Raw genomic sequence first — 127,955 nt, 5'->3', positions numbered from 1 at the left:
CCTGAGCAGTCTGAATGGGTTGGAGTGGTTTTATGGTCATGTAACCAAGAGGGAAATCTGTTTGCCTAAAGTCTGAACCATTATTTTAAATGTAATTAAGTGTTAAAACTTGTTTTAATTATAAAACTTAATGAAACACTACTGCAGAAGTGTTTCAGGACTCCTGCTGGCCCACGTAGTACTTCACACAGTCCTTAAATGATACTTTTTCTTGTTTCATTTTAATTCTCAGGGGAAAAGCTTACTCTTTCTGTTTCTTGTAACTCATTAGATACTGACAGCTGGCACAGTGTTGTACATGACAATGGAAAAATAGCAGGGAAATTCAGAAGGTATGTAACTGTGGATGCCCCCCGCCCTCCCGCAACTCTCCTCCTTCCCAGTAAGCAGCTCTAAGCAGCAAATTCATGAGACTTGCATCAGCCTGACATTCTCCACATATATATATATACACATACATATATATATATATAAAGGTGATAATTTGCGCTAAAGATTAATTCTTTTGCACTGAGTCAAATTTCAGTTTCTATCTGCCCTCAAATTGTGTCCTGGATTCGTATGTGCAGTATCCTCAAAGATGGGACAGCCAGCTAACCTACAACGGGGTAAGCCTTATTTTGCCTTGCAAACCACCCTGTTGTTTCACTGTTGCACTAAACATGCTGATGCTGATGCTGAAGAGATGGTGGCAGAGTGATACTGTCAGACTGCTCAGCACTGTGGATTGAAGCCAGGCCTGACGCACATCAGGACAGTTGACATTATGCCTAATTTGTCACGTGCAAACAGTTCTGCCCTGCCCACCTTCACATTTACAGTGACATCTCTGGGCTCTTTATTTAATTTTATCACCTTTGCAAGAAGCAAATAAAGGAGTCTGTGATGCGTGGCTGACACAAACACAAATCCTTCTAATGACCTCAGTGGAGCTGAACAGTTTAAATTGATAGAGGTATTTTCTCTATTGTCCCTGTAGGGAAAATGATACCTGCAGCTTGGCTCACCCATACCCAGCCTCAGTGCTGCCAATTGCAACACAAACCCTGGCACCAGCCCTGTTTCTGGTAGCTGCATTTTCAGAAAAGGTTGATGGAGGTGCTTGGCCTGAAGAATGAGCTGGCTGTTTTGCCTGCCCCAAAACCAGGTGCTGGTGTATGCAGGAGTCTTATGGTATCATCCAGCAAAAGCCTGGGTGGGTGTAATTCTTAACAGACACTTTTCTTTTTGGTTATAGCTGCCATAAGTAAATAAATAATTAAATGTATATTTTATATAATCAGAAACAAAATAAGGAAAACATTAGGGAAAACTCCAGTGGTTAAATCTCTGAGCTGTCTTTGAACTTCTACCTCAGTTTCTACCAGTTTAAAATCGTTGCCAAAATTAGTTTCAATTAAAGTGTATTTAATTTAAACCTTAAAAACAAACAAACAAACAAACAATACACATTATTCATGTATGATCGAGCACCGCGCACATGCAGTTTTGCAGTTCACCGGTGACTCATGCAGTTCCTGCTAACTTTGCCATGTTCAGAAAATGCTTTTGCAAGTGGCTTGCAGCCAATGCCAATGCAACGATCGCTTAATGCAGAGGAATTTGCTGTCATGTATGGCTGTAATTTTGTTAAATACAAATACATCACACATGTTTCCACACATGACAGTGTGTGCAGTGTGGGTTGATTGTTCTGTGTCCTTATCAATCTATTCCATGAAAACTTCATCTCAGTTTAAGGTGGCGATGCAGGATGGACAGGGCTTTGCTTACCCTTCCAAAATCTCTATAATAGTCACCATTTGACTGGCAAATTTATCTCCTGCTTCCCCAAATTGGAGTCATTCTTGAACAGTCACTGGCTCCCAGCAGCTCCCAGCACTGACAGCTGCGGCATTTACTTTCGCGAAGCTCTGAAGAAACAATAAATACAGATACACCTGACCTGAGAGTCAGAAGCATTTGGTATGGCAGTAAGAATGTTCCTGGCCAAATGCTTCAATAGCAAACAGCTTAGCAGCAAATTGGCTTTATTCTTACCAAGAAGTGGCCATACATTTCTTTGGAAATTGGCTGTGGGGTTCAAGAAAGTAATATTATTCCCTTCCTGCCTCCTATAAAGCTGACAGAGCTAGCATATGAAGGTGTGATGCTATTGATTAGCTTATGAAAACAGTATTCTGATTTAGTAGAAAATTAAACAGAAATATTTCTTCTATGTATTTGAAACAATCAAGTAAGTGTAAAGACAAAGAGAATTATTAACTGTATGAATTTCCCCATATGCAGCTCACTGTGCCTAGGTGAAGCTGCAAATAATAATAATTGAAAAATGCTTTTCTTCTCCTCCTGAAATTTGCTGCCACCTTGAATTAGTATTCCTTGTGGTAACCGCTTGTCAAGCACCCAGCCAATAAATAAAGCTGGTGGTGTAAACAAAGCTATGTGATCTGGAAGTTTAAGAAGGCTTGGAAAAGCCCTTTGGGGGTCTTTCATTTTCCTAGACAAACAGTTTTTCCTACCCACAAAACTCTTAAGTTATCTGTATCAGCCTGCGTGGGAGAGCAGTGGCTCGGCCAACAATTCACCTCTATTCTGCAGATTTTAGTCCCATGAATCATTTCCAGTTCCGCTTTCCTGTTCCAGGCAGTGCTATTGCCACTGATGTCCAAAAGGGAGGGGGTACTATCAAGAATACCCAGTGTTACTATTGTTATTGTTAAATCAAATGAGAATAAGTTGAAAAACCTCTTGAATATCCTTCTGGAAGCCAACATTTAACTACTGGTATTGGAAAGAGAGACACAGTTTTTTCCACATCCTGGGAAGCATTCAACACTAGTCTGCATCAGAAGCATGGCTGCTGAATGGACTGGACTTTGAGATCAAGCCAGAAGAGTAATTCCTACTTTCTGTCACAGCCTCCTTCCTCCTGGGACTGGAAAATGAGCCCAAAACCTTAAGAAGCATGTCTTGCTTTCGTTGGCTGCCAGCACGACTGAGACCCCCATGTGTCTCCGTCCCTGTCCCCATCCCCAGCTGCTCCTCGCTTGATGGCTGGACATCCCCATTTAGACATGGGCTCACAATGCAAGGTCACCTCTACCAGCCCCAAGCTGCTTCCTGATGTGGCCAACCACATTCATCTCTTGAACAATTTATTTGAACTTCCCTTTGTTTCGAAAGCAAAGTGTTGGTTCAGATCACATGGAGCACTTTATTTTCTGTGCAATTGGGGAACTAACTAGCATTGTCAAAAAATAATGGTCTTTACAAGGAAGTGGTAGTTTGTACTTCGAACAGGATCACCTTTACTCCAGTGGTACCAAATTATAAACATGTAAACAAGTAAACCAGGCTCAGGACAACAGGAGATTGTGCTCCTTGAATGAAGTAATAGACCTCTGGAAGTCTTTGCTGAAGTGTGACGTTTGTGTGCAAGTTTTTACGAGTCTGAAGAGAAAGCGGAAAAGTGCTTGGAGGAGAGACCATTTATTTACAGAGAGCCTTAATGCACCAGACTCAGGAAGTCCCCAGGCTGAACATAAGCAAAGGTTGGGAGAGCATAAGGGGGCAGAAAGATTAAGTATGCTTGCACCATTCCTACCTTCCCCTTGGAGCCCACTTATGGCCACGGATGGGTATGGAATAAAGGCAAGAGGGCTCATCGGTCAGCGTCGGTGCGGTTGCTTTGTCACCTCATTGGAGGCTTTCGGGAGCAGGGGTGTAACCTCAGAATAATGCACAGGCAGGAGCTACTCTTTTCCAAAGTCCTGTCTCTGAAGAGAAGGAGTTATCAAATCTCCTTGCTTAATGATTTATTCTTCAAAATAGCAGGGTTTGGGGCAACACTGCTGTTATGTCATGTGAATCCTGGGCCGTATAAAGTGGTTTATTTGTGATTGGTTTGGGTGGATTGGTATGGATGAGTCCATATCAGTGACTCAAACCTTTGGGTTTAGGAACAATGAATAAGATCAAAAATATTTTTAAACGTGTTCAACTGACTTTTTTTTTTTTAAACATTAAGTAAATACATCATCTTAATTAGAAGTGATCTTTCACAGTTAACACACGGCAAAATTACATATTGTTGTTACATGCGCTCACAGATCTATGAATAAAGATCTTCACAAAAGCCTAATGCTACTTTCTTCATAATTTTACAGAAGTACACTATTTCTTTAAGTTAGAAATTAAACAAAATAAACTTGGCTTAACTTATCTTTTATGGGTTGCCCCAGTCAGAAAATGAAACCCTCAGTAAAGGGTAGTAGTTTCTATTCTTTATTCCAATCCATTGGAACTCCAAAATCCAAATTGCAGTAAAGGAAGGAAAAACAGCAGCATGGTTTCACATAACCTCATAGATACCAATGGAATGGCTTTTATTTGTGCCACTTGACAATCTAGCTCTGTGTTTCTAGATCAGTTCTGATCTGACCAAGACACTAGTTCAGAGAGAATTCAATGTAGTTCTTGTCTTTAATTAATTAATATTAATTAATATTTAATTAATTCATTAAAACTTGCATTACTCTCAGGGAGAACTGATGTTAGCTATACCAATGTAACATTAACATAACACAATTATTTGCATTTTATTTCATTTCTCATCACTTCATTTTGCTGAAGAAAATGGACCCCCTGCCTGGAAGCCTCAGGATTCTGCTTGTAAGGACAAAGAGAAAGAGGTGCTGGTGGAGGAGCCGAGGGAATGTGTGGGAGAGGAAAGTTCCACAGCATCCTCCTGCTGCGCACAGCTGCTCACACGCAAACCCTTCTGCACCTGCACTGCCGCAGGAAAGGCTTGACTCGGGGAGGACCCTGAAGGAAGTTTTGGCTAAAGGATGATTTCCACACTTGTAAGAGGGAATAGTGCAGCTCTCCGGTAAGCACCGATGTCTGGACCGTGGAGGCCCCTGGGCATGCTCTGGTCTCCCTAGTGCCTTTTGTAGGACTTGTGTGTTACCTCCAGATGTGCTGGAGGCTTTCATTGTCCAGACACAGGTTTTGGCTGAAGCAACAGCCAAGGCAGCTGTGATGATTAGAGGCCTCGTGCTCTCTGGAGGAACAGGAGCAATGCAGTTTTGTTGATGCAGCATCTTTTGTATATATATTAAATAGAAATAGATGGATTTTCAGCTGTGGAAGAAGCTATCAACATTCCTGAACTTACAAGTCCTCTGAACAACTGGAATCAGGTCCAGAGATCCCTGCCAGCTGTTCCACAGATGTGCCTGTCCAATCTCTCCAAGAAGGCCACTATCCCACACTAACGTACACTAATAAAAAAGTGTGTTGTCTTTAAACCAGAATGGTGACACCTGACATTGGAGCTTTTATATCAGATCCTGTTGATTTCTAACTAACTCTCCAAATAATATAAATGTAAAATATCTATGATGATAAAGAACAATGATCTGTGGAAGAGGATTTCTCAGTGGGGCTGCTTTACAACCTCTCATCTCCCGAGTCTATACATATATCCAGGATTGCCCCATCCCAGGTGCAGAATCCAGCACTTGCTCTCTTTAAACTTCATGTTGTTGATGCTTGCCCAGTCTTCTAATTTGTAAAGATCTCTCTGCAAGGCCTCTCTACCCTCGAGGGAGTCAACCGCTCAACGTTAAAGAGAACTAGCCTTAAAATGCCCCAGGGAACCCCACTAGTGACTGGACACCGGTCCAGCCTGATGTAACCCCTTTTACTACAACCCTTTGAGACTGACCCAGCCAATTGTTCACCCATCTTATTATGTATTTTTCTAACTGTATGCAGGATATTTTGTCCAGAAGGATACTGTGAGAAACAGTATTGAAAGCTTTGCTAAAATCCAAAAAGATTGCATTAAGTGGCTTCATTTGGTCAAGATGGATGACTTTGTCATCAAAGGAAATTAAGTTAATTAAGCAGGACTTTGCCTTCGTGAACCCATGTTGGCTATCACCAATGACTGCCTTGTCTTTCGAGTGTTTTTCAATAAGTCCCAGAATAGGCTTGTCCATAATTTTACCAGGCAGTGAAGTGAGACCAGCAGGCCTGTAATTACCAGGGTCTTCTTTCTTACCCTTCTTGAAAGCTGGAACAATGTTTGCCAGATTCCCAAGACCCCTAAAAAATAATTGAGAGAAGTCTCTCAATGACATCACTCAGCTCTTTGAGTACCCTGGAATGAATTTCCTTGGGCCCCATAGACTTACGTGCATCCAGGTGGAGCAGCAAATCCCACACAAGTTCATAGTCAGCTGGGAGGTTATTGTTCCCCCGGTTATGGTCCTCCAACTAAGGGCTGTGGGGGGCCCAGGGCCCTACATATTTCCCCCTTTTGCTGGGCTCCATGCACACATATAATAAGGTAGATTTACATTCAGCATTTATATATAATCTTACATTTAAACTAGAATATATAAAAAAATATACATATATGTGCAGATATGTACAAAATATGTCTGTGTGCATAATACACATATGTATATATACATACAGTGACTTAAACCTTCAAAAGAAGAAAAAAAATTAGTAGGTGGAGTGCAGTCAGTAATTCATAGTAATTCATAGCCTTATATGAGGATGTCCCCAAACATGTAGGACAGCCCATCATCTCATGAACATCAGACTTGATATTCTGAGTGGCATGCAGAGAAAATCTTGTGCAGTGATTAAAGAGCTGTAAACTGCTGCTGAGCAGTAACCAGTGCTATATGCAAATGTGGAAATTGTTGTTAAGTATAATGTTCAGTGATGAATGTTTTGATTACGGTCATTTTAGCAAATTCTGATACATGGCTGGAGCAAGACTGGAGAAGTGTTAGTTCTATCTTAGATCATCTCAGACCTTGACTCCTGTGGGAGATCAGGACATCTTTTTGTTTTTGGGGTATTAGTTTACTATCCTTTTTCTGCTGTGCCCAAGCAAATCTGTTAGCACCAATGGAAGTTAAAAAGAGACACTGGATACCCTAAATATTTTATCAATTAAAAAAGCTGTGTGGGTTCAGCTAATTTCAGATATCTACCCCACATAAGAGGAGGGGTTTTTGAAAGCAGCATCAGTTTACGAAATGCAAGACTGAACAGCTCCAGTCAATGCAGCCAACTTAGTGTGATGATGGGCTCATAAGTGAATCTCCCACAATTTTCTGCTGATTCTCTCCCCTGCATTGTCAATATGCTCTGTGCTCAGTGAACAAAATACAGGGTTGAAGGACCATCTCAGCTCTTTTACCAACATTCTGTGTTGCTGAAAAGAAAGTCAACAATAATAACCTGGGGAGAAAGAAGGTGAAGTGAAAATCTGCAATTCTCCCTGTGTTGCTGAATGGGGAATAAGGCTGAAGAAGCAGCTGTGGTAGTGAAGACTGGTGGAGGGCAAGAGGCTGGAGCTGCAGAAGCTAGAGGAGAGTGGGTGAACAGGAGGGAAATGAGGGGTGAGATTGACATCAGCAGTATGTATGGCACAGCTGGAGACAAAGCCAAGCTTGGTTTTGATGTTCAGGACTTCAGAGAACCTCTCTTTCAAAGTGTTGATTCTCTGTGGTACAAACTTTGGAGTATTTCTTTTGTTATCAGGGCTGGACTAAGTGTGTAGAGTAAGATTAAGTAACGTTCCTCATCACTCCTGTTCTTTGGATCTTTGACTAAAATCAGCCTTGGACAATGATCTCTTTCTGGACGTTTGTGGACAAACACACGTGACACCTCATGGAATTGCTTTGTGTCCTTTCCACATTCAGCACACCTACCATTGTAGCTGCTTTTTAACAGTTCGTAAACTTGCACTCACATCTTGAAACATAGTTGGGACGCTTCCATCCCCTGCTCATACTTGGATGCCATTGTGATATGTGTCTATAAGGCACTATGCTGCACAGGTCTGTGCTGCATGGGGACCTGCTAGCCCTGAACAAGCTGCGCCAAGTGTTAAAACTACCCAGCTGAAGAGATGGAGATGCCACTCAAGCACCACAAGGGCCATTCCCCAGCTCGATGTATTAGCCTGTGTAGAGGTGTACCCTACCAGTCCCAAAGGATGTCATTATTATCATGAGTACCTCAGATACCCAGCAGATCCATGACAACAGGTTTAATGCCAGCAAGCTATTTGTTGGTGCTTTGATAGTGAATTGGATTTAAACCTTGATGATCCATGATTGATGGGTATTGTGAATGTGCCTAAAAGGACTGGCTTCAAAAGAAAAGGCTTCCTCTACTCATCCAGAGCCATTAATAGCATAAGGTTTGCTGGCCACGATAGTATAAGAATATATCAACCAAACAAAATGCTGTGTGATCATTATGATGCTCTTAATCAACTGGAAGTCGCCTTCCTGAATGCCACAGAGGAATGCACCAGCTGGTGCTGAATCGTCTTTCTTCTCTGCAAATAAGGCAGTAATCAACAGGACATCTGAGTCCAGGCTTATTTTCCAGGGCCTCATCCATCTCCTGCTCTTACTCATGAGATTATATTCAGTGCCATTACACTGAAAAGATTAAGTTTTATTCCACAGTCAGGAGTTTCAGCACAGTTGATCCTTCAGCCCAGCACATCCTACCCAGGCAATGAAAGAGTGAATAATTTTTTGTTTAGAGAATAAAGATAACTTTCAGTTACTCTTTTCTCCCATGCCTTTTACACCCTGCATGATGGCAAGGTCACAGGTTGGTACTTTTATCTGCTTGGTATGTCTTCATTTCATTTCTACACACCAGCTATTCAGACACTGTTAGCAGGAGACATGCCAGCCCACAGACACGTGGTGATAAGGATTTCAAAGTTCGTTAGCTGAAAAAAAGTTTAGAGAAAACGTGGCTTTGGCTGTCAGAGACAGTACAACAACCAGACACAAAGTCTTTGGCAAGTATTTTTTTAATATTTCCAGACAGGGGACCTATTTAAAATCCTTGACTGGAACAGGATGTGAATCTTCCATTTCAGTGCTGGAATATCATCTCTGTGAGGGTGACTTTTCTTAGCTCGCTTGAAAAATTTGTCAACAATTGGTTTGCACGTATGAAATAGCCACTGTTATTTGTTTTGTACAAGGACCACACACCTTGAGTTTCTCTTATACGAAGGGAATTTCAAGCAACTTTGTTCATGAAATTCAGACAAATGGTAACTTTCTTGCAGAACTAGGTTGCAAAATTGTAATTATCAGTACACCTCAACCCATGTGTGCCCTAGACAGAGAGAATCAGGAACTCAATGACGCTTTTCTCATAACATGAAGTCACTGAAACCAATAACCTGGACTGCCTGGGTCACTACTTTGATACCAGTGATGGCATAACTATACAGCTGTCTCTTGATTTGAAAAGAAATTTATTGATATGATTGACAATATTGACAACAATTGACATAAAAGGGTTGCATGGAGAGTTGCATCATCTATAAAATATGTAAGAAATATGCAGTCCTGCTTACCCCATCCACAATCCGACTTCTGTGCAAAAGGTGACAACCAGAGAGTATCTCTTAAAGGAGTCCTACCTGCAACAGCTCTGGAAAGCTTGTGTTTTCCTCCTGATCTTGGACTCACCATTAGGAAGGCATCACCACAGGCTCACTGGCCTGTCTAAAGCAAATCCAAAACTGTCTGACAGTACAGCATCTGTGCTCTTCCTAATTCAGCCAAAAACATAAGAGCAGAATGAAAACAGATCTCTTTGGCAATTATTTCAGAGATGCTGAACCCCAGCCCACCACTGTGCAATGATGAGATGCTGTTCACCTCCCAGTCGCTCCCTGTACCAGCCCACCTATATATTAGAGGAGCTGATAAGAACCAGCTGCCTTGGACAGTGTTATGAAGCTAAGCACTTGGAAATGCTTGAAGATATTTGGATTAAAGATAGGCCAAATAAAAGATTATATGAGTAGTAAAGCTTATGATGTGCAGTAAGGCTAGGTGTAGCTTCTCCCCCCACCCCCCCAGCTTTAAATCAAAACTTTTATTTTGAATAGTAATGTAAAAACATAAAACCTTTGTTACTGAGAGGCACCATAATGAGCATCGAAATCAAAACAAAATACTTTCAGTTAAAAATATTCAGGCTCTCTTTAAACTGCAGAATGCTTAGTCAGGTATTATACCCAGATGAGAACTTGAACTGTTGCCATCTGCCTTAAAACTTAAACGTAAGTATAAAAATGAACCACAAATAAATTCATTTCTAGTAGTGCAGAATACATGGATGTAAGCTGAAAGCCAATTGTTAAACAAGCAAGTTCTCTCCTAATTGTAACAAAAAGTGAGCGTGGTAATACAAGGTGAAAATAAACAGAAAGAAAACAGAACACACCATTGATTGAGTCCTTCATTATCTAGCATAGCTTTTAATGGAGGAACCTGCGTGTGTGTCATTGCTCTTATCTCACTATAGGCAGTAGGCACACACTGTAAAAATCAGTCTCCTCATTTTCTGCTTGAAAAGATCATTGTAAAAAAAAAAAAAGTGTCAGGGAGTGGAGGTCATGCTGATTTATTGGCAATTAAACCTGCAGGATATCTGCACTCCTTTCAAAACAAAGTATCTCTGGGTAATTCAGCCTGCCAGATTACATAATGGGCTATCTACTAAAATGCATGAATCTTTTTGTTTGTGCACAACAGAAACAATTGACTTGGTCTTATTTAGGAAATTGCTACTATTTTCTGTAAGGTATTTGTATTACCCAAGAAGAGAGGGAGGTAAGTTATGTCTTAAAAATGCAAGATTCTCTCCAATAGTAAAAATGATGTTTTTATTCCTTACATTGTTGAGAATATAAAGTCTACAGACAAGCTTCCTCCTGCTTAAATGTAAATAGATGACTCTGCTAAATATATAGTCCAAATGCTATGGGAGGCCACATTTGCTTTACTCGAAGTGTGATTTACCCGTTTTTGAGCAGCTACTTCAGCATGGGCTTTCAAACCAGGCTGCTTTGGCGTAGCATGTTTGTCATGCTTTTCTGGCTGTATCATTTAGAAGTCTGTAAAATGTCTTCCTTAAGTGGCATAGCTGAATTGACAAAATTTTCACTATTCTGTTTTGGTAGAACCATCTCAAACAGGTTTGGGCTTCCATAATTTACTGAGATAGCATACTAAAAAAACAAATGCAAGTATTCCCACCCAAAGTGACTCCCAGCATACCAAGGTCTTTCTAACATAGATAACTTATTAGCTCTGTAAACAGTTTTGGATATCACATATTCTAGAGTTTCAGTGTTTCAATGGTGATCCAACGCGTGTATGTCGGTTCTCAGACATGCAGCACGCAGTGCAGCAGGGATACTACCATCAGAAACCAGCTCTGAATACCTTTCCAACCAGTGTGGTTGTATCACGCTTTGGTTGTATGGTTGATAAAGCACTAATCACTTGCTGGATTATATTCCCCCTACAGTTATTTGTCTGAGCTCTGGGTCTACACTTTAGAGGGAATCAGTGGTGAAGAGTGGGTTTCAGTAGATGTTAGAATACCTCCAATTTTAGGAGGAACTTTTAAGGGGGAAATAAAAAAGCAGAGAGTACAGCACATTCATTCCTTAAAACGGGGGAGTTCTGACCCATCTTTATGTAGCTACAACCAGATTTAAACAAGAACCTCAAGGCTGAGTCCCAGTTAGGACATAGCGAGAGATGAGAGAGAGCAAAGAAAGCAGGCAGCAGGACTGAGGAAGAAGAAATGGTAAAAATCATGCACTGCACAGGAATCCTCATGGCTTTGCCTAGAGGGAGGAGAGAGTTCACATGCTTGGCTGGTGGTAGGAGGGAGCAAACTGGGAGAAGTTCACAGACAAAAAACGCAAGCAGGATGTTTCCATGCAGTAGGCAGGCACACTAACCTGAAGAAGTAATGAGTCTTTCTGAAGCCATCATTTCAAACAAATTATCAACGCAAATCTGAGATAGTGTTTGTAACCAGAAATCCTAGAAGAAGCAGGTGTCCAAACAGAGCTGGGGCAGCATTTCTCTCACGGCAAGCAGGGATATAAATCGATGGGAAGAAGCAGAGGTTAGCAGATCCTGAGAGCAGCATTGTTTTGCTGCTGTGGAGGAGGCAATACTGCTCCTAGGTGTGTTAGGATATATATACAAGGTGTTAGTTACACAGGGATGTACTGGCTGTAGGTCACTGGGACCAGAGGGCCACTGGTTTCATGATGCTAGGTGCAGAGGCACTATAAACCCAGAATGAGAGTTTACATCTGCTGCAGAAATCCTGGCACAGTAAATTGGGCTTACTGACTCGGTGCCAGTCTTGCTATAACATGCCCACGCCATCTGACTTCTGATTCTTGCCCATGTGCAAGTTCCCTGCTTGCCCTTCCCTGCTCTCAGCCTCTCGGGTAAAAAGTATTGCTGCACACTGCCATCTTCCTACTGCTCCTTGACAGACTGCACAACTACCTCACAGACCTGTGTCCAGAGCCGAGCTGGACAAAAATGCGAGCCAGCTTCACAACGTGTCATGTCACTGCCCCTCTGCCGACTGGGCCCAGATTGCAGGACCTGCTGGGTCTAATGGGAAGCATTGGTTCAGCAGCTTCTTGGTGGCAATACAAAGGGCTGTGAAATCAACAGCACCATTTTGGTGATAAAAATCCCAGGGTCCGAGCAATGAATATGTTACCGCCATCCCAGGAAGGAAAGCCATTTTTGCAGTCCCATTGCTGCTTTCATTTTTTGTGGTATCTCTTTCTGGGCCTTCTGCCAGATCTCTACACTTGCTAGCAGATCAGCCTTGTGCTGGATGCGGTCTGGCCCTGGCCCTGCCTTGGTCCCTGTCCTTCAGAGGACAGGATCAGTGGCTGCCTGGTTTGGGGAGGAGGTGCTTTCATGGCTCTGAGTGGCATGGGTCAGGTCTGGCTGATGCACTCATGGCAAGTCCCTGCTGTGCCCTTCTGCCCTTGTCTGCTCCTCCCCAGAGGCAGACTGCAGTTTCTGGGAGGCAGACTGCATCTTCCCAGTGGATTCTCCAAATAATATCCTCCATGAAACAGGTCTGGATGATAGTCCTCTCTGCACAGGGAAAGCCTTATCCCAGGATACCTGTATAAAAGACATCTACCATCAACAAGATAGAAGGTCTGAAGATACTGACCCTAACATGGAAGAGGTGGAAGGGTTTATTTTCTGCCCAGAGGAAAAAAAAAATCAAAATAAAAACACAACCACAGACAGAACAAGACAACTTGAGCCATGAGTGCCCTGAAGAGAACTCGCCTCTGGCAAGAAATGGTGCAAGGGCCTGGAAAGGGAGAGACAGCAGTGAGAGTTTTGGCCTTGGCAAAGCAGGCAGGACTTGTCCTTGAGTGGGCAGCGCCTCCAAGGCCAGCCCTGGAGCAGGGCCAGCAGGCATCAGCAGCCTCTGCTGAGTCTGCATTGGCTTTGTGCAGAAGGTGACACAAGAACAAGGTAGGGTGGAGGGCACCTCCTGCCACCTCCTCAGCACCTACCCCAACAGTCCGTCTTCCCCATGCCTCCTACAGCCACCTCTGGTGGAGTTTTTGGGACTGAAAGGAGCACTGGATGAACACCCTGAGCATCTGTGTGAAGTCCAGTGGTGTAGCACAAGTAATGTCTATTCTGCCTATTTTAAAGGTCTGTTTTTGGGAAATAGCAGCGTGTCTTTGTTATATATAAAAGCTCTGCTTTTCTTGGTTGCTCTTTTGCTGTAGGTTTTCTTCAGCGCCACTTGTTATTTGTCAGTGTGTGGTAGAAAGCCAACATGTCCTGGAGTCCTTGTGACAATGCTGGGGGAGCAAAAGGGAGCCCAGGGCAGTGGGACAGGGCAAACTGCAGGAAAGAATGATTTAATCCCTCCAATCCTAAATTTCAGAAGGAGCAGATTTCAAGGATTTTGCACAAAGCAGCCTGGCAGTTCAGCCTCCGTGCCGTGGCTCTCCAGCTTCTCATGGGTGAGTGAAGGAGTGCCGGGATGACACAGGTGGCTTTGTCTCTGCCCGATGCGGCCGCTCGCAGCCCTCCACCATCTGCTCCCTCTTGCTCTCAGAAATTGCCCACAGGATTTTGCAGGCAAACTGTATCATTGTAGTGAAGCAGGGATGAAACTCAGCACTCACACCAAGCCAGGAGATGAGCACACATTCCTCCATCCTCCTGTACCCTGTGCTAGCTCTGGTGATACCCACAGAAAATGCTGGGCCTTCCACTGGACCTGGGGCAGCTTTGGGTGCGCCAACAGTGTACAGGTGAGCTGCTGCAGAATTGCAACTGCTCACAGAAACATGGGATTATAGAATCACAGGCACTTTTAGAGTTCTGACTACGGTGAGTTGTTGGGATGAATGTCATACAAGGCAGAAAGTTGAAGCCTTCCTGAGGATTGTCCTGCACCTTCTCCTGTCCCCCTTCTCAAATCCACTGCTGCATCACTTGTCATTTCACAGGCAGCAAAAGAATAAAGTCAACTCTGGTTGATGTTGGAGTTTAACCAGGTGGTGCAGAAGGTGCTCCAGAAAGCCTTAAAGCTTGCTTATTGTCTTTACTGATACATAGTTACTGGATTTTCTACAGTACAGTATAGTTTAAAGCCAGAGAAACCCCTCATGTAGGCATGTCCAACAATAGGGATGATTGGGGAAGATAAAGACGATGTCTTTCAGAAGGCACAGAAGCATTTTATTTTATTTGAAGTGTTACGCTACACCATTGTTCAAATAAAATGCCCATTCAAAGTCCAAGGCTTTATTTTTTGTTTATTTCCTTGAGGTGGCGCTCACTTCAGTTCAGGACACTTTCAGTTTATGTCATTTTTTTCTTTGTGTTTGCATTTTTTTCTTTCACTAAAACACACAAAAAAAATAGTGAGAAGGCATCAGTTCCTACTGAACTCAGACTATATTTTTAAAGAGTAAATGGAAAATTTGTGGGCAGCTCTGCTCTAAATGTCAGGGTGTAAACGTAGTCAACTACTAGGTGAGAATGGATGCTATCCTCAGTGGCCAGTGGCGGAGCTTTCATGGAAAATACATTGAAGTCTGACGGATATTTTATTCAAAAAGCCCTCTTTGAGGGGGGTCAAGCAGCTGGGCAAAAGGCAAGCCGACACACCCTGGCTTCAACAGGCAAATAGTGCTGGGCAGAGGAACAAAAGGAAGCGTGTGGTGGGGCAGGCGAGCTTGCCAGAGCAGCAGTGGTGCAAACGCTGCCTGCTCTGCAAATGCAGCCACAGCACCCAGGGCTGCCATGAGAAACACAGTGACCTTGTGTAAAGGCAGCGCCTCTCAGAGCAGTAAACCACAGGACGTGCTTTCTGGCTGAGCATGTTTGCTCTGCTGGACTTTTAAAAATGTGCGGGCATTGTAGCCCTCATGACATCAGGCGGGGACATAGCAGTGTGCAGAAATATTGGTGAAGATTGATTCAGCTACAAACAGGCGAATCATCCAGGCAGTAGCTGCTTGATTTAAATGGCCAGATCGATAATAGCCGGGGATTTATGCAGTCCCGCAGCCTGGGTTCCCCCTTGGTCTGAAGTAGGTGAGGTTTGGTAGCTACCAAGGCAAGATGCAGCACATAATTTTTGGAGACAGAGGATCAGTAACATAGGTAAAAGAGCCCATGACAGGCGAAGTGTTGTTGGTATCAGCGGTGCTTATTCTGTTTTTAATGGCTGAGGAATCGCCTTGAACCTTGGACGTCCTTAGTAACACATAACGTAAGTGCACCTCCATTTTCTACCAAGAGGGTAGAAAGGCTCTGGATAACTTCTGAAGCTGAAAAAAATAAATAAATAAAAAGAGAGAGAGAGAACGAGGCAACTTGAATGCCGTTTCTGGACCTGGCCATGCTGTACAGTGCAATGGGAAGAACCTGTATGTGGACTGGGCCTCTCTGCATCCGGATTTAATCTACCCTTGGGAGAAAGGTCTGTCTGTGGTATCATGTGCCAGAGTCATCCTCACTCTAAAATTAAAAACAAAAACAAAACAAACAAAACAAACAAAAAACGTTCTCTGAATGGCAAACAATTTCAAAATAAATACATATATATATATATGGTTCCAGCTCATCAGGAGTGGGGGAATGGGGGAATTCCCTTGAAACCCTTACACTTCCCCATCCTCCCTTACACAAGAAATTGCTGCAATGCATCAGAGGCAGGCAAAAGCTGTGTCCTTCAGCCAGCAAGGAAGCCTTGGAAGGTTGAACAAACTTTTTGTGGCGGCAGTTGGGTGCAAAAGAAAACTTCTTCCTGCTGCCTGTGAATGATTTCCCAGCTCCTATTATTATGCTGTAAAACTAAGTGCGCGCAGCTCTGTGAACTGTGCTGAGCAAACAGCCAAGTTCTTGCCCTGAAAAGCTTAAATCCAAAGGCACGGGCGAGCACAATGCGGGGCAACGCAGAGCAAACATGGCAGCGTGCAGGCTTTTGCAGCCAGGATCCTTATTCTTTGTCAAGTTGACACAAGGGGAAAAAAAAAGAAAAAAAAAGGCAGATTTAATCTCTGGGGAAAGCAAGCCCAGCATTCTGTGGAAAATAAATAAATAAATAAATGTGGTTTTCAGGAAAAGAGGAATAGGCAAAAGCACACAGGCGATTAGAGATGTGAGGGGAAAGGGAAGCAGAGCCGCAAAGCTTCGCATTTTTAACTTTGCTGCCGGTTTTTTGTTGGTGCTGGATTTCCCCCCCACCCTTTTCGTTTTCAGAACCGAAGCTTCCCGGGAAACTTTTTCCGTGCGGTCGGTGGCTCGGGGGCAGGGGCAGGGCCGCGGAGCCTCGACGCGAGCCGGGCTCCCCCTGGCCGGGCGCCTCACGGGGCTCGGAGGCCGGGGAGAGCTTGGTCCGTGCCTCGCCGTGCTGTGCTGTGCTGAGGGGGCGCTGGGCGGGCCGGGCCGTGCCGGGGCGGGGCGGGAGGCGGCGGGAGGCGGCGGAGGGGTGGCGGCAGGGCCCGGTTGCCATGGGGAGGCGGGGAGGGAGGCGCCGCCGCCGCAGCTGCTGCTCCCTGACACATCCCCCGCTGCCATATTGTGCCCGCGCTCCCGGCAGCGCGGCTTCATGACCGCGGTGAGTGAGCGGCCGCCTCCCCTCCCGCCTCCCGCCGGCGGTTGCTTTCTCCATTTTTTTAAAAAAATATTTATTATTTTGGGAGGGTCTGAGAGGCTTGAGCCGGGAAACGGCGCGCGGGAGGGCGGGCGCGGGGAAGCGGCAGGGGGGCGGCGGGGACGCGTGGCCGGGCCGGGCCCCGCGCGGGCCATGGGGGACAATGGCGCGGCGGGCGGAACGCCGCGGGCACGGCTCGGCTCGGCTCGGCACGGCTCGGTACCGCACCACACGGCACGGCCCGAAATGGCGCCCCGGCCCTCGGCGTGCGGCGGCGGGAGGAAGCGCTGCCCGGCAGCGCGAGGGGGCGGCTCCTCTTCCTCTTCCTCCTCCTCCTCCTCCTCCTCCTCCTCCTCCCGCGGCCCCCGGCTGTGCCCGCCCGGCCCCGGGGAGCCGGGCTCGTTAGCTGATGAGCGCTAATGAGGAGGCAGGCCGGTCGCGCAGCTCCACGGAGGCAGGCTGCCGGCCGCCTCGGCTCGCCCTCCCCCGAGCCTGCCTTCGGCCCGCCGCAGCAGAGCCGCCGGCGGCCGCCGCGCTTCGCTCTTCCGTGTTTGCAAGATTTTTTTTAGTATAAAATAAAATTCTGAAGCTGTTCGTTTGGCAGTGACTGAGTTAAGTAAGCGGTAAGCGCTTCAGGTTATCCTGCTGCGCGCAGTGCGTGGCTTTGACGAAATCGGTAGAAAGTTTCCCCAGGAATGCAGGTGGGTGTGCGTCGCGCTTCTGCTGGAGCCGCGTGCTGGCAAGGTGAGGGAGATGGGCTGAGCGTCCTGCAGGTGAGGTTAAGGCTCTGCAAACCTTTTTGTTAGGCACCTGACAGGGCTGAGTTCTGCTCCTGGTGATTCACAGGCCTGGGGCTTTTACGTGCGTGAGGTGGAGCCTGATGCCGAAGTACACCAGTGGCCGAGGAACAGCGTGACGTTGTGTGTGGCTTACCTGAACATACACCTGGTGTCTCCATTTGTAGGGGGATCAGACTTTTGTTCATAAATATATGGATTCTGTTAAAGCCAAAACAAAGAGGCAGGGCCCAATAAGCTTATGTCCCTACTTTGGTGGCTGGCTAGGCTAGCAATGAACGTTTTCTGCAAAACAAGTTAAAAATAATGAATTATATTTTACCTCAGTGTTTTGAGGATAACTTGGTTAGGTTTGTGCCTATCCCGTGGTTTGGCACAGATCAAGATAATTTTAAGAAAGGCGGCAAGTGATATACACTCCAAATCTTGTTACAGGTGACTTAGATTCCAGTGGACTTGGGCAGTGGTTGGGTTGCAGTGTACCGTCATGTGAATCATTTCAGTCAACTTCTGTTACGTTTTTTGATTTGGGGGTCTTGTATCCTCCTAGAAGTCTAGTGTGACGATGAATCTGTGCAAGATAAATTAAGCTGGCACGGTCTTATGTCAACAAAACTTGGAATAGCGTTGTGGTGTTGGTGCATGTTTGTTTTTGACAGGTGCCATTTGACATTTCCCAAGCTCTACAGAAGGTAGCTGGACAGGGCAGCTTTGAACTGAAACCTGTACCGTAGCAATTAGCATGGCACAGAGCTTGAGCTAATGAACTTAGATGAGTACCAGTATGTATTATTTTTAAACCAGATGTTATGGTGCTGCAGCGGCACAGCTTCTGCTCAGGTCCAGTGCACGTCAAGCTTCTTTGGACCTTGGGAATAGTTTCTGTATGCCTCAGTGCAAAGTGCTCTGCAGGATAATTCCCTTGTGGTGCTTATGGAAGAAGGCAGTGAGCTGTCATGATTTCTGTGCTCGTCTGTTCCCATGTTGCCTTCATCCCAGTGTAGGTACTCAGCACGTGGTCCGTTCCTGCCATTGGTACGAAGGTAAGTCCCAGCCTCACCTCGGTTTTGTCCACCTGTCCTTTTGGTCTGGTACACCACACTGACATCCGCACCACCTTGAGGACTGGGTCAGTGCGGAGATGGGTATGAGCAGCCAGAGTGGTCACGAGGGAGAACTGCTTTTTCTGGCAGTTGTTGTTGCTTATGCTGGCCTAAAACTGTTGTCAAGCTGTGACTTGGCTTTTGTAGAAATACAAAAGAGATGGCAATTCTCGCACCATAGGTTTGAGATACCTAAAACACGTGTAGGACTTTTCTATGTTCTGTTTTGTTTTGTTTTTTAATGTGCCCATAACCAGAGCTCTGATGCTGTACATCGCATTTATGCTTGCAGAGTGTGGTGAGGATGCTATGTTTGTTCAGGCCGCAGTGCTGCCTTTGCAGAGGGATTTTGGGGTTGGAGGCATTGGTCCTGTAGCATTCCAGGTGTGTGGTTCCAAGCGCTCTCAGAGTGTTTCACTGTTATAAAACCTGGTTGATGCTTTTGTTGCCAGGATGAAGTTCTGACCCCTTCAGGTGCTGCAGGCTAAGCTGTACCGAAGGGACTCTGTAGGTATTGCTTAGCCCTAAAGATGTTTTATTCCAAAAGGGACATCAACCAAGGAGTGTGCTGATTCAACAGCTCCAACTGCCAAACGTTTGCTTCTTGAAGAGCTTTCCCATTTCCTCTGGGGAGTTCATGATGAAAGATGCCAGCATTGCCAACAGCTATTGCAGTGTAGGAGCATGCCGGTCCATTAAGGAACTTAACAGATACAGGGATGTGTACTGGAACTGTCACACTAGAAGGAGTGCCTGACAAGCCAGCGTAGCACTGGGAAAGAAGACAGAGGCTTAGAGGCATTTCATTTTTTACCATCTTTATTAAAAATAGGCTCTGCCTGCTCAACTCAGTTGCCTTGAAGAACCATCACATAGAGCAAAGGCTGACTCTCTCAGCGAACAACATGACTTGGCACCTGAAGAGGCCATACAGGGATTAGTTCAAACTGGTGAGAAAGTGGTACGGCTCTTGCATGGAAATATATGTTCCCATAAAAACAGTAGCAGTTCTTACGCTGTTGCCACTAGCGTTATAATTCTGCCTTCCTCCCAGCTGGACAGCTGGATCATAACCTGTGAGGTTGCAGAACGTGCAGGCATTGGAAGAGGGGATGGTGTGCCCACCGCTGCTGTTGCTCTACACCTCTCAGGCCATATCCTTCGATGGGATATTCGTACTGCACCATCAAGGTGCAAAGTTAGCTATGTGAAATGCTGCCTTCCTTCACAGACTGTACATCAATGAGAAGCAGCCCTTAGGCCTTTTGTCCCCTGAAGTGAAGGCTGTCAGCTGCAGGGATGGAGCAGGACGTGCTTTTTACCTTTTAGCAGAGGTGTGAATCCTGCCCATTTTGTTCCATTTGGCTCCTTGAGTTTTCTTTTTGTTGTTCCGCCCCCTCCCATGTAACGAGATGCATTATGGATAAGCTCGTACATGACATGTCATGGTGTTAGTTGCAACCAGTGTGCTTTTTCGAGGGAAGTAGATAGACTGAGGCAGTTGAGTCTGCCTTGTGTGCCTCCTGCTTGACAATTAAATGGTGTTGTGCAACTTCCTGTGCAGAAATTCTGCTGTCATCAGTGTTTTGTGACTCATGTAAACACGCTGCTTTGTCTTCTGACAAGTGTGCACTTGCAAACTGCAAACCTTGTCCAGATCCCGGTATCATAAATTAAAGGTATCATAAATTAAAGGTTTCTGTCTTAGGTTTTGTAAGCTGTGTGCATGTCTTTTACCAGCTCTGGCAGCTTCCTTGACTCCCAGAGAAGATGTCCACAAGTAAAACAAGAAATGTCTGAGATGCTTCTATGCTGTCTGACTGGACCTTTGCATGTAATACATGTTTATCCGTTCCCTGCCATATTGCATGTGCCTTCTCACTCGCTGTTCTGAGCACACGTTGAGCGATGATAAACTTTCTTTCTCTTCCTTACTGTGCTGGGTAAAAGCACCTAGGGATACTCCAGGGCACTCACAAAATACAGTTCAGGAAAGAGACAACGTACCCATGCTTTAGTAATGAATTACATAGCGCAGATGAAGTGCTGTCTGATGCTGGATAGCATCCTTGTGACCTCTGGTACTTTGCCTCCTTTCTTTAAAATGTTACAGCTTCCGGAGCACAAGCATTGGATCCCACTTGCACTGGAAAAGAGCTGTTGAGGGCCTGGGGGTCTGCCTGGAGGTAACTGGGAGGACTGGCTGTTGTGTTTAGGGTGGAAATATCTGTGATACAGGATGGTTACCTGAGTGCCAGTTTCATTTCAAGAGAAGCTTGCAATTTGTGTGTATATAAGATGATTTATGCCAAAACTCAGCAATGTAGGTTTTACTTTTTTCTATTGGCTTCAAGCTTTTTTTCTATTAAGTTCAACCTAGACTTCAAGCTCTCTGCTTTTATTCAGAGGTTAGGGTATCTTAAGAGCTCCTTTATTAAATTAGCTACTGCTGCTGTAGAAATCTCTCCTGTGCCCTTTATAAGGATTCGAGTATGAGTTGTGCTTGCTTTCACCCAGTTCCTGCTGGCAGAAAGTCCCGATGTGGTCTGCTTGCCCCAGTGGTACCCCCACTGGCTGTCCTACAGGATGGCAGTCTAGTCCAGTCTGGGTCCCACCGCTTCCCTGGGACTTACCAAAGGAACAAGTTTGAAACGCAGCATTGTAAAGATGGATCTAGGTCAGGCCTAAGGCCTCCAGTTGCTGTGCACTCTGTGCCGGTGTGGCATCACAGGAGAGGCAGCGCTGTCCTTCCCCTTTGTTGGCATTGAGCACGGCCTGTCCGTGTCGGAACTACTGGTTGGCATTGTTCATTGTGCCTCTCGACAGCATCACTGGATACCTCTGACCTTACTGGAGTGACCATGTTTTCCGTCTAATAAGCACTGGATTGGAGGTACTCATGTGCTTCTCCTCCGTCTTTGTATTATTTTGCTCATTTTCCACCAGGTGAGCATCCCACCTGTGTGTAGTGTACAAAACAAGTTGCTTTTTTTTTTTTGGGGTGGGGTGTGTGCTTCTCAAAGTGTGACTTGACGTACTTCCAAAGCCTGCCTCTGGTAGAGAGACCATGCAGCCATGCTCAGGCTTTGTTTCTTTTTTTCCTCAGATCATTTTTAGTACGCTCCAGTCTTGCGCTTTGTAGCTACTTGTAGTTTCCTGGTTAATGTGTGGTCTTCTGTTTGCTTCCTTTGCAACAACCTGTTGCTGCACTGCATCGTGCTTGCATTCCGGACAAGTGTGTAGTCGCCTGAAAGATAATTACTGGCTGTGAAGATTGCTCGGTGACTGAAAAACTCACACAAACTGTGAGTGGGAGCTGGGAAGCTTGTTGCCAAACAGCAGGAGCAATTACTCAACCCTCATCCTCTGGCTGGTGAGCCAAAATCCCTAGACCAGCTATCAGAAAATGTGATTTGGTTTAGGGATGTTGACCAGTCAAAGTACAAGCTCGTTTGCTTTTGGACTTTTGACTGTGCAGTCTGAGAAGTGTCAAATGTCAGCTGGTGTTTCAATAGCCTACCTGTTAGCACAGGTGCCTTTCCTTTGCAGTCAGAGAAACTTGCGTCATCTGTCGGATTTCATTTGAAGGTGTGCCGTCAGCCCGCAGGGCTCCGTGTGACGATAAACTGGGCAGTCTTTCTGTGCGAGGAGCCCGGTTGGCCCAGCTGTTCCAGCGTGTGCCTGCTGTGGGGAAGAAAAGATCATTTTGTGCCCCAGCCATTATCAGCAGAGGGATTCTTCTGATGTAATTTTAATACAGAAAGACAAATTCAACGGAGTTGGGTTCAGAGAAAGATGGCTTTGTGGGGTGGGGGGGTTGCTGTGCTCTTGTTATGAAAAGGGCTGGGGAGATGGGCGGTGTGAAGAGCATCGCAGTGGTTCCTCGTGTCTGCACGGGGACGGCAGGTAACAGTACGCGAGCAGTGCCTGAGTGCTTCTGAGGATGCCAGCAGGTGGTGTTCAGATATTTGGCCTGTCTCAAGGTATGTCAGTGCTAATGGCTGCTTTTGGGATACGGCTAAAAGGAAAATAAAGCAGCAGTGCAGCAGTTGGGCCTGTCCTGCGCAGGGAGGATTCCTGAAAAACCCTCTCAAAATGTGCCTGGGCCTGACAGCTGAGAGGAAAACTTATACTTCAGTAGCTGTAGCTGGGAAATGGCAATCTGCGAAAGCTCGTCAATTACGAAGTTGTAATGTGAAGGTTTTTTTTTTTTTTTTTTTTTGTTAGGCTCTGACAATGCTTTTAAATTAAATCTTGCATAAGGATCACTTCAGGTGAAGCTCGAGCGTGTTGGTTTTCAGCAGAAAATGAGTTCTGGTGCTTTAAGGCTGAAGAGGGCAGAAAAGCGATATGGAAAATATAACATGTTTTCTAGTAGTGGTAAATTGTTACTGAAAGTAGCTGAAATGTAGCTAAAAGAATATTCACTTCTGGTTCAAGGGGATGATAGAGAAACATGTAAAAGTTATCAAGAAAACAAAATTAGCATCAGACTTACACGGCAATACATTTGCTCAAATGACGCATTTCTGAACATATCAGTGGCTCACGTGTGTGTGTGTGTTTTAGTTCATTTAGCAAACAATGTACTGAATTTAAGCAGCTTTGCTATTGGAGGTAGAGCATTTTTCCTATTTAAAAACAACAAAAAAAAAACAAGCTTTTTCACCTTCAGTGACACCCAAGTTCTTTCAAATGGTTTAGATTTCCCTGGTTTATTTTTTTTCACTTCCTAATTTCTCTGTTCTACCCGGCCTGTTTTCGCATGCGCGTTTCAAATCCAAGGCAGGAGGAACCTTGTCCCAAGCTGGCTGCAGCCTTTCACAATGCTTCGCGATTTCAGACTTCTTGGAGGTGGCACTGAAGGACACGGTCCAAAGGCTCTGCGATGGATGAGGCCTGGAGGGCCCAGTATCCTGGGCCTATCTGAGTTTACATATCATTTTTGTTTAAAATACTTATTTTAATCACAAAAAAGTGTGTGTACATATGTATGTATATTTAATTAACAAACTTTTTTTTTAATACAAATTAGATGTTGGATAAAATCTGTTTCCTTGCCTGCCCTTCCCTTCCCTGGGCTATGATAAGGTTTTATTCCCTTCCCTTTCCAAATTTTGCTGAGTGTATTTTAGCTTCTGCTAATATCGGACCCTTTCATCAGTTTTTATTAGTTTCCTTTTTTTTTCACCCTGCCTTTAATTAGATGAAAGGGTGTGGGAGGTTATTGACATTAAAATGGGAGAAGCTTGGAAATATTGCACCTGGAGCCCCTCTGTTTTCTTTTGCACATAGTTTCGCCAGGAGGAAATGCAGAAGTTCACAGGTTCTCTGTGTAGCAGACTGGCTTGAAGAAGCTGATGAACGCCTTGAACAATTGCCCTTCAGTTCTCCTGGCTTCCAAGGGAGGAGGAGGAGTGGGCAGGGTGCTGGTGCCCTGCCTTGCTGGGAGCACAGCTGCCCAGACTGGAGTCCATGTATGCATGCGGTTGCACGCCAGGCTGCTGAAATCTGCGACCAAGAGGTAGTTTTGTCCTCAGGAGACCATAGTGCCGTAGTTGTCTTGGATACGTGACATCACGCAGCATTGTAATCAAATATAGGCCTTTTGCAGCGCTTTGGAGACTTGACTCTGACCCCAGCCTGCAGAACAATGCTGTGAAGTGGAGAGGAGCCTCGGATAAAGGAGAGGAGGGAGGGGAGAAGGTTAAATCGATGGAAAAATGGGCTGGTGCCGTGCTCTGAATGCTCGCAGCCATGTGAATGTGGTGCTTTTAACGTTTCCAGCTTTTTATCAATGGGTTTTCACTAGCTGGGCAGGGAGTTGTGTTACTTTTCCCCGTAACACACAAAAAGCCTCTCGTTGGTCCTTCGCTGTGAGCGTGCTGGCTGGAAAGTGTATTGCAAACTTTGTGTAAGTGGTGACAGTCATTTATACGTGTGCTTCTTGTGCCGTTTTAACAACACAATGTACACATCGATGTATTTAAGTCGGGACAATCCCTGGCGTAGCTGCATTTCCTATATATCCAAGGGAATATGAAAAATCAATAGAAGAGGTTAATGCTGGTGTACTTGCTTGCAAGCAAAAGATGTGCTGATATTTTTAAATATCATTTTTTATCATATAAATATCATATTTTTAAATACTCTCACAGAGCCTGTATATGTTTCTCCAACACCTACGTAGAGGCTGTACAAATACTCCTGTAACTAAGGCTGCGTGCCCTGAGCGTGTTGCACTGAGTGTGGTTCCAGTGCTGCTCTTATTTGACATCAGTGTGAGACCTTTAAAAAATCTCTTCCCCTGGATTAAAATCATGCTCTGTTACTCAGTGCATGGTCTGTTTCTAACTCTAGAGGGAAATGACTGCACTATTAGCAGTTTACAGGTCTTCCCAAATATGCTGCTAGCTGATGAGACCCGGTTGCTTGGCTAGTCCTACAGAAACAAAGGGGCACGTCTAATCCTAGAGGGGGTTGTCCTGCCCTGGGGTGTGGGTGTGCTCACAGATGCTGTGTGGCACCTTCCATCTGACACCGCCATGCACTGAGATGAGAAGTGGAGAAGGGTCAAGCAGCAGCTCTGCTCACACAACAACACGAGACAAAAAAGTAGTGTTTTTTTTTTTTTTGCTTGTTTTTAACAAGAGGTAGAATGCTTTTTCTCTGGGTTGTTGAGTCTAGGCAGAAAGAAGTCAGGCCGTGTGTTGCCTGTGGCAGCTGCAGTAATAAAGCAGTGGCTGCACGTTGTTACCTCTAGTACTGCTGGTTTGGGGAAGGGTCACCGTGGCACCTTCGGTGGGACCGAGGTATCTGCTACTGCTTCCTCACTGGACTCTGCCGGAGCTGAGACTTCTTCAGCAAGGCACCTCTTGACAAAACTGTGTTGTACTTAGCACCTCTGGCTTTCTAGCCCTCACCTGCTATACCGAGTACCTTTCAGCCCCCAACACCTTTCTCAAAGTGAGCTCTTCAGTGAGTTTGAAAGAAGATTGTAAAAACCATTATCTTCTGTGTTGTTTTTTTTGTATTGATATGTTTTTTTTTTTCCTCTCCCTTTCCTATGATAAATAAGGAAATCCATGTCCTGTCTGTTCAGAATAGCAGCAACGCCAAAGCAGGCAGTGTTGCATTTCCAGGTGGAAGCGGAGTCGGTGTCCAGAGAACACACAGGACACGCTTCTCACAAGCAGTTCAGGGACGTGCAGAGAGAGATTCTCAGTGTTTAGAGCAGACAGATTTTTCTTGAACTTGGTAGCTGGCTTGCTGAGGATTTTCCAACTAGGAACTCATTGCTCGGAAAAAGAAGCAGGCATCTCCCCCTGCTTGCTAAAAGCAGCTGCTTCTACATGTGGGTGAGGTGCAGCAGTTAGGGACTGGGGGTGCTGCTGCTCAGCTTCCAGTTCTGCTGCAGGCACTTGGTCTGTATGTGTGTGGCTAAAATTTTGTCTCTGCTGTGTAATAAGATCTTGCATTAGCTAGCGACTTGTCAGTTTCTGGTGCGCTGGTAATTAATTATTGGGCGGTGTGGATTGGTTTCTTCAGCAACAGCACCGTGCACAGTGTCTTGTGACACTGAATATCCTCCTCGGGTACGCTGGGGCTTCTCTAAACCTGATTGCTATCTGAATATGCCTACAGCCTTAGTCTGCCCAGCTCTTTGGGTGGTGGGTGGTGTGGAGAGCAGGATTTACTGGGACTTTGCACTGTTAGAAGGAGCTCCGTTCCTGGCTTTACCATGCACTCTCAAGCGGTACCAAGATCGCAGGAGTGCTGGAAAGAAGGCTGCCTCTCTCATCTTGTTTTGGGTGCTTCCAAGCTTTTAGTCAAGCAACCTCAGTTGGCTTTGCAGCCTTTTAATCATCTTATCCCAGAATCGTAGTCCTCCGTATATAATTACGTTGCAAAATAATGTGTACGTCCGTTGTAGTGCTTTGTTTTTGAGGAGGAGATGTTTTGGCAGGCTTTGTTTTGAAGGTGCTTACCAGAATAGATGCTTGAATGGGTTAGGATTTGGATATGTGATGCCCTTAGGCTTTGAATACTTCTGCTTTCCATTGTGGGTGTTAATATTAATGGTACCATGCTGTACTCCTGTGCACCTACTGGCAGGGCAAAGCACTGAGCTGGTGTTTTTAGAGGCGTGTTTAAGGCACGTTGCTTCTGCATTTGGAAGGCTGGGGGCTGAGTCCTGGCTCCGCTTGCAGGGCTGGGGCTGTCACCAGGGGAATAGCAGTGAGTTTCTGGGCATTCGGGGTGCCAGCTGGAGAGGTTGGGAAGTGGCTGCCACCTGCTATCCTCCTTCGGAAAGGAGTGGCTGGGGGCAGCAGGGGGAGAGGGGAGCAGAGCACATCTCGTCTCATCGGCAGGGCAGGCGCTCCTGGCGCAGAGGGGATTGTCCTGCGTGGCTTTCTCTGCCACGGGAGCAGTTACAGAGGCAGGGAAGGTGTCAGTAAGAGAAGAAAGGAGTGGAAGGTAAATCTCACCAGGTGGCCTTGCAACACTCTTAACCTTGCCATTCTGCTGGATTTCTTTCACGTTTTACGTTGGTGCTGCTAATTTAGCTGGGTTGGGAGCACTGGAGAGCAAGTCCTGCTGCTTACCTCTAACCCTTTTGCATCAACCTTCCTGGCTGGTAACAGTGAGAAACATTAGGAAAGAATCCGAGGCTGCGATTGTACACAATTTATCATGATGTCTGCACTGGAGGGCTTCTTCCATGCTGTTTTCTTCTTGTGAACTGCCCTCCTTGCTCTTACTGTGGTGTTCCCACTGGATCGTCCCTGTCCACAAAACCCTGCTTGCTCATAGCAAAGACAGCCAGCAAAGATGGTCTAAAACATGGCTTCTTGTAATTCATCTGTTGAGGGAAACATGGCATTTGCATATTATTTACTATAAATATGTTGCTTGTAAAGAATTTAAAGTAGAATATTAATTATTCTAATGATTCCCTGCTAGCACATAATAGCACGCAAACAAAAAGCATGTTGATGCCACAATGCTGACCTAATTTGAAGTGCCAGCTCAAGTTAATGTTTTCCTTTTCTCTATACTTTGGAGCGTCTAGGCCATGTTTGTGTTTTAAAACAGACTCTGTTGCCTCATGTTGACAAAAGGAATAAATACAGTGACCTAAACTTGTTTGTGTGTACATGTTTTTGATCTCCTGTGCTGACCAGAGATTTGCAAAGGGATGTTTCATGTGTTCTGAGCCAAGTACTAAAATCAATACACAGCTGAGCAGTGGAAGCTAGTACATAGGTGGCTAAAAGGACACGGGACAAAGGTGTGTTGTTGCCCCTTGTAAGGAAAATGGTGAAACGTTGTGGCAGAATTTGGGTTTGTCTCACTTTATGGATTTTATCACTGTTCCTTTGTTTTTAATTTAAGGAAGGGTTGAAAAAGTAACATAGACGCATGTATAAATTGCTCTTTTTTAAAGCCAGCATTCACCAACTTAGGGGGAAAGCTAAATTGTAGGGAGAGCAAAGTTACTTTTAAGAAGCTATTTGAGCAGTTTGCTTTGTGGTTTTTTTTTTGTTTGTTTGTTTGTTTTTATGACTGAGCTAATAGTTAATCATGCCTGTCCCTTCACATAAATTGAATTTTGGGGGATGATTTCTAGCACCATGTAAGTACAGATTTTGTTTTCTGGAGAAGGTGGTGAAGTTGGTCCACAGCATGCAAGGCAGGTCGTCTTTTTGGAGTTTGGATCTTCAGTTTCTCCAGATCACATAATCCCCTGACAAAAAGGGACTGGTAAGGTATCCCCTGATAAAAAGGGACAAGCAAGGAAAGCTTGGCAGTAGCTGGCGTGAAAGACTGTAGGCAGATAAGAGAAGAAATTGCTTACAGGAAACGGTGCTTTTCTGGAGGAGGAGTAAATTCTGTGTTACCACATTGCACCTCACTCTTGTGTCGCTCTCCTCCAAAATAAAGAAAATTGACTAATACCTCCCCTTAGAGTATTTGTTCTTGAATTAGAACAACAAACTTTTGTATGAATAAGTCCATCTGAGAGTGGAGCACTTAACTAAAAATTGTCCAAACACTCTAATTGATCCAGTAATTTCCACTGAAATCATAGGAGCAGTAGACTCGCTCTGAGTTTGCCCTTGTACAAAGGCTGACCAGGTCCTTGTTTCCGTGTCCTCTGCAGAAGATCCAAGTGCACTAAAGCATGTGTTCATGCAAATACTACAAAGAACTGTTGTAAGAAGATATCACTAATGTGTATGGCACTGCCTAGTGAGATAACTTCTCATCTGCTGTCTGTTTTGCAATTGAGCTGTTGCATTAGGAGCTGGAGCGTGAAACCAGAACGATAGCACATGTACCGGGGATAGGGATCTGGATTTTTTAAATATATATATATTTGTTTTAGAGTTAATATCCACAGCTTTGCTGATAAACTGCATCAGTAGTTGGAGAGCCTTACATTTATAGACGGCTGGTATAGCCACATGTGTAAAGTGGTTTTGTTGGTCTGCGCTTCTGATACAGCTATGTTGGCCAAAGCTTTAGGTGCAGTGAGGCTCTAACATGGTTACATCAGCAGAAAAAAGCAGCTGTTAGCATAACAGTTTGCTTGATGGCTTGTTTTAAAGCTCCACAGTGTGAGGGAGTGCTTGGGAATGACTGGGACTTGCAGGGGGTTGTACAGACTTAATTTGCACCAAGATCACAAATTGACTGTCTGCTATTTAAGTTTTGCAACTTATTTTTCCTCTTCAGGAATCAAAAGCAAGCACTTCTAAATAGGGTTAATTTACAATGTAATGAATATAATTAAAGGCTTAATGTGAGAACAGAATGGTTTGGATCCTACCTGTTGAGGTCTTTTTCAGATGTTGACATCGATAGCTGTTATTTCGGTGTCCAAATTGAAATTTCAAGACAAGTAGAGCAGTTTCCAAGGGCGTACCGTGAGTTCTGGCTATAAGCCGGGGGAGATAAAAGGGTGCTCGGGAGGTTACAAGAGGGGTTGTGTTGGACCCTGTCTCTCTTCAGTGACCACAGTATGGGTCAGTGCAGTATCGCATTTCCTTGGGGCTTTTTCAGCTTGGGCTGACACTGAACATGATTTCTGTCTCTTGTTGCAGACCAATAAAGCTAAATGGGTCCAGTCACTGGAATGACTCCGGACAGGAAAGCTAAAACGCCAGGAGCAGAAAAAGCTGCCGGACTAAGGCAGGTTCACAGGATGGGAAGCTTGCCTGAAGCAGGAGATGCTGGGAGGCCTAAGGCCACGGTGGTGGACAGCGATTCAACAGATGACGAACTCACGAATTTGAACTGGCTGCATGAAAGTACTAATCTTCTAACAAACTTCAGCCTTGGAAGCGAGGGTCTTCCAATTGTTAGCCCTTTGTATGACATAGAGGGTGACAGCGTGCCATCCTTCTCACCATCCTGCTACCAGAACCCAGAAAAAAAATCATCGACTTCCAAACCCCCTTATTCCTTCAGCCTTCTCATCTATATGGCTATCGAGCACTCTCCCAACAAGAGCCTCCCAGTCAAAGAAATCTACAGCTGGATCCTGGAGCGCTTCCCCTACTTTGCCACAGCACCAACGGGGTGGAAGAACTCTGTCCGACACAACCTCTCCTTGAACAAATGTTTCCGAAAGGTGGAGAGAAGCCATGGCAAGGTGAGGCCTGGGGGGCGGGAGTTGAACAGAGTTTGAAATTCACGAGGAAATTAAGAACACCCTGTTATTTTCAAGAACTCCCCTCCTCCCATGTATGAAACAGTTGTATATTGAAATGCTTTAACACTTTATTTGCAACCAGGAATAGTTTGGAAATACCACTTCTGACAAGAGTCCAAGTCACTTCTGTCATCCTGTGTTTTTATTTAGCACTAAGCTGGGTAGAGCTAACGGTGATGCATCCTTTACAAAGCTGGCTGACCTGTTATTGTAAAGGACCTTGTTTCTACTTAGAGTTTTGCTAAGCTATACCACTCAGCCTGACATTTTAGACATCTATTCTAGGATGTCTTGTGCCTTTTTTTTTCTTTAAAAGAACTCATTTGTTTGAGAATAAATTAAAAAAGTAAATAAAAGAATCTTTTGCCCTTGCTAATTTTCTGAGCAGGGTCACACATGATGTTTGGAATTGGCAAGGGGTACCCTCACTGCTAGGGCGGATATAATCATTAGGGTACCTGCCAAAGGAGTCTATTATTGGAGTAACAGTACAGGCGTAAGCTCTGAACAGCTCTGAGTGAGTTCAGCAGAGGTGCCAGCCTTGCAGTTGACACTGGAGTTTGTACCTACAGCAAGCGTGTTGTAACCCATGGAGGTGTTTTCCTCCAGCAGCCCATGGTTGCTGCTGGTGGGAGGCGCTAAGCTGCGGAGCTTGAGGGTGCTTGTTGTCCTCTTCCCACCTCCACGCACGTGCGAATGCACACAGTCACTGCTCTGCCAACGGGAACAACATGAAAGCAACTGGGAGATGCAGACTGCGGGAGATGGGGCGGCATAGTGGCAGGCCGTGCTTTGGGAACTGCGTCAGGGAAATAATAGGTCAAACGAGGATTGCACAGACCTACCTCGAATTTGGGTATCTTTCAAATTTCTTCGGTGCTTTGCTGAACTCATTGATGCCAATGTTTCCTATCTATTAACCCATTTCCAATAAATTCTGTTCAAATCATAGTTTCCTGTTTCCTGTCCTATACTTTTACATACCTCAGCTTGCTTATTTGCTTGCTGTTCCATTAAACTTTTTACTATGAAAAGCATCTAAATCCTTGTAGGAAAATAATGGAAGCGCTGTGATAGGGTGTGTTTCTCAATCTGTGAAAGCTATTTTGAATATTACACTGACTTTTCGATTGTGATCTTCTCTTAGCACAGATAGAGCTTTCAAACAGTCTTCTTTACTCCTGTGTTTAGTATACTGTAGTGCTTTCACCTCTGTTGTAATGGTGCTGTCATAACTGTGTCTGTACAGTACAGTCTTTCTGAGACAAGCTACATGTAAAGATCTACTTCTTAAAGTCAAGAATACTTATTTCTGTAGAGCTAGTTTCTTTTACTGACTTGAATGATTTTATTAGTGATTTCCTTCCTTCCTCTCTCACTTCCCATCCTGTTCCTCAAGGAGGCAGCTCTGACTTTGGAAACAAAGCGAAACAGAACAATGTTCATCCCCCTCACCCTGCCGTAAAGTCAACAAACAAATCCTGAACCTGTGTGCTTGGACATCAGCCTAAGTGGTAATAGGCTTGTTATCAGAAATGCATGCAGTGTCTGGCGTGTCTGACAGCCTCTCAATATAGGTGGAGGTCCTCGATGTAGAGCCTTGAACTCAGCAGGCATCAGTGGAGTAAATGGGTATATATATATCCATATATCGTATGGAGGAGGATCACGTCGATGCTGCAGACCCCTTTGGCTGTGCTCCTAAGATGTGACTTCTTGCAGCAAGCAGCACTGGCTAACAAGCTCAGTGCAGCTGATCGTATTATCTGTAACCATGTGCTAGTGATGCCTCTGTGGGCTTCTCAAACAGAGCAAGGTAATTTGTCTTCTTCCATTTTTTTCTTTGCTAATGACATCTTAATTGTTTTCTGGAAGAGAATACATAGTTGGTTTTCTGCTATCCTGAGTGCCCGTGGAAGAAGAGATGCCTGTGACACATTGCATCAGAGGAGCAGAGTAAGGGAACAGGATAAGAAGGGTTTTAAAGCCTTTCTGGCTTTCAAATAAGTCTGCCTCTCATATTGGAAGAGTGTCAGTGTCTGAACGGGGAAGGATCTGTGCCCTTTGCACCCTGTGAAACACTGTTTTCTGATAGTTCACCGGCTATTGCTGCCAGCCAGTCATCAGCGATGAAAATCTGCAGTGTCTCCTCATTTTCCACATTTACCACCCATGAGCTCACACGCAGGGCAGCTCTGGGACATGTGAACTGGATTCACTGGCTGATGCTAACCTGGGAAGCACGCTGTGGAAGCATGCTTACTGTGCCCCGACTGCTGATGGACGTTGTCCACAAGTCTCTGCTTGAGCTGATGTGAAGTGAGACCTCCCAGACACATCTAGCGTGGGCGATTGTTCAGCAACGACTCTCACTCCACAGATCTATTTTTACTGGGCTGCACCACATCTTGTTACAGACGTAGCTGTGGATGGTTGTTCTGTTTGCCCATACATCAGTATAAATTGGCTACGTGCATCTACCCTGCCTATAGCGGCAGGTTGCAGTCACTCAGGAACACACTCTAGATGGCAGCCAGCGTGGATTGCGGGAAGGCTGTCATTGCTTGCATTGCTGAAAAATATTTGATGTTATGTTTGTTGTTGTTTGGTTAGTTGGTTTTTTCCTCTCCGAGCAGACAAGGTGGCAGGGTCGATACTGAAAGTCCTGTGGTTAAAGGGCAGCTGGCAGCAGGCGCAGGGTCTCGGGTTGCAGCTTGATGGAGTAACCAGGGAGGTGTTTCCATTCCCCTGGGCTGGCTGAAATGTGAGACAGCGCTGGGAGCTCTCCCGTTTGGAAAAGTGACAGTGCACGTGCCCTTGGGGTTTGTACAGGGGCGTGAAAACTTCTTCCTCTGCCCTTATTGCCAGTTACTTGAAAAAGCTGTGTACTTTTGCATAGTGGCGGTGATATAACTTAATGAGCTGAAGGGTGATAAGAGAAAGTAACTGCTTTGAGATGTCTCAGGAGCCAGTGCTGCAGTCGACAAGAGGAACTTCTCGTGCCATGGCAGCAGGGTGTGTGCACATCAGATATCTGCTCTGCTAAAATATGTTACCCGTTCTGTATGGACTTACTGTGGTGCTGCCATATGCAAGTTGTTTGCCAAGGTTTACTTGAGGTGGTAGACTTAAGAGCTGAAATACCCTTGCTTTATGCAGTTGCAGTTGAGCTTGTGTCTGTGGTGACTTGGACAAGAAAGAGTTCAGTGGCTCTGGTAATGGTGGTTGGGAGCCCCTAAACAGCCAAGGGACAGTGCAGAAGCTCGTCCCAGGGACACCAAATTGTCTTCCAAGGCTGCCTGCTCTTACTTTGGTGCCCTCAGAGATGTGGAGGTGTGACTGCAGGCAGTGATCCTCCGCAGATTTACCTAATGCTCCTTGCATCTTATGCACTGTCACACAGACTTGAGAGAGGTATACAGAGTTTTTTTATTATATTTTTTTTATTTTGGGGGGGAAGATGGGGGACAGTGCCTGATACACAGCGTGGGAGGACCTGGAGTGAAAAGCAGCATGTACTTGGAAGCCCTGAGAAGCTGCCCTGCTTTTTGCTAAACTGTTTCTTGATTGTGCATTTGGGGATTTTTAAAATTTTCTTATTAATTGCCACTGATGGAGAGAAAAGGTGTGAGGAGGCAGGAGCTACATCCATGTCAAGCATTGAGTCGGCATTCCTGTGCTCATGTAGGTGTGGCTCTGCCACCTGTGTCTTCTGGCATTCAGAGCGGGACAAGGTTTGAATATCTTCTACAAACCTCCCTTTCTACTTCCCCGGGGAGCCTGTCCCAGTGCCCGAGCACCTCTGGGTGCAGAACCTTTCCCTAACCCCCAGCCTGACCCTCCCCTGTCCCAGCTCCACGCCGTTCCCTCGGGTCCTGTCGCTGTCCCCAGAGAGCAGAGCTCAGCGCCTGCCCCTCCGCTCCCCTCTGAGGGAGCTGCAGGCCGCCATGAGGCCTCCCCTCAGTCTCTTCTCCAGGCTGAACAATCCATCTGACTTCAACTGCTCCTCATACATCTTGCCCTCTAGACTCTTTACTGTCTTTGTTGCCCTCCTTTGGATGCTCTCTGATAGTTGTATGTCCTTATATTGTGGTGCCCAAAACTGCACACAGTTATTGAGGTGAGGCCACACCAGTGCAGAGCAGAGCGGGACAGTCGCTCCCTTTAGCTGGCTAGAAATGCCGTGCTCGAGGCACCCCAGGACATGGCTGGCCCTTTTGGCTGCCAGGCCACACTGCTGGCTCATAGTCAACTTGCTGTCGACCAAAACCCCCAGATCCTTTTCTGTGGGGCTGCTTTACAACCTCTCAGCCCCCTGTCTGTACATATATCCAGGATTGCCCCATCCTGGGTGCAGAATATATCTATATACCTGTAGGGACAGAAGAGAGCTGTCTGTTATCTCCTAAACTTCAAGATATATTTTCCACGTGTGCACAGTATTTTCCAGTGATTCACCTAGTTCCAGTGGAAGCAACTGGCAGGAGCTGCATGGGGTGCCCCGTACTGAATGGAAGCTGGGAACAGCTGCTGAAGGCTGGAGCTCCCGGTGGGCTGCTCCTAGTGCAGGTGTTTTCCCCCAGAACCAGGTGAACCCAAACAGAGTAACCGAAACTGCCTTTGGAGTTGATTTGGTCTAATCTTTTGCTTTGTTCTCCACAAAAAAAAGGAGTGTCAATGCTTGGGCTGTTGTTGCATGCCCAGATAAAGGCAAGCCGCTGGTTGTGGTAGCTTCTCCAGCTGGCCGTACGTCTGTCCACAGCATATCCTCCTGAGGAGAATTACTTCCCATAGCCCTTTTTATTTGGGTTTAAATACAAGGAAAAGGCTTGGAATAGTGCCTGGCCTCTTTAAAGGAGGTGATGTTTAAATTACTGTCTGTTAGTGGTCAGTGCACTTAAAGTTGTGAATTTTCAGATAGAAAAGAAGACCTGCTCAATCAGAGCACTAGCCCATATTTTATCAGTGCTATCCCTTCCCCCCCAACTTTTTTTTTTTGAAAGGTTAAAGGACAAGGCTGCATGATGAGGGTCATCTTGTTTCCAACGTTGGTTGCCTTAATCAAGCCCTGAAAAATTCTGGGGCCTAGGAACATTGTCATTACCACACAGTCCAACGTTTCAAAATGCCAGAATATTTTTGTTTCCATTTTTTTTCATTTGCGTAGATAAAATACTGCAAGTCAAATTAGGAGCATTAGAAAGATGCAGAAAAAGATGACAGACCAAAAAATGTGTCAGAACAATTTATTTTAAATGCCAGTTCATTTTGTGATTTAGAGCCCAAATGGGCTGATGATTGCTCTGTGCTGGCTCTGTCAGGATGTTTCAGGAGATGTGAAATAAAAATCACATCTACATTTCAGCTAACATCTCAACGACAAATGGAAGTTGCCCTGCTATTGACATGAAATAGTAACCTCCAAAGGCCATTTAACATCCTGGATTGTCTAGGCTTTGTCTCTGCTAGGACAAGTGGCCAAGTTCGAGTGGTCTTTGGTTGCACAGGCTACCTAGGCTTTACCCATACATTGTCACTTCTGTTGCTGTGGTTAGACCTCTTCCAGGAACACTGATGGTTTGTTTTAAAGCTGAGATGATTCCATGCTTTATTTAGGCACTCTGCTTATTGCCTCTTGCACTGGGTTCAACATTCGCATTGCTTCAGGGTGTGCACTGGTTCAGCTCACTCGCAGAGCACCCACTAAAAATTATGGTGGTATTTTGGCAGGTCAGCAAGCTGGTGGAAGTACGTGGCTGGGAAGATGAAAGAGGGAAAGTAGCCCCTTTCTGGCTGCAGCCTGCAGTTAAACTGAATTAGGCGTCAAGTATAAGTGCTTGCCTAAAGTCATAGATAAAATAGTGCAGAGCAGGTTTGCTGGTGGGGTGAGTTCCCATGGCGCCGTGAGTGGGAGAGCCTCCAAGATATGAAAGAAAGAAAGAAAGAAAGAAAGAAACACAACAAACCAGAGTTGGACCTTTTATTGGGGAAAAGCATCAGACCAACGAGGGAAAGTGCTTGAGCTCCAGGAGAGATGCAGAAAGAGATTAGGGCGTTACTCTAATGTTGAGATGGTGGATGGAGCCAGCTGAGAGGATCCCCCAGTTAGTGCCCAGCTATCTAAATCATCCTGTCAGCCACCATGGTGAAGGAGTAGAAGGTGCTTTATCTTGCTTGACTTTTGAAATATCAAATTTAACATCAAGAATGATTGGCACAACAGTGCTAACATCATTAGGTGCATCAAAAATACATGAATTAGTTAGGTTTTCAGATTTTGAAAAAGTGTGAATATGGTATTCCAATTTGTAGCTGAGCATCCAACAAATTGCTTTTACAGATGGTATAAAGTTAAATGAGTATGTTACCATATCTCCACTAAGAGGAAGGCTCTTTGGCTTTGGTATCGATGAAGTGTTTAAACAAAATTTACAGCTTTCAGCTGACAAACTTGAAAGAAAATGGGGCTTTAAAGAAGGGGCTTTGGAAATGGTATCCCAAGCTGCAAGACAGACGTTTCCATAGCATATAACAGGGGTCTCAAGGCTGCACGCTTCATCGCATTGATCCATGCAGATTATGGAGCCACCTGAGGGTGACATACATCACCAGCACAGAAGTGGGTGCCTACGTTATCCCATTTTGCTGTGTCTTGGGAATACTAAATAACTTGGTCCCTGGATGTTCTAATTTGCAATGCTTCTTTCTTGCAGGTGAATGGAAAAGGTTCGTTATGGTGCGTTGATCCAGAATATAAGCCTAATCTTGTTCAAGCACTGAAAAAACAGCCTTTTCCCTCAGCACTTGCGTTTTATACTCCACCAGCGTCACCACCAAGGTAGGTGAATTTTCTCCTACAAGTGCAGCGTGCAGTTACGTTCACCCACCTAGCAGAGGAAATGCCCAAGTAGCTGTTGATGTGTTGTTACTGACTTCCACGGGAAGAAGAATTGGAGTGGAACTTTGGTGAACTGGACAGGCAGGCAGGGAAACTGGCTAGACAAGAGAGTGTAATGAGCTCAGGCTTCCCAGATAGCAGATCATAGAATCATAGATCTCAGATTGGTCTCCCAGTTTCCTTTATAACTGAAGAAGAGAGAGAAGTGGGGAGGCACTGATTTCACAGCCATGGAGGTCAGGTTTTCCTCCTTTTTCTGCAGCAAATATTTAGCAAACTTTATATTTTATTCCAGATTCATGGGGTTTTGTTTTTCCCCTTTTCTTTCTTCCTGGGTCTTGTTAATTTTCTGAGCCCGCCTCCCCATCCCCATTTGGGCAGTGGGGTGGCTTTCTCTTAAATATTCTTTCTTCTACCTCTGTTTTTTTTTCCCCTTCTCATTGTGTCTTGCCAGGGGTCCTGGCTGGAATAACCCAGACAAGAACAATTAGTGTTGAGGCTTACGCTGCCTTTGTTGAGGGACTTCGCAGACAGACACAGCTTTTCTCACTGATTTCTAAGAGTTGACTGCTGGTCTGAGAGTGGTGTTTTTCACTAAGCCATTTGCAGTGGGAAATTATTTTGCAGTGGGGATGGGAAGAAAAGTCTTTACCCTAAACGTCATCCGAGGTGGAATCTGCTACGCTTCTCGAATCAAGGCTTCCTCATCTGATGCATTTTAAGATTAGGCAATAGCTTTTAGAGAATTTCAAGTCAATGTCATGCATTCTTGTTACAGGAAGAGGAATGTCAGCCTGAGTAAGCACTTAGAGGTGGCATGGAGAGTAGGAGGATAGAAAGCAAATAGGAATGCACTGCTGCCGATGAGATCAGGAGTTAGGAAGGCAAGTGGCCAGTTTATCTAGTTTGGCAAATAATTTGAGTGAGATGAGAGATAATTATGATGTCTGAACATTGCCCTCTGCCTTGCCTTACTGCAAGGAGTTTCCTTAACAAACAGGAGGAACTGGGATTACTGAAGCAGGATGTAAAACTGAATATTTAGCAGAACTTTCTAAGAGTCCCACAGGACATTGACCCTGGGATCTGACACCACCATGTGAGCCATAGCTGTCTGCAGCAATTGAAGATTTGCATAGAAGGGGCTTTTAGGGTTGGGCTTGTACCTTACAAGCTGCAAAAATGGTTGGAAGGGACCTCTGGAGGTTGTCTGTCTGGCGTAAGGAGCAGGGGATCAAATGAGACTCAGCCCGGGTCAGGTTGTAGACAGCCTTGCCCAGATACGTTTTTAGTGTATCCAGCATGTTTGAGGTCAGTCCAATGATATAGGCACTGAAGTGCGATTACTTTTGTATAAAAACAATATGGTGAAATTAGGTGTAGGGAGGGGGGAGAGATTTTATCTCAGTGAGTGCTGAGGTACCTGCAAGACCAAGACTTCAATTTGAAGCTGTTGGTTTTGATAATTTTTTTCTTCCATTGAAGGATTAATCACACTTGCCAACAGTTGCAAATTATGAGGAAATCCTGGTTCTCGTAAGGGCACATGCCAAAACTACCTTCTATTGACTTCAAAACATGGCGGATTTTGTAGTGCCTGTATTTGTAAGAACAGGAAAATAAAACAGCAGTTTAAGACACTCAACTTATTCCTAATGAAAGCTATCTTTTTTTCCTGTTAATAACAAAAATACATGTCTAAGACTTTCGCTTATAGGCAGAAAAACATTTTTTTTCTCCCTTCCATGTTTAAAAAAAATCTTGAATTTAAATTTAAATTCTGGCTTAGTTCTAGGGAAGGGCCCCAAGACATTGCCATGTATGTGGAGGGAAAGAGGAGGCCCAAAGGTACAGTTGGAGAGAGGCTGGGAACGGCCATCCAAATTTAACTCCAGGGCAATACTAGAATGCAACTACGAGAGTCTCTGAATTTTTCTGTGGGAGTGCTTGTGTTCATAATTATTTTACAGTGTGTTCATGGGGAACATACCTATCATTCAACAGCATTTTAAAATAAAATTTAAAGTGTTGCTTTGATCAGAAGCTTTCCGAAACTGTAATCTGTGTCTAGTTAAGTGGAAGCTTGTATTATAGTAGGTGATTGACATCACTGGTGCATTTTATTTCTGTGTAGCTTGTTCAACAGGTTGGTGCAAGGCCACTAACTGCATCCTGCTTCTAGTACCTGTATTGTATTACTGGGCTTTGGAGACTGCCATGGTCCTCACCTTGCAAGTGCCTTGTGCATATGCATAGATTATCTTAATCAATACACTAAGCATTAATTTGATCCAGTATACCTCTGCGTGTATATGGTTCTTGAAGGATCTGAGCTCAAATGAAAGGATGAAGATATTTAGCATCTATTTGGACACTTGAAGACTACGCAGCCAGCCGTGTTAGGCTGGGTACATTCCTCTCTTTTTGATTTTTTTTTTTCTTTTCTCTGTTTTTGGATCTCTTAGCACTCCATCACTCCCACAAGAAAACATGGCAGACAGTGAACTTGAGTTTTGGATGCTTGCATTGAACTGTGCAAACCGAATCTGCAAACTGTGCTGAATCTTTTTCACTGCGGTTACCACATGGGAAGATGCTAACTATTACTCTCCTTTTCATTAGCTTTGCTTACCAGTGCCAGGCAGTCTACAGTGCAACCAGAGCTCCTTATGTAGCTCAGATGACACATTTCAAGTCACCTTACTTCAATTTGTGCACTGTCTCCTTGCCATTAGCAGTCTGTACTGCAACGACCTTTGGAGCTGTTACTAATGGCAAGCTGAGTTTGGATCATATGATGTGCAGAGTGGTTGAGTTCAGGGTGGCTAAGGTATGCACCGCTGCAGAAGCAGGCCAGTGACCAGTGAAAAATATTTTGTTTAAAATATAACGTAAAGATTGAAAATTTTAGTTTTAAAATGGTATTTAAAGAGTTACTCTAGTTGTGTTGTTTTCATTAATGATCTAGACTAGTAATTAAAAATATATAATTAAGCATTTAGCAGCTTTGTGATTTGGGAGGGGTGGATTTGTGGCTCTCTCTAAGTTTTGAAAATAGAACTGCCTAAATATAATAAATATAAAAGGTAAACATACCTTAATGATAGAAGTCACTCCATTAATCCCGTGAGGTAGCTTTTACAGATTGGGCTTGAAAAAATCTTTGTCACCCTTTACAGTACAAGTAGAAGAATTAAAAGATGTTTATTGGTGTTACATGAAATTTTAATGGTTGTGTACTGTTTATGTTTCATGTATTTCAGTTTGCTAGTACATTTATAATGAACAGAATACTTAAGGATGGATGCATAGCACAGCTTTTTGTTCTGCAGTGTATTAAATGGTACTCTGCCAGATGAAAGTTGGCCTGATAATGCAAAAAAACTAACATCACCAGCAAACAGCCCAGCTTCCAATAACTTCAGAATCGGCAGATACTTTTGTTGTTTTTGTTGTTCCTCCCCAGCTTTTGCACAGCGCTGTATTTTGGTTTTGCTAATCTCTTACCATCATTTTGAAGAACAACAAACACAACTGGTTCTCATCTATTCTGCTGCTCCTGGGCTCCAGGTGTCTGTGTAAACTAACATTTTGTTCACATGTGGGTTTTACTTAAAAAATATCTGTTTAATATCCAGCCTTTAAGCAAGTACCTAAGATGTGTAGAAGTTAGTATCTCTTGCCAACAAAACTCTTCCTCAGTGTGTGTGTTGGGGCGTTTTTCCAAACGCTGATGATTGCTCGTTGTGCTACATACACAGTGTGTAATAATCAGCGTGTCAAGCCATTGACTGAGGGCAATAGAATTTGCTGCCTTTTCGTCTTGTCCACCGAGATATGGTGTCTTTTTTTTTTTTTTAAATCTTTCTATGATTATGGTATTGTGTCTAATGTAGTTTGTACAAATTATTCAGCAAATTAGGGTTTGGCTTTGACTTGTTGAATTTCTTTTCAGTAGGTCGTCGTCTCCTCACTACTTAACTTCAGTACTTAAGCAGAATCATGGCCGATCTCTCAAAGGTAAACATTAATCTTCTTCCGTTCTGCTCTGCTGTTTTTGCTAGTCACAAGCATATTCTGAACCCCAGCTGATTTTGTGTATGGACCTTTCCTGAAGGGTCTGCTACATTACAAAAAAAATAAAACAAACTTATTTAATAGAATGTGTGCTTATTATGTTAGTGACTTGTATATTAAGTTTAAATCCATAAGATGAATCTCATGTTGTAAAAGAAGTCTTGTTTTGTGAGCAAGGTATTTAGCAGACACATCAGTCCCAAATACGACCTACTTTTAGACTGAATTGTTCTGTAGAAAAACGATTAGAAAGGTACAAACACTGGCGTTTCCCTGTAGTTAGTTTCTTTTTTTATTGGTCACCACAAACTGAGACCAGGCAACAAAAATGTTAACAATTTTAAACAAAGAAGGCAACAGAATTTTAATATACGTAGTATGTAGCCACAGAAATGTCTGAAAATTGAACGCTTGATATAGGTGGCTGAGATCATAATTGCAAGGGAGCATGGAACAAGTCAGAAGAGAGTTTCAGAGACGTGTGGTACTTTTCATTTGCCAAAAAAGTTGGGCACAAGCTGGTGTAATTGCCAGTGTAGCTATGCGGGAATATCTAAATTCTGGATATTAAGCGAGTGAAGAGAATAGCCTTATGATGTCTGTGTAGTTAAGGCATCACCTTAAAAATTGCAGAATGTTGCCTTTAGCCCCCAGAAGAGGAGAACAGGATGGGTTTAGTAACCTGACTCTGAACATAGCTCTTGATGCCATAGGCTGCAGTGCTGCTCAGTAACCAAGTTTATATCCTGTGTGCTTCTGACTGCACAAGCCATGAAGTAGGTGTAGGAAAAAAACAGTCACATCCATAACTAGACGCTTTCATGATGTATAACCATGATTTTAACTGTAGTCACTGAAACTTGGAGGAGGAAGATTGGATTGGACTGAGTTGTGCTGGGGATGTGACTATGAGGAGTGGTGTGGCTGGACGGCCAGGCTCAAGGAGCAGGGAGGTGATCGTCCCCTGTACTCGGCTCTGGTGAGGCCGCACCTTGAGTGCTGTGTTTAGCTTTGGGCCCCTCGCTACAAGAGTTGCTGGAACATGTTCAGGGAAGAGCAGTGAAGTTGGTGAAGGATCTAGAAAACGAGACGTATGAGGAGTGGCTGTTGGAACTGGGGTTGTCTATCATGGAGAAAAGGAGGGTGAGGGGAGATCTCATTACTCTCTATTATTACATGAAAGGAGGTTGTTGCAAAAGTGTGTTAGTCTTTTCTCAGGAATAGGACTCAAGGAAACGGTCTCAAGTTGTGTCAGGGGAGGTTTAGATTGGATATTAGGAAGAATTCCTTCAGAAAGGGCTGTCAAGCATTGGAACAGGCTGCCCAGGGAAGTGGTGGAGTCCCATCCCTGGAGGTATTTAAGAGGTGTGTGGACGTGGCACTGAGGGACGTGGTTTATTGGCGGGACTCAGTAGGTCAGGCTTATGGTTGGGCTTGATGATTAAGTCTTCTCCAGCTTAAATCGTTCGGTGATTCTGTGATCTCTTCTAGCTAGAGCTAGAACTCCATAGTACAAGTCATTTCCCCGTTTATGACATTAGACATAGTTGACTGCAGATGTCTGAAGGGTGTTTCAGAACATGCCCATCCCTCATGATTGTCCCTGTGGCAGCCAGCACTGCTGTTAGTGGACCTGCCGTGACGTATGGTTGTTCAGCACAGTCATTCTCGGTGCTTGCAAAACTGCACTGCTCGTCACAGCTACACCAGCAGCAGCATGCAAGCTAAGCAGGGGATGTCCGTGTAGCCACTCTTGCACTTTTTCAACGCAGACGAACCCGAAGAGATGCTGCTCTTGAGAAACAAGGGGATTTTTTTATTTTAATTTCGGACACTCAAAGGTGGAGGTGCCTTGCTGAAGCCCTAGCAGGAGCAGTTTCCTGCTGAAACCCAGTTTGAATCTCACAGTCAGGACTTAGGGCTGTATGTAACTCACACCTGTAACTAGCCAGCGTGCTTACCTCCACATCCCTTGTTTAGTTCTTTGGTTTTTTGCCATTTATTTTCAGGGAAACCTTGCTGGAGTGCAGCAATGCTGTCTTCCTGGTGTCCTCTTCCTCAGCCCACTGCGATCTACTTACTCTTACAGGTTTTAAGGATTGTTAGAGTTGCAAGGACTTGGCCGTACTTTTGTCTTACTGTCACTTCCCATGAGTTAAAACAGCCCACTGAATTTAAGATGGAAATGTGTTTTCCACTGACAGTCAAATGCAAATAGAACCAGCAACAAACAGCTGCCGAGCAGAAGATGGTTACTTCATTTTTCCATACGTACTTTCACAGGTGTTCCTCATTTTCTAACATTGTAGTGGGCCTTAGCACCAGAGTGGAGCTAGGCAGCGTGCTGGGATATCACAGAATTTCTGCAGAAGCCTGTGAGCACAGGTCTTGTACTCAGTAATAAAGCTTAATCCACTTAAGTCTTGTCCTTTTCAAAGATAATTACAATAAAGTCCTGGAAAGTGAATTGTGCTCAAATTTTAAAAGTCCAATTCCAAGAAAAAGTGAGCACAAGTTAATTTGCCATAGAGCGTTGTCCTTAGGGCTCTTTCACAAGGATGATAAAATGCCACCAACAAAGCACAGCTTCAGCAGCAGCACAGACACCCAGCTCTCTGCTGGAGCATCAGGCTGTTGAGGCCAGAAGGTTGGTTTTAGTCTTCAGCCACAAACCAGAAACACTGCTTGGGCAGCAAAGCCAAGGGTCTTAGAGACAGAGCAGCCACCTGTCCCACAGCGAGTAATTACCACATCTCCAAACAGAGGCTTTGTCTGTGCTGCGGTGGCAAGGAAGAATCAGCAAGCAGAGCTGCTGGATGTCCTCTGCTTGCTTTCGCTCAGGACTGAAGGAAAAACGTATTTGCTTGGGTAGACCCAGGGTGCTTAGGGCTCTTTACAGAATGAGGGAAATCTCCCTCCTCTCAGTGATTTTGTTGGTGAGCCCTTTGAAAGATGGGAGAAATAATGCTTTATCAAGGAGAGCAATTGCAATTGAAGCCAAAACAGTGTAACAGTGACCCAGAGCACTGATCGTTTTTTCCAGATGAACAAAGTCACTGCAGAACTTTGCAGTGACTATTTCTTTGGGGATGCTAGCATGCAGAAGCACTATTTGTAGGTTGCTGTGTTTCATTAATGCCTCCCATTACTCGTCATTTTATCAAAGTGTTGCTTATATACTGGCATCATTTGTTAAAAGGAAAAGTCTGTGATAGCAAGTAGGGAATCACAGTATTTCACCTTCCGATTGCAATAGTGGAGCAAAGTAACTGTACATATGTTTTTATTTCATATGGAAATAAATTTTTTATTTTGTTTTGAATTTTTATTTTGTCAGTTGTACTGTAGATTGTAAATCATGACCTACGACTTGTCAACTCAATGTGTCTCTATTGCCGCCAAAAAAAAAGAAAATAAAAGAAGTGCGAGTGCAGTGGAATAGAGCTTGAAGTACGCTGATTTTAAAATGATAAAGTGAAAACAATGGGGAATGTGTATAATTTATAGCCTGTGTTGGAAACAGCAGCTCAGTCACTTTTCCACGTTGATGCAAGGTGACAGGGTGTTCTTCAAATTTCTCCTCAAATGGGGTGAGGTTAGTAAAAATTAGGTAAGAGAAGAAAATCAAATTGACAATCCTGCAGTCCGCCCTCACAAAGTTCAGTCCCCCTCTTATTCAGTAATAAGGCATATGATGTGGCAGGGGGACTGCCATCGAAAATGAGATGGCTGATTTTCACTTCAGCAACTCCTGTCTCAGTGGCAGCTGAGCCGGATGGAGAGACTGTTCCACTTACTGCTGCCACTTCCTAGCACGGTGTCTTCCAGCCCAGCTTCTCCACCTCTTTGAGGTTTAAGTAATCCACTCAGTGCAGCAAAGGTTAGCGTTTTATGGCTGTGTTTGTCACCATAACTAAAAGCACTGCTGTTCATTTAAATCTTTCTCAAGTGCCTAACTATGGTGTAGATCTCCATGCCTTCTAGATGGAGCAGTTCTGTTCCATCTCCCCCTTTGTCTTCTCTGTGTGTTCTGTTTCACATGTTGTTAGTGTGAAAAATAATGCAAAGAGAGCACTTTGTGCTGAGGTTGTAGAAAAGATGTGTGCTCAATTAATGCTGCATTTAAATACATTCTTCAGCCTTGCATATTCATAGAGTGAGGGTATGAAGCTGATTAGGTGCTTTGCTTTGCCATATGTGTAATCCTTCTCTTTAAAACTGTTACACATAAAAGCCACTTGTTGCTAATAACATCTCATATGAACATCTAATTAATGTTGCTGATTCTTGTCTTCAGCTGTGGTTTTAGTGCAGTGGGAGGTTTCAGCTTTTGTAAGGTTATCATATTTGCGATACCTGGCCCTTCTGCAACCATATTGCTCATATGATGCCCCTCTTGGATCGCTGTGTCTTAACTTTTTACTGAGTCATGCTCTATCTGAATTCTTACACATTTTTCCACTGCTCATTATTGTAGGCCAGCATATGCAGATAGATATTCTTCGCGTATTGCAGGGTCCTCATTTTGTCAGTATTACCTGAGTTCTAACATCTTGCGCTTCTCCTTCACAGAATCTGATATTGATGCCGCTACTGCGATGATGCTGTTGAATACTTCTATCGAACAAGGGATGCTAGACTGTAAGCATAAGCCATTTTACTGTTTTCTTCCTCTACCCAGTAGCTATAGATTTGCTTTAAAGTTTCAGTAAATGAGTGTAGCCTAGCTTGCAGATAGTAAGAGCAGCCAAGAAGCAATTCTGTTTTGATTATTCTTTCTGCTACCCTTACGGTTCTCATGGAACCACTTTCTCTTTTTTCCTTTTTTTTTTTTTTTTCAAATTCTTCCCCCGCCCTTTTTGTACCAGATGCTAAGATTTTCTGTTTCTTCAGCTTTTATTTGTGATTAGCTGAGGACCGTTGTTCTCTGTGGGTGACAGTAAACATGCATGTTACAACTCTAAAATGCTCACTTTCAGCTTACCCTTTGCAGTCAGTCATCCAAAGCGTGCTTTGGTTTTCTTAGGTGATCTCACAGGAGTATATGCTTACTGATGGATCTTGTTTTTAATAGGTGAGAAAGCTCAGCCTCTGAAGACACCTAAGAAGAGAAGTTACGGCAGTGCATTTAATCCTTCCAGTTCGATAAATTTGCAAGAAAATGATTCTGCAGCCACCAATATTGATCCAAAGGAGGATCACAATTACAGTGCTAGCAGCATGGGTTCGCAGCGCTGTGCATCTAGGTCCAGTGTGTCTTCCTTGTCCTCCGTCGATGAGGTGTATGAATTTATCTCCAAGAACAGCCATGCTGGAAGCGATGGCAGTGAAGGATTTCACAGTGAAGTGGATACAGACGTTGACTACGAAGATGATCCTCTTGGAGACAGTGGCTATGCATCACAACCTTGTGTAGATACCTCTGAGAAAAGTCAGCCTAGCAACAAAGCACTCAAGGAGTTATGTCAAGAAATTGATGAGGAGTTGAAAGAAGCAGCAGGGTCTCTGCTCCACCTTGCTGGCATCCGAACGTGCTTGGGTTCCTTAATAAGTACTGCAAAGACCCACAGTCACAAGCAAAGGAAAAAATAGTCTGTTTGTCAATGTTGAATATATACATATATTTTTTTTAATTGTGGCAATACTCTTCTACTTTTACCCTTCGCAAGGGAGATCAAAGCCATAAGAGGACTCATTGCTTTTTTATTTTTGGCGCTAACTGTAATTTAGCCATTTATTTTTAAATCACTGCCTAAAAAGAAAAAAAAATAATTTAATCTTCTCAGATTAGAAGAGATGCATGACTTGTGAAAACCTGAAAGCATACTTCTTAATGATCACTTTTTTCTCTTTTTTTCTTTTTAATAGTTAATTTTTTTTTTGGATTTATGTTTGCTCAGATGCACATTGTGGATCATATTGACATCTCTGCTGGCCCCATGTGCAGAGGTAAATTTTGCCCTGTCTGAGGGCTCCGATTTCCATGTCAAGAATTAAAAAGGAGGAGAAAAAAGAAAGGAAAAAGAAATGTTCTTGCCTCAGTTGCTTCCTCCCACTTGCCCTCTCTTTGCTTTTCTGCCACAGGTTTTGGTGGAAATGCTGGTGAGGCAGTTCCGAGGGTCTGCAGGTTTCAGCCCATCCAGTAAAGTGGCTGAAAAACTGCAGCACTCCCGGAGCTGCTTTCACAAGATGTTAAGTACCCCCAGGCAAGGAGTATAACCCTTCCTGGCAGAGTGGGTAAGGGGTAGCTGAGGTGGGTACCACCTTCTGCTTTCTTTTTCTTTCCTGCTGCACCCCTGCCACCACCTTGCTGCGTGCAGGTCAGATTCCTGAAGGAAACCAGCTTTTTCTTTTCATCTTAAGACAAATTGTCTTGGGGGGTGGCAGGAGGAGGGAGGGGTCATTTCACACATGCCTTGGGTGTCGCCAGCGGTGAAAGCTGCCATTTGCCAAGCTTGATGTTGTCCTGGTGTTACTGCCACTGCTGAATACTTCTGCTAATGCAGCCGTTATGTTTTGCTGCTGTCCCACTGCCACACCAACCCTCTTGCTCCCCACTGAAAGAGATGGATTCAGAGAATAAAGAACAGAGCAGCTTGTGCTATTTAAAATGCACGAGAGGCAGAGGTTTCAGGTGGCTAGGCTGTGAACAACTGCTGGAAGAACTCTTTACCCCCCTAATCTGAAACCAAGTAGAATAGCTTCCTTTTGAATCAGTGGACCCGGACTTGCATTTTGGGAGTCTTTGGCTGTCTTTACCTTCTGTTTCCCAGATCACCGTGCCTTGTGCTCTGTGAATCCTTTTAGCCTCCTGCCACATGCAGTGCATCTAACAAGCAAGGCTAGCCTTTGGCCGCTGGATGTAAGTCGTAACTCAGGAGGACCTCTCTGTTTTGGGAAGGAATTCCTTCACAATTCATTTTTGCAATAAAAGAATCTCTTTAGAGTTCCCAGACATCTTTTGGCCAAAAATGCTTTAGTGGTATTATGAACTTTTTTCCTCATTTATATTTTTAATTTTAAAATAAGTGATGATTGATGATTTTTTTAAAAGTTTTTTCTGTTCAAAAATGGGTATGCAGTTCTGTTGGAGTGGGTTTTAACAGTACTGTAAGTATAAGGATGCCTTAAGTATGTTTCAGAATCGTAGAAGACTATAAAAGGTCATCTTTCCTGTTCCGGAAAGGTAGAGTGATGTGGCGTAGTTTTTAGCTAACACATTAAGCTATTGTTTCCAGCAGGTGTTGGGCAAAGCTGGTTAAGAATTAGAAGTAGGAAATCAATGTCCACTGTTTTGGTTGTTGAAGACAGTGCTGGATTCAGCCAAAAGTTAACTTTTCCCTAGTGGAGTGTTTTTCTGGCTCTTTGGAGGCCTTCTGTAGACCAGTGTTTTTTCTTATTTGTCAATCTTTTCATGAATACTGCCATAAACTGTCTACTTTAAATATGAATACAGCCATGCTGCTGAAGGGCTGTTGCTCTGAGGGCCTGGTTCAGTGCCTCTTGAAGACAATAGTGGTGCTCCCACTGATTTCATGGCTGTTGGATCAAGCCTGAAATATCTGAGGTTCTTTTGTAGCATGTTTTGGAATTAAAAGCCAACTCCTTTTTTTTTTTTTTTTTAAGCACAAACACTAGAAAAAGTCTTTTTTTTTTTCCCCCCAATCAATTACTTCAGTTTTAAGAATGACTTGTTTTATCTCTTGAAAGGGAAGAAAAGTACTCTGATGCATTCCTGCTTTGTGTGAACACCCATTAGTCTAATACCCGTAACAGGACAATGTTTGTACAGATGTGTATGTCTTCTGGATATCACAAGTGGTGCATTAGCCGATTAGATCTGATATTGGATGTGTTACTGGTGGATAGTACGGGAAAACTCGCTATTTAAAAGAAGTTTAAACGCAGTGGTTCTTAGGATTTTTGGATGTGGAGATGTGAATGCTTGTTGGAACTGCTTTTTGCTCACAGTTTGCTTTTGTATCTTGATGGAATACTGTAAAGGGCAGAGCGTGTCGATGCAGAAAACGAGGATTCAGCTACATGGAGATAATAGTAGCAGGCTGGAATTCTGCTCAGTGCCATGATTTCAGTGGGGTGCTATTGAAGACGGGTGCCATATAGGTCATGCTGGCGTTGGTTGCAGCTTTTCTTCAACTTCCAATAAAAGCTGGATCAAGATCCAGGTACTCTGGAAACTGTGGTCATACTCAGCTCCATGGTTTGGGTTTGTTTTGATCTTTTTTTTTCTTTGCTTTGGATAACATCTGAGAATCCTAATATTTATTAGGAGCATGGCTGAAGCTGGTGATAATGGCTTCAGCGTTACTGAAGGTATAGGACTGAGACGCTACCAGTGCATTTAATGACCACATGCAATGAGCAATAAACCCGTGCTAATAAACAGTTAACAGTGAAAGCTGCATCCATCCTTACAGCCCGAGAGAACTGAAAGTCCGGCAGGGGAAGTAACGCACCCCACGCTCTCCGTGCTCTGCCGTCTTCCCTCTCTCCCTGGCGATGGGGAGGGCAGCGGCTCTGTGCACCTGACGTGCTGCACCACGTTTTCCCCGGCCATTCCCTGCACGTTTATGCAGGCAGCGGCTGCCAGCTCGGCTGTGGAGCAGCCCCTCTTTGTAGTCAGACCAGCTGCTGTTCCTTTCACTTTCATAGCTAGAACTGGGTTTGGGTTTGTTTGCCACCTGAGTTAAGGACCCTGGTGTATATAGTATAAATGGAATATAATTAAAAGTTATTTTGACTGTTGGGGTTTGTTTCTTTTTTTAGTGACCTATGTAAAATGTTCATGCCAATGGTCAACTCAGATATACTTTAGCAGCAGTTAAAAGGCAACAAAAGTATTGGTGAACCACATTCAATTCTTTAAATACAGTGGAGAAGTGCGTGAGACTGGTGTACAAGGGAGGCTGCTCTGCTTTGGGTAAATTCTGATGTGAATACTGTACAAACCTGTACTGGTCTTTCAGACTCAAATACTAAATTATTGCTTTTGTAAAAGTTGCATCAAATGTTTTAAAATCCGACTTTAAAAGGGAAGTTGCATGGTTTGCAACTTCATATTAGACAGAAAAGTAAAAGCTTTGGTTAAAGCAAACTACACTCATACATGTTAATAATGGTGTAGTCAAAATATTTATTGAAAAGAAAAGGTAGAATATTCTAAATGTTGCACCTGCCATTATATCTTAAAGCACATTCTTCACAGCTACCAGTGCCATTATCAAGTCTGTTTTATAAATGTACATTTCTTCAAACTAAAAAGTGCATAATTAAAAGTATTATGTTGCTGCCATATAGTGATATAAAACATTTTATAATTGCCATTTCATTGTAACTATTATTTATTTAAAAGTGAATTGTAAGAATGCTTTCTGATCAAATGAACCAGAGTTGTTTTTAAAATGTTCCCCTTAGCTTGTTTCTAATGTAGCATAAGCAATGTCCTTGGGTTTGTTTAGAATAATTTTGCCAGTAGGTGACCAATTCTAACCCTTTTTCCTCCAGTTTAGTCCTTTACCCATTTTAAAGAATATTTACAGAAGTTTAGTTTTTTGTATGCTAATCTCTGTTAATTAAAATGTTTATAAAGTTTATTTTTACCAAAGAGATGCAATTCATTATGACAAAATATTGCAGAATAAACTTTGTTTTATAACATTTGTGACTTTTCTGCCCACATTTTTCATTCAGATGATCAAAGGGGCTTTTATAAAATAAACGGCATTACAAACAGAAAGCACTGTGTTATCTCTTTATCAACACGTCTTGGTATTGGTCTCGGTGTTCTGAGAGACCCGTGTTCCCCTTTCAATCTTACACAAAACCGGGTTAGTTTGGAAAAAAACAAACAAATGTAATTCATTGTAGGTCTTGACTTGGTTTAGAACATTGCGTGCATGTGGGAGTAATCTGTATGGTAACAGGGCCTTATCAATTCAGAGCAGGATTTGCTTTTGGACAAGTTCATCTGTAACTGGCCCATAATATTTGAAGTATATTCTATTAAAGCCAAGATTTAGTGGAACTCAAGGAATGTTTTGACATCTTTGAAATTGCAGGAATACTACTGCGTACCTTTTGCCCTCCTGTGAGACACATCTGACTTAGTTTGTTTGCTTTTTTGCAAAACAAATCTATTTTCCTGATGAAATATCTGTGATTTTTTAGTTCTGTGTCCATACCACTGCAGCTATGCTGCTTATATGATAGCTTAAAGATAGCTGTGTAATATGGAATGGATAATTTAAGGAACATATCCCTCAATAAAGAAAGCTACATAGTTCTCATTTGATATTGTTTCAGTACCTCAGATATTTGTTTACTTTTAGCTATGATTTTTATAGGGTCTGTTGCATCTTTATGCACTAGACCTGGAGGAAAGCATACAGGTGGCAAGAACCTCCTCTTCACCAGCAGGAACGAAGTGCTCGCCATCTGATTTTCCCCTTGTCTCAGCTTGTTTGCTGCTGTTGGGCCAGCTCTCCCGCTTGAATGAGTGCACACATGCACCCTCTCAGTGCCTGAGAGGCAGAATTATCAGGAGGTAGAAGCAGAATTCCTTCAGTATTCATTTCAGTGTAGTCCATACTGAGGTTAATTTTCCTGGGCAAAAGCTAGGCTAACCCCTTAACGCTGCTGTAAAGCCTGAGGATGCACGGTGAGGAAAGCAGGACGTGATTCTAGGCAATCGTGGAAGAGTGGATCTACATCTCATGGGCCAAGTCCATCCTGCAGTTCCACAAAGGTGGCACATCAGGGCAGGGAAACAAGACGTGATACGATGCTTTTACCTCTTAAAAGCCAGTATTAGCATCTCTGTCCTATTTTTATTCTTATTTTTTAACCAACTAGTGTCATGGAGTGAGTTTCTGTAGGATCTGATGCAAATACAACAGTTTTTATTGCAGTATTTGAAATGATATGCTAGATTTTAATTAAAACTTACCTTCATCACCATACCAAATAACATTGAGATTCTAAACCACAAATTACAGCATATATATGCACTGCTAGTATCTTTGATTTAGTGTTCATCTTAATATACTGGTAACAGAACGACTGCTCTAATTAGTCCAAACAAAATCACAGATAAGTATCATGTACAAATGACATCTTTCTAATTGTTATTCACTACATTGTGTTAAGAGAGCCTTTAGTTCACTGTTAAATGTCCCAGGAGTGTTTTCTTCTGTTACGGCTTTGCTGGGAATTGCCCTTTGTCTGGAACCACAGCTCTTGAACTAAAGCATTAACTGAAGCAATTAGCCAGTTATGCCAGTTGTATTTTAAGGACATTTGTTCAGGAAACACTTAATAGATCAGATTTATTTTTAACAATGAGAGGCTAAATTTGACACAGAATATGCTAATACTTTCCTAGATCTTGAGCTTCCAAATACCTGTAGGTGTTCTTAATGAGTACTCTGAGTAAATATACGTAATGGTGAACATCTGGCATGCTTAATCACATAGAAGTATTAGTAAAAGTCCAGCAATGTTACCGTGAAGGTTCTCAGCATAATTGGGACATAGAAACTCTTCTGTTTTTACCTCTGCTTGAATTTTTCAGTCTTCAGATCAGCCGGTTTTCTTGTTCTCCCTGTTCTTCGAGAAGGCTCTCCTGAAAGCTACCTGCTCCTACAGTTATAAACTACTTGGAGCCCATATAAGATTTTTAACTATCCTCTGCCGGCATTTGTGTAAAGAGCGTCATTAAACGTGAGAGTGTTTATTTTCCCATTGCATCAATACAAAAGCAATCGTGCCCCCCATTATGCTCTTGAGTTACTAAACAAACCAAGATTACTCGGTTTCCGTTCTGAGGACACAATCTGCATTCCTCTTAAACACCCATCTAGTTCTTTAGCTTAATTCCCGTTTGAATTCAGCCCGCTGGCACACACATGAGGAACTGTAGACACTCTTCAAGAATGCCAGTGCTTTTTGTGAACTGGCCTTGACACTTCCTGGCCTTTGCAGCACCACTTCTTGCCTGGTGTGTTCTAGCCTATTAATGGCTGTTATCGTGGTCACATATGGTTGATTTATCCTGTTATCAACTAATATGTCCATATCTTTGTTCTCCTGTGTTACTTCCAAACCCTGAGGCCCCAGTCAGCAGAAAAGGTTGGTAGTTTGAGGCCTGGAACTCCATTGAACGAGATGTGTCCCAATCCTGATTCTTCACAATCTCTCCTTGTAACCTTTCTGCTCACCAGAAAAGCTCCCTTTTGGCACAGCTGTCTTAGGCTGTACTTTAACCAGCTCCTCTTTTTCCCGGTGGTCTGCAATGACAGGCACTAGTACAAGCACTTAAGAATTAGTGGCATTACGTCAAATGTTTTCTCAAAGTACAATCAGTGTGAACCTAATGCAGTTCTTTCATCTAGCAAATAAAGGAAAAAAGACAAGATTTTTCAGCCATGATGTGTATTTCATAAATGCACATTGATCGGTTCAGTTCAGTTTGCAATTATCTACAGGGTTGTTTTCTCCATTTTAAACACTGGGGACAAATCAAAGCTGTCTTTGTCTCATGTCCTAAGAGCAGACGCTACATTTGCCATCACTGCACTTAATCTGAATCATCAGAATGACCACCTTCAACCAAATACTTCTCTGTGCTCTTTCAATATCCAGAGAAAGACATCCAATTTCTTAAAATTTCATGTTTAGCTGAGTTTAGCTTTTATGCTGGTTGTCGTACTCTCCGTTTCCATAGTTTCTTGACTGCCCAAGATCTAATATGCAGCACACTAGATTGGATTGAATGCATGCACAGTTTTTGCATCCATTCCTAAAACGGTGGTAGTAATTAATTAATTGGGGGTTTTCAAGCCTACAGATGCAGTTTGGTCCCTACCAGACCAACATCAGAAGCACTAAGGTGTTGATGTGCTTTTTGGCTGGCAGGCAGGTGCTTTGGAAAGTCAATAGATAGCTCTATCAACCTCTGCACAACATTACTTTTAAAAGTTATCATGCCTCAGGCATTTTTTGATTTAATTAAATTGGTATTTTGGTTTCTTACTAAGATCCAGTAGGACCTCAGTTAATTTAAATGCTTAGATCAGCTCAGCTAACCAAATTTTCAGTTATTTTCAGTAAGGGTACATTTTCTCCTCTATTATAAGCTTAATGCATTTTTTTTTTTTTAAATGCTGGTGGAGGATGCTATGTTCTTAATACCCAGTGTGACCTCCACAAATTACAGACATTTTCCCTTTCTTTTCTTTTGGTTATACGTAATTTGAAAAGATTACAAATCCACCTGTTGAGTGTGACTGTGGTGCACTTGCCCAAACGCCCCGCTGTTGCTGTTTTGCACGAAGTCTGCGAGCCCTTCTTCGAGGCAGGCAACGCGGCGCTAAGGCTGAACCATTTCAAAAGAAAAGCCAGCCGTCCCCTTAGATGTCCAAGTGGCTGCACAGCTACCGGTACCGAGTGCAGTCGTGCTGCATTCTACCTTAAAAAAATGCTGCTGCCGTGCTTCATGATGTCACCTTGACCCAATGGCAACCCATTTTCCGTGCACACAGCGCGAGCTCCCCAGAGAAGCATCGCTGAGTGACAGCAGCATCCCATGCAGCCGCTGCTAAGCAACAAGATTCAGCTTTCAGCAGGATCTAATTTTAAAGTATTTAACCCTAGATCTGTCAAGGCTCATTATTTCCAATGGGGTTGTTAATCACTACTTGTTGGCGTCCTAAGAATTCCAGCTTCGGAAATACCTTGGTTCTGGTGGCGTTGCTGCTTTATTTATAACATGCAGCACCTCACAGCCAGGAGAAGCACGAGCACCCGGGGTAGATCTTGGTATGAAATTTCATTTTGGTGCTGATCTGTGCACAGAAGTAGTGGATATGGTTAGGGGTGGAAAAGAGTGCATTGTCATTCTGCAAATCTGCTTTTCTTTGCTGGCTTGCACAAGTGGCTTGCACCTACCTTCTCTCTAAGGAATACTATTTTTCAAATGAATGAATGCTTATGGATGTGTAGGTGCCCACAATACTTAGACTTTAATTTTTAGTGGTATTATGTGTCCTCCTACTTTAGCTGAATTTCACTGAGGTTAAGAAGCTTGTCTTATTTAAAACCATTCCAATAACGTGCTGTCATTTTGAAATTTAGGTTTTATACTGGAAAACTAACTCTCTTAAAAGATTACAAAGAATATTTACAGATCATTATGAAGTGCCAATTATGTTTTTTTTTGTTTGTTTGTTTGTTTTTTTGCCAATTAATATACATATCTATATATATTTTGCAAACAGTTTGGTACATTTTATTTCTGCCTAAAGTGTAGAGGCCTGGGAGCCTACTCATGAAAGTAATTCTAACTGCCATTCCTTGATTAATTAATACATATATCCTTGAACGTGCACTCCTCTTTGCTGCTAGCTTCTTAAAGGCAAGTGGTATTTCACACAGCTGAAAAAATACTGCTTCCACTGTTCAGTATCAGAGCCATGAAGAGAAGAAAAAACACTGAAGGCTGCACACACACACACACAAATTCATAAAATATAGTAAAACACAAAGGAAAAAAAAAGATTGTGTCATTTATTTAAACTCCCCTAAGATTCTTCTTCCTCCTATTGTTAGGATTCAGAACTGACACTGTTTGCTCCTCGTGCTGTTTCTCCTTTCCAGTTCATACTAACACGCAAAGACAAACCTGTCTTTGCCACAGCGCTTTTTCCAGCAGGCAGTTTGATCATAACACACCCCTGCTGCCTTTCCATCCTCCTGGGGTGTCCCTATTCTGTTTCTTCAAGTTCACGTTTCCCATCCCTGCCTGTGATGAACAAATACCTGTTTATTAAGCTCTCCTTTTGCATTCTGTGTTGTGCCTTCTCTTTGTGCTGTGTCAGTGACGAACCCTGCTCCCTTGTCCTCCTTGTCTCTTCTTTCTCCACAAGAGTTTTGATGTACCAAAGACCTGGTTTTGGCTCATTCCAAAAGTCCAAATTATTTTTGGAGATGCCGTATTTTTGTAAGTGCTTATGAACAGCAACAGTTCGGATTAAAATATTCCCTAAACTACTAGTAAATCTGCCAGATCTCTCTCCTTTCTATGCTCACGTGTCTGTCTCTGCAGGAATTAGAAAATTAAGACAAAGCCATGCCATCTTTGCTATGGTTAACAGCTCCTGGTTTGTTGATGTCACTCACATGGGGGGGTAGGGCCTGTTTCCAAAGGCTTGCAGGTCTTTGTCCACAACTAGTCTACAGGAAAGACTGTGGACTTCTCACTTCACAGTCTTCATAATGCTCCTTCTCAGTTCTTTTATCTTTCTCTCTGAAACTGGTTAATTTGGCTCTCTGGAAATAATGTACATTGTCTTTATTTTTCTTTCTCCAGTAAATGTGCAAGACTCTAGAATTCGAGTGCAGGTGGTCTTATTTGTTAAACTTTTGTTATGTTTATCAATCCATACTGATATCAGTCCTTCCAGGCTCTTTTCACAGAATCGCAGAATCACAGAACCCTCTAGGTTGGAAGAGACCTCCAAGATCACCTAGTCCAACCTCTGACCTAACACTAACAAGTCCTCCACTAAACCATATCACTAAGCTCTAAATTTTAACCATCTTTTAAAGACCTCCACGGATGGTGACTCAACGCCAGGACAAGAGGCAATAGAACAAAGAGGAACACGGGAGGTTCTGTCTGAGCACCAGGAAGCACTTCTTATTGTGCAGGTGATGGCCCACTGGAACAGGCTGCCCAGAGGTGTTGTGGAGTTTCTCTCCTTGGAGATGTTCAAAAGCGACTTGGTCGTGGTCCTGGGCAACCTGCTCAAGGTGTCCCTGCCTGAGCAGGAGGGCCGGGCCAGATGGCCTCCAGAGGCCCCTTCCGACTTTAACCTTCCTGTGATCCTGAGAAATAACAGTATGGATTTGCTGTGAGGACACGAAAGTCGTTGCTGTTGCACCAAGGGCTGGTATGGGCTGTACTGCAGTGGAACCAATCTCCAGGGAGAAGGGTTTGAAGCATGTGAAGAAAACTTGCACAAGCTGCAAAGTGAGCTCGGAATTATCACAGGCAGCTGCTTGCTCAGTTTTTCCATCTTCTTGCTCTCAGTAATTTCTTCCTATGCAAAGACAGCACTCCCCCCAGCCATGCACACACCCTAGAGTTGACTCAAGCTACTTATCCTATGGGCTGGGAAGGGATGCAAGAGACAGAGGGATTTGTTTTCACTGCTATTTTTAAATGCTACATAAACACTGAAATTATGATAATGAAGACTACAAATAATGAAAAAAAATGTTCTTTGAAGTGCATTTCTGTACATTTTAAAATTTTTTTTAGTACTTGGCTCTTTTTTATTTTAGCAGAATAATCCGATTTTGAGAGTTGAAAGGTTATAATATAACAAAAGGCTTGCTATAGAGTCATCATGAGAAATAATGAGTGCGTATCGTGAGCACATATCCTGCTGTTCATACTTGCCGTTGCTAAGATAACAGAAACAAAACACCAGTTTAGGGTGTTTGCAGCTTCCGAGGATGTGGTTTTTGCATTTCTTGTGATAGTCTGATGACTGAAGATGGCTCCCTTCCAATCATTTTTGAATTTTTTCCAGATCTTAGAAACCCTTTTGTTGTGAATACTTGTAAGCATGCAAGGGATGGCAACAAAGTTTATTTTCCCAAAGCACAGAAAACATCCTGGATGACTGAAAATATATTCTTTGTTTGTTTCTCTGTCTGCACCTATTCACAGGATATGTGAAGTGCAAGTTATGATTAACCAGACAGCACTGTTTGAGCAGAGAAGGGAGGACAAACGAGCTTGAAAGGAGAACATACCAAAACAATCACTGTAATTCCTAAATTAATTATCTGTCTTGAGATACCACCTACAATTCAACACCCACTGGGCAGAGACGTAAGAAAAGGACAACCTCTGATCCACTGTATATTCTTTGCTCTCTATTTTCCCCAGTGAAGCCAACAAGACAAGCAAAAATGCCATGACCTTGGTAAGGTTTTTTTTGTTGTTGTTGTTCAACATGTCATGTTTCAGCTTGCATCAAATTCTGCTGGGTAATGTGTTCTTTTATTATGTGGGTGGACCTTGCAGAAGACAATATTTTGGGGGTTCTGTGGCAACCATGCCACACTGCTTGGCATTCCACTCAGCTGACCTCTCTTGCTCTGATCATCTGATGACAGGATCGGTCGGTCTTTTGCAGTCACGTAGCGGGTCAATGACGGGCGAGCATCACTGCACCACACTGCAGCTACATGCACTGTGCACCTCTCTGGTGCAGGGGTTGGACAAGCTTGCTTTCTAGGCAGTGGGGAGTATTAAGAAAGTGCTTGAGAGGGAGCTTCACAGTAAAGCCACTTCCCCTTCTTACAGCTACGAAAAATAGCACCGCATTTGCACTGACAAATCAAAAGGATGAATCTGATAATTTACTGTAAGAAAGTAAAAAATTAAACCTTTTGTTACCTCAGTGAACTTTGACTCAACCTGTTTACCAAGCACCACCCCAGAACAGTGATAAATTACAACATTATATGTTGCTAACATTATATTGGACTCCAGGATCCATGAAAAGCTGGTTTAAAGGCAGAACTTTAAAATACAAGAGGCTGGCCTGGTGGTGCTCAAAATACATTGAAGTAGACCTGTTTCTGATGAGCCTAAAAATCCTGCAGTCAGCTGTCAGCCTTACAGCCTTTAAGCAGGAAGAGCACCCATCTTTTGGTCCACTCAGTCTGCTTGTGTTTCAAGAAGCTGGCATGACATCCTATGATAAATGTCCTATATAACGTACATTTGGATCTGGCCATTCTAGATGGCTGCAGGTAAATAAAGTCCATGTTATTCCACCCTGAATACAGCTGCCCAGTCAGAATCGCTGTCGTAGTCAGTGTGGAACATTTCACTCTGATACAGCTATGCACTCTAACTCCCTCAGCATCCTTTCCCAGCTTTCATCTGTGAAACCCCTCTGCCAGCATTCACTGCACCAGATACAAGGAGAAAATGCTATCACAAAAGCATCTTTGAACACATGACAAAACAGGAGCACCGCGTTTTGCAGTGTATGCTCAAAGCAATTCAGTCTTACATTTCAGGAAAGATACATCCTAGAGAATCAAACCTCAAAACACAGGCTTAGAATCAATTTTAAATGTTTTTAATAATTTTCCAGTATAAAAATTACCACACTGACATGTGAAGACATACCATGTGAGGTGGGCTATTATTAACCCCGGTATGCTGAACAGCAATTGCAGTGTACTTCCAAGTACTTTCTTAGGAACTTCTGTAGGGAATACAAAATGGAGCAGAAGGAATAGTTTATCATGGCCCTACTGTTAAAAATTAGAGCTTTCTTATTTCAGTATAGCTATTTAAGCTCATTTGGTCATGCGGAACAGCATCAAGATCATTTGGATGAATAGTGATAACATGTATTTTGCTTTTGCCCCCTTTAAGACTTTCTAAAAATGTGCAGTCTCTGTTCCTGGCAATATGGGTCAGCGATATATCCTCCAACCTAAGAATTCCTCTGGAGATACAAACGTGTTTGCTAATCTACCTGTCATGTCCTATTTGTGTTTGCCACCTCTGCTACTGTGATAAGGAAAACAATAGCAAACACCATCAAAGCTACAGACTAAAACAAAGGATTAGCTTCCATTGTAGGTGGCTACTTCTTACTTCAGGGAAACAAAGAGAAAAGGAGGTGAGAAACCAATGATTTAGCATCCCTTGCACTTCCTACGACTGAGGAAGGACTATGAAGACATCACGCTAGAATTCAGCAGAAAAAAAACAAACCATAGATACTATTGAAACTAAACAAAAATTGTAAATTGCTTTTACATTGCTATCCTAGACTAGGAAGCCCTTAACCTGCAAATGACCAGATGCTCAGCATATGCTGTTTAAGTATCGTTAAGGTTTTGCCTTATTATTTTTTCCTTACACACCTGATCTCAATCGTTTAAAAAAAAATAATAAAAAAAATCTTTATTGGATGGGCATGTCACAACCAAATACACCAACTACAATGTCTTCAGATTCTGCCTGGTAAGTGCTTATGGCGTATACACGTTTAAATGTACAGCAAACGTACGGGATAAAGAAAATAGGAGATAATTAGTGTACTAGTGGGGAAGCTGCGGGGAGGCTGTTGAACAAAGGTGTCTGGCAGCCGGCTGAGGTGGCACAGATCCGCCTCAACGCCCTAATTACTGCCCCAAAATGGCGCCCGCGCCCCCTGGCGCCTTCCCGCCCGCCGGCGCCGCAGCTTCGCTCTGCAGCTTTCTGTCCGCGGCGGCGCCCCGTAGCGACGAGCCCGCGCAGGGCGCATCACTTGTTGCCATGCCAACCGCCCCCGCCCGCCCCGTGCCGCCATCTTGGAAGTTGCGTCGAGATGGCGGCGCCGCCGCCCGAAGCCCCGCCTCCCGCCCCTCCCCGCGCGGCCGCCAGGGGGCGGTGTGCTGACGTCACCGCGCCCAACCCGGAAGCGCGTCCGTCCGTCCTTCCTGCGGCGGGGCGATGGCGGCGGCGGAGCTGCCGGGGAAGTACCAGAAGCTGGCCCAGGAGTACTCCAAGGTGCCGCCGCCGCCGCCTCGCGGGGGGCCGGGCCCGTTCCTGCGGCTGGGGCTGGGGCTGGGGCTGGGGGGGCGCGGGGCTGCGGGCGGGGGAGCGAGGCGGTGTCGCAGCCGCAGGGTGCGGAGGCTCCCGTCCCGCAGCACGGCGCTTTTCCTTCTAGTACGTGCAAGATGCTTAATCCGGAGCTCGTTCGTATTCGGTCGCTAAAAAGAAGATGGGGCCGTAGGTCTCGAATGGCACAGTTCGCCTACCGCCTTGGGAAGGAAAGCCAGCGCTTAGTTTTTGTGTGTTCCAACCATCAGAGAGCTTGGCGTGGGATACTGACCATGTCTGACAGCTTTCCTTAGGTTACAGAAGGAGACGTCATCAAATACTCTTCCCCTTGGAGCTGCTATAAAAGACTAGATGGAATCCAAAGCATTCACAGCTGTATATTTTATAAGTACTTCCACATGTTAAGAAAACCCAACTTAAGAGTTGTTTCTGTCACTGGTTTTGTCTGCTCTTGTTGCTTTCTCCACTGGTCCTTCTGTACCTTGGACATTAATTTATGGCTCAGGATAAGGTAACTGAGGGCTTTTCTGCTTGACTCCTGAATGACACTTTGAAACACGGGCCTTTTACTATAGCTTCTGAATGTTCCAGCTACCGGATCCTCTCTTTTATTATCACGTTGTGCAAAAGCATTCTCTGAACTTCATTTTGCAACTGTCAGTTGCAATGCTTCGTTGGTTCCTCACGGGAACGATTTTTTTGGTCTCATCCTGTTTCTTGTGGAGCAGCCCCAGGACATTGTGGGATCACCTTTGCAGTTAACTCTTTCATGCGAATAATCAGTTGTTGAATTGGCAGGTTATTGTGTGCAGGTGGAAAAGGAGAGCGGTCCTATCAAGCTCTTTGCCAGTTCACTAATGGTGCTGTGGAAGCCAGGGAACGGGGCAGACGAGCACTCAATAGATACAGGAAGCGACAAGGGAAGTACCTGGCAAAGGATCACTTTCCTTCTCAGTTCAGAGCAGTCCAGAAGGGTTTGTGTTTTTAGAAACTTTTCTTCCCTTTGAGTTGCGGCTTCTTGGTCTTTCACGCGCCTCTAATAAGAAGCAGGACTCAAAAAGCTCTTTCAACTTGTGCATCACGCTTCAGCTTGGACATCTTGGTGCAGCACAGTTGAGTTAGTTCATACTGTTTTATCACTGCACCCGACATGTTCCTGCGTTAGTAGCTGTGGTGGAAAAAAAGGAATAGAAAGCTGCTGCGCTGCTTTTTCTTGCTGGGGACAGCCTGTGCTTGGAAATCTGTGATGCTCTTGAAAGTTTCTTCTCTTGCCTTTGTGATGCCTGAGCAGCACAATGGGAATACTGCAGGGCAAAAGCCTGTCTTTAGTGATGTCAATTGACTTTTGACCTTTTGAAATATATTGAAATATCGTACTGAAAAGGTTAGCTGTTGCTGTTTTACATTGAATCTTGCTTGTTATCTTTCTGCCAGACTGTACAAGCCCCTTTAATTTGTATCTGCAACAGCTGGACTCAAATGTGTCAGATGAATACAGACTACCACTGCAGAAACTGGGGTTCAAGCAATCATCAAGAAATGGAAAGATGGGACTGTTGGTGGCCTTAGTACTGCAGAGGTACTCTGTAAAGTGACTGGCAGATGGGTGTCCTGACTGGCACTTTACACCTTAGTGATTTTTAGCTCAGGTTTGTGAACTTCATAATTAAGTCTGAGAGGGCTTTTCCGTGTATGCTTTTTAGATGTTTTCCTGAGGCTTTCGTCAAGCTATTGTCAGGATTATCTGCTGCTTCTGGTAATAGGTATTCTTCTTGAATTGAAACAGATTTTGACTTCATTCTGAGCTTTGCTTGTGTTCCAGAACCAGTCACGAACAGTTCTGGGGAGAACAGGGAAGAGGCAGAAGTAGCAATGTATCTGAGCAAGAAGTTGCGACTTTTCCGTAATTGTTCACGGTTCTTGAAACCTTAACTGTATTTGAGTTGTTCATTTTCAAAATAGTTATTAAGTTTTACTTGATCCAAGAAGTTCAGCTGGTTAAATAATGTCTTGTTTCTTGGCAGTTCAGAATATGAAACTAATACTTTTTTCAACCTGATAACTACCTGCTTGAACAGAATTCTTGAAGAAGCAACGCACATCTAGTGCTGTCATGAATGTATACAATGTTTTCTGCACATTCTAGTGAATTGCTTTTTGTTGTTTCTTTGTCTTGCTTAGTTACTGGCATCTTTTTTTTTTCCAGCTTCGAGCTCAGAACCAAGTACTGAAAAAAGGGGTTGTAGATGAGCAAGCGAACTCTGCTGCTCTGAAGGTAATCCCCAGAAAATGCTCATGTCAGATGTATTAAGCTGTGACAAAATAGGTAAACGGAAGGTTTTTTTAACTCAGTGCTGTGATTAAAAGAATGAAGGAGGAAACTGATTCAGTTAAGAATTTCTGTTCTGCAGCTACTGTGGTGATTGTTCTCTGTAGGTGCTCACTTTGTAAAAGTAGAAAGTTGCTTCTTAATTCTTCTGCTGTTTTTTTTTCTTTAGCTTATAAGAAATTCTTTATGCCTCATCAGTGTCCAAATACTGAAGAAAGCAATTTTTTTAATGAGCGCTTATGATACTTTTTATTAAAACCATGTATGAAATTAAGTGTGACAGCTTTAAAATCTATTTTTTTATGGTCACTCAGGAGCAACTGAAGTTGAAGGATCAATCACTGAGAAAACTGCAACAAGAAATGGACAGCTTGACCTTTCGAAATCAGCAACTTGCCAAGCGGGTGGAGTTACTTCAAGATGAACTTGCATTAAGTGAAGCTAGAGGCAAAAAGAACAAGGTATATGCTAAAGGCAAACTATTTGCTTAGCAGATGTCTGTTATTCACTTGTCACTGTTCTATCCTGTTTTCTAGCAGCAGTTATGTTGCATCAAGTCTTTAGATTAATGTTTTTTTTCAGAACTTAAAAAAAAAGTAGATTTTTCTTCTAAATGCATTTTGGCCATTCTGTTCTTTTATTTCATTTTATGTAACTTGCAGCTTCACTAGATGGATTTCCAAGTTTTGAAGGACCTCAGCCTGGCTTGAGTAGGCTTTCAAACCATTGCCTCCAACTTTTCTTACTTGTTCAACTGTTAGAATGCGTAGCTCTCTATTACTTTAAGATGTTTGTATTACCTTTTAGATATGTTCTGTTTAGTTTTAGCTCTAGGGCCTCACTGAGTACGTTCTTTTGAACATAGGCCTACTAATTCAATGTCATCCTTACTTATGAGACTTGCACTGGGAGACCAAGTAAATCACATACAGAACTACTTAAATTAAGTTTCTGCTAGATGATCTGCATCAGATCACAGTCTTTTTAGAAGGAGGGGAATGTACCACAGTATTTCAGGTATTCTAGTTCATAGATGTTGTGTTCTCCGGTGCTGCCTGGCATTATCCAGTGGCAGGCTGTAGAATGCTTCTTGTGATTATCCCTGGTGTGACCATACCAGCTTACACATGGACACTTGGTGCGGGACAATGAGCCTTTTACTTGGTTCCAGGACCTGTGTATGCCTTTGTGTGTAGGGGTTAATATTGCCAACTGCTTGGAATCATGAAAGATTTAAATAATGTCAAATGGGAACCTGCCCGCACTAACCATTGTGTGTGTGTGAATGTGAAGTCTGAGTAGAGGCTTCCTTAGCCCTTATTAAATCAGTGTTCTACCGCTGTATGGTAACAGCAGTGCAAAGGAAAAAGTGCTGCTTTTAAGCTAATGCTGTGCGCAATACGTGTATCTTTAGATATTTCAGTTTAAGATACATATTAATGTGCTCCTACTGGGAATTAGTGATCAGGAGGTGTTTTCATACACTTGGGGTTGTGCTTTAGGATACCCCCGCATACTTGGGGATAATGCATATACCTGCTTTTTTTTTTTTTTTTTTAGAAAAGTGCAGAATCTTCATCTCAGTTGAGTCAAGAGCAGAAAAGCGTCTTCAATGAAGATCTTCAGAAGAAGATAGAAGAGAATGAACGACTGCATATACTTGTGAGTAAAATCTTTTAGTCTTTTTTTCTACTTGAGAAAACTAGTTAGAGAAAGATGAAGAAAATACACCTGAATATTAGTGGGTTTAGAGGTTTAATTACATACAAAATAGCAGATTAGATCAGCTACTGTTGTTTACAAGTATGTTCCCCTGCAAAATGAGAAAGTATCCTGACTTCAGATTCTTAAGACTGTGTTGAATATATTATATTATATACGTTCTTCTCACTTAAATTTTTAACTTTTTGTGACAGCTAATCTACTGAAAGTTTTCATGCTTGGTACTGTGTTGGAAGCTTTTTAGTTCACTAACAGTTTACGATTTGCTTTGAAGTGTAAAATGTTTTCTGCAAATTGCCATAATCAAGTCAAGAATGTACTTCACTTTGGTTTAGAAAACTTCAGCAAAAAGCCTTGTGGTTCATGTTTAATTTCCCCAAATTACACCATTAATATTTTAAGTATTTGATATTGCAGGTCTGTAATAAACACGAAGTACTTTGTTTCTGAATCTCTTTTTTCGCTGTAAATAACAGTATCAAATTTCTACTTGTCTGAGAATTAGTATGTATGTGTTTTGAACCTGGAGTGGCTAATTACATTATTGTAATTCATAGGACTAGGTTCTGTAGTAAAATGAAACTTTAATATAAGATTCCTTTTCTTATTTTAGTTCTTTGAAGCAGACGAGCAGCACAAACGCTTAGAAGCAGAGCTGAGAACTAGACTTGAAGTTTTGGAAACTGATGCTGCCCAGCATCAGGCTGTGGTGGACAGTTTAACAAGGAAATACACAGATACTATAGAAAAGCTGCAGAATGATAAAGCCAAATTGGAAGTAAGGAGCTTTTCTGTTACTTGACAAGTTTAAAAAGTTTTGAAATGAAATGTTTTCCTGTGTCAGTATTTACATTGTGAGATTATCTTCTTGCATAAAGATCAAGTCTCAGACACTAGAAAGAGAAGCTAAGGACTGTAGGCTTCGAACCGAAGAATGGTGAGTGTTTTAATTTAATATAATGAAAATTTGCTTTAAATAAATGACTGCTGGATTACTTTTAAAGAGTAATAATGTTTTTTAAAAAAAGTTGATAAAACTCAAAATATGGGGCAATAGCACATTAACATCAACACCATGCAGGTCTGACCCATTTTTCTTCTGCTGAGTATGTAACTAGACAATCAGTTCCAGAGTCAGCTCTTACTAAGAGCAGTTCTATCTGCCAGGCTATTTTAGGTAGCTGCGAAGCTGATGAATGATTTGAAAAATTTCTTTGTCATGGAACATTATAAAATGTAAAGAAATCACTGAACTTCTATGAAACAGAGATACGAGTTTGCAAAAATGTCAGTGGGGGGGTCGGATGGGGGGGAAGGCAGGGAGCAGATGGGATGGGACTTGGTGAAGTTACGCCAAGACAACCAGCTGAAGAGTTTCAAGAATCCTCTCTCTCTTCCCACCCCCCAGTGCCTTTTGAGCAATAGCTTTTGCTATTGGTATTTGCAGGTAAAACACTCAGCTAGAATATTTGAAGTTTTTTGCTCAAGGATTCTATTGTTAGTTTTGGAATGCTTTCATTGTTTTCAAGACAAGTTGTAGAAAACTGAAGAAGCTGAGGACTGCGGGCCAAATCAGGTTAAGGTGTACTTCTCTGAAGTTCTTTATTAAGGTGCCTTTTTTAAAAATTTGCAGTTTGGATCTTTGATGTAAAGGATAAATGCACAGTAAATGGTCAGATGAAAAGTTCCTTCTTTCAAATGGTAATCTTGAAAAATACTTTTCATTTCAATTCATTAACTCAACTCTAATGAAGATCAGAGTTTCACTGAGAGTGTGACTTGTAAAAGAGGGTGAAAGCTATGTTTTGCTGTTACTTGCTTTTTTGTGGCGTTTAAGAAAATGTAGTCTTAATCTGCTGCTATTTAATTTAAAGCGCATCTGTCATTTTTTACGATGACTGCAAAATTACTGTCGTTGTAAGAAATTGTCCCTACCATTTAAGAAGGGAGACTTTTTAAAAACAAAGCCTGATACTTATTGATTTTTGGTGTTTAAAATTAAGATATAATGAACACTAGACAGAAGATGTCTTTATGAAAGTACTGTTCTTCTGTTTTCCCAAGCTTTTTGGCAGAAGGGATCCATTTGCCTTCTAAATCCAAGCTTTATTCTAGAAAGCAAGGGTTGGACTAGATGTTCTTAGCCGTCTTTTCCAACCTGAATGATTCTGTGAAGGGCATACAACACTTGACAGCATGTATGCCTTGAAAATTTAAAGGATAGAATGTAAAACAAAATATATCAAATTACTTACTATCCATTCCTTTATAGTACAAAAGGGAAAAATATGTACTGCAACTTATCTGAGTTTTTCTATCATGCCCTATTCCACTGCAGTTTATGCTGTACAGTTTCTATGCGATTTTGGGGCTGCTCTTGAAGAAAAATCTTCGTTCGTGTGTGTGAGCTACTTATTGAGCAGTTTCTCAATATCATACTTGTCTATTTGGATACTTCTTCCCTGTCAGTCCTGATTAAATTCCATGTATTTGAATGCTTTTTTTAAGAGGAAAAAATAAAGAGCTATCACTTTGACACTTTCCTCCCACCCTCCAGTATGTGTGCAGGAGTAATAGATGTCAAACTAAAACAAAACAGTGAAGATTTTGAGGGCCGCAGTTGGGTAAGGTGTGGAATTTAGTCTGAAAATCAATATGCAGTATAAATTTTAAAAAAATGTGCTGGAATATTTTACTACTACTACCTTTAATATACAGATAAACAGTAATAATTCAGATTCACATCTGTGTATGCAATCAGATGTAAGTGAAGCACATCTAAGTAAAAATAACTTAAGAATGCATCAGAAACAACTGCCAAACCCTGTGTGAACAGGTGGTATCACAACAATGCTTAAATACAGAACTTTGGCTTTTGAGATGTTTCTAATTATGATGCGACAACTTAGTGAATTATCAGCAACTTGGTATGAAATACCATATCAGGTATAAAGTAACTAACATAAAGGCCCTCTTGCATTCCCATTCAAGTTGCAGCAGAAAAGAATACTTTTCTTATAGCTTACGCAATAAATGTGGACCTGGAAAATAATGTAAAGATTATAAAGAAAATTGAGTTTGGAACCCAGTTTGAGTTTGAGCTAATTGAGAATGGAACTTAAGATTTACAACATTTTCTTGCATCTTTCAATGCGTTTGTTAGTGACTAAAATACATTGTTGTAGTCTAAATATGACACAGGAGAAAGAAGACAAGATAGGAGTCATCCTAACATCTAGAAAGACAGATAGCTGTACACTCAAGGGTTGCTTAGGGTTAGCTAAGGTGGTGGTGATACAGATCAAATTTTAAAGGTTTACATTGAATGTGTGTGCTTTTTTGTTTATTTAGTCAGCAACAGTTAAAGAATCTTCAAGCAGCTTTGGGCAGTAGACTGGAAGAATCTCTATGCATAATCAGTGAAAAAGTACCTTTTAATGACACAAGTACGTATTGCCTTGTCTGGATTTTTTAGTCCTCTTGTTTAATTTTATAATTTTAGGTACCCATGTGGAGGAAATACTCTTTAAGAATTAAAATGCATTAGATGTAAGAAATTTTGGACATCTAAGCAGATACCTCGAGCTAAATGTAATATATATTCATGTTGCTAGTCATCTTTTTTTTAGTGATCTTAAATATATATACTTAAAATTTGATATTTTATGTAAAGCGAAAATAAAAACTTTAAAAAGCCTTTGAGTAACATAACACTTGTCTTACTTAGTGTTGACAGAATATTGTGAAAGATGAGGAAACACTGTCAACTTACCAGTTTCTCCACAAAGCTGCCTTTAGGTACTCATCTCAAAGAATGATATTTTTGTCGGGGTAAATTTAAGAGTTACAGTAAGTTGGGAATAAACTAGTGGCTGCAGTAATACTGACTCAATGAGGCACTGCATAAATAATGTTGTGTACTTAGTGGAAAGCCTGTCAGTATGTCACATCTCTGGTCAAAGAACACCTAGACTACAACTTACTTATTGTTTTATCTTGGACGTAATCTTTTCATGAAAGAAAGTACTTTGATTTTGGGACAGGGACTTTAACCTGAAGGAGTGCTTTGGTACCAGAATCAGTCCATATATGCAAAATCAGTGCTGTTTTTGAATAGACTCAATGTGAGGTTGCACTTGGGTAGGGAGTGTGTACTATTCTAGCAGTAATCTTAATGTTTTGGACAGCCTTACGTTCTGTAAAAGCTGATCTGGCTGGTTGCTACAGGGGTGAGCCATCCAGGTTCTCCACTGGGTTGGCAGTACAGTGAGTCTTGGCTTGGAAAAAACAGAGCTCCTTAGGAGATGTTGACCCTCATACAGCATATTAGGTTTAGATAGCAGTGCTTTGAGTTGATAATCCTTATTTACCTCCTTGCCTCTTACAAGTAAAGATCTTTGCCTGCTGTCTGCTTCTTGCTTATACTTCTCTGGCTGACATCTACAGGTGGTTATACTTGTAGCGAAAACTCTGTACGTAATTTCTCAGCTCGCTCAGCTGCCATGATCACATAGTACACTTTTGCTTGTGTAGAAAACAGTGCGGAAGTGGAAAGCTCTTTAATGACAGAATAGTGAGAGAAAGTCAGGAAATGATTGTCTACTATGGATTCCAAATATCTTGCTATTGGCTCTGTAGTTGGTTTTAAATGTAACTAGTAGCTGGCTTCAGTTTCAGCAACAGATTACTTGATTATCAAGTGTGATTTCAAGAACAAGAAGATAAAGACGAACTTTCTTAATCCCTTCCTTACAGGTAGTAGCATTCAGTAATTTCAAATGGTGATTTTTAAAGAGTAAGAAGTTGAACTTTTTATGACAGCTTAGATAGTGGTGCTTATTGCACTTAATTGGACATGGACATGTTCCTTTTTAAATACTTAAGACTTTGTAAGCTGTTCTCTGGGTACAAATGTACATCTGCCTCTTTGGGAAAAAAAAAAAAGTGTTCCAATTTTTATCTGAATAATCATCCCAAGTGCTCTGTAACTGAAACAAATGCTGAAATATATGGGGAGTAGAACTTATTCTGAACAATCAACAAATTGTGTACATAGAGGAGCTCTTTAAAGAAATAATACATTGATCTTGTTGACAGTTGCTGGGATGTAACTGAAATTTCAAATTAGTCTTGGATTCTATAAGGATTTTTTTTAAAGACTTCACTCTTGTGTAGTGAAGAATATTGTTCTTCTGGGCAAGAAGATTCTACTGTTTGCTATCAAATTTAGGGTGTTCAGATAGTTAAACTAGATTTATAATCTGAGGCAAGTATAGGAAGACTTCCTGTTTAGTCATAGTAATGGTTCTTAACTGAGGATGGCTAGTCCAACCTCATTACGTCCATTGTTCTGATGTTTTTAGTTATTACTTACATAAACTGTACTATTACTGCAGTGAGTTTATTTAAATCACTGTATATCATTAAGTTTTTTAAAAATAAAACGTGATTTAATACATATGCATCTCAATTTTTGTTCTGTAGGATCAAATCGGTATAATGCTCTGAACATACCATTACACAACAGAAGATATCAGGTAAGTATTTTTTGACTTTGTATGTAAAGAAGTAACTTTCTACACAGATACTGAATGAAAACAATTGTTTCAGCAACCTAAAATGGCAGAAGATAGACTATCTTTCTTATTATTGTGGTACTTCAAGAAAATTTCTGTCCGCAAAGCCTCTGCACTCCTTAAAGACAGTCTGTACTCTTATATGCAATAAGTCATCTGCTTATCTCACTCTGACCTAGAGCCAGTCCATTGACTCCCGGTTGGTGATTGTTGTTAAGTATTAATAAAGTGACATCTTTATAGAAAGAATGGCAAAAATGCCTATATAGCTCTTATTAAAGATAAATACTTGAAATACTGTTTTACTATGTCAACCTGCAGTAAGTTAGAACCTGAACATTTCATTTTTAAAGTTAAATCTACCTTAGTTTAGAGGACTTAATCTTTTTTGGAAAAAAGGTAGCTTTGATATCTTTAGTTTCCCTCAAATTCAGCTTCTTTGGTCACATCACGAGCTCTGAAAAATGTTTTCATTTGTAAGTTGGTGTATACTAGATAATATATTATTTGTCATACGTTGTAATCTTTTGAAGGAATAAATGTTGTAATTCTGAGAGCTTTAGTTCACTCCCATTTTATGGGATATTTCTGACCAAAACACAGCCCAATTACCCTTATTAATTTAAATACTACTAAACTTGAAATACAGAGTTTCAGTTCATTACTGTAACTTCATCAACTTCCTTGGGAATGCAACTTAGTATTAAAAAGTGAAAACTAGTTTTCTGTGAATATCTAAGAGTATTGGGATTTTTACTGGAGTAAATCACATACCTTGGTGCAGTCAGTATTTTTCTGCTGTGCTATTAGTGAGGATAGGTGCCTCAGTGCACAGTATTTTCGCTTTGCTTGTATGATATATCTAGAACCTTCAAGGTAGTGCATTCGGATGTCACTAGAAAAGTTTCAATTAACTGCTTTCTCTTTTCTTCATAAGTATGTCTATAGGAGACCTTGTTCCTTATGTCTGTTGTGAGAGTTGGTGACCTAGTGTCCAATTTTGTGATGGAAATAGTCTTAATTTGGCCTATTGCTGAGTACTAGGAAAAAAAAATCTGAATAACTTCATGCAGAGTTTATCCCTTTACTGTTGCCTGGTAGCACTCTGTCAGCCAGCTTCATGCTTCAACATCTGCAGTCTTGAAAATGTTCCAGGACAGATTTTTATGACTGGCTCTGCCAGTGGAGGCAAAATGCTACTGTATTAACACAGGCTGCAACGTAAAGGACAGCAAAACAGTAGTATTGTCTGTTTTCCTTTCTTGCATAGATAATTAAGATACACAAACTGAGTATAATGACTATTAATTATTTGCAGCTATCCCTGATCCACAATTGAGATTCACTTCATTTGACACTTGAACTATTACCAATACGTCTCTGAAGGATAACTCATTCTTGGCTGAAATGTCACTTTACCCTTATTCTGTACTCCATATTCACAACAGAATAAGGTTTTCTTGTCCATTGCCTTTGCATTTTCAAAATGCCCCATTTTTGATTTGTTTCTCGGATATCTTCCAATTGCACTGAAGCTAAAGAACACCCTCATGCAAGCAGCAGCTCAGTTCTGTACAGGTGGGAGAACTGCATTGCTGATTAGAGAAGCAGACACCTTTTATTCTTGGAGAGCCCCCAGAATAAAATACTTGTTTTCTTTAGTACTTAAGTTTCCTTCCAGATAGTTATCACAAATTCCTTGCTTTCATAACGGTGAAAGAACTGAGCTGTGGTCAGCTATCAGTCTATTGATCTTGAAGTATTTGTTTCAAAGATTGCTTGTGTAGTTGTAACAACCTCTTAAGTGTTCTTGTGGCCTATAGTTTGAGAAATACAGCAAAAGCAAGCATCATCTGTTGTATGGAATACAAACACTTCAATGAACAAAAACACACGTTTTGGAATGGAATTGTAGTTTATAAATTCATTTTTAAAGTTTATAAGTGGATAATTGCTGTTATGTGTCTTATGCTGAACTAGTGGCAGGAAAGAAGTCAGCATTTTTTTCTTGTGTCTAAGCACCTAATATTTTTCACATTTAAATAGGTACATGTCAAATGCAATCACTTCTATAACTTGTCTTTACAGCTCAAGCTGCGAGACCTTGCTGGCCAGGCACTGTCTTTTGTTCAAGAGCTTGTAACAGCTCTTTTGAACTTTCATACATACACTGAGCAGAAGGTCCAGATCTTTCCCATTGATTCTGCAACAGACACTATATCACCATTAAATCAGAAGGTAAAGCTTACTGATTTCAGCTGTAAGTATATTCAGTTACGTAGACTTTACTGAGTGAATAATCTTAGTCGTGGAAACTTCTACCTCCTTTACTGAATGCTGTAAATGTGTTTCTGACAGGTAGCTTTTCCTGCATGAGAGGTCTTTTCTGTTGGGTGAATTGTCGGAATATGGGGAAAGGGCGAGTTGCAGAGAATCATTTTCCCCTGTGCCTTTGTTAAAAGAGAAGTATGATAGGCAAATCAAAGTTTTGCTTTTTAAATGCCAAATTAAAGCGTATTCATTAGTTAATGTAAAAATGCACTGTGTAGCATGGGAGATAAGAAGACAGAAGGTCTTGTGTTTGAAGTGTGTAACTATAATGTGAAATAAACTGGATGTAAATTAGGTTTACAGAGGTGAGAACTTGGACTCTGCTTGTCAAATATCAACTTTATAATCTGATTTTGGGCTATTTATGTAAAGACCCCTCCTGTAAGTGTTCTGAAGCTTGACGTCTGATGAAAAGCATGTTGAAATTATTGAGAAACGTGACCTGGCTCCTCTTATGCAACTCCATGGGAAGATTCTTTTATTTTTATTTTTCCTTTAGGGTGTCATTCAGAGTTCTCAAGTTGTACCTTTTGAATTTTACCTTCTATGCCATGAAACATAGAAGATAATACTGCGCACAAGTGTTTGTGCAGGGAGTTCATATGTGGGCGCTATGGAATAAAAATTGCTTTAACGTCTGACTTGTTGACTTTACAGTGTCAGTGGACAAACGTGCTTTAAAGTTGGTAGCTAGATGACCTAGCATTTTGTGGTTCAGATGAAAATCTCAATTTACTGGTTTGCATGGCTCAGACTTAATTTAGAGATGGATGTGACCTTCCGTTCATTGAATGGCTGCGTAGTACCTATATAAGCAATGTTAACTGTCATAAAACTTTCCTGTTCTTGGGAGGACATCCTTCAGCCTCTTTGGAGGCAACAAATATGCTTATGTGGGTGTTCTTCTGGAGAAATCCTGTTACATTTACCTTCTCAGTTCTTTCACATATTTAAATCAAGAATGAAGTTTTTCAGAGTTTCAGCATAGCTCTTGGTTTGAAAACAGTATTTTCTTGCTCCTGCCACTAGCAACACTCAAAACGGCATATCCTTCTTGTGAAGGCCATGTAGTTTTGTTATCTTCCAAGTTTTCTGGGGCAGGAACTGTCTTTGGCCTAACAGTGATTGGATTCTATAAACACTATTGCAGTTTACAGTAGGCAAATAAAATCAGGTTTCATAGACATCACTTCTCATGCATGTTTTTTCTTAATGTCCTAACTAACAGTTCTTTGTTTTTCAGCAAAGTGCTTTCACACAGCTGAAACATGCAACTTAATCAGAACTGTAATTTGATTCTCCTTTTCTGATGATGGATTCAGCTCAGGCTTTGTTTGTCGTCATAATTGTTTTCTTGCAGCCTGCCTCTGTTCCTGTATATTTATAACCTAAATGTTTCAGTGCATTCTACCTTACAGCTTTTGCTGTGATTTTTTTCCAGCAGCAAAATGTCTTTTTTGCACTTCTTGAAGCTGCTCTTGGTCCTATATCATCGATTAACATATCTGTTTGGCAGATAATCCTCAGTGTGATCTTAGCTCCTCCACTGAGTGTTTCAAAAACCTCCCCGTAATGCAGTAGAGAAAATGAGACAAGTGTCATGTAGTGGCTTAGCACACTTGTGCTGATTTATTTTTCCCCAACTCCAGGTCTTGTCTGGCGCTTTCAAGCTCTTTTCCACACCAAACACTCAAAGTAGATGTGGACAATTCTCTTCCAGGTTCAAGTATTTGTTTTCTCTTTAAGTATTGGATTGCTGGGTTCTACTGGGGCTTCAGCATCGTGCCAGATAACTCCAGTCCTCTCTCTTGCAACAAGGCAGGCGCATTCTGCATGTGGCTCTTCCTCCTTAGATTTAGGAATTCTCCTTAATCCCATCCAGACATATGCATGTATGAATGAGAGCTTCGCATCTCTCTTCTTGTTAACACTGTGTTACTGCAGCATAATAATAGAAAAAAAATATATAATTTACTAAAGTTTCTTGTACCCTACTTGCCTGGGATCTTTAGCTACTACTGTAGTATAAATAATCAAAGGTGAAGGTATCTTTTGTGGGATAAATTTAAAAAAAAAGTATCACTTTTTGATTGCCTATGTCAATCTGTGGAAAAAGTTTTTGTAATTCTGTGGTGTTTATAGTCACATTTATAAATGTTAACAGTACCACCAGTGTTCATTTTGAAGAGTTTAAGAGTAAATGCCTTTGTTTCCAGGCTTTTTTTTTTTTGAAGCAGAAATTATCCATTAAATTAATATAAGTAATTTTTAGGAAAGTCAGGCAGTTCTTTGACACCCATGTTTCAAAACTGCTCTAACCTGACATAGTTCCTGAAAGCAGTTCTCCCTTTGCTTAGTTACTCCTCCATCCTCCATACTTTGTATTGACAGAAATATACTTTTCCCCATGTGTCAAACTGGACTGTGAACAGATAACAATTAAAATATATTTCTCTTGCTGTCGGTTTTAACTCAGTTTAGTTCTTCAATACTTTGCACAGCATGTTCAAGTAAATGCTTGTGCACAGGATGAGGGCTGACAGATGAACAGCTGGGAGGAAGGTAGGACAGTTTGTTTTGGTGGCTTAATGGGTGCATGGATCTAGCCTTAATTTGATGTAATTGAACAAATAATGAAAGTGTTTATAGCCAAAAAAGCAGGAGTTTGGTGTGCTGTGCATGGCAGTTAAAGGGAGATACAGGGTACTGTGGCAAAGTCCTGGATTTCCATTATAGTTTTCACTATTTCTCACTTTCCCTCAAGGTATGTGTTTGTGTGCCCTGTAAGAAGAGGGGGCTGTACACTTGACTGTTTTGTTAATGATGTTTTGGGGATCGTTTCAAGTTACAGGTACTTTATAAAAAGTGTAAATTGTTATCTTAACATAGTTTGAGAGCCTTCACCAAGCACCATTTTAAAATCTCTCTGTGCTTAGTTCTCACAGTATCTTCATGAAAATGCTTTGTATGTTCGCCCTCTGGAGGAAGGAATGCTTCACTTGTTTGAGAGTATTACTGAAGATACTGTGACAGTCCTGGTAAGATTTATGATTTTCATCATTGAAAAAGATCTTTACAGAGCAAAAATACCTATTTGTTATCTTTCTTTCCAGGAAACAGCTGTGAAATTGAAGGCCTTCTCAGAACATTTAGCTTCATACTTATGCTTTTTAAGAAAGATTCTTCCTTATCAGTTAAAAAGGTACTTTTGATTTAATAGATCAAAATAAAGGGTCACTATGTCAGATTTGCAGCATTGGCAACATCTACAACTCAGTATTAAGTCAGTCCTTAATGCACCTTGGATTTAAAAGCAGAACTTTTTTCTTTGCCTGCTGTTTTTTGAGCCTTTAGATTATGCTTTTTTTCATCTGTGCATTAGATCTAAAACCATATACCTTAAAATTTTTATCCCCTCAAAGATGAAGCTCTAATACAAGCTGCACAGACTTTTAATGTTCCTTAATCATGTTGTTCAGTAGTGCTGATACTATTCAAATGTTACACACTTAAACTGTTAATCTTTGGACAGGCTCAAGAAATTATTTGTCATGCAGCAATTATAGCAATTTAGTAAAACTTGGTCAGATGTACATTCCTTCTGCAGTGAAAGTATTTGTTCATGAGTTGTTGAAAAGGAAGGTGAATTATCAGTGTAAAGGAATACTTACAAAATAGGTTTGGGTTAAGGAAGAAGGAAAAGCTTTTTATGCTTTCTTTGTACCTTTGCTAAGTTACTCTGGTAAGTTAACCTTTCTAAAATAAATTCCCAGTTTATTGTTGCTTTGGATTGGGGATGTAGAGAGTACTAGCTATCTACCCCCAAAAATATCGATCTTTTTTAAAGATACTTACTCACTTGTGTTTGTTTTTTTTTTTTAAATCATATATTCCTAGTTTGGAAGAAGAGTGTGAGTCTTCTCTTTGCACAGCTGCTTTAAGAGCTAGAAATATGGAACTACACAGAGACATGAAAAGGTTGACTGCGGTCTTTGAGAAGCTACACACATATATTAGTCTTCTTGCTTTACCAAGTAAGTGCCAGTTTTGGCTCACTTGCATTGAGGCTGGGATGTACTAGTATTCCTTTTGGGCCAGTTTTTTAAATAAACAAACACTTCCTAGATACAGGAAGAACAAGATTGTGGCTACTCTTTAGGTGCAGTCTAAACTATGGGGCAAATGAGTTCTGCAGAATGCTGTGTCATATTGGATCCTCTTTTATCCTGGCTGGGAGTGTGTGCTGTAGGGTATTTCTTTAATGCTCAGCACTCTTCCATCTGGATAGACATGGACACAGTGCAGGCCTTAAAATTACACTATAATCCCATGTACCGCATTTTAGTTGCAGTTCACTGTAGAGGAGAAGAAATGATTGTAGGTTTTTTATCATACTATTGACACTAGGTCATTTGTTGTCTCTTAATCATGAATTTGTTAATAACCTGCATTTTATATAGTGTATGTATATGTTTAATATTAAAGGAAGAGATAATTCAAATATATTTTCAGTAGGTGAAAGTTAAGTGACTTTCAAAGATATTTTTTTCATTGGTGACTGAATGCTAAGGTTTTTTCCCTTTTGACGTGGTACTTTAGGCACAAAACCAGAAGGACTACTTCGAACAAATTACAACTCGGTGTTTACAAGCATTGCAGCAAGTCTTCGTGGATCTCATGACATTTTAAAAGGTGAGACTGCAGAAGTAGTGGTTGTTTTCAGCTTTGTTTCTTTGTTGATTCCTTACAATTTTTATGTTGATTACTTTTTTTTTTAACATGACTATATAACCAAAGTTTATGAAGAAGACAGTTTCAAAATTAAAGCAGAACTTCCTGCTTGTAAATGGCTTTTCTTTTATCAACAGGTTGTGGATATGCTGGATTTTTAGTGGAGTGCTTCTCGGTTGCTGGATTTTTAGTGGAGTGCTGTTTGTTTTAAAACTCCCTGAGAATTAACCATATGTTTAGTCCATACAAATCCATATATCCAATAGCTTCTGTACTGTGTAGCTGTTTGTAGGGAGAGTAATTAGTATAGTTGAATTGTTTTGATACCAGTCAGCTGTATAAACATTAAGGTCTTATTTTAAACAAAATGTATGTTTTTGTTCAGTCAGTTAGCAGTAATGTCAATTGCACTGACCCATTTTACAGGGTCCTGTTTTAAAAAATTGATGATATTAGAGACTTGTAGACTTGAGACTTGTAGAGACCTCAAACAACATGAGGTACTACTATGCCAGAGAGTATTGTAGCACAGATAAGTTTTTTTGATACATACTCTAGGTATAGTTGCTGTAATGTAATCTCAATACAACTTAATAAAAATAAAGAAGACAGAAAAAGTACTGAAGAAAGTTTTCAGAACTCACTAGTTAGCAGTAGAGATATGTGTAATATCTCATGCTCACATACTCGAGAATTCTTGATTTGTAGTTTCTCTTTACCCTCCCTTTATAACTGAAACAGTTCTCCAATTGCTTAAACTTGCCTCAAGTTAAAATTTCTGGTGCTGATGACCTGGGATTTCTCCCTTTTGTAGCAAAAGCACTTGATTGTAAAATAGCTGTGAAATGTTTACGTGTGAAATGCTTGTTCATTTTAACTACACCATGATTGAGAATGTCTGTTTTACATGATAAATACTTGAGTTTTTTATGTTGATACTGTTGAAATTTATTAGCATATGGAAGCTAATATTTCTGTGTAAATTACTTTCAAAAAAATGTGTGTAGTGGATTTGTTTTTGTTTTTCTCAGAAGACTCTTCTGTTAATTTTACCTGAAAGAACTTCAGATTATAGGAAGAGATATTCTGAATTTTTAATCGACTTTTAGGTTTGCTCTGACAGAATTAAAATACCTTACCCTTCTAAGTCATGTAAGCTTAAGACTCAGATACTGAGCATTATTAGTAATTATATCTTTAATGTCCTGATGTAAATATGTGGAAGTGGGAAGTACGCTTTGGAAATCAAATGCTAGGTTCAGTGGGAGTTTGGCTCCTCTGTATAGCTATGATTTTGGGGATGCAGAACACAAATATACCCCTTTATTCTGCCTTCTGTAACAGACGTAGTAACTGTTCCCTCTGATCTTAAACAGTTGTGTAAGGCAGTCTACTGAAAAACTAGAAGCATCCAGACTAAACACTTGTACAACTCACTTAAAGAGGGGAAAATTGTTCAAAACCCAAGGTCATTAGCTGTATTTGGAGATGGTTGCTTGAATAGACAAAAACATAATTGACATAAGTGTTTTTCTTTTTCTAGATATTTCCAGGCACTACAGTCAGAAAGCTACATTAGAACAAGACATTCCAACTGTCACACAGAAACTCATAACTACAAATGACTGTATTTTGTCCTCTGTTGTGTCTTTAACAAATGGAATGGGCAAGGTAATGGAAACTTTTGTCTTAATATAATGCTGTAACTTGAGCGTTTTTTTAATAAAATAAAAATTTTATTTGAGAAATCTAGGTGTACCTCTGATACTATTAACTATATGGTACAGGCTTAATGAAAGGTACTTTCAGGAGATATGTTTAGAAACTGTGTAATAAGAGTAGATATTGTAACGAGGATGGTTAGTAAGGTCCAAGCTATGTGGAAGAGCCTGTAGCTTCTTTAAATATCTTCTTGTGAAGTTCAGTTTCACTAAATGCTCGTCTTTCTCTTGAATGAGTTATTTCTCTAAGTCATTCTGTTCAACTTAATTCAAAAAGTGACTTCTCTTTATGTCTAGATTGCCTCGTTCTTCAGCAACAACTTGGATCATTTCACTGCTTCGTTAAGCTATGGCCCAAAAGGAGGAACAGAGTTCATCAGCCCTCTTTCAGCTGAGTGTATGCTGCAGTACAAGAAAAAGGCAGTTGCTTACATGAAGTCTTTGAAGAAGGTTTGTTCAGTTAGCATGCTTGCACAGAGAAAGCATAATTTAGTTGCTATTCAGTTATGTCAAAGAGAATACAGACCATTGGTTTCCAGAATTTGGAATGGATTTTTCTCAAGGAGAGTTTTTGGCTGAGGACAATGGGATCGATACAGCAGTAATACTATTGAAGTGATTCGATCATAGTTGCTCTCAAAATTGACAGTATGTGTTGATTCTGTTGTTAACCAGTTCCAAAAGTAGTATCTGCACTAAGACTCTGAGACTGATAACTACTTATTTAAACTTCCTCCCATATTCACCAAGAATATGGAGTGAGTGACATCATTTTTATGCTTGTATTCACTGGAAGACAGTGGGAGATCAAAAGAAGGAAAACAACAAAAACAAACAAAACCAAAAAACAGCTGAAAAGTAGGTAGAGAAAATACCCTGAACCAAAAGACTGAATACCACCAGATCTCCCTGCTGTTCCCATTATAGTTAAAAAATAAGTTACGACATACTTCACGGTGACGTGATTTATTGAGAATCCTTATGTTGTGATACCTAAGTGGACCTCAGATACATTTGATCACCAAGTAGCACACAAGTAAAAGGTGCTCAGAGAACTTTGTATGCATTTTTGGGGAGGGAAGGCAATAGTTTTCTTTGAGTTTGAACCATTGAACCATTGTTTCTACTGTCTGGTATAAATATTTAGAAAATACTTTTCTTCCTTCTAGTAAAGTAAGAAGGGCAATAAGAAAATAAATGTAGAATACTTACTCTGATCTATTGTGAAACATGTTTTTTATCCTTTCACAGCCTTGTGCAGATTCAGTGCCTTATGAAGAGGCTTTAGCCAATCGCAGAGTTCTTCTGAGTTCCACAGAAAGTAGAGAAGGTCTTGCACAACAGGTATTCTGGTATAAATTGTACTGATGTCTAATAATAAATGTTGTAAAGGAAAGTAGTATTGAATAGTCTACCTATGTGTGTATGTGGTTGTTTGTACATGAAAACACATACTGAGTCATAAAATAACTACAGATGTCTCACTGATCATTTTGAGAGTAAAAGAACAGCGCAAACTGGAATATTAATTTCTAATTTTATGTACTGTCTTGAGTGTTTTTTGACTATGCACTGGTTAACAACAATAATTTATCAGTATATTAATAGATCACAGTTCTATAATTCTTGAGTGTGTGTTTTTCCTTTTCTGGAAGATAAGGCAGAGGGAGACTAAATGGTATTTAAAAGGCCTTATACGGTCTGCCCACCTCTTTATGAGTGGGACTTGCTAATTTGAAGTACTGACTAAAACTTCTCTTACTAGCTTGAATGTTCAGGCTGTTCTTGTGTTAGTGTCCTTGAACTTTTGTAAAAGAAAAAGACTTGTGTTTTTTGTAGTGGCCCATGTTCAGAGTCTATTATTTGAGATGAGCTGATGTTGAATAGAAATGTGTGGAGTGAAAGGTTACATACTGTTCCATAGCTTTTCTTATTTGGACAAGTTGGGGGGTGTTTGTGCGTGTCGTAGATGATCACAGTTCAGCCTACAGAAAGCAGCCTACTGCTTTGTTATTCACTAGCTCATTTGTGTTATGATTTGAAATAATTCTCTCTTCAAACGACTCCAGGGCTGTGTTTTTTCTGTGTTTGTTAATGTGAACTTCCATCCTAAAGGTCCAGCAGAGTTTAGAGAAAATTGCAAAACTTGAACAAGAAAAAGAACACTGGATGTTAGAGGCCCAGCTAGCTAAAATAAAACTAGAGAAAGAAAACCAAAAACTGAAGAACTCTCTTAGTGGATATTTAGCTGAAACTGTACAAGAACGTTCTGTTTTGCCAAATGTAACTGAACAAAAGGAGGAAACAACAGAAAAGAGTCAGAGGGAACCTATTAAAAGTACTAGTCTGGTAAGTGACTTTTTTCCTTCAATGGGTAAAAAATACATTTTAGTTGGTAGTAGTAGTAAGTACTATTTGACCAGTGAACCATTAATAATGAAAGTTGTTTGGTGTTGAAATCATGCAGTCATGCTTGGGTTCATTACGTTTGCGAAGTGGCTTGCTGATACTCTTCAGATTTTGGCATTTCTTGGCTTTTGAGACTTTGCTATTTAGTATAATAGAGGCATTCTTGTTGTTCTGTACTTCTGTGACTGAGGGGGAAATGATAGGTATTAACATATTATAGATATGTTAAAGCAAACAGAAGTAGGTAACTAGTATTTTTAAAAGAGCTAAAAGACTTACTACAGGTCCATGTAGTATTACCTAAAAGTTAACTTGAAGTCATTCAAGTTTCCAGTATTCTCTGGATCATTAATTTTACATAACCTGCATAGGTTCATACATCTTGGGTTCATCGATTGCTTTTGGATATGGTATGCATTGTGTGTTGTTTTTATGTGTTGGTAAATAGCTTTTTGCTGTTTATTATGAATATTTTAAAAGGGTTGCCCTTTCCTCTGAGTTGCTGCTTCTGCAGTGGTATTAACAGGGCTGCCATCTGTAAGACATGAATTAATCTATTAAGATGAGCATTCAATAGAATTCGTGTTTTTTTCTTCACCGCTTTTCTGCTCCAGGATTAAAAAAAAGACCAATGGGTTGTTTTCCGTAGAATCACTTAGGTTGGAAAAGACCTGTAACATCATCAAGTCCGACGAGTTTTGGAATTACCTGTTTTGAAGTAAACTGTTGTTTTAAGTTTTTGATCTTATATTTTATCCTTTAGGAGTTTGAGGAGATTTTTTTCTAGTCACAGTGCTTGATGTGAATGATAGGTCAGCATAACAAAAATATTGTTTGTAGACCCAAATCTATATATGGTCCTGTTCGGGTCAGGAAAAAAAATCTGACTCTGTATGAAAATATTCTTACATGAAACTAGTTAATCACATACATCCCTTGGCTAGAGTTCTGTCAGGGCTTTACACTAAGCTGTCAATGAAATTTATTAGTCAAACTGCAAAGAAAGGAATTCATCAGGTACTCAAGAAATCCAAGATAAATTTCCTTTTTCTTGAAATTTCCTTTTCCTTTTTTCCTTTTTCTTGTGTTATTTAGACACTTTAGTACATTGAAACATTGCTTTTTCATGTGCATATGATGCAAGTAGTTGCATAATCAGATAAGCTAGCTGTGTCTTGTTGTTTTTATTGCTTATTCCATGTGTACGTCCTGAGATAAGGGATACTTAATATTTGGAGAATCGGTGTCATCTTTAATTCTGTTCAAGGCATTCCTGTATATTGCGCTTTATTTTATGTTACATGTGGAAATTCTTAAATTTAATTTTAACTGTTTCAAGATTGTTTTATTAAAGTCCTTTTATGGCAGGTACCTATTTCTGCAATCCTCACTTCATGTGTATTTTCTTCCATGTTTTAGGTTGGGATGTTGACTATAACTACTGATAATGAGAAGGTAATCTATTTTGAATGTTATCCAATTATATATGGTAAATATTTAAATTTAATTGTTGACCTTATTCCAAAGGTGTAATTAAATATCAAGAATAACGTAAAATAATGGCATGAATCACTCAGGTAGTCTGTGTACCATATCTTCAAGCTTCTGAGATCATGTATATATTTTTTTTGTTCTGTAGAGTGAACCGTAGCTTTTATTTGTGTAAGTGGCCTGGAACAGTATGAGCTGTAGTCTAGGTCTGTTCTCTGTAGTTTCAGTAAGAGTACAGATCAATGCTTTCCTTAGGAACCCTAAGTGATTTCAGGCCTCAGTTCTTAATTTCCTGAGAAGGGGCTTAAGCTGGGAGTGGTTTAGGAAAAGTCACTGGCTGTAGCATCTGTGTTTAACAGGCTATCCCAAACCAGAGGTTATACTGAAAGAAACATAGGGCTAGCTGTCAGACCAAATACTAACTCTTCCTTTAGCACTGCTATAGCATAACGCTTGCCACAGCAAGAACTTGAGAGTAAGATTCAGTGCTTTGGCTTTCTGCTCCTGCAGGGAACTGCCATGTAGTTTAGTTTGCTCCATCTTTTTTTTTTTTTTTTCCCTGAAGGAACGATTAAAATGGGGGTGGGAGTCAGGTAATAACTGATACCAGTTCTTAAAAGCTCCGGCATAGTACTGAACTTGGAGGTATTGAGAAATCATATGAAAGCTGCCCCCGAGTCATAAACCACCACTTCACCAAAAAAAAAACCACACACACACAAAAAAAAAAAATAAAAAAAAACAACACACCTTAGTGTCTAAATGAACTTCTGGAACATGCACCATTCTGAGAGTTTGTGAGCTTCTGAAACTTAGTTATGTGGAGGAATTCTTCCTTGCTGGGAAAAAACAGTAAGTGCTTAGTATTTTTTTCAAGGTGGTAGAGTGAGTTTATTTCTGCAGTGTTTTCTGTCTTCATCGGAGACTTAGTATGTTAAATCAAGCAAACCTCTTGCATCCTCAGTCATTACGTTGTCCTTAGAGGAAATACAACACTAAGTAGGCATTGTCAGTTGATCTGACCTCTCATTTGTCTGTTGTGGTTTGGGGAATTTAATGCTTTTGGATATATTGGGCATCAGGAGGGAAGAAGTCAGTAGAGAAGACTCTGTGATGCACTGTGAAGTATCCAGTCTATTAAACTTAATTATGTCTGTTTCAATTTTTGATTTACCAGGCTCCAGATGTTGAGTCTCGTGAAGACTTAATAAAAAAACACTATATGGCAAGGATAGCAGAACTTACATCTCATCTACAGCTTGCTGACAGCAAATCAGTACACTTTCATGCTGAGGTGAGCATACAGGCAGTGTTTGTACTGAAAATTGCTTTTTGAATTTTCCATAAACAAGTGTTAAATATATAGTACATCATATCTGGGAAAAATTTGTTCCTGGAATATGTTTTCGTCTGTGGTCTTGTATGTGTAACAATGGATAGTATAGACAGACTTTTTTTTTTAAAAAGGCTTTTATTAGTGTGTTGTGGTTTAACCCGGCTGACAGCTAAACACCACACAGCCGTTCGCTCACCCTCCCCCCTCCCTCTCTGGGATGGGGGAGAGAAACGGGAAAGTGAAGCCTGTGAGTTGAGATAAAGACAGTTTATTAAGACAGGAAAATAATAATAACAATAATAATAATAATAGTGATAATGGTAATAGTATTAACAATAATAATGTGTAAGAAAACAAGTGATGCACAATGCAATTGCTCACCACCCGCTGACCGATGCCCAGCCTATTCCCGAGCAGCCGGCCCCCCCACCCCGGCCAGCCACCCCTATATATTGTTTAGCATGACGTCAGATGGTATGGAATACCCCTTTGGCCAGTTTGGGTCAGCTGTCCTGGGTCTGTCCCCTCCCAGCTCCTGCTGCACCCCCAGCCTGCCCGCTGGCAGGACAGAGCGAGAAGCCGAAAAGTCCTTGGCCTGGTGTAAACACTGCTCTGCAACAATTAAAACATCAGCATGTTATCAGCGCTCTTCTCATCCTAATCCAAAACATAGCACCCTACCAGCTACTATGAGCTACTTAACTCTGTCCTAACTGGAACCAGGACATAGTGTTTTCTTCATTGCATTAAGAATTACAATGTGTATCATGTATTGGTCTGCTCCTATAAGGTGAAATGGCTGGTATTAGTTACCAGGTTATTTTTGACTTCATCTTAAAATAATGCTGACATCATTTAAAAAAAAATACTTGAACATATAATGAAGTGATAAAGACGACTCTTCTGAGAAGCTGTACTTAAAATTAAGAATTAACAAAATAATTCATAGTCTCTTTAGATTCCTCTTTTCTTTTCAAATCGTTAAGTAATTCTTCTTGAACATAGTGGCTGTTTTGATTTGTAGAATTAACCAAAACATCTTAAAATTATTTTTTTAATAGTAGATGACATAGTAAACCATCTTTCTATGACACTTGAACAATGTATGAAGTGAGTTGTGTTTTTTTATGAAATATTTTCCTAGCAATAATGTGATAAAAATAAAGTTTAGACAAGTGGTAATATAGTAATTCTGTAAAATTAAAGAAAAAAGTTTAATGTTAACTATTTAGTTATCTTTGTATTAAAAAATGTACACAGATTCTGATTAATATCCAAATATGTAAGGTTTCCAGAAAGATGGAAACATTCAAAGCATTCAGTTAAAGATGACACAAGACAATACTGTAGAGCTAACTTTCTTCCCTTCTACCCTCCTTATCCTGCTTGAATTGACAGTGTCGAGCACTTGCCAAACGACTGTCTTTAGCGGAGAAGTCCAAGGAATCACTCATGGAAGAATTGAAACTAGCTAGTCAAAACATCAGTAGATTACAGGCAAGTAAAATATTAAATGACGTAATAGATGTATTTGTATAGTTAATTGTGTGTAAGAGGAAGGTGAAGGAGAAAAAGACCACCAAGCATGGTCCTGCCTCTTCTAGGTCCTTAGTAAGAGATGTAAAAACTAACAGTATGTAGAAAAAAGAAGTAATACACTTCAAATCCACGTATAAAGTTGAAGTGAAATATCCTTGCAAAGAAAAGATGGTAGTAGCCAAGCCTGTGTTTTAGCACATTTGATGTCAAGGCCCTTTTATCAAAATGTGTTTTCTGTATGTCTAAATACAGAGTTGTATGGCATATTTCAGTGTCTCGTTTCCCTCTGTGAGGGGAGGGTTAATTAAATGGATGCAGTACTTGCATCCATTTTTTCCTCTCCTAGTGTCTTCTACTCCTTACATTATTAAGTGTGATACTGGTGAGGCTGACTCCATATTAGTTCATTTAACTTAAACAGGACTAGGAAAATGATGAAAGTGCAGTCTCCTAGATGAAACATGGAATCCTTAATCCATTGTAGCACCTGGGACTGAAAATCTTAGAAAAGCCTCTGTCATTTTTTGTGGGTGGATATCTTAATATTAAGCAGAGATAATTTTGGGGTAATTTTTAAGTTGTTGTTAACAATAAGATGATAAACTGTTACAGCAAATTGCTTGTGAACTTAGCCTTTTGTCCTTCCCCTCCACACCGCTGAGAAAGGAGGCAATAGTAAAAGAAAATTATTATAATTCATCTCACAAATTCTTCACTTTTCTTCATATTTAATTCGTATCTTTATTGTTCACCAGCCTGAAATGGTGAGTGCCTAAAATACAATGAATACGAATGATAGACATTTGGAAGAACTGTTCATGAACCAAAAGTGCTGTCTTGATTTGTTCCTTTAGCCAATTCCACAATTAATATCCAACTTAGCATGAGATGTTAATCTCCAATTACATCATCATCCCAAAAAAAAGTAGGCACACCACTGATAATGTTTAGTAGTCTGTATAACTGTGAATCTTATCTCAGGACCTTTCCAATCTAACCAATTCTTTGAAAGCAATCTGGCCTACTCCTGGGTCAGAGCAGATACCATTTGGATCAAGTTGTTGAGTCAGGACATCCTTGTTGGCCTTCTCCCACAGTTCCTCAGCTTCCAAAGCATTGGTCTGTTCTTTGCTCTGAGGAGGTTGTCCTTGATCATTCAACTCCTCTTGGCCCCATTAACTAACTTCCAGGGCAGTTCTCACAGGAACCTTGCTCAGCAAACCTTGAGAAGGATTTCAGAAGAGCAGATTTTGTCTAAGGTTGCTGTAATTCTACTATTCATCTTGCTTGCTTCTCTCTGGATCTTAAATTCCAGTAATTCACGGTTGCTGTAGCCAGAGCTACCACTGGCGTTCACATCCCCGACCAGCTTTTCCTTACTTCTGAGTAACAGGTTCAGCAGAGAGCCTTTCTTACGTCTGTTGATCGCTGGTATCAGGAAATCCCTTACAACACTAAAAACTCCTGAATTGCAAGCATCCCACCTTCTCCTTCCAGGAGATAGCAGCGTGGTTAAAATTCCTCATGAGGATTAGGGTCTTGGTAGTGAGATTAAGTACTTGTATCAGATGCCTACCACATTACCCTTGTTATTGTGTGATTCCTGCTTATAAGATCTTAACTGTGTTTTAACCACTCTTTCACATAGAGTGTGATTCTTGGCCTTCCTATCCTGTCCCTCCTAAAGAGTCTGTATCCATTCATTGCTATGCTCTAGTAATGCACAGTATCCTTCCATGTTTTTAAGGCCAGAAAGATCGCTCTGCAACTGCATGTGAATTGCTGATGCCTTCAGCTTCACGTGCTGCATGTGTTCATGTACAGGCAGTATTCTAATCCTAAAGATTTTACCTGTGTCTTGGTTGGAAGCGATGGTGGAAAATCTAGCTGTTCAGCTTTTACGTAAGCTATACAAAGCTGAAAAAAACATAAAGGAAACAAAACAAAATTACAGGGGAAAGACCGTGCATGAATCTTGAGGTGAAAGGAAGTAACTACTGACTTTTTTTGTCAAGTGTTATTTTTCAATGGTTTAATTGCAATTTGTGATTCATTTATGTAATTTCAGTGGTTTAAGTGCGCATATTAATTGCACATATCTAGCATCAAAAGTGTAGATTACTAAGTGGAGATAGTGACAACTGGCAAAGCAGACATTTTCTAATACTGATCAAAGGCTTCAAGTTGTGGACTTTTTTCTGTTTTTTGTCCTAATAGGATGAATTGATGACAACAAAGAGAAGTTATGAGGATCAGTTAAGTATGATGAGTGACCATCTATGCAGTATGAATGAGACCTTAACTAAACAAAGGGAAGAAATTGATACACTAAAAATGACTAGTAAGGTAAGTTGTCAAGTGTTGACAGTAGACACTGGCTAGTGGAGTTCTGTGGGTTGCATTTGGCATGCCTGCAGTAATACCCTTTCACAAATCTGTCAACAAGCTGTAGTTCTTACTCTTGGCCAACTGGAAAGAAAACTCCAAAGCTGGTCGTGCATATTTCAAAAAAAAAAATATTTTCGGAAATGTACATGTGTGAAAGAGCAGACACTGTATATCACCGCTTCAGAGCGTACACATTTAAAGTGTACCCTGTGAAAGGTCAGCACTTTTTTTTAATCTGGTGAAAATGAAACTATTTGCAATACCATCTAATGATATAGGATATTTATGATAATGCCCTGTGCTCCTGTCCTGGCAATTGTTCTTTCTCCTCTGCTTTATTTCCATATTCTAGTTGGTCTGTTTTTTTCATGTGGGAGTGAGAAAGTTGCCACTTAAATTCTTCTGTGAACTTTCTCAAAAGTCACACGTACATTTCTTCCTAGAACCTTCAGGATAGGATATACCGTAGTTTAAGCACTGACTGTTCAACAGCAGGCTACTATAATTTTCATCATAAAGTAGAAAAACTTGCTTCTAGTAAATGGATAAACTCCTTGCTTGGAAAAAGAAATGTATGTTGTGAAGGTCGTTATCCTTCACTCGTTTGGCTGTGAAACAAATAATGCGGGATTATTTGTGGAATTGTGGAATTAATTGTGGAATGCATGGAAGCAGGTTTCACTGAGATGTGTGTGTGAAGATCTATGTTTTGATTAGATACCCCATGACAGTGATTTTTATATGTAGACTTCCTCCACGTCTTCCTTCAGATGTTTGAGTATTTTGGCTTGACATTGTGCTCTTTAAGGTTACTTTTTTTGTATATAAGGCCTTGTTGCTTCTAGAAGGAAGCTCTATATACTGACTATATCACTTCATGTTTTTATAAAATGTTTTGTGGAATTTTTAACCTGTCATAATTTTAAAACTTGAAGGGGTACTCTGTCTCTAAGGAAGTAAGTCATAATCTCATAACAGTAGACACACTTTTTTGCATTTTGGATGCTATCAAATGTAGAAACCAAACTGCATCACTTTCATTTCAACTGAATTAAGCCATTAGAAAAACAAATGTTATCCTAAGGAAATAGGAAAATGGCGAATTGGCAGCAAGTACTACTGTACTTTTGTACTACTGTACAAAATTTTTAAGCTGTATGTTTGCATTGTGGAATTGCTGAAAGTCAAATGTAATGAGGTTGTTGCGAAATAAATCCTTTTCTAAAAACTAAGAATATTCTGTGTAGACTAAGCTGAAGTCAATTTTGTTTTGGAACAAAATGTTAGGGTGGAGAATCAATTTAATTTGAGGCAATTATCGTATAAGGCTTATACTTGAAATATCACTGAAGGACAAATTATGATTTAACTTGCCTTTGGTGTCCTTACAATGTTAATGGTGCTAATATAATTGAGTGTTGTGGGACATAAATCAAATGTCTCATTTTCCATAGGTTTCAATTAAAGTAAGGTACTGTTGTACTTGTTTGAAAGCTCTGGTGCATTTTTCCTCTATTATGCCTGTATGGAGAGAGGGATTTTCAAAGCAAGCAGTTGCAGGCTTCCATTATTAACACTGGACTGTTTATTCCCAGTCTTACGGTGTTTCCTTGCTTGCTGTAGCTATAAACTATTAGACCTCGGGTTTTATATGTTGTCTATATACTGTTCTTATCTGAACTATATACTGTATTCACTGTTTTCTTCTTGTTGCAGGGAAACTCTAAAAAGAATAAAAATCGATAGTTCCTGGCTCAACTGTCCGTGGAGGCTGCTGCTGAACAGAATGTAGATGTTGAACATTCATTGTCCAGTTCCTGCTTGTTACAGGAAGCAGGGGTGGTATTTGATCTAGTAAAAATGGGATTGGTGCTGTAAATGGCTTTAAACTACTTAGAATTTCTAACAGAACTTCATGTTGTATCTAAACTGGGACACATACACTCTGTGGATAATTTATATAGTAATTACCTTCAGTTTTTACTGTGCACTTTTTAAAACTGGGTTTTAATTTCATGTAATAACTTCAGCTTTTGTATATTTTTCAAATAGATTATGCATTAACAAATTTGGTATCAGTACAGTAGCTGTCTTGAGTTACGTTAAACTGTCAACACCTGTACATTCAGTTACTTGTTAATAAGTTTAGAAGTTATTTTTGAGAATTTGGCTATGTAAGCTGTGCAGCTACTGTAAATGTATTCCTGTTCTCAGCCCTTTTGAATTAACTGGAATTGTGGCTTTAAATGATTTCTATAAAATCACACAAGCAAATGGGATCATTCTTAATTTAGATTGCAATAGTTCAAACTTTCTGCTTGTATTTGGCACTTTGAATTTTTGAAATAAAGAGCACAAATAGCTGAACTGGGATACTTCTATGAAATTGTTTTTAAGCCCTTATTTAGGCATTTTGTTTACATGTATATGTACTGGTTGAAATAGCTGTTTAAAGTTAGAGGACAATGTGATCATATATTCCTTTGCTCTTTTGGGGCAAATTGTGTGTAGAATAGAACAGCTTACTGTGCTCTCTTATGGTAAAGAATATGAAATACATAGAAAATTTAAACACTGAATTTGGAAAAAGTCTTTCATGGAATTAAATCCTGATAGATTGACTGGGGATACGCACATGGCTTTTCTTGTGTTTTGGGAAGTTTGTGAACTTTAGGCCTTTCCTAATTTTTTTTAAATGAAGTCCAATACCACAAGTTTTCATGGCATTGACTTTTTTTTAAAACAGATGCTGTGCTGCTTACACTTTACACTGATCTTCTGTTTCATAATTTGCATTATGGCACTTGTCCCATAAGGGTTCACTCTGATATCAACTGTGTCGGTGTTATTAATATGCAACAATAAAATCAACTAGACAAAAACCAGTGTGACTCTTTCTTAATTCTGGTTATGCCATAAGCCATATGCCAAAGCAGATAGCTTCAAGTGTTTCAAATAGGGTTGGAAGCTAACTGCTTTCTGCCAGATTTTTTTTTTTGAAGCTGCCTTCTCTGAGGAATTCGATGTGTCAGTGAAGGTACTAATTTAGTTATCTTTAATTTTATGAATCAAATTGATGAACTTCTTACTGATGCTACTACTTACAGTGCCTACATTCAGAAAAAGACATAAGTAAAAATATGCTTTGAAGATTGTTTCAGGGCTTAATAGAAAGTTAAATATATGTTATCCTCAGCTGTTTTTGCAACCAAAACCAATGTTATCACTCTTATTTTCATCAAAAATGCTAAACACAGCATCAGAAGAAAACTAACGCTATCCCAGCCAAAGCCATACAGTATATTATAAGTTTCAGCTTCTAATGCTGCAATGCAAGTTACTATTGAAACTACCCAACTCGCATGTACTTACCTGCTAACTAGTTAGTTCTGGATCAGCTTCTGAATATCTGTAACTATAGATGTTTAACACCTATACTGTAATTGAACCGTTCTGCCATTAAAAAGCTGAATGCTCTTTTAAGCATTGCAGTAGAGAATTAATCTTAGAGACAAAGTTTTCAACAAATATGAATTTGAACTATTTTGTCTATACAAAATGGTCTGTGTATTTTGGAAACACAAATTGGAAACTGTACTAATATTGAAATAAGGCCAAAATATTAACTTGTAAAACAGTATTGTTAGGTGGAAATCAGAAGTTGTCCCAGTGTTACCACATTCATATTTAATGATTTTGTTACTTATATAAATATCCATCTGTGATTTAACCACTGATAACTGATTTAAAATAACTAATTTTTAAACGGTGTTCACAGTGTCTTGCTAATTCCTTTGGATTCAATATTAAACAGCTTAGTGCTTCAGTGATATGGGTGCCAGAAACATCAGACCTAGATCACAACTAGATGTGGTCTGGTAGCACTCAAGAGCAGCATCTGTATTAGGACTGAAACACTTCACTCCCTTGCTTGCTGAAATGTATTTGCTATTTTTACAGGGTGTTTTTCCTTTTTACCAAGCTAGCTTCACTTTCTCCTTTTGTACTTGTAATCCTGTTGCTGTTTCCACTCCAGCTTCCATCACTGACTTGAGCTGAACTTTTTTGTGGGGAGGGGTCTTTGACCCAGCATGGTTCCTTGATGCTGACTTCAGGCACAGCAGGAGCCAGTCGCTGTTCAGCTATGCTCCCCATACCTTCGAAGAGGGGATTTGCTCAGACATCCAAGGGATCAGTTGTGAACAGGAGAGAAAATCAACTTTATAGCCGCATAGCAATCTATTTTCTGGACTGGTTGAGCCAAGTAAACCCTTTTTATTATATAAATACAACGGTGTATTAAACTTTGGAGAATCATCTGGCCATATAAACTGGGCAAACCTGTTGTTCTTCAGTGCAGTATGTAAAGGTAATTTGAAACTACTATCTTAGCAACAGCAGGCTTATGATAAAAATGAAGTTTATTACAGTAAAAACATAATCGCTAATTGCTCCTTCCTACAAAAGCTAGATGCTACTCTATTTAAAAACAAAAACTTGTCATGCATTTTTTGCTTTGGTTACTATTTGCACTATTACTCAGCAGTGACTTAAATCAATGCTAATTTAAAAAAGGCTCTGTTTGCCCTAATTCTTGAATACTTTTTTTTTTTAATTTGAATCATGAGAATTAGAAACTTGTTTTAACTACACCCATCTGCAGAACTGCTAGCTTAATGACAGATGGGGACAGAGGAGAGCTTCTGGAGACTTTTAGAAACCAAGATGTATTTGGGATTATGAAATCTGCCACATGGAAACTTGTCTAGGGGCAATTTCTCATTGTTTGCCTTTGTTGTATGTGTAGGCAGCCTCAACCACATCAATGCTGATTCTGAATCACTGGGGTTCTTCCACAAACTTTCAGTACAAATACAGCACTGCTATACCCAGGCTGAGCAGCGAAATAAGCATATGATTCTTGTTGGGCTTAATTTGCATGTCAAGCTGCTATGCTGACAACACTAAAACAATGTAAAAAGTTAAATTTTTAATGTATAAAATGGTAGAGATAACCACAGAAATCAGCTTATATGTGCTGGTTTTAACTAATTCACATGGCAAAGTCAAAAGCCTCATAAACTGATGAGGTCTTACGCAATGAAGCAGCCGTGGAAATCCAGGCCTGGTGCTGAAACTATTTATGGTCTTCCATAAGCAACACAGGTTGGTGCTGGGAAGAGCTTTAACCACAAAATTAAAGAGTCCAGGGTGGAATTTCCAGTCGCTTTAAGCTCTACCAGTTGTTATTCATTAATTCCTTTGGAAGGAGTAAATGCAAAGCACTTTATTTAAGGAAGACTTTTTACTGAAGTTACCAGGTTGAAAAAATCTGGCCTGAGAACTCAATGCAGTTTCATTAACTGTAGTCATTGGTATAAGGAATTAGCTGTAGTACTGGACCCCCTTATGTGCCTTCTACTTAGTGACTTTCAGATCATGTATAGCGCATACAATGTCTGTCACAGCAAATGCCTGAGGAGAGGAGGTATCAGTTTCACTGAATTTCTTTTAGTATCTGGAAAGTCTGGTTTATGTTCAGTCCCAACAAGGGCACAAAGCCAAGTTTCTCTTAGATTTTCAGTCTAGCCCAGGTGGTCATGAAGCCAATGAGCACCAAATCTCAAACAGAAGGAACAAAATGAGTATGCTATATTTCTATAACTAATTTATATGTGGTGAATATGTGGTAATTAAACAGTGAATATACTAAACTTGTGAGTTTTTTTAGGAGCAATAGAGGTAAGTGAAAACTGAATTTATTAAATAAGGGAAGGAGACAAATTTTTCACTAATTTTTGCACTTTGGCTTGAATTCTCAGGAAGGACTTTTATGGAAATTTGTTGCAAAAATAAAAGGCGAAGTAGTAGAGCAAAGAGTTAAAAATAAGTCTACAAATGAGTGCTTTTCTATTTCCATTCAATAGTATTTGGTTCTAGCAGCATAAGAACTGACAGGTTTCACTTTTGTCAAAACAGCAAATATTTTACAAAAAGGTTAATATACTGCAAATCACATTGAGATCAGCATAAATATAGTTAGCAATATAAACTGTTAGCATTATAAAATGTTGAATTAATTTAATAACTGCCTGTAGCAATATGTAATACTGTATCCTTATGTCAAATTTCAGATTGTATTTACAGTAGAAATAGTTTTAATGGTTCTAATTTGTTCTGCATATGCTATTCATTAAAGTGAAATTGTATTAAGTACTTTTAAATCTCAGCATCATTTTTTTTTTTTTACTGCTTGTATTTATATTGCACTGAATTATTTAGGGAGAAGGTGAAAATGGTTGCAGAATTTACTGAAGAACAGTCTTGTTTTGGAAATGAATCCTAAATATTAGAATACTTGTCTCTTTGATTATGTTATTTTGCAAAAAACAAAAACATTCATGTGCACACAGAGACATGGTGAAGTTCAGTGATGGACATGGTACCAAGAAACTGGTTTGCTGCAGTGAGGGACTGGAGCACTGTCACTTCTCTCCTCTTCTAAATCTTCTGTCTCTCTGTGGTTTATCAGCATAAAGCAAAACTGAGGTCTCTCAGTCACTAAAAACAGCAGGTTTGTACGTGTCTCAGCAAAAGAAAAATTTGATGTATTTTTAGACATATGCTGACCTTGATAACGAGATACAAAAAATTAATACTCTTCCCGCCTAAAATGAAAACCATTAGAAAGGGGTAGTGTAGAAACTAAGAGAAAAACCTTTACTGAATGTTGTAAAAGAGTAAATGAGAGTCCTGAGGACTCCTTTTGATGAATGTATGTCTAAATTCCCTGTTTTTGGGGGGAAGATATGAGGTATCAATCTTCCTTTTCTTGTTGCTGAGGCATTGGGCGTGCTCTGAGAGAAGACAGGCGAGTCATTGGGATGGAATTCCAGAGGGGAAGAAAGATGCTGAGATCAGGTTCTGGCACCCCCAGGGCCCTATGCTGTGATGGAGGGTGGCATGCCAAGCTACACAACCCAGCACTTGCCAGTGATGAAGCTGCTGCTTCGTCATCTGAGCCCGGGGGCCTTGTGCTGGCAGTACTGAAGAAAAACATTTGAAGACAGAAAAATAAAAATGCAACCATTCTCTCTGGCTTGCAAGTTACATATTAAATTACGATGGAAAAAACTTCAGGCTATCAGAAGAAAAGACAACCTTTTCTCTCCCCAGTCATATCTATATATTCATCACTGATGTTTTAATGAGATATATTCAATATAAATATCACGTAGAATCATAGAATTATAGAATATCCCAAATTGGAAGGGACCCACAAGGATCATCCAGTCCAACTCCTGGATCCAAACAGGACCACCCAAAAAACAGACCATGTGTCTGAGAGCGTTGTCCAAACGCTTGAACTCTGTCAGGCTCGGTGCTGTGGCCATCTCCCTGAGGAGACTTTTTCTGTGCCTGACCACCCTCTGGGTGCAGAACCTTTCCCTAACACCCAGCCTGACCCTCCCCTGTCCCAGCTCCACGCCGTTCCCTCGGGTCCTGTCGCTGTCCCCAGAGAGCAGAGCTCAGCGCCTGCCCCTCCGCTCCCCTCGTGAGGGAGCTGCAGGCCGCCATGAGGCCTCCCCTCAGCCTGCTCTGCTCTGGGTTGAAATGCTGATTTTACATTCTATTTTCTGTAATAGGACTTTGATGGTATCACTCAATTTATGATCTTTAGTAGGTCTATGACTTGAACAGAAAGGGAGTCCATTGATTATAAAAAGACTGAGCAATAGTGAAGGTATAAGTAGTTTTGTTGCTCCTTAAAGGAAACTCACACCATCATTTTAAGGCCAATCCTCAAACCCTGCCTTCATGAAACTCCACCATCCCTTACACGTCATTGTGATAGAAGTAAGAACAAGAGCAAGATTCTATCAGAAGCTGGTAGGTAACAAGCCATCATGTTATGTATTATAAATATAAAATTCATTAGGGGGCATAATTTTGCCAACTAGTATTTTACCTGATTTGAAACAATCAACACTCATGAAGAAAGAGCTGGCTAACTATATGAGGCATTGTTTAGTATTATTAAGATAATAAAAATTGATCTAAAACTAAACAAAATAAAAAACGAGAATACCATTTTATTTTCTTAGCAGAATTCTTGTAATTGTAATAGCATTAAACTAACAGATAAATTTATTTGTAGGGAAAACTGTACATTTCCATTGCAACTGCAGACATTCAGAATATTTCCCCTGAATACAGCAAAAGATCAGGATTGCTTGGTTTTCAGAGAAGATATTAGGACAAATGAAAGTAAATTACAAAAGGACACCTCTCCTTAATCTCTTTAAAATGCAAGGGAAAGTTCAGCAGCACTGAAAAGCAGAGACGCTAAAATGAACGCAATGCCTTATAAATGCCTTATAAATTTGGATACATTACACAAGAAACTGGAATTTACTGCTGTAATTGAGCTGTCGCTGACCCTGATAGCTTTGCATACATGGAATTAGTGTATCTGCAGTCACCCTTTCATCCCACCCATTCTGTCCATGATTCCTGTCCTTTTTGGAGCATGGTACCTCTGGTACGTGCAATCTAGAAACACTCCATGTAATGGCTGAGAAGGAATTTGTATTACTTAGGGTAATATGACAATTATCCTGTTGGTAATTAAGCCAATTTCCAAGCCCTGTTCTGCATTTCTTTGACAGATCTCCTCTCTCCAGAGAGACTTTGAAGCAGAAGATAACCTGTCCTCTCTTGGAGCTGGGACCTATTTTCTCTGAGAGGTAGAGGTCACTGCTGAGGGTAAACAGAGGGCAAGACCTGCCCTGGACATGGTCTTCCAACATTGCAGCTTGGTCTTTCCCTAGCTCTATAGGTTTTTAGGAAGACTTGGCAATTTTGATGGCCTACCTTGAAGAAAATCAAAGAATCACAGAATCATTAGGGTTGGAAAAGACCTCCAAGATCATCTGGTCCAACCATCCCTACTACCAATGTCACACACTAAACCATGTCCCTAAGCACCACGTCCAGCCGTTCCTTGAACATCCCCAGGGACAGTGACTCCACCACCTCCCTGGGCAACCCGTTCCAATGCCTGACTGTTCTTTCTGAGAAGAAATGTCTCCTCATTTCCAACCTGAACCTCCCCTGGTGCAACTTGAGGCCATTCCCTCTAGTCCTATCACTGGTTATCTGGGAGAAGAGGCCGGCCCCCAACTCCCCACACCTTCCTTTCAGGTAGCTGTAGAGAGCAATAAGGTCTCCCCTGAGCCTCCTCTTCTCCAGACTAAACAACCCCAGTTCCCTCAGCCGCTCCTCACAGGACTTGCGTTCCAGGCCCTTTGCCACCTTCATAGCCCTTCTCTGGACACGCTGCAGGGCCTCAATGTCCTTCTTGTAGCGAGGGGCCCAGAACTGAACACAGTACTCGAGGTGCGGCCTCACCAGATCAGAGTACAGGGGGATGATCACCTCCCTGGTTGGGAGGCTAAGAACTCCGAGGATAAGTGGTCTAAAGCCTGAAATGTGTTGTTGAAAATGACGTCTTTCAGCGTTGATTTAAATCTTTGTTGCTGTGTGCGTATCAAAGTCACTGCTCATCCCACCTCATGCCCTTCAATTTGCTGGAGCCTGTCTCGATTCCATTTCTAGAACAATCTCATAAGCTTCTTACCACATGGAAAGTCAGCTCCTTGTCTCACCTAAGTTACATATCAGTGTCTCATATCCTCACCAGAGGCTGCCCACATGCTTACTCCAAGCCTGTTCCCTAGGAGGTCACCATTTCTAAAACAATTGTAATTCATCTCTGAATCTCAGTCTCAGTAGCTTGCCCTTCCTCAGCTCCTCTTTGACTGCAATGTATCTTCTGCAGGGCAACATAAGCAGATTTTCCTCTAGTGGTGGATCACTTGTCACCTAACTGGTTGTGGTCATGAGTCTTTTCTCACAGTTACTGTCCCTGTGACTGCTACTCCACCAAAAAAGTTATTTCCCAAGGGTTGAGGGGCATACTCATTAAAACACAGGCACTTCTTTTCTTTCAGGTGTCCCTTTCCTGGGACATATGTTCTAGACACCAAGAAATCCTTTGCCGTTTCTTTGACAGCACCTTTCCTTTAGAGAGAGGAAAATTGATGCTACAGAGGAGAAAATGCCTATTTTACAAAAATTGGAAAATCACCCTGGCTTAAGATTTTGCTAAGAAACCAGCAAGTTTATGCGTCTGATGTAAGCTAAATGGCTGCAGAGCTCTACCCATGCTTTTGAGCCAGCACAGTGCTACAAGGGAGAGGAGTACACAGCTGAAGAGAGTGATCCTGGAGTCCTTGTCAGAAGTAGAAGCAAGAGGCTCATGAAACTCTTGGAGAAGTCAGTTTAGAAAGGGAAGAATTGAAGCACTTCCCAGGAAATGTTTTTTTTGAGCTCTGTGGCCAACCAGTTAGACATTCTCCCTGGTCTTCCACATCTTAACACCTTCCCCCCCCAGCCCCCCCCCCCCTTTTTTTTAGATCTGTTTGAGGGTGAGTTTTTTTTTTTTTTTTTTACCTTCAGGAAAGGTAGGACAGGGCTATCAATACCTTACAGACATTGTTATAAGCAAATGCACACACAAAGTTGCCTTAACTATATGTACTAGTAAGAAACTCTACTGCTGTAGCACCCATTACCACTGAAATGAAATCTTGTTTTCATCAGGCATTTTCTTCCCCACTTTCTGCATTTCACAGATTTCATATATGCTTGGGTAACTTCTTTTACACAAAAATTCAATTAATACACTTGAAGCACTTCTCAACACTGTTTTAAATGAAGGCTATGAAGCATGCAAAAGAGCTCTGCAGTCTTCACTGGATATATCAGAATTTTTATGCATATCGCTTATTATTAAAAGTTGGTGAAAATCAAATCCAGCAATGCTATATCATATTATATGAATTATAACATCTAAGAAAAATTGGCTCAGATATTACCATATTCTAACAATGGGTCTAGAAAGTAACTGTTTTAAATTCATGATGTATGTTAGAACAAGCACTTGCTTTTCCCCTATTGAAAAGGTTCCCCTATTCTTTGAAGTTTGGTATATGCTGGAGAGTTAAATAAAATAGAATTTCTGTAATTTCACCAACAGTCCTGCTTAAAACCATAAAGTTTTGCAGACTTGACGGTTCAGTGGTTAGCACACTTATTGTAAACTTGGGAAAGGGCAGGAAATGAAACAAGGTTAGGCTGTAAGTGCAGCTGAATGGCTCCCATGGTCTCGCTGTTCAGCAGATCCACTTCTGCTGTTTGAATTTCAAGATAAGAGGAAATTGTTCGAAAGAATTTCTGGGATGCGAGCAGCACAAGAGGGAAATTATTTTGCACCTTTGAAAGACGTGACCTTGAGGGCAGTGTTTGGTGCCACTGGAAAAGAGACTGTGCTTGTTGCCAGCAGCTGCGGTGGAGTCCGGCCCGCGCCGCCTGCTTAACGCATCCCCGTCCCTTCTCAAAGTTTATCCAGAAGATGTGCTCAGGCACAGAACGGAAAGGCAAGCACTCGGCTTGCTCATCTCAAGGATTAAAACAACGTCCTTGCCATGGGAACACTATCCACTTCTTACAAAGAAAATTGTTTTAAAGATAAATTCCGGGAGCGACCAGCTCTTCGACCGAGGCTCAGCCCGGCGGGGTCCCGCCGCACGGCAAATGGCGGCCCTGCCGGGCGCCGCGGGGGCTGCGGGGGCGGACGGGCCGGGCCGGGCCGGGCCGGGGCGGGGCGGTGAGGCGAGGCGGAGCCTGGGCACGGACCCGGTCCCGGTCCCGCTCCCGGTCCCGGACCCCGTCGCCTCCTGCTCGGCCGGTGCCGGCTGTGTCTGCCGACAGCGGTGACCCCCTCCCGGGCGGGCCGGAGGCTGCCCCGCTCCCTGCCCGGGCGGCTGCAGCGGATGCCGCGGGTCGCCGGAGGGCAGCCGGGGCCGGCGGCGTCGCCGTCAGCAGCGGCGTTTTCCCGGTAGTTAAGGCGCAGCCGGTCGCTTGGAGCGGGGTAAGTGGGTGAGGTTCTCTGTTTTTTTTGGTTGAAGAACGGGATTTAATAAATACCGAGTTCTACCTTTGTTTGTTTACCGACGGCGAAGTGGCGAGAAGGGGCTGGGTTTGCGCGGCGTGCCGGGGCGCGGAGCTGTGCGGCTGGGTACGGGCATCCCCCGAGTTCCCAGGACTTTCGCCTTGTTTAAGCAGGGAGCCAGGCCAGCGAGGATTTATTTATTATTTTTTTTTCCGCGTGCTATTTGAAGCAAAACTAACTCCTGGAGCCTTTTCTCATGTTTTCTAGTAATGCAGCTGGTGATGTTAAACTGTGCGTGTGTGCTCGCAGCGTTTGAAGTTATTGGTGCAGAAATTCCTGCTGTATGTTCAGCAGGACACAGGGCTTTGGGAAAACAAACCAGCAGATCCAGCTGAAGAATGTGCCTTGCAGCGCTGGCACGTGTCTGAGCTGGTCAGACTGCACTTAGTGTGTATAAATAAGCCCTCCGTGCAAACTCTGGAGATGCAATTCAAGCGTAGTGTAGGTGACAAAGACTGCAGAAAACTTTTGCTTTCCGGTTTTAACTAAGTATTCACGGAGAGGGGTCTCTTCAGTAAAGTTTTGGTTCTTATTTTTTAAAAGATTTAGGTGTTCTGCTATTTGCGACAACTGAGAGCACCTCGTAAATGTGCTGGGAAAAATGCTGACTGGAGTATTTTATTGAAGCACGGTAAAAGTTAGGTTACGAATGTCTACGCTCACATTCCTGGTTTGGGATGTTTTCTCACCGATGCAGAGTGCACCAGAAACCTGTTTTTTCTGCAAACAGGACTTAACTTTTTGGGGGAGAATGGTAACGTCTGGATGGGGAAGGGAAAAGAAGTTTTAGAGCTTGAGACTCTTACATATGAACTGTTCACCTTCCTGTTAGCTCCATTTTCCATGTCTGGAGGTCATGGCTTTTTTACATGTGTAATAAAAGAAGAAGGTTAGCTGAAGGCAAAACATCAAATAGTCTGCTTTATTGCATTGAAAGTGCACCTACGGCAAGAAAATGTTATGAAAAAAAGCTTACCTACTTCCCTGACTATTTGTATGAGTAGCTATATGGAGAGCAGTGCTTAGCACCGCACCATATAACTAGTCTGTAACTAGTTTAGAGCACAGAAGTAGTTTGTACTACTAGAGTTTGGCCAGACCTTACACTTATACGTAACTGATGTTAGAGCTGTACCTTGCACTGTTGGGAAATTCTGGACAGAGGCAGGTCCTCACTTCATGATCTGAGCTGGTTATTCTCCTTCTTCCTCTCTCCTTTTGCACATACACTTATTTTCAATCCCTTCAAAAAATATTGGGGTGTATAAACTTAATGGGACAGCTTTTGGACGTTGCTACCCAAATCTAGATCTCTAAATAACAAATTAATGCAAGCTCTGAAGTTTATCCGTGCATGAATGTTAACTCTGGCATCGTGCTTTTACACTGTTGGGCAACTGAACTCCACCACAACCGCTCTTTCACTCCTCCTCAGAGGAAGTGGGGGAGAAAACACGATGGAAAAAGGCTCGAGGGTTGAGTTAAGGACAGGGAGATTGCTCACCAATTACTGCCATGGCCAAAACAAACTCAGTATAAGGAGATGAGTATAATTTATTGCCTATCACTAGCAGACTAGAACAGTGAGGAACTAAAAACAACCTACAAACAGCTTTCCCCCATCCACCCTATCTTGCCTTCTCCCCCTGAGCAGCCCAGAGGAATGGGGGCTGCGGTCAGTCCCTAACACTTTGTCTCCGCCGCTCCTTCATGGTCACTCCCTGCCCCTGCTCCACGTGGGGTCCCTCCCACGGGATGCAGTCCTTCTGAACTGAGCCTGTTGGGGATGCCCACAGGCAGCAGCTCTTCAAGCACTGCTCCAAACATGGGTCCATACCACGGGGTCCACATCTATCTTAGAGGTGCTTTTGGAGAGGAATCCAGATGAGGATTTTTGGGTAAGCGAATTAGGAATCGTACTTTCTGACATGACTGTCATCAGTAGCTATTAAAAATACATCTATTCAATTAAGCAGTAAGGATTTAATTATGATATGCCTTGTTAGTATGAATGTTCAGGCTTTGTGACAGGGAGAAACAGAATATCCTGCAGTTTAGGAGAGAGTGGGCCTGTCAGAAAATGTTAGCAGTAGCTTCCATGTAGTACTTCTCATGTTAAGAGCTCTGCAAGTTTTATGTGGTGTGTTAATCTCTGGGAAGGTACTAGCACTTGTTTATTGGCCACTAAAACATGAGGTATGCTCATGCATAGTATGAGCATGATGTAAATGCTGATGTAAAAATGCTGATGTAAATGCTGATGTAAAAACGGACTCTGAATATACCCCCCCATCCCTACATCCATCCTCCCCCCAAGTATACTGTGTGGTTCAGTGAATATGCTAAGTGTAGTATTTCAAATAGCTTCCCTGCTTCTTGTTATTCAGCACTTAGATTTGGGGAAGGAGGTTTTGAAGCATACTTTTTCATCACGTATTTGTTGTGTCATTTCATCCATGGCTTCCCAGGGACGCTACAAACACTAGCTGGGGACCAGTTTTAAATTTGTTTCTAAACATGGCCTGTTTAACATTTTGATATGCAATCTGTGTGCCAAGGCGTTCAGGACTTTTTTTTTTTGGTTTGGTTTGGTTTGGTTTTATTTTTCATCCAGAGGGCTGCTTAATTCTAAAATAAGGTTGTTGATTTTAGAGAAATGACACAGCTGTACATGACTGCGTTTCTGCTGCTCGGTAGCGTGTTATAAATCCCTGCCTCTGCTCATGGGGAGGAGTTTGGATGTTAAATAAACTACTTGCTGAAGCCCTCTGCAGTTCTGCCGTGACCAGAGCACTTGTGTGAGATGTTTGTGCATTCCTAATGATAACTCGTTTCCCAAACACAGTTTAAGGATGCTTCAGTAAATTCAGTGACATGCCATTAGCTTGGTGACCTGCAGAAGTACTGTAAAAAAAAAAAACAACAAACATTTATTTTCCCATCTTTTCCAGGCCAGAGCACTGTGTTATGGTTTAAAGAAAAAAAAAAAAAGGGAGGGGGGGAACCAACAAAAAAGACTTCTGTGCAGTAAAATGTCAGCTACTGTCAATAAACAGTTTGCATGAGTCTCTTCTGTGACTGCTCACTGGCTCCCCAAAATCTGCCTGCAGAGCATGAGTTGTGCAGTCGCTATGGCAATGCTGGAGAGGGGACTGGATGGCAGCAGGAACTTCGGCCTCTTCTCCCCTGTTTATCCTCTAATTGGGGTGATTTTTTTTTTTTTGTATAGAGAAGAGAGGCCCCATGGAGGGGTGTGCTGTATAAAGGAGACAAGCAAGCATGTGCATGAAGTGAATTAAAGATGATTTATGTATCTCGTCTAAATGGACAATGGGAAGAAGGAAAACAAATGATGAAGAGAATGCTTACTAGTTACCGTACTGATTTGATCAAACTTGTTTTTATGTCTTCTAGGAAAAGTTTTTTTCTATTAAAGGTGTTTGCTTTTACTTGGATTACCATTTTGGGGTTCTTATGGCTTAACGCTGTTCTCAGCCAACTTAGTAGAAATACTCCTACCACTTCTGACAGTGGATGCTGTCCTGTTGAATGTTTCCCTTCTGATCACCTGTTTGCCAGCGAGTGGGGCATGAGCATGGGGATGGCCCGTACTGTGTGCTCAGGTATGTACCTGAAGTCCAAGGGTGCACGGAAGCGTGTGCTACCAAAAGCATGTTACTGAGACCTGGCCTTCCCAGCGCCTCTCTGTTCATGGGTACCCTTCCTGAGCCTTCTGAAGGAACCACCTGGGAAGTGAGAACCATTGATGGACCCAAGAGAGATGCTTAGACTTGTTTTGAGTATTGACAGTTGCCATTCTTGTGGCTAGATGATAAATCAGAGCCTTTAATAAAAAGGCTAGATGATAAATCAGAGATTAGCCTTTTTTTTTTTTTGTCATTCTCATTACCTTTTAATTGTAAAGTCTGTGGTTTTGGATCTTTCTTAAATACCAGTCCAGAATTGGTGGTGTGGTACAGTGCAAGATACGATCACCTTTCCTCAAAAACAGAAGAGTTCATTGTAGCTGTGGATTGGGAAAACTTTTTTTTTCTTTATGTTAGAATCTTCATTGTAAGCCTGTGATTCTTGGATGCTTTGTTGGTGGAGATGGGCTTCTTACTGACTTCTTTGTGCTGTTGCAGTCGTTGATCTATGTGTTTTATAATGTATCTGCAGGCTGAAGGAGTATTCCTGTTTTTCTAGAGTGCCAACTTCATGTTAAAGCTGGTGTGCCCTGCAGCCGTGTACTTAGTTGGATCAGTGAGCAAGCTCGTGTGACTCGCCCTGGCTGCGTGACCACAGGAGCAAGGAGGGAGGCTGTGGGCATCATGGCTTACGGCATACGGGGAGATCAACTTAAGCTGATCACATTATGCTCAAGGGCAGTCATGCATGTGGTTTTGTTGTCTTTTTGAAGCAGCTTTTGCAATTACTTCACGTTTGAATGCTAGGGAAGGTCTGTTAGGGTGGATCCAGGCATGAGGAGTTCATTCACAGCACCTACTGGTTAAGGTTGAGGTAGTTATTCCATGGGAAAATTGAAAATGCCTTTGAATAGCTTTGCTAAATTTTCATACAACTTCTCTCTTCAACTTGCTGAGCAGGGGAAGTGGAGAAGGAGGCACGGAGCTCTTCTCACTGGTAACCCGTGATAGGACACAGGGAAATGGCACAAAGCAGTGCCAGGGGAGGTTCAGACGGGACGCTAGGAAACGTGTCTTTACTGTGATGGTCGTCAGACACTGGAACAGGCTTCCTAGGGAGGTGGTTGATGCCCCGTGCCTGTCGGTGTTCAAGGGGCATTTGGATAATGCCCTTATTAATGTGCCTTAATTTTTGGTTAGCCCTGAAGTGGTTGGGCAGTTGGACTCAGTGATCTTTGAAGATTGATAATGCACTTCCAAGTAAATTATTCTGTTCAATATAAACTGGAAGGTTATCACTGTCTAGCCTTGTTTTGTAGTGAGCAAGATGAGCTGCTTCTCTGGGGGAAACCCTCTTCAGTAACAGCCACACAGCCTGTAGTAGATACTAGAGATGAGAATCTGGCAGCACTGTTGCTTTTTTCATTTTATTTTGAAAGCTTGCTGTAGGTTTTCCCTCGTGTGCGAATTTACTATTTGTTTGCAGCTTTTTAAGGAATGAGACATGACCCAGAGGTGCAGAGAAGCAGGTGCTCCATTGAGCACCGCTGTACAGAATTTGTCCCGAGTGCTGGATGCTCTTCAGGGACAGCGCATTTGGGCCAATACATGGACTTGACGTTTTAATAACCTAATAACCTCTTACCCTTCTATGTTTGCTGCAATGTTTGCATGTTGGGTGCCTTTTTTCCCCAGCATAGACAATGTCCAGATGTGAGATTTGCTTTATTCCCATTGCAAGTATGAGCCCTGCTGGACACAGGCAGCATTGTGCTGATGCTATTAATCATAGAGTGGCTCGGGTTGGAAGGGACCTTAAAGATCACCTAGTTCCAACCCCCAATTAAAAATGTTAACTTTTTCACACTTGTGTGTGCAGTATCAGCAGCTGTATCTGTCAGCTGTGCGTGACTCAGGACGGAGCAAGTTACTCCTGCCTGGCATGGAGGTTGTGCTCCTGGCGCAAGGAGTTTGGAATCCCACGTGAACAGCTTCTCCCAGCTGCGCCCATGCTCTGCGGAGCCAACGCTGTAAATACAAGTTCACGTTATGCTTTGAAGTCTGTCTGTATTTTTGACTCTTAGGCCAATGACTTATTTTTCTAAAAGTAACGAAATGAGTGATGCAGTGGAAGACTTCACGTATATATCCAAAACGCAAATGAAAGCCAATTTTTCACAGTCAGTTTTGTCATTTGCTTGTGTTTGTTTCACATGTATAGATTGTAGATTTTTTTTTTTCTCCATCTAGGAGACATAGAGCAGAGTTAAATAAAAGTGCAGCCATATGTAGTCTCAAAATTTGAGGCAAATCAGCATAAATCAAGCAATGTTTTACATAGAAGGTGTTCTTCATTTTTTTCTTTGTGTAGTTAAGTAATAAACTATATGGTGATAAAGGAATATGGCTGTAAAACTGAGAGATACATTTGCCATATTTTACTTGGATATTACAAGGACTTACAAATGTTTAGGTTATTTTATATACCATATGTGCTTTATTGCTTAAACTGCAGAGAATTTGTACTTCCCTGTGAAACCATTATGCTTTATGGCAAAATGCTTTAAGAGTCGTCTGCGTATTTATACAATAAACAGTAACAACTCATATGGTGTCATTATGGGACAGCTTTACTGTGGCATGCATAGTATGGAGAGTTTTGCATTAGATTTCTAGTTAGCATGTGGAGAGTGGATGATGATGTTCCTGGAAATATCATTTACATGCATTAATGTATGGGGGCCATAGTCTCTCTGGCAGGGCAGAAATAAAACTGCCAGGTGTTGTCCACAAATGGAGCAGCTTGTGCCAAGAGTTCAGCTGGTTTTGAAGGGTTTATTTAACCGTTTTGTTACAGTGTGTGTAGGTATATGTGCATTGCTAAATCTTTTTTTTTTTTTTTTTGAGCTTGAACCAATGTGCAATGTTGACATTTGCCTAGTAAGATCCCACCATGGAAGTAGCACGCCTAAGAGATGTGCTCAGGTGTTACAAAGAGAACTTACTTAAAAACTGTATATAGTCTAATGCTTTTTACGGCACGCGATAGTCTCTGGAGCTAGAGAGGTGACAATGAATGTGTTTATGTAATTATGCTTCTCTGTGTATTTTGGAATATGAATACACTCTATCAAACATTACCTTCACTTACTATATGTTTTGCAAAAGGGTCTTGTTTCCCTTTTATTCCCTGTTTAACTGACCTCACTCATCTTCAATATTTTTAAAAGGAAAATAAGGAAAAGAAAAACAAACATAAAACCAGGAGGCAATCCTTGGGCAAACCTGTGAAGGCAAGTCAGCTCAGGCTGCGAGCTGCCGTTGTGGGAGCTGTGCTGTGATGGAGACTGTCCTGCAACCAGCCCCTTCATGTTTAAATCCACAGGGATGCGCCTGAAGGTTTTACCTGGTGCCAGAAGCTGGGAAGACCTTGGGACCGAGATGCTCAGGGGGTTCACTAGCAGCTGCATGACCCCCAACGTTTTTCAGCCTGCAGACAGCCCAGGCGGTCTGGGTACTGTGATGTGCTGGGCTGTGGATAGCACTGGCTCACGTGCTGGTTCTTCCCTGCTGTAAGGGGGGTGATGAGAAGCTGCTCCATCGGGGTGGTGGAGACACAACTGGAGGATGTCACCGTCCTCAGCTAGCTGAGGACCAAGGTGTATCTGGATTAAAAATACCATAGTCGATACCTTCAATTGCACCTTGCAGCAAGTAAGTTGTTGTTACCCTTTCGCCGCAGGAACAGATAGCGGCATCCCCCCGCAAGGCACAGAAGCTGAGTAGTATTTTAGCTGCAGATTTGATCTGGGATTTTAGAAGCAGCAAAGGACCTGGTAATAGCTGCAGCCTATAAAATCTCTCAATAATAGGGTAGGAATCCTCTTCCTTACATCCTCAAGGTATCAAAGTGAAGAAGTTACAGCTGCAACTTCTGTTCGTTAAACACTGAGGGACTGAGTTAATTTGCTAAATGCAAGGATTGTTTTCAGGCAGAACACGATGGGTTGAGCTGAGTCACAGCTCTTGAGTTTGCTGCAGTCAAATTTAAGATCAGCTGATGTTTCAGCCAGCTTTTTGTTTGTGATTTTAATATTCTAAAAATGGTATTTCCTGTCACATATCTGAAGGACATACCACACGTGCTTGTAATTTAGATGTTATGGGCTGCATAGCGTACGTGGTCAGAGAGATCAATGGCATCTTGTATCGTTTTCCTGTTACCTAAAGTATTTGGGTTATGCTTACCTGGGTCCCAAGGGAGCTTTTTGGAGCCAAACGACGTCTATTTTACAGCCTGATTTTAATGCCTTTTAAAGGAGGAATGTGCTAATTCTTAAGAAGGAATTTGAAGCACTTTTTAGAACAAAAGAGGACTTGAGAGACAGGATTAATTTATTGTGTCGTACAGATGTAAAAGCATCCGAGAACAAACTACATAAAGTAGGTAAGACTATAAATGTGTGTTTTTCTTTTAAGGACTAGATGAATGGTGCTGCCTGTAACAGAGGAGAGGGTGCATTTCATCATATTAGCATGACATTACAAAAATTGCTTTTAAAGATCCGTTTGGATTTTTTTCTCCACTCCCAGTAGTTGCTTTCAGTAATTAGTGAGCAATAGCAGTGGAATTGCTATCTATTTCAACACTTGCTTCTTGCCTGTTTTTTTTTTTGTTTTTAATATCAGCATCTTTTTTTTTTAAACACATTCCTGAACAAGTAATAAAAGGTGAAAGCTGCAGTTTTTGACGGGTACATGAATGATACTGTAACTGCAAATGAGAGCTCCATCTGCCAAAGTGTTTCCTTTTGTAGACATTTATTGACTGAGGTTAAGTATATAGCAGTTACATTTCAAACATCTTTATGAGTGTGTTTTGTAACAGAAAAAACATGCTGAATAATCTGCAACATCACATTTTAAAAAGGCTGAATAGCAACAGAGGCTGGAAAAAAATAGTTCAACATCTGGAAATAATAAAGGGCACTGAAAAACTTCACTTGAAATGTGAAAGGGAAATGCACTGGAAAATGAATATTTTTTCCTGTAAACAAGGTTTGCAAATGTTCCTGTTTTATATTTTCTTCCTCTTCTGCACGATCTCAAGTTTTTGTGATTTGCCCCTTCAGTGTTGCAGCAGCGGGACAGGAAGGCTGTGCTTTGTCAGGCTCCCGAGTGCACCGTCACTTCCGTTCAGCTACATCCATGGAGCCCAGGCAGCAAGAAGGTCTCTCAGTCTCCTTGCTCAGCGTGGTTTTTCACCCTCAGTATTTTTCTCTGGCTGGCAGTCACTTACCTTTCATAAATGCCAGATGGGGATGGAGCAAGCCTGAAAACATCGAAACTTCCTGCTTGCAGAAGCAGTCAGTAAATACTGCAGAGGGGACGGAGGAGAAGGCTGTGAAATAGGAAGAAAACATCATGACCAAATATGAGACCAAAGAGCTTTGATTTTTCTTTCCACTGCCACACTTGATTTTGATGAAGTGACTGAGTGGGTGAAGGATACAGTAGTAGTTTTGTGTCTGAGCTGTGATTGTCCTTTGTAACTTGTTTGCTCATTTTCTCCTTCTCTTTTTAAGTGGGGAGGAGAATACTTATAAAATAACTAGCATAGTGCAAATATTTTTCTTGAACAAAAAGGTTGAGAGTTCAGAAAAATAATGAAGGACCAAAGGGTCCATGCCAATCCCTTGTTTGTTCAACAGCAGGGTGAGTGTCTTGTGTCAGTTTATGATGCTTTCTTAAAGGCTATAAGCTGGCCAAGAAATAAGGGAGAAGTTTTGAAAAATAATGACTCGTAGGATAAGATTCCACTTGGCTGAAGTTTGTCATCTCTAGAAACAGACAGTTCTCTAAACGCTGCAGATGAGGAATGGCTTTTGTGGTTACATGATTATATGCGTACATCCTTGCTGTGCAATTAAGAAATGGCTTGACTATGGCTGTTTGCGTATGAGGGAGAATGGCTCTAAATTATTGTTATCTAACCGTAATTAACAGAGTAGTATGTGTGCAGGTGGTTTTGTGCGCATGAACTCTGCCTTCCTTGTGCTTTCCGGCAAATGCGAACACACTCTAACACAATAAGAATACTGTTTTGCAGATGAACGATGTTTATGTAGGACCTGTGGTGCTTCATTGTACTGGATTCCTCTGCAGTCAACAGCAATTTATTTCTCACTTCTGCATTAGTCGGGAGCAGTGGGGAGGAGAACTTTGTGGATGACTTATCTTGCATAAGGATACAATGAGCGTTTACATTTCAGTGCATGGTTTAGAACAACAAAGGCAAGACAATTATTTACTGGCTACAGTCTTGCTCAAAGGACATCTAGCTGTGCAATTCACCAGTTACTCTGTTTGATAAGTGCATTAATTCGTTTGAAGCCTGGTGCTTTTTCCAGGACACCAGCCAATTCAGTGCTTGGCAGATGCATATGTTGTTACTTACTTGGCTTTGACGTGAGCTTCAACAGCTTGTATCTCCTCCAGATTCTTACAGTCTACCCTTCAACAGGGATGTACTGCTCATCCTTATAGGTAGCTCTTGCTTGTTTATAAGCCATTCCACCCCTCCTCTAACTTTACTGTGATGTCTGATCTCTGAGAGCATAAGTCAGAGGTCTCTGAAGAGAACAGAGACATGTAACACACAAAGTACATTTGGCTGAGTAACAGTTTAAACTGAAAGAGGGTAAGTTTAGGTTAGATAAAAGAAAGAAATTTTTTACTGTTAGGGTGATAAAGCACCAGGCCAGGTTGCCTGGAGAAACTGTGGATGCCTCATCCGTGGAAGTATTCAAGGCCAGGTTGGTTGGTTGGGGCTTTGAGCAACCTGGTCTAGTGGGTGGCATCTCTACCCATGGCAGGGGGTTGGAACTAGATGATCTTTAAGGTCCCTTCCAATCTAAAACACTCTGTGATTCTATATGATTTGTAAACTGCATGCAAATTTTAAGCTTTGTGTGGTTTGAGTATTGTAAGGGCTGGGTTTCTTGGTTTTGTCTTTCAATAGAATTGATTTCTGATTGTGTCTGTTCTTTCTTTATAGATGCTTTGAGGGTGATATATCTGCGAGTGCTTCAGGTTTCTCTTACAAGATGTGTTCCACAAATCCAACCAATTGGGTTACCTTTGATGACGAGCCACTCTTCCAGTCACCTCAGAAACTGGTTGATAATCACAGCAGTTGTAAAGCAAATGGCCTTAAACTCAACCTTTCTAACGTGCATGAATCTTCAAGTCGATCATCTTCTACAGGCAGCACTCCACTCTCGTCTCCTGTAGTTGACTTCTACCTAAGCCCTGGGCCCCCCACTAACTCTCCACTGACCACACCAACCAGAGACTACCCAGGCAATCCGTGCATCCAGAACCCTGGGATTCATATCCTGTATCCTATTCCTGAATGGCCATCAAATGTTAACCTTCCATCACCTGGGGTTTGCTCTTCCCTCGCCTTGCAGAAATCCAGCAGCCTTCCTTTGACTAACGACAATCCAGTTAAGACTTCGTTCTCCAAATCAACAGATGAGGGAAACCCTGATCTGCAAGGAGGCTGTGACAAGTCAGGAGAGTCGTTGACACTGGGGCGCTTCCCCCACTTCCAGAGTGACTGTGGCTTTTCCAGTCCCTTTTGGAGGGAAGGGTGCGCACTCAGCACATCACCAGCTAATGTTAACACGTGCAGGAAGGACAAAGCGATTAACAAAGGCATTTGTCATTCTAAAGAAAAAGAGGTTTACCATGATCAGAAGAGCCTTAACCAGGGCTCCTTCAGCTACATCTGTGAGAGGCTTGAACACCTGCAGGCTGATGGCTCTGACACTGTGGGAAGCTTACCCATTTCCAGTGCTCACGTGTGGCACAAGCAGTCCCCAGCTGTTCCTCACGGCCTGTTCAGGAGCCGGAAAGCTGATGGATGGCCATTCATGCTGCGCATTCCTGAAAAGAAGAACATGATGTCATCTCGGCAATGGGGTCCTATTTACCTGAGGGTTCTTGCAGGAGGTGTGTTGCAGATGTACTATGAAAAGGGCCTTGAGAAACCTTTCAGAGAATTCCAGCTGCAGCCACACTGTAAGCTATCCGAACCCAAACTAGAGAGCTATAATGTTTCAGGAAAAATCCATACAGTGAAGATTGAGTGTGTCTCTTACACAGAGAAAAGGAAGTATCATCCCAAAGTAGAAGTGATCCATGAGCCAGAGGTAGAGCAGATGTTAAAGTTAGGAACCACGGATTATAATGACTTCACTGATTTCATTGTAACAGTTGAGGAAGAGCTTATGAAACTTCCTACCGTTTCTAAGCAAAGGAGAAATTATGAAGAACAAGAAATGACTCTAGAAATAGTGGATAACTTCTGGGGGAAAATCACTAAAGCAGAAGGAAAGCTTGTAGAAAGTGCTGTCATCACACACATTTATTGTTTGTGTTTTGTGAATGGAAGTACTGACTGCTTTCTAGCTCTGAACGACCTGGAACTCCAGAAGAGGGATGAGCATTACTTTGAGAAGGATGTGGAGAAGAAATGGATCAACATTCTTGATTGCTATTTCCATAGCTGTGTCAAAACGCAGGAATTTGAGCAATCACGAATTATTAAGTTTATACCCCCTGATGCCTATAGGCTGGAGCTAATGCGTTTCAGGACACAGTACCATGGAGAAGACCTTCCGTTTTCTGTGAAGGCTGCAGTAGTGGTTCAGGGGGCATATGTAGAACTTCAGGCTTTTATAAATATGTCTTCAGCTACAACACGTTTACCCTCTGTGAAATACTGTGAAAATGTTATGATACGCTTTCCAGTTCCTGTTCAGTGGATCAAAGCACTTTGGACCATGAACCTCCAAAGGCAGAAGTCCCTAAAAGCAAAAATGAATCGAAGAACATGCCTTGGTTCTTTACATGAGATTGAATCTGATCCCGTAATACAAGTCTCGGTTGGAACAGCGAAATACGAAAGTGCCTACAGGGCTGTTGTGTGGAAGATAGACAGGCTTCCAGATAAAAACTCAAGTAAATAATTTGCGCTATAAATTGATGGGTTTGGGTGCACGTCTTCTCAGGACTTTGCCCTGTTTTTATGCTTCTGTGCCTCCATCAGCTTCAGTACTTCTGATTTGTGTCTATATTGGTGGTATTGGGGGAAGCTGGACTAACCTTTCAGAAAAAATAGCCTTTTTTTTTTTTTTTCAAGGGCATTTTCCTAATTCAATGGAGGCAGATGTATTACTGTCACTAATCTTAAGGGTGCAGTAGTGTGGAAGTGGATCTCATCGTTCTGAGTAAACCTCAAGCCTATAGTAAAAAATAGATGGGAGGGTTTATGCTTCACAGGTTTGTGCTGGACAGTGCAGGGATGGGAAGCAAATGCTGGTAGATGAAATGACTTGTTCACCCAGTGTCATACAGTTAATAGGAAAGGTGGTACTGGAACTGTTGTGTCCTGAATTTCTAGCATCTTTCAAAAAATGGTGGGTATGATATATAATTAGAAGGTGCTGTGGTCATACTTGTAGCAACTTGGCTGTGCTTCTGCAAAGGCTGTTATCTATTGCCTCTTTATGGGTTTGTGTATTGAGATGGTATGTTCTTGGCAATAACTGCACTGCCAAAAATGCCTCCCACTTTATTCCTGTTTCTCTGTGGTGCTAATACCTCTCTAGATACTTGCTGCTGTAAAGCCAGTTAAGTTTATAGTCATGCACATGGGAATTGTTAATTTTTCTCTAAGCAAAATAGTTGGTTTATATTAACTGAGGGAAAGACAATTTTGGAGGGCAGGAAAATATAAATATATGGTTTTAAAATTCCTGTTTTCAATCATGTTTAATCATGTTCAATCATTACTAGGCCACGTCATCTTTTTCTAAAGGCATGCAAGATCTTGACAAAAGTATCACTCTGGTTTAAGATCTGTAGGGTGAAGGCACTTGAACCTTTTCGTGGATAGGCATTTTATGTATGTGAGACTTTGGGGATCTGTGTGAGACAAGGGCATCTATTAAAGTATTTGCCTAAAACATCTGCAAAATCTGTACTTTTAAAAAGGCAGTAGGTGCGTAGTATTTACAAATAGCTTGGGCTAGTCTTGTAACATCCTGACTGTCTGGACAAACTACCACTTTAAAATGTCCAGAAGAGATTCAGTCTTTGAATTCCTGGTTTCAGGTATGCTCGTACTAATCTGACATGTCCACTCACTACCTCTGACAGCTAGACGTGTGAGCAGGTGAGACTTTGCATTCAAAGCAATTAAATACCCCCACCCCCCCCAACAAGCAAACAAAACCTCCTGTGGATTACTTTCTTCTCATTTTTAACTACCTGTAAATTATATTAAATCTGCTTGGTAGTTTAATTAAGATTTTTTTTTTTACAGTTTCATATTTGAATACTTCTGATTGTTGCTTATGTCACTGAAGTGTCAGATTGAAAGAAAAACTGAAGCAGGAGCAAATGAAAAAGGAATACTATCCTGAGCCTACGTATGAACTAGATTGCTTTTGGTATTAAAATGCCATTCCAAAGAGTCTGGCATCAACATGCTAATGTGGTGTTTGTGAGAGTATGAATTACTACTGCATGCCTGCTGGCAGAGTACAGTGAATCTTTTTACTAATGATACTACATGGAAGTAGCAGTGCCTTCCGTGTTGTACATTGGGTCTTGTTTAGGCGATGAGGTCTTTTGAACCTCGAGCAATTTTGCCTTTCAGTTTCTATTGATCTGCACAGTGCGAGAGAGGGCACAAATGCTGCAGTGGTCAGATTGAGAAAGGACATTGTGTTAACACCATCTTGGTTCTTCCCCTTCCTTTTCTTTGGAAGAAGCTGTGGTTGGCCTTTAGCTATGGCCAATGCCATACGTTTTCTCCTGGTTCCTCCCAAATTGTTGGTTATTTGGAGAAGAGCCCTCTACTTTGCATGCTGCTTGCTACCTTGGTATGTCATGTTCTGCTCAATGGGGGCAGAAGAGACGCAGCAGCAGTGGCTGGACTAATGCAAGGCAGGAGGCTGAGCCAGAAGTGATGGTGGGGGTGTGCTTTCTCAAGACTTATGGGACTGCCTGTGTGGGTTGCTTTTAATATTTTTTGCTCTTTAAGTACTGAAGGGCTGCAGTGAGGTCTCCCTGGAGCCTTCTCTTCTCCAAGCTGAACATCCCGCAGCTCTCTGAGCTTCTCTTCATAGGAGAGGTGCTCCAGCCCTCTAAACATCTTTATGGCCCTCCTCTGGACCCAGGATGCAGTTGGCCTTCTGGGCTGCAAGTGCTCACTGCAGGCTCATGTCGATCTTTTTGTCCACCAGAACCCCCAAGTCCTTCTTTGCAGGGCTGGTCTCAATGACTTCTTCTCCCAGTCTGTACTCATGTCTGGGATCACCCTCACCCAGGCGCAGCACCTTGCACTTGGACTTATTGAACCTCTTTAGGTTCACATGGGCCCAATTCTCAAGCTTGTCCTTGTCCCTTTGGATGGCGTCCTTTCCTTCTGTTGTATCGACCGCACCACTCAGCTTGGTGTCATCTGCAAACTTGCTGAGGGTGCACTCGATCCCACTGTCAATGTCGTTGCTGAAGATATTAAACAGCACCAGTCCTGAGTTGGACTCCTGAGGGACACCGCTAGTCACCAGCCTTCACCTGGACACGGAGCCATTGGTTATAACTCTCTGGTTACAGCCATCCAGTCAATTCCTTATCTACCAAATAGTTTGCCCTTCAAATCCATCTCTCTCCAGTTTAGAGAGAAGGATATTGTGTGGTGCTGTGTCAAAGGCCTTACAGAAGTCCAGGTAGGTGACATGGGTTGGTCTTCCCTTGCTGACTGATGCAGTCACTCCATCACAGAAGGCCACCAGATTGGTCATGCATGATTTGCCCTTGGTGAAGCCATGCAGGCTGTCTTGGATCACCTCCTTGTCCTGCACGTGCCTTAACATTGCTTCCAGGAGGATCTGTTCTGTGATCTTGCCAGGCACAGAGGTGAGGCTCATCAGTCTGTAGTTCCCTGGGTTTTCCTTTCCGCCCTTGTTAAAAATGGGAGTGATGTTTCCTTTTTCCAGCCACCAGGGACTTCACCTGACTGCCAGGACTTTCCAAATATGATGGAGAAAGGCTTTGCAACTACTTCAGCCAGCTCCTTCAGAACCCTGGGTTCTATGTCATTGGGCCCCATAGACTTGTACCTGTTCAGTGTCATCAGGTGGTCTTGAACCTGCTCTTCATTTACAGTGGGAAGGACTTTGCTCCCCCAGCCACAGCCTGGAGGTTCAGGGACTCGAGATATGAGAAGGCTGACTGGCAGTGAGGTAAAGAACTTGTTGAGTACCTCAGCCTCCTCCATGATTGTTGTTACCAGTTCTCCCTTCTCATTTACCAGTGGGGGTACACTCTCCTTGGTCTTTCTTTTCTGGCCAATGTACCTATAGAATCCCTTCCTGTTATTTTTGCGTAATAAGCCCAGCCAGCTTGCTGTCCAGAGCACTCTTTCCCCACCTGGCCAGGTGTGTCTGAGATCACAGAACCCCAAACCCTGAGCCTGGCACCAGCCACATAGCCAGTCGTTCACCTATCCGTTCATCTCCTTCTTGGGTCCCAGTCTGCCGCTGGGAGGACAGAGGAGAGCACAGTTCATTCGTCTTAAGATTTGTTGTGCACAATTAAACTCAGATTTATGTTGTTTGAAAGTAAGAACTACTACTTTTTTTTTTTTTTGGTGGCATTCTACAGTAGCTTAAACTTCTGATGGTTGAATAATTCCTCTGGCTGATATCTGAAAAATCATCTATATCCTTGAAATGCTCATGTGTTTGAGGAAACATTTCAGTAGAATTACTGCCTGGTCAATTTTAAAAGCCTTTAACCAAATATTCTGCACACATTTAAGCTTTCAAAAATAAAACTGTCCTAAGTTGTGGCAAAAATCTTAAGACAGTCAAACTAATAGAAATATGTAAACATTCATAATACTTTTATTGGAAGGAGAAAAAATATGCTGAGGCTTTTGCTTTCAAAAGGCCTTTATTCAAGGCTTAGAAAAAATAAGGGGAGGGAGAGGGGAAGGAAAGGTTATCTATTGTTTATAGATTGAAATATGTTAGTATCTACTGGATCTTTTAAACTGCTTCCTTGGAAGAGTGCTGGCCATGCCAAGTCTATGTCAGCTGTGAGATACCCCAGATTTTTAAAAGCTGCCTGTGCTTATTCAGATACATAAATGGAGAGTTTGGAGCCTGAGTGTTAGTATTAATTAAAAAAAAAAAAAAAAGTTTAAAAGGCTTGGAGTTTGAAGAATTGCTCAAATGAAGTTTCTGCAAATGGTGTGAATATATACTTTGTGAAAGCAGGGCTTACAATGTTCTGCACTTACATATATAATGATTTCAGCACAGTATTGCCTCCAGTCTTTGCGCTGGAGAAGCTACGCATGTGTGCTGCCTGGGGGAGCTGGGGAGACATTAGTCTTATAATCACTACGTTTTAATCTCTTGCTGTGCAAATTTGCACCCTGTGGTGTTTCCTGCAGTGCCACCTCAGATAAGGTTGCTTGAATGCTACTCATACGGGTGATTGAGTGCTAAATAGTGTGAGTAAAGGCAGCAAAGTTAGGTTATTAATTTTTTGTGAAGTGCTGTCTGAATGCTAGGTGATGGTTTGAATTTCATTTAATAGCATGTGGTGGGATTTTTTGTTGTTTGTTCTTCAAAGGAAGGGAGCAAGAATTCAGAACATCTTTGGGTTTGCCAGATCGTCACATGTAAAATAGGGAAAGACTTAGGTGTCTCAATTCCAAAAAGTTGTAACAAGTTGCCTAGACACCTAAGACTCGTGTTTTCTGTCTCCTAAGGTAGCCATTAAAAGCTCAGTTATCTCCCTAAATTGTCCAGTTACCTTTCAGGAGTGATTCAGTTCCATCAGGCCAGATGGTCAATGTCTCCACCATGCCTGAAAGGGTACATTTTGGATAGCTAGCTAGCCTTGCGTCTGCGTAATATGCTAACAATAAAGCTCATGTATTAGCTTTCACTGGGCAACCGTAAAGACGTATACCCTGCCTGCTGTACCTGCTGTAGCCAACTCGTCTTTCTGCATTTTCTTTGGTTCTGGCCACCATCTCACTTATTCAGCATTGCTGGCTTTGTTGTCGTTGATGTTGGTTGTTTGTTTTGGAAAAAAAGTCTTACACATGCAACCTCTCTTCCTTCTAACTCCAGTGTAGTGCAAGGCTGGGAAGCAATAGTTTTGTGGAGCAGAGGTAACAAACACTATCCGGTTTTAGGAGAAAACTAAGGCAATGCTCACCATCTCTTGAAGCGTTGGGTAGTCATGTTGTTGTCTGACAGCTGGTGGGAAGGGGTTGCTACATGCTCCTACCATGGCCCTGTGGTGGGCAGAGGAACTTGTTTGCAAGTGAAGGGGTGAGTGCCTCTGGCATTGGTCTTGTGCAGGAGGTAGGTGGGCTGGGAGGAGTTCTGTGTTTTGGGGGTAGCTAAAAGGGTCCAGGGGAGGCTGCTCCAGAGGACCCAGGGCAGTAGCCTGATCCAGATCCCAAAACTATCATCTCTGCTTTTACAGGCTACCTCTGAGGGGAAAGAAAGGGTCCAGAATTTACCAGATCCCAACACTGAGACATTGAGTGCTCTGCCTCTCACAGTGTACGTTAGCTGGAATGTGAGCCCAGAGGGCTTTTTAAGTGTTAGGTGATACCTGAACCATAACTATGCCATGTCTAACAGAGACCCTCTAGCAGCAGGCCATGAGGAATGGCTCATTTATGCCTTCATCTGGAATCAAGCGGGCATCTGCCGTGAGACATCTACCATCAGATAGCTCTCCAGGAGGATGCCAAGCAATTTTGTGGTTTCCCATTCTTGGAAGACAAAATACTTTTCCAAACAATTCCCATCACTACTCATTTCTTCATAGGCCTCCCTCCCACAGCAGGAAGATGCTGAATTTGATCTCCAAAAGTCCCTAGATGTGTACACCCTTTTCCTTCTACCACAAAGGGACTCCAAACAAGATGCTGCTGGACAAAACCTTTCTCCTCAGATCCTTGGTCAGCCATAGCCCTAGAGGCTGAGAGAAACCCTCTTCTTACCATGTGCCATCTAGTGTTACGACTGCTGCTGTTTTGCCTAGGGTCGAGTTGCTGCCTGTGCAGTGTGACGCACACTTTTGTAATGAAACCTGGGGGATTTCATAGCCAGTGGCTGATACTCTCCCATGGTGCAAGACAACATCTGCTGTGTATATAGAATTATTTTCTGAAATCTGGTTCAGATCTCTTAACATTAAAAATAGTTACAGAAGAAACATTTAGGATAAGGACTGAATGCTGTATATGCTGGAAGCAAGCCTGCAGTGGATGCTTGTAAACCAGCCACTTAGAGAGTCCAGACAGTGCAGGAATGCACTTGTCCAGTGGCAGACATAGTCCTGTCTGAAGTGGTGGCTGCAACAATGCTGCTGTGTTTGTGTGGCTTCGGGTGAACCGACAGAAAAACACTTGCAGTCAGCAAATATCTCTTAGATTGTTGATTATTGTTATTATATGTGGAGGAGAAAAAGAGTTAGAGATTCTGTCCCCACCACACCATCTGAAGTTCAGGGGCTGACAATCCAAAGGAGATTTCTCGTTCCTTTTTCCCCGTTCCTCACCATTTCTTCCAGGCAGTCAGATTTTAACTGTCGTTGAACAAAGGAAGGGAGAGAGAGGGGATTTTTAATTATATTAATAATACTTTAGTAGCCAATACAAAAAAGTAAAAAGGTTGTTTTAGTGAGTATGTTTAAGACAAACATGAATTTCATGCTCTTTAACCCTGGATTGTTGGGGGCCTTTTGACTTCCTTCCAGAGTTGGGATGAAATCTGGAGGGCAGTTTATCGAATTAAACTTTGTTCTGGTGAACTCAGGGACCAGTATATTTGACAGAACTCTATCCATCAAAAGCGATCAAAGGTAAATTACTTTCTAAAATTGCAAACGGCCTGGCTTGGGCAGGTTTTGAGGCAGGTTGTGGGGGAAATTCAGACAAGGTGCTGCTGCATATGTAGCTTCCACCTGCCGTGCAAGAGGATGTGCCCAGCCCAAGACTCCTAGGAGCACTGGAGATGATGTGGCTGCTGTAGGGAAACTGCTGCGGGTTCAGCTACTTCTTATGGAAGGACTTTATTATTATTATTTTTTGTCTTGTCAAATGCCTGTGAGCATTTGAATATGGAACGTTACATGGATGATTCCTATGGGATAGATAAAGCTCGGTGTATGTTAGCCCCATCGTTAGCATTTTCTTCATTTGGATGCGAAATTGATTCCTGCCACTGGAGAAAGTAAGAATGGGACACTTTTGCCTGAACTTTGAGGTGCCATTTAATATAATGGATAAAAAATATATTCTGCCAGGCTTGCCTTCAGCAAAATATGGCCAATCCTTTCTCTGCCTTTCTTTGCCTGCAGCCAAATGGTAGTTTGTTGTTTATGCTGATGCTTAAAATCCTGGAGAGGAGGGGAAACACGAAATTGCTACTTTTTTGCCCTAAAGAATTTGGAGATGCAGATGCGATAGAAAGGGTTCTTTTCGTTCTATTATACTGCTTTCATGCAGTGATTCTGCTGATGTTTCTTTGGAAGGCAGGCGTTTCACCCTGGTGTTCCTGTGGGCCAGGTGAAGGAGCAATGGTTTTCCATGCCATTTCCACATTATAACGGGACAGTTACTTCAGCAGTATTTTCTTTTAGAAGAAGCAGGGTTATGTTCTTTTCCCAAAGCAGAAACAAAGCTAGGAAGGGAATCCAGCTAGCCTGTATCTTGGCAGCTGGGATGTACCTTGTTTGAGCTGCAGTCTGAGCCATACCTTTATCTTCCTGCTATAGACAGACTGTAATAAATGATGTTACACAAGATAGTGCTAGCTCTTGAAAGGAACACCCCAGGAAAATTCCTACAGCAGAGAGCCCTGGCTGTACACAGGGAGGTATCTCTGTCTTGGCTAAGCTGGGGTCTTCCAGTTTTTATTTTTCTATAACAGTAAAGTAAAAAATATATTCTGAAGTGAAAACTGAGATTCTTTCCTAATAGTCTGAATTTAGCAGCCATTTCCCTACATTTGTACTACTCTTTTCTTAATCAGAAGCTGAGAGGATCTACTAAATCACTTGTAAATTAATTTGTAAAACCACAATCATTGTGGAAAGTGTGCTGAAGTAGAAAAGATGATAGAATAATGTACTATGTAACAGCTATGCATTAATAAAAGATAGAGCTGTGGTCTTCTGCCAGCAGACTAACCATGCGTTATGAACAAAGCAAAAATAATTAACTCATTTTGTGTGTGTTTGTTGTTTTTTATGTTTTCCAAGGTTCAGATCATCCACACAGCCTGTCTTACAAACTCGAGCTTGGATCAGACCAGGAAATACCTTCTGACTGGTACCCATTTGCTACTGTACAGTTTGTCATTCATGATACCTGTGCATCAGGAACAGAAGTCAAGTCACTGGGCTTAGAGAGTGATGTGCAGCCGCAGAAACATGTGATTCAGAAAGCTTTTTACAATTGCCAGGTATCCGGGGCTGTTTTTCCAATTTTTTCCTTCTCTTCCCCTACCCCACTCCCTCCATACGGTATTTACAGAGCAAATCTGCTTTGTATTCTAACCATATCTTGCATGTGCTTGTGATAATGACTTCAAGCAAAAGAATCATTAAAAAATAATTCCTTGTCTCATCAAAGATGATGCTGGAAGACAAATGCAGCCTTATTTTTCCTCGGTGAGCTATATTTGGGAGTAGTGGTTTTGAAATCTGTTCAGTCTGGAAATGTTTTGATTCTGCGTCAAAGCTCTTATTTGTGCCATTGCTGCAAATCACACTTTTAGTGCCCCCCATTGTTTGCTAATTCTACCTGTTTTTTGTTTTCTAACTACAGGTTGAAATTGAAAAGAAGTGGATTAGGCTTGATGGAGAAGATCCAGATAAGGCTGGCAACTGCTTAATGCAGTGAAGGAGAACCGCGCGCGTCATCACCATGATATTAGTAGGAATCAATTCACATTGGAAATTCTATTGTTAGAAAAAGCGCATTGATCGTGTTTATCCTAAACTAGGTCATCAAATATATTTTTAAGTGCTTTTGGGTTTGTTGCTGCAAATCAGCACTCATTTGATTGGCTTGTGTTCAAGTCAGGTTCCTGTCGTGGGAAAAACAGGATGAGCAAGGTCTACTTGTAAAGATTTGCAGGATGCGAGCACTTACTTGACTGATTGTAATATATTTTTTTTCCTGTTGCATATCTCTGACTTGGGAATGATCTCATAGTCCATATTGAAACCTAATGACACTGCTCAAAGAGTTCATGTCACTTGGACATACAATGCTCAGCAGTACAAATTGCCAGAGCACTTATGCGCAGACCAGCATATGTGTAAGGTCCGGCAGGACCAATTACAGTTTTTTTTAGTGGCGTTTGAAAACCTATGTCCCCCGTGTTTTTGTTCTCCTTAATTTATGTGAACAAAACAAGCTGTAATATTATTCTCTATGAGAGCCTCAACTAATGAGTTATAAACTGGGTGATTTCATTGGTAAAATGGGAAAAGTTCCTCAGCAATAATATTCCTCATTTTTCTGTGGCAGGGAGTGTTTCCTCCCCAGCACTTTTACAGGTTCACTCAAAGTAATCTCTTGGGCAAAAAAAAAAGAACATATGGCAGATGTGATTAAAATGTTTGTGCCAGCATCAGGCTTTTTTTTTTCCATTGTTGCAGCAAGTGAGGGGGCATATTCTCATCATGCGTAAAACGGTCCACTCCTATTTCATTTGATGAAGCTTTGATAATTTGCATCAGCCCACAGGCTGAAAAAATGGTGAGTTGCTACTGATTGTGCCTTTAGGATTTAGGGTCCAGATGTTGGTTTGGAAACTGCAGAAGCTGCTGCATTGCTGCTTTGAAGAACTTCAAGACAGAGGGCATTTTTTTTTTTTCATGCATGGAAAGTGAGGTATTTTCATCATGCTGCTGGCTCTAATGGCATTTTTGAGGGGAAACAATGCAGGAATAGACTATTGCAAGGGAATTGAAAGTGTGACATTTTAGCAGGTAGCTACTAACCCTATATTAATGTGTTAACTTCCTATTATTGTAATTTAGGAAAGTTTTTTAGCATTTCCACATAGCCATTATCCCCTTAGTCATTTTATGCAGGCTGTAATTCCAGCTCTGTTAAAAAATCTGATAAATTAAAAAAATACTTGTGATAATTTTTTTCCTGCAGTTTTCCTAAAATTATCCTTACTTCAAACTGAAATTATTGGAGAATAAAAATACAGTAATACACTAAGTCTTACTTTATATTTTGCCACAGCTTGTAACTGTTTATATGAGCACTGTGTAAAAATACAGATAAATGTTATTCCCTGAAAGTAGAAAAATGTGGGATATGTACTGAGAAAATTACCAGTCTGAGGAAACAGAAGGCCATAATATGAACATAGTTCACCATAATAAACTTTTCCACCCGTTTGGAAGCTGAGAATGAAATGCATAATAGATTCTATAGTAAGTCCTGGGGGCAGGTTTTTATGGGTATTACATTGCCAAAGCCCCAAATAGACTATTATGGTATTTTGTCTTCTCTATATATCCTTTTTATTAGCAGGTTATATTATCATAAATCTAAGCAGGAATTTGAGTACAGTAGGTATCCAAATATGTCTCAGATGCGGCATCCTCCATCCCTGTTCTGACTTTAGTAGCCATTAGCACCTTCAAGTCATGTTTGGTTTGTTTTTATTCACATTCAATTTCAGTTTGTTTACTTCTCAGCTGAACTGAGTGGCACAGTGAATAGTAGGGCAAAATGTTCATGCTTGGCATCACAGCAGAGCTCTGCAATTCACTTAAATCCGTAGTTATACCAGAGCTGTAAAGCAGCATTTTAATTCATCTTTCTTGGTAGTGAGTCCACATTGTATCTGGTATGGTGCAAATGATCATTCAGCCTTACTGAACTCGTTAACATAAAAAGATCAAGCTACAACTTTATCTGTGTAGCACAATCTTGGATTTCCATCTGAGGCTTGCCAGACTCTCTGTTACTTTAATAAGAATTGGATCAGTATCACAGGGAATCCATTCCACAGAAATACTCCTGTATTGGAAGAAAGCTACTCTGTTTAATGCATAGCTTTCAATTTAAACCTGACAATTAGGGAAGCCTAAGGCTGAATAATTACCCTGTTCAGATTCAAACTGCTGTTTGTATACCTTGCTGTCAGAATATTTAAAAATATGAAGCACTTTAATGAAAGAAAGTTTGGATTGTCTGACTTCCCCCCATCAATTCTAACTTCCTATTCTACTGCAACCTGCTAAAGCAGAAACACCCTGGCTTCTCCTTTGTAATATTTCTTCTGCATTCTCTGATGCCATTGAGTATAACCAATTGAATGAACATTCTCTGTGTTTAAGACTTATTTGCTAACATTTTCTATGAACACTATAGCAGGTGATAGTGAGTAAATATACTGGTTTTTATTCTTTAGAAATCTGGGCAGTAAGTCATCTAACTGTATTCTGGGAGATGAGGAACAGTTGCTAAAATGCGTGCTCGGTGTCCAGCTGGCAGAAGGACTGGGGCTTTAAATAGCCCATGAGGTACATTGGCATCATATGAGGAACCAGGTTTCACACATATCTGTTCTCTGCATGTCCACAGCTAGCACCTGCACTCACTGAAAGTCTTCCAACTGCTTAGGTCACATACGATGCTGACACTTCACTAACATTTACTGCAGGGCAGTATTTAGATATTATCTGTATTTCCTTCACAAAGGAGAAGCACAGTTGGTGTGTTCTAAATTTTAAGTGTAAATCAATGAGAACGGCTATTTTCAAAGTGTTTATTTACAAAGCGTTGTATTTGCTCAAACTGACAAACTTTTTTTGCATTAATCTTTCTTATACTAGTTGTGTTAGTGTAGGTAAATTGTATTTGATGTAATTTTGGATTCAAACACCCATTGAAGTCAATGGAAGTCTTTTAACTGACAAAATGGGATCTGCATCAAAGCCTTTAAGAATAAAGGAGAGTGGGGAAAAAAAGAAGAAAGGAAGAATAGTTATAACGGGCAGGAAAAAAAAAACACTGTAGAAGATTCTTGATGCTAGTAAATAAGCAATCTTCAATGCTTGCTTACTGCAACCAGAAGAGAGCACAAAAACGAGGACAGGAGGTGTTACTGGATGTCAAAGCTGAAGCCTTGCAGTGACTGGGAATGATGTTCTGGCTGCCTTTGTGCAGCAGCTCTTGAGAAATGAGGATGATGGTGCACTCCATTGAACGTGATGCCAAGCCATGGTCATCCTTATGCTCTGTGCTTTTTTCCAGACTCCATATTAGTTGTCCAGAAGTACTCTGCATCTGAAAACATGTGTTCACATGTTGCATTTAGCTGCATTTATTTTACTTGACAGACTTCTTAGCTGCCGTATTGGTGTCCACATCATTTTACATTTATTTGTCTTTTTGTTGACTAAACACAGTAATTAACTGCTGCAGTTAGTAATTCTTAGCTGTAATTTTGATAACTCTGAAGCAGTGCTGTTATTCTTAATGGAAAATATTTTATTTTTGTCTGTATAAATATAAGCAGATCATGCTGATGATCTTGTAATAACACTTTGTAGATTACATATTGATTAGAAAAATAAAATTGTATTTCAAACTAGCAGTTTCTTGTCCCCTCATTAAAAAATTATCAAGCTCATTTTACGTTTACTGTAATTAACTGGTTGATCTTGTACCACCAAGTATTGCAGTTTATTACAAAAAATAATTCTGTGTGTATGAATGGGGGACATCACTCTTAGCCTTAAATAATGCTGGTCACAGAAAGCTGAACATGCAAGATTAAAAGCAGGAACTTTGGTATCATCCTGATGATATGCAGAGGTATGTTACTGCTGTAACCTAGTTGGACTGCTCTCTAATGTGGGACCTTCTTTTCTCCATTCATCTGTAATGTTGAGTCAATTTTACCTCCTAAATGTAAACATTGACACCAAACTTTAGAAGAGATCAGAAATGGAGGGAGCAATCCGTTGCCTCAAGCAAAAACAAAAAAGGTTATTTTAGCCGCCTTTGTGGAAGGTCATAGCATGCAAATGAAAAGCGTCTCCACAGAGCCATGAGAACTAGTTACTGATTTTTTTTTTTTTTTTTTTTGCTGCTGATTATGTAGTTAATACTGTTAAAGGGGATGTGCAATGCTTGCATCACTTCAGGTAGATCTGTTCAGTAGACTTTGGAGGAGGAGGAAAAAAAAAAGTGAAACGATGCATATGGTCAAGTATTAGGAGAGCAGGAATCCAACAATGTTTGCTCTGGAAGGGAAGCCCAAGGAAAATGATCCTTGAGCAATGGGTCCTCACATAAATGCTTCCAAGACTCGACACAGCAGTGCAGCTTAATCTTTATGTGTCTGTCATTCTTCAGTAGAGTTGACTTGGTATCAATTAGGCAATGCACAAGAGAACGTTACTGCCGGACTGTGCTTGAATCACCTGTTTCTAATTCATGTGCCTGCCTGATTTTAGCAGTAGCAAATTGTTGGTGCTGCAAAAAAGTGCTGCTGGTGTAAAGGGCTTCTGTGGTTGCTCAGATTTATCCCTCTAAATTATTAAATGCAAAGTTAGACATAGCAAACTGGGCTTGAGCAAAACATGCCATTCTTCCTTTACTTAACTTCACACTCAAACTGCTGGATTTCAGCAATCATCTGCCCAGCTGCTGGATTAAAACTGTTGAGGAACCATCTGCTCAACTCTAAAACTCCCAGCAGCCAATTCAGATAATAATGTTCCAGGCGCCTCCACCTACAGCCTCCCACCGCAGCCTGACTCCGTGTGGTTCTGAACATGCGTGTAGCTAGTGCCTCGTCGTCCTGCTCATCTCTTAGGCACAGGAGAGTGGAGCTGGGGAGCCCAAGAGCAGGACTGGAGCTTTTCTTGGGGACGGAGGGAGGGAGGTTGAATATTTAGGAGAGGCAAGGTTTATTTCATCCTTTATTAGGCTTAATCATGCTACAAAAATCTCTGGGTGTATCAAGGAGCAGAGCTGTACAGAACTATTCAGTGTATTCAATTCATTGGCAGTGCCTTTTTTATACAGCAGTTGTGCAGGTCAGAGCCCTTCTTGTGCTCCCCTACGTCGTGAAAGTTTGTCATTAAATTAAACTAAGGGACAGCTTTTTCTACAGTTCCTCTGAAGTTGTTTAAATCCGGTAAAAAGGGAGGCATTTGAGGAAACAAGTGTCACACA

The 127,955-nt window shown here is 41.5% G+C and overlaps 3 protein-coding genes across 8 annotated transcripts; all 3 read left to right on the top strand.

The window, feature by feature from the left end:
- The first annotated feature begins 16,885 nt into the window (after positions 1-16,885).
- On the top strand, positions 16,886-51,415 carry FOXN2 (forkhead box N2). Of its 4 annotated transcripts, none has more exons than XM_048078415.2 (6): positions 16,886-17,028; positions 30,073-30,623; positions 37,397-37,521; positions 41,540-41,601; positions 46,231-46,299; positions 46,733-51,415. In XM_048078415.2, exons 2-6 carry the CDS (start codon positions 30,087-30,089, stop codon positions 47,248-47,250), a joined length of 1,311 nt encoding a protein of 436 aa, XP_047934372.1. In that variant the 5' UTR covers positions 16,886-17,028; positions 30,073-30,086; the 3' UTR covers positions 47,251-51,415. The 4 variants fall into 4 exon arrangements, with proteins under 4 accessions (XP_047934372.1, XP_047934370.1, XP_047934371.1 ...); XM_048078413.2 differs by having other exon boundaries at positions 41,537-41,601; XM_048078414.2 differs by lacking the exon at positions 16,886-17,028 and adding an exon at positions 17,205-17,687 and having other exon boundaries at positions 41,537-41,601.
- A 9,697-nt stretch (positions 51,416-61,112) lies between these two features.
- On the top strand, positions 61,113-95,106 carry PPP1R21 (protein phosphatase 1 regulatory subunit 21). The gene is made up of 22 exons (XM_048078412.2): positions 61,113-61,267; positions 63,528-63,596; positions 63,965-64,111; positions 65,211-65,312; positions 65,986-66,150; positions 66,251-66,309; positions 68,724-68,818; positions 70,857-70,909; positions 73,037-73,186; positions 76,216-76,317; positions 76,393-76,481; positions 77,177-77,313; positions 77,879-77,971; positions 79,554-79,681; positions 80,029-80,181; positions 80,983-81,075; positions 81,847-82,080; positions 83,560-83,595; positions 84,809-84,925; positions 86,366-86,464; positions 88,724-88,852; positions 90,611-95,106. Exons 1-22 carry the CDS (start codon positions 61,211-61,213, stop codon positions 90,638-90,640), a joined length of 2,337 nt encoding a protein of 778 aa, XP_047934369.1. The 5' UTR covers positions 61,113-61,210; the 3' UTR covers positions 90,641-95,106.
- Positions 95,107-100,618: 5,512 nt separating this feature from the next.
- Positions 100,619-126,366, top strand: STON1 (stonin 1). Of its 3 annotated transcripts, none has more exons than XM_013192466.3 (4): positions 100,619-100,889; positions 111,675-113,644; positions 121,994-122,196; positions 122,562-126,366. In XM_013192466.3, exons 2-4 carry the CDS (start codon positions 111,724-111,726, stop codon positions 122,634-122,636), a joined length of 2,199 nt encoding a protein of 732 aa, XP_013047920.2. In that variant the 5' UTR covers positions 100,619-100,889; positions 111,675-111,723; the 3' UTR covers positions 122,637-126,366. The 3 variants fall into 3 exon arrangements, with proteins under 3 accessions (XP_013047920.2, XP_013047919.3, XP_066849666.1); XM_013192465.3 differs by lacking the exon at positions 100,619-100,889 and adding an exon at positions 102,739-102,868; XM_066993565.1 differs by lacking the exon at positions 100,619-100,889 and adding an exon at positions 109,838-110,332.
- Positions 126,367-127,955: the final 1,589 nt, after the last annotated feature.

The sequence above is a fragment of the Anser cygnoides genome, chromosome 3 (genome assembly GCF_040182565.1).
Source record: "Anser cygnoides isolate HZ-2024a breed goose chromosome 3, Taihu_goose_T2T_genome, whole genome shotgun sequence".
NCBI lineage: Eukaryota > Metazoa > Chordata > Aves > Anseriformes > Anatidae > Anser > Anser cygnoides.
The sequence above is the reverse complement of the archived record's forward strand: the minus strand, read 5'-3'. Positions and strand labels throughout refer to the sequence as shown.

Excerpts from the sequence above, each read along its gene's own strand:
- STON1 (XM_013192465.3), top strand. Across the intron at positions 113,645-121,993 it reads GCTTCCAGATAAAAACTCAA|GTTCAGATCATCCACACAGC; the intron begins GTAAATAATTTG and ends ATGTTTTCCAAG. Across the intron at positions 122,197-122,561 it reads AAGCTTTTTACAATTGCCAG|GTTGAAATTGAAAAGAAGTG; the intron begins GTATCCGGGGCT and ends TTCTAACTACAG.
- FOXN2 (XM_048078413.2), top strand. The coding sequence starts at position 30,087 with ATGGGTCCAGTCACTGGAATGACTCCGGACAGGAAAGCTAAAACGCCA. Across the intron at positions 30,624-37,396 it reads TGGAGAGAAGCCATGGCAAG|GTGAATGGAAAAGGTTCGTT; the intron begins GTGAGGCCTGGG and ends TCTTTCTTGCAG. Across the intron at positions 37,522-41,536 it reads CCACCAGCGTCACCACCAAG|TAGGTCGTCGTCTCCTCACT; the intron begins GTAGGTGAATTT and ends ATTTCTTTTCAG.
- PPP1R21 (XM_048078412.2), top strand. The coding sequence starts at position 61,211 with ATGGCGGCGGCGGAGCTGCCGGGGAAGTACCAGAAGCTGGCCCAGGAG. Across the intron at positions 63,597-63,964 it reads CGAACTCTGCTGCTCTGAAG|GAGCAACTGAAGTTGAAGGA; the intron begins GTAATCCCCAGA and ends ATGGTCACTCAG. Across the intron at positions 77,314-77,878 it reads TAGTCTTCTTGCTTTACCAA|GCACAAAACCAGAAGGACTA; the intron begins GTAAGTGCCAGT and ends GTGGTACTTTAG.